This window comes from Coregonus lavaretus (assembly GCF_964263955.1).
Source record: "Coregonus lavaretus genome assembly, chromosome: 7".
Lineage (NCBI taxonomy): Eukaryota > Metazoa > Chordata > Actinopteri > Salmoniformes > Salmonidae > Coregonus > Coregonus lavaretus.
The window spans coordinates 25,861,997-26,006,175 of record NC_139994.1 but is presented as its reverse complement, the minus strand read 5'-3'; the positions used below and the strand labels follow the sequence as shown (position 1 = coordinate 26,006,175).

General features: G+C 42.9%; 5 protein-coding genes and 2 pseudogenes across 13 annotated transcripts; 3 read left to right on the top strand and 4 right to left on the bottom strand.

Annotated features, from left to right (window-relative positions):
- Positions 1-24,155: 24,155 nt before the first annotated feature.
- Positions 24,156-38,274, bottom strand: LOC311132909 (GA-binding protein subunit beta-1-like). Of its 3 annotated transcripts, none has more exons than XM_084166284.1 (8): positions 38,115-38,274; positions 34,552-34,659; positions 34,181-34,348; positions 33,516-33,710; positions 32,984-33,194; positions 32,175-32,345; positions 28,954-29,072; positions 24,156-28,687 (listed from the first exon to the last, which is right to left on the bottom strand). In XM_084166284.1, exons 2-8 carry the CDS (start codon positions 34,657-34,659, stop codon positions 28,352-28,354), a joined length of 1,308 nt encoding a protein of 435 aa, XP_084022410.1. In that variant the 5' UTR covers positions 38,115-38,274; the 3' UTR covers positions 24,156-28,351. The 3 variants fall into 3 exon arrangements, with proteins under 3 accessions (XP_084022410.1, XP_084022411.1, XP_084022412.1); XM_084166285.1 differs by having other exon boundaries at positions 32,175-32,348; positions 33,041-33,194; XM_084166286.1 differs by having other exon boundaries at positions 33,041-33,194.
- Positions 38,275-43,468: 5,194 nt separating this feature from the next.
- On the bottom strand, positions 43,469-50,054 carry LOC311132023 (protein AF1q-like). Its single transcript, XM_084165189.1, has 2 exons — positions 49,953-50,054; positions 43,469-44,794 (listed from the first exon to the last, which is right to left on the bottom strand). The coding sequence occupies exon 2, from the start codon at positions 44,786-44,788 to the stop codon at positions 44,513-44,515; it is 276 nt and encodes a 91-aa protein (XP_084021315.1). The 5' UTR covers positions 44,789-44,794; positions 49,953-50,054; the 3' UTR covers positions 43,469-44,512.
- Positions 50,055-50,753: 699 nt separating this feature from the next.
- LOC311132967 (CDC42 small effector protein 1-like) lies at positions 50,754-73,871 on the top strand. Of its 2 annotated transcripts, XM_084166366.1 has the most exons (5): positions 50,754-50,898; positions 64,177-64,471; positions 69,641-69,745; positions 71,326-71,397; positions 71,799-73,871. In XM_084166366.1, exons 2-4 carry the CDS (start codon positions 64,298-64,300, stop codon positions 71,392-71,394), a joined length of 348 nt encoding a protein of 115 aa, XP_084022492.1. In that variant the 5' UTR covers positions 50,754-50,898; positions 64,177-64,297; the 3' UTR covers positions 71,395-71,397; positions 71,799-73,871. The 2 variants fall into 2 exon arrangements, with proteins under 2 accessions (XP_084022492.1, XP_084022491.1); XM_084166365.1 differs by lacking the exon at positions 50,754-50,898 and having other exon boundaries at positions 64,220-64,471; positions 69,644-69,745; positions 71,799-71,886.
- Positions 73,872-86,745: 12,874 nt separating this feature from the next.
- LOC311132966 (bcl-2/adenovirus E1B 19 kDa-interacting protein 2-like protein) lies at positions 86,746-89,711 on the bottom strand (annotated as a pseudogene). Its single transcript has 4 exons — positions 89,659-89,711; positions 89,414-89,488; positions 89,077-89,316; positions 86,746-88,758 (listed from the first exon to the last, which is right to left on the bottom strand). The product of its transcript is annotated as a bcl-2/adenovirus E1B 19 kDa-interacting protein 2-like protein (transcript).
- LOC311132474 (guanine nucleotide-binding protein G(s) subunit alpha-like) lies at positions 86,780-87,544 on the top strand (annotated as a pseudogene). The gene has a single exon. The product of its transcript is annotated as a guanine nucleotide-binding protein G(s) subunit alpha-like (transcript).
- Positions 89,712-94,062: 4,351 nt separating the features above from the next.
- Positions 94,063-120,896, bottom strand: LOC311131731 (exopolyphosphatase PRUNE1-like). The gene is made up of 8 exons (XM_084164852.1): positions 120,748-120,896; positions 110,088-110,192; positions 108,913-109,118; positions 108,456-108,640; positions 108,052-108,210; positions 103,932-104,026; positions 96,042-96,200; positions 94,063-95,440 (listed from the first exon to the last, which is right to left on the bottom strand). Exons 1-8 carry the CDS (start codon positions 120,784-120,786, stop codon positions 94,955-94,957), a joined length of 1,434 nt encoding a protein of 477 aa, XP_084020978.1. The 5' UTR covers positions 120,787-120,896; the 3' UTR covers positions 94,063-94,954.
- A 1,735-nt stretch (positions 120,897-122,631) lies between these two features.
- On the top strand, positions 122,632-130,526 carry LOC311132965 (ubiquitin carboxyl-terminal hydrolase MINDY-1-like). Of its 4 annotated transcripts, none has more exons than XM_084166361.1 (10): positions 122,632-122,972; positions 123,284-124,880; positions 126,454-126,511; positions 126,808-126,872; positions 128,051-128,209; positions 128,315-128,417; positions 128,693-128,835; positions 129,069-129,266; positions 129,584-129,730; positions 130,431-130,526. In XM_084166361.1, the coding sequence occupies exons 2-10, from the start codon at positions 124,194-124,196 to the stop codon at positions 130,509-130,511; spliced, it is 1,641 nt and encodes a 546-aa protein (XP_084022487.1). In that variant the 5' UTR covers positions 122,632-122,972; positions 123,284-124,193; the 3' UTR covers positions 130,512-130,526. The 4 variants fall into 4 exon arrangements, with proteins under 4 accessions (XP_084022487.1, XP_084022490.1, XP_084022489.1 ...); XM_084166364.1 differs by having other exon boundaries at positions 122,741-122,869; positions 124,115-124,880; XM_084166363.1 differs by having other exon boundaries at positions 122,741-122,869.
- Positions 130,527-144,179: the final 13,653 nt, after the last annotated feature.

The following is a 144,179-nucleotide window of genomic DNA, read 5'->3' as shown; positions in this document are numbered from 1 at the left end:
GGCCATAGTGGAGTTTGGAGTGTGACTGTTTGAGGTTGTGGACAGGTGTCTTTTATACTGATAACAAGTTCAAACAGGTACCATTAATACAGGTAACGAGTGGAGGACAGAGGAGCCTCTTAAAGAAGAAGTTACAGGTCTGTGAGAGCCAGAAATCTTGCTTGTTTGTAGGTGACCAAATACTTATTTTCCACCATAATTTGCAAATAAATTCATTAAAAATCCTACAATGTGATTTTCTGGATTTATTTTTCTCAATTTCTCAGTTCAAAGGCACTTACATTTTTTGTGTTGCCCATTCACCCTCTGAATGGCACACATACATAATCAGTGTCTCAATTGTCTCAAGGCTTAAAAATCCTTCTTTAACCTGTCTCCTCCCCTTCATCTACACTGATTGAAGTGGATTTAACAAGTTACATCAATAAGGGATCATTGCTTTCACCTAGATTCACCTCTTCAGTCTATGTCATGGAAAGAGCAGTTTTATATACTCAGCGGACATGTCAGTACATACACACAACAAGTAGGTCACATGGGGGAGAGGTGTGCCGTGAGCTGTTGCTTTATTTGTTTTTTGAAACCAGGTTTGCTGTTCACTTGCGCTATATGAGATGGAAGGGAGTTCCATGCACTCATGGCTCTGTATAATAATGTATGTTTCCTTGAATTAGTTCTGGACCTGGGGAGTATGAAAAGACCCCTGGTGGCATGTCTGGTGGGGTAAGCATGTGTGTCAGTGCTGTGTGTAAGTTGACTATGCAAACAATTAGGAATTTCCAACACATGAATGTTTCTTATAAAAACAAGAAGTGATGCAGTGAGTCTTTCCTCAACTCTTAGCCGAGAGAAACTGACATGCATAGTATTAATATTAGCCCTCTGATTACAATGAAGAGCAAGACGTGATGCTCTGTTCTGGGCCAGCTGCAGCTTAACTAGGTTTTTCTTTGCAGCACTTGACCATATGACTGGACAATAATGAAGATAAGATAAAACGAGAGCCTGCAGGACTTGCTTTGTGGAGTGTGGTGTCAAAAAGCAGAGCATCTCTTTATTACGGACAGACCTCTCCCTATCTTTACAGCCATTGAATCTACAGTGCATTTGGAAAGTATTCAGACACCTACCCCTTTTCAACATTTTGATACGTTGCAGCCTTATTCTAAAATGGATTACATTATTTTTTTCCCTCATCAATCTACACAAAATACCCCATAATGACAAATGATAAAAATAAATAAATAAAATAAATACCTTATTTACATAGGTATTCAGACCCTTTGCTATGAGACTCGAAATTGAGCTCAGGTGCATCCTGTTTCCAATGATCATCCTTAAGATGTTTCTACAACTTGATTGGAGTCCACCTGTGGTGAATTCAATTGATTGGACATGATTTGGAAAAGCACACACCTGTCTATTGCATGTCAGAGCAAAAACCAAGTCATGAGGTCAAAGGAATTGTCCGTAGAGCTCCGAGACAGGATTGTGTTGAGGCACAGATCTGGGGAAGGGTACCAAAAAATGTCTGCAGTGTTGATGGTCCCCAAGAACACGTCTTTCTATTTTACATTTTTTAAACTCTGTTTATTCAGTTTTACACACATAATAAGACAACACAATAAACAATATAAAAAAAGAATAGTTATAAAGATACCGTACTTTAGACAAGTTAAACACACTGGGCGGAAGGGTACAAAGGTTAAAGGGCAATCAGTAGTTAATACAGGAACAGAGCGGTCACCTCGACATTGTTCCTGTAAACAGATGAGTGAAAGGGGTGGAGAAACGCAACCACTCACACTCACAGACAGTCATGGCCACAGACCGACCATCCACTGGACCAAAATTAAAGTTTATAATGCTTTCTTTTCTCTCTCTTTTTTTTATGTAAGTGTAAAGAAAATAAAAAACAGGGCAAAACAAGCTGGGCGGCAGGTAGCTTAGTGGGTAAGAGCGTTGTGCCAGTAACCGAAAGGTCGCTGGTTCTAATCCCCGAGCCGACTAGGTGAAAAATCTGTCGATCTGCCCTTAAGCAAGGCACTTAACCCTAATTGCTCCTGTAAGTCGCTCTGGATAAGAGCGTCTGCTAAATATGTAAATGTAAAATGTAAGCTCAAATTTTAGTCTCTGACAGGGCGAGAGGAATAAGGCATCCACAAGTCACATTCAATAAGAATCAATAGGCACATCACCAACCTCAATGTCCTCCCAAAAACCCCACAAAGAAATGCTCCTCCAACCAATAAATCACAGGGGTGTCAAATACAGACTTATTTTTGTTTTAATAAGAATGCCATTAGAGGGTGGACTGTTCAAAGTAAGACCGGAATGGAGCCCAAGCATCATAAAACAGTTTGGAGTTCCCACGTGTATTGAATTGAATTTGTTCTAATTTTTTATTCACCCACCCAATATTTATAAGATGGGGGAACGGCCATCTTCCAGTTCTGGAGTATTAGCCGTCTAGCTAAAAGAGTTGTATAAGCAACAGTGTCCGACTGAATTCTTGACAGGGGGGTGACTATGGGCAATAATCCAAAAATGGCTGTAAGGGGAGATGGATCTATAACAGTGTCATATATAGAGAAACATTTAAATATTAATTCTCAGAAACCAGACAGTTTGTGACAGTCCCAAAACATATGAAACCGTGTGGCTGGTTCCGTTTTACATCGAACACAAGTAGGATCAAAATCAGAGAATATTCTTCCAAGTTTGGCCCCGGACCAGTGAATACGGTGAACCACCTTGAATTGAATGAGGCTGTGTCTAGTGCTAAAAGAGGAAGAATGCACCCTGTGCAGCACAGATTCCCAGGTGTCTTCTCCAAGTTCCTCCCCCAAATCCTTTTCCCATAGAGTTTTTAAAGGCAGCAAATAAGGGTTCTGTAAGTCATTAATGATTGCGTATACATCTGAAATTGCACCCTTAGGAAGCTTGTTTAGCTCAAAGATGCTCTCTATAGCTGTACTCGCAGGCCTATTGGGAAATTCAGGTGTGTTAGCTCTAACAAAGTTCCTAGTCTGGAGATAGTGGAAGAAGTGGGATTGGGGGAGGTTGAACTTTTCCTGTAGCTGAGCAAAAGAGGCAAATGTATCATCAAATAATAATTGGGCTAGTGAGGAGAGGCCCAGTGAGTGCCAGATGCCAAAAGCCCCATCATTTAAAGATGGAGGAAATAAAATGTTCTGATTGATTGGGCCTGATAGAGAAAAGCCTCAAAGGCTAAAGGCTAAACGGAACTGATTCCACATTTTAAGAGACTGCTTTACAATTGGGTTGACACACCTTTTACCTAGGGACACTGGGAGAGACGAGCACAACACAGAGGAAAGTGCAGCAGGTTTACATGATTCATTCCAGAGTGGTCTTGGGCCAGTAGGATCAGTCTGCAGCCAGTACAAAAGGGCTCTGAAATTTGCAGCCCAATAGTATGTCTGAAAATTTGGTAGAGCTAAAGCACCCAATGCCTTAGGCTTCTGTAAATGTTTTCTACCAATCCGAGGTACCTTGCCATCCCAAATAAAATACATGAATGTTTGATCCAGTGAATTAAAAGAAGATTTTGGAATAAATGGGTAAACATTTAAATAAATATAACAATTTGGGTAACACGTTCATTTTAAATGACATTAACCCTTCCAATAAGAGAAAGAGGTAGAGACTTCCAAAAAGTAAAAGATTGTTTCAAACTGTCTGCTAGAGCAACAATGTTTTCCTTAAACAAATTTGAGTACTTCCTTGTCACTTTAACTCCCAAGTAGGTGAATTGATCCCGGACAATCCTAAACTGAAAGCTTGTAAAAGAGCACTTTAAAGCAGCCTGATTTACAGGAAAAAGCTCACTCTTGCCTAGATTCAGCTTGTACCCTGAGATTGCTCCAAACTGTTTAAGAATAGATAAGGCATGTGGTAATGAGGTATCAGAGTTGGTGATAAACAAAAGGAGGTTGTCAGCATATAGCGAGACTTTCTGCTCTAAGCCCGTCCTGAGTATACCTTGAATAGAATCATTAGAGCGCAGTGCGACGGCGAGGGGCTCGATTGCCAAAGCAAACAACAAGGGGGAGAGTGGACAACCCTGTCTGGATCCGCGGTGCAAGGGAAAATAGTCAGAGGACAAGTTGTTAGTCCGTACCGAAGCCATGGGAGACAAATAAATAATCTTTATCCACGCAATTAATTTGGGACCAAAGCCAAATCTATAAAGGGCGGCTGTTAGGTAGTCCCACTCAACTTGGTCAAAAGCTTTTTCCGCATCGAGCGAGACCACCACCTCCGGGTCCCCCGACCCTGGGGAGTACAGTATATTCATAAGGCGTCTAATATTGAAAAACAAATACCTATTTCTCATAAAGCCAGCCTGGTGTATTACTTGGTGCAGCGAGCATTCCATACTGATGGCTAAGAGCTTGGCTAGGATTTTGTAATCACAGTTTAAAAGCGAGATTGGGCGATAAGATCCACATTCCAGGGGGTCCTTGTTTTTCTTTAATAGTAATGAATTTGAAGCCTGATAAAGACTAGGCGGTAGCTTTGATGTATTAAGGTACTCTGCAAATAATTGAGACAGGAATGGGCGAAGCAGACCGGAAAACGTCCTTTAAAATTTGTTTGGAAAACTGTCCGGACCCGGTGATTTACTACTTTTCATTACGGACACTGCAGTTGCAATCACCTCAGGTGTAAATTCCTCTTCTAAACCGTCATGGGAGTCTGTATCAATTCAAGGCATGTTCAGACAATCGAAGAACGAATCAATCAACAAAGGGTCTTGAGGAGATTCACAGGTGTATAGCGCAGAGTAGAATTTTTTAATTGATCATTGATCTCTTTATGTATAACTGTGGTATCACCAGACAGGGTCCTTATTTGTGGGATTAAAAGTGAGGCCTCAGATTTACGGATCTGATGTGCAAGGAGTTTACTGATCTTGTCACCTTGCTCATACACTCTGTATCGAGCTCGTAAGAGTAATTGTTCAGCTTGTCTGGTAGAGAGCTCGTCAAATTCAGATTGGAGTAGCTAGAGTTCTTTATATCGATGAGAGGGTGGATCTGTAGAATACTTCTCATCCAATGTAGCTATGGCTTCGCTCAGGTCTCGAAGCAGCTGAGAGCGGGCTTTGATTTTGTTGGCTGTATAAGAAATAATTTGTCCACGTAGGTATGCTTTGAAGGACTCCCATATGAAAGAGCAGGACATACCTGCCGTTGAATTAATTTCTAGGAATAAGGTGATTTCAGAAGAAATGAAATTGACAAACTCCTTATCTGAGAGTAAAATGGAGTTAAGATGCCATTGATAACACATAGGAGGTTGCTGGGGAAACTAGCTCAAGCACTAATGGTGAATGGTCAGAAATAACAATACTCTCATAAGTACACCTCCGAAGGTTAGGCAGAAGTTTTTTGTCCAAAAATAAGTAATCAATGCAGGAGTATGTTTGATGAAGATGAGAAAAAAGGAATACTGTCTATCTGTAGGGTGTAGGAAATGCCAGGCCTCACACATAGCATATTTCTGAAGAAAATATTGGATGAGTAGGGCACATTTAGATGGACCTGTAGTTCTTTGTGAGAACTTATCAAGAACTGGGGATATTGTACAGTTGAAATCCCCCCCCTAAAATCAACGATTGGGAACCTAAATTGGGTATAGCAGATAAGAAGGTAGAAATGGAACTTGTGTCATCTCAATTGGGAGCATAAACACTAGCCAAAACAAGAGGGGTAGAAAACAGTTTACCAGTTACTATGATGTATCGTCCCTTAGGATCAGCAATAACCTCAGAAGCTATAAAGGGAGCAGATTTGTCAACCAAAATGGCAGCACCTCTTTATTTACTATGAAAGTTAGAGTGGAAGAGTTGACCAACCCAGTCCCTACGAATCCTAAAGTGCTCACCAATCCTCAAGTGAGTCTCTTGTAGAAATGCAACATTTGCATTCAAACCCTTTAAATGTGTCAGCACCCTCTTACGTTTCACAGGGTTGTTAGCCCCTTTGATGTTCCACAAAATGTACTTGATGGTATTATTTCGGCCACCCTGAGCACTCCCGTTATACAACCCTGTCATTAGAGCATAGAGTGGAAAAGTAATGAATACCCCAAAACCCCAGGATAACTTGTCTCAGAGTAATAATGTACGGTGTAAGATACTGGGAAAAAGTATGGAAAAAGAAACTAAAAAGAAGACAGAATGACAACATTAGAACGAAACGATTCAACCTCCTTCCTCCCCCCATCCACCTCCCCCCACCCCAGACAATACCTTCCCAAACGAGGTACAAGCCTAAATAGAACATGTTTTCTTCGCACAGTATGTCTGTGAGAGTGCGGTGTGAAACCCAAACCCACAGTCCCGCCCTCTAAAGTAGCGTTCTGTGTTAGTGAGTCAAGCAGCAAAAAAGAGAGAAAAAATAAAAAGTGAATACCATGTGCAAACGAAATTAGAAAAGCACCACTTGTAGGTGAATATAATTATATTCCCAGTCTTATACAGTGAGGGAAAAAAGTATTTGATCCACTGCTGATTTTGTATGTTTGCCCACTGACTGAAATGATCAGTCTATAATTTTAATGGTAGCAACTACATCCGTTTTCATTTCAACTATCTCAGAGCGTAGTAGCTTGATGGCCTCGAGAATGTTCATTTCAGCGCTGCCAGGTAAAGCCTCACCCCCCGGGTAAAGTGCGAGTCTCCGGGCCCTCAGACTCAGGAGAGGGTGGTGATAAAAATGGGTCTTGTAGGCCGGGTTTTCTCAAAGTCGTGTTTTTGGCCTTATGTTTCGTAGACATGCTGACATTTGAAAGAAAAGTAGTCTTTGGTATTACGGAAAGGGATCACCAAACTAATATTTGAAAATAAATACGGTTTTGTTGCAAAATTCACGTACATTTTAAGAATACTGTGGGAGCAAACGGAAAACACGTCAGTCGCACATTGCGCCCCTAGCAACCCCCAGCCTCCATCATTCTTAAATGGAAGAATTTTGGAACCACCAAGACTCTTCCTAGAGCTGGCCGCCCTGCCAAACTGAGCAATCGGAGGAGAAGGGCCTTGGTCAGGGAGGTGACCAAGAACCCGATGGTCACTCTGACAGAGCTACAGAGTTCCTCTGTGGAGATGAGGGAACCTTCCAGAAGGACAACCATCTCTGCAGCACTCCACCAATCAGGCCTTTATGGTAGAGTGGCCAGACGGAAGCCACTCCTCAGTAAAAGGTACATGACAGCCCACTAGGAGTTTACCAAAAGGCACCAAAAGGACTCACAGACCATTAGAAACAAGATTCTCTGATCTGATGAAACCAAGATTGAACTCTTTGGCCTGAATGCCAAGCGTCACGTCTGGAGGAAACCTGGCACAATCCCTACGGTGAAGCACGGTGGTGGCAGCATCATGCTGTGAGGATGTTTTTCAGCGGCAGGGACTGGGAGACTAGTCAGGATCGAGGGAAAGATGAACGGAGCAAAGTACAGAGAGATCCTTGATGAAAACCTGCTCCAGAGCGCTCAGGACCTCAGACAGGGGCGAAGGTTCACCTTCCAACAGGACAACAACCCAAAGCACACTGCCAAGATAACGCAGGAGTGGCTTCGGGACAAGTCTCTGAATGTCCTTGAGTGGCCCAGCCAGAGCCCGGACTTGAACCCGATCGAACATCTCTAGAGAGACCTGAAAATAGCTGTGCAGCGACGCTCCCCATCCAACCTGACAGAGCTTGAGAGAATCTGCAGAGAAGCATGGGAGAAACTCCCCAAATACAGCTGTGCCAAGCTTGTACCGTCATACCCGAGAAGACTCAAGGCTGTAATCGCTGCCAAAGGTGCTTCAACAAATTATTGTGTAAAGGGTCTGAATACTTATGTAAATGTGATATATATTTTTTTATTTTTATATAAATTGGCACAAAAAAAAAAAAGTTTTAGCTTTGTCATTATGGGGTATTGTGTGTAGATGGATGAGGGGAAAATTGTTTTAATCAATTTTAGAATAAGGCTGTAACGTAACAAAATGTGGAAAAAGTCAAGGGGTCTGAATACTTTCCGATTGCGGAAAGATGGAGATCATCCATTCACCCACATGGAGATCTTACAAAGAAACAGCGGTTGAAACCAAAAATCTCAAATTTGGACTCCAGACCAAAAGACACATTTCCACCAGTCTAATGTCCATTGCTTGTTTTTCTTGGCTCAAGCAAGTCTCTTCTTCTTATTGGTGTCCTTTAGTAGTGGTTTCTTTTCAGAAATTTGACCATGAAGTCCTGATTCACACAGTCTCCTCTGAACAGTTGATGTTGAGATGTGCCTGTTACTTGAACTCTGTGAAACATTTATTTGGGCTGCAATTTCTGAGGCTGGTAACTCTAATGAACTTATCCTCTGCAGCAGAGGTAACTCTCCTCATGAGAGCCAGTTTCATCATAGCGCTTGATGGTTTTTGCAACTGCACTTGAAGAAACGTTCAAAGTTCTTGAAATTTTCCGGATTGACGGACCTTCATGTCTTAAAGTAATGATGGACTGTCGTTTCTCTTTGCTTATTTGAGCTGTTCTTGCCATAATATGGACTTGGTCTTTTACCAAATCGGGCTATCTTCTGTATACCGCCCCTACCTTTTCACAACACAACTGATTGGCTCAAACGCATTAAGAAGGAAAGAAATTCCACAAATTAACTTTTAAGAAGGCACACCTGTTAATTGAAATGTATTCCAGGTGACTACCTCATGAAGCTGGTTGAGAGAATGCCAAGAGTGTGCAAAGCTGTCATCAAGGCAAAGGGTGGCTATTTGAAGAATCTCAAATATAAAATATATTTTGATTTGTTTAACACTTTTTTGGTTACTACATGATTCCATATATGTTATTTCATAGTTTTGACGTCTTCACTATTATTCTACAGCATAGGTCACTAACAGGCGGACCGCGGTCCGGATCCGGACCCAGAAGCCGTCCCATACGGACCCGGACCAAAACAAAAGATTATGAATTAAAACCTGACGGGGCGCTTCTATTTTAATATGCACAGCTTTTGTAGTCTTTACGGTACTCGTTTTGTGAATGAGGAAACTCACCGACCAATTGCATGTGAGTTAAGCGATCCCACGTGATACCACTCAGCCAATGAAGTCTTTGCATTCCTGGCGGTAAACATTGGGACTCTACAGTGCAGACAGATGAGAGTTTTAGAGGCAAGTTACCAAGGAAAAGAAAGTCGGATTAAAAAGATAGCGATATATGTAGAAAACAAAGGGAGCGAAAACAGACGAATGAGACGGAGAAAGGGAACGAAACAGACGAGTGAGAAACAGACGAATGAGACGGAGAAAGGGAGAGATACAGACGAGTGTGCCGGAGAAAGCTGAGGAAAATACGAGTGAGACGGAGAAAGTTGACGAAAATATGAGTGAGACGGAGAAAGGGAGCGAAACAGACGAGTGAGGCAGAAAAAGGGTAACAGTTAGAGAAAATAAGGAACAAATGGCACTCTCCAAAAAAAGAAAAGTGGACAATGAAAACAGAGCATTTAATCCAGAATGGACAGACTCCACCAGGATCCTGAGCAACACATTCACTGCCCAACAACGTGCTCTTGAGTGTTCCCTCAGAGTTTCTTGGATTTTGGGTAAACACAAAAAGCCATTTACAGATGGAGGGGTTGTCAAAGAATGCATGAGTGCAGTAGCTGAAACACTACTTGAGGGAAAACAAAAAAATGAGCTTTGTGATTAAATAAAGCAAATTCCCATGTCAGCATCATCTGCCACAAAGAAAAGTGAAATATTAACTCAGGATGTGCTAACCCAGCTAGATGAAGCCATGCATAAGGCACCATGTGTAGGCTTAGCTGTGGATGAGTCCACTGACATATGTGACAATGCTCAGCTGTTAGTGTTTGCCAGGTTTTTCAACACAGCCCAGAAAACATTCTGTGAAGACATGTTAGGTGTCACTCCCCTTCAGACCAGTACAAGAGGAGAGGATATCTACCTGGCCATTAAGGAGATGTTAACAAAAAGAGGAATAGAGCCAAAACAAGTGGTTTCAATAACCACAGATGGAGCCCCTTCTATGATAGGGAAAGAAAAAGGAGCTGTAGCAAGACTGAAAGGGGACAATCCTGAGCTTTTATCTTACCATTGCATCATTCATCAATCTGTCCTCTGTGCCTCCCTGTCAGATGAGCATGCTGAGGTGATGAATACAATGATGAAAATGATAAATTTTCTCAGGGCATCCTCTTCCTACCAGCATCGCATGCTTAGGGAATTCCTCAGAGAAGTTGATGCCAATGCTGATGATCTTTTGCTGCACAACAATGTGAGATGGCTCAGCAAAGGCAGGGTGCTAGAGCGCTTTTGGTCCATCAGGAGGGAATTAGCATCTTTTTTGGCAGAGCTAAGCAGTCAGAAGGCAACACAGTTTTCTCTCTTTTTAGAAAATGAGAAATGGATGGATAATGTGGCCTTTTTGGTTGACATTTACATTTACATTTTTAGTCATTTAGCAGACGCTCTTATCCAGAGCGACTTACAGTCACATCTGAATGAACTGAATTTGAGGCTACAGGGCAAGGACAATTCAATTTGTGAACTGATGACAGCTGTTCGCTCCTTTCAGAGGAAACTTGAAGTGTTCAAGGAAGACCTGCAGGGAGACTGTGTACACTTCCCAGCAGTGCAGGAACAGGTTCAGGGACAGAGAGATTTGTCTTCTTTTGTTGATTTTATTGATAAGCTGATTGTAAACTTCAGCAACCGTTTTGACAGCTTCAGCTTTGGAGAGCAGCTCACCATGTTCATTCAGAACCCATTTCTGATCACAGATGTCAGGGGGTTCTCAAAGGAAGTCACACAGCACTTTAAATGGGTAAATGCTGGGTCTCTCCAGATGCAATTGGTTGATCTCCAAGCAGATGTGGCCCTGAAAGAGCAGTTTGTAAGAACTGACCCTTCCACTTTCTGGTTCCAAATGGTCCCTGAGACTGCTTTCCCGGGTCTGAGGAAAGTAGCCCTATACATCTTGACCATGTTTGGCTCCACATACAACTGCGAGGCAGCTTTCTCCACAATGAACATAATTAAAACTAAATATCGTTCCAGGCTCACCAATGAGCACCTTCACATGTGTATGAGAATGGCCCTGACTCCATTCAAGCCCAGGTTTAAAATTCTGGCAAGACAGGCTAAAGCTCAATTCTCTCACTGAGCAAAAACATGGTGGAGTGGGATATGAGGGGAAGAAAGTGATACTCTAAAACTGTTCAATTGTTAAGATCTGTTGAGATTTATTATTTGTAAAATTGGTTGAGACTGTTGAGTCAAGATGTGAAACAGAAAAGGGGAAATTCAAACTTTTCCTCCCTTTATATTATTTTTCTGAAGTTAAGCACTTTTTTTGAAAATGCACAATTTTCACATTTTATTTATTTTCTCTTATTTTGACATGCAGCCCTAGTTTTATTTAGTTAATTAATGAGAGCACATTGTACATATCTACAGTCATACATATATGTTCAGTAGGGCTGCCCCTCTTAGTCGATTAGTCGACTAATCGGTCGTTTTGGTCTTAGTCGACTAAGATTTCTTTAGTCGATAAGTCATTTTTTATGCTTATTCATGCTTAATTACTCATTTCCAAGTAACTTATGAGAACATTTCTGGTGAACACGAGATTTAAAGTGGTGCTTTTGCAGGATTAATTTCGGAGAAACTCAGTTTTACAGATGGTTAATTAACTACATTTATATTGCGCTTTTCTAGTCTTGCACAGCTCTGTCGATTAAATCAACTAATCGATTAGTCGACAAACTCATATAAGTGTTAGTCGACTAAGAATTTCTTTAGTCGAGGACAACCCTAATGTTCAGTTCTATGTTTCGTGATAATAAATATTGTCAACAAGTTTTTGAATTGTACTGAATTAATTTGATTAGACGGTCAGTTATTGATTACATTCAGAACTACTAGGCTACTTAAATATATATACCACTAAATTGTTAGACATTATGATCTTCTGGACCTTTGCTTCAAAACATTTTCTCTAACTGGACCTTTTTTAAATTTTGTTGAATACCCCTGTTCTACAGCATAGAAAATATTAAAAATAAAGAAAAACCCTTGAATGAGTAGGTGTTCTAAAACTTTTGACCGTTAGTGTTAAGTTCTCAACAACAGGTTATGGTCAATAATATCAAAGGCTGCACTGAAATCAAACAGTACAGCTCCCACAATCTTCTTATTATCAATTTCTTTCAACCAATCATCAGTAATTTGTGTCAGTGCAGTACATGTTGAGTGCCCTTCTCTATAAGCATGCTGAAAGTCTGTTGTTAATTTGTTTGCAGAGAAATAGCTAGTATTTGGTCAAACACAATTTTTTACAACAGTTTGCTAAGAGCTGGCAGGAAGCTGATAGGTCTACTGTTAGAAGCAGTAAAGGCTGCTTTACCATTCTTGGGTAGCGGAATTACTTTGACTTCCCTCCAGTCCTGAGGACAAACACTTTCCTCTAGTCTCAGATTAAATATATAACTTATAGGAGTGGCTATAGAGTCAGCTACCATCCTCAGTAGCTTTCCATCTATACTGAACAATATTGTAAGCACAACATGTAAAGTGTTGGTCCCATGTTTCATGAGCTGAAATAAAATATCTCAGAAATGTTCCATGTGCACAAAAAGCTTCTTTCTCTCAAATGTTGTGCACAAATTTGTTTACATCCCTTTTAATGAGCATTTCTCCTTTGCCAAGATAATCCATCCACCTGACAGGTATGGCATGCCAAGAAGCTGATTAAACAGCATGATCATTACACAGGTGCACCTTGTGCTGGGGACAATAAAAGGCCACTCTAAAATGTGCAGTTTTGTCACACAACACAATGCCAAAGATGTCTCAAGTGTTGAGGGAGCGTGCAATTGGCATCCTGACTGCAGGAATGTCCACCAGAGCTGTTGGCAGAGAACTGACGCCTCCAACGTCACATTAGAGAATTTGGCAGTATGTCCAACCGGCCTCAAAACCGCAGACCACGTGTATGGCATCGTGTGGGCGAGCGGTTTGCTGATGTCAATATTGTGAACAGAGTTCCCCATGGTGGCGATGGGGTTATGGTATGGGCACGCATGAGCTACCGACAATGAACACAATTGCATTTTATCAATGGCAATTGTAATGCACAGAGATACATTGATGAGATCCTGAGGCCCATTGTCGTGCCATTCATCCACCGCCATCACCTCATGTTTCAGCATGATAATGCACGGCCCCATGTCGCAAGGATCTGTACACAATTCATGGAAGCTGAAAATGTCCCAGTTCTTCCATGGCCTGCACACTCACCAGACATGTCACCCATTGAGCCACCTCCCGAGTGGCGCAGTGCTAGCTGTGCCACTAGAGATCCTGGTTCGAATCCATGGGTTCGAATCCTGGTTCGAATCCAATGTCATTGCCGGGCCGCGACCGGGAGACCCATGGGGCGGCGTACAATTGGCCCAGCGTCGTCCAGGGTAGGGGAGGGAATGGCCGGCAGGGAGGTAGCTCAGTGGGTTCGATTCCCACGGGGGGCCACTATGAAAAATTATGTATGCACTCACTAACTGTAAGTCGCTCTGGATAAGAGTGTCTGCTAAATGACTAAAATGTAATGTAATGTAAATGTTTGGGATGCTCAGGATTGACGTGTTCGACAGCGTGTTCCAGTTCCCGCCAAAATCCAGCAACTTCGCACTGCCATTGAAGAGGAGTGGGACAACATTCCACAGGCCACAATCAACAGCCTCATCAATTCTATGCAAAGGAGATGTGTCACGCTGCATGAGGCAAATTATGCTCACACCAGATACTGACTGGTTTTCTGAACCACGCCCCTACCTTATTTTTTAAGGTATCTGTGACCAACAGATGCATATCTGTATTACCAGTCATGTGAAATCCATAGATTAGGGCCTAATGAATTTATTTCAATTTACTGATTTCCTTATATGAACTCTAACTCCGTAAAATCTTTGAAATTGTTGAATGCTGCATTTATATATTTGTTCAGTATAAGGTGTCAATGCCAGGTTTGTCATTATTGATTGATAACAATAACTTTTACACCTCTCCCACACTAACTTCACAAAATTCAAACTTACAATGCTTTTCTTTAATTATTAGTTTTTTTATGCATGAATACGATGCCTTACTGTTCATTATTGGCATTTCCTGCCTAAATTTGCCCACTTTGCCACTAGGGTACCGCAAGTTACTAATCATTTATGACCGTCTAATAATGTGATTGGCTACCTGTGAATGGCTATCTGCAGGTGATGATAGTTCGTCAAACACTAGTTTCCCCGCTTCAGTGAGGTGAATGGTAGGCTCCTTAATCACCAAATAGGAAGTCAATGAAAAAAGATGGAACAGGGTAAAGCCATCAAATTAAATAAATTCTCCCTATAAGATCAGATGAGCATTGGTTAATACTTTGATTGGTTACCTGTGTGTTTAATACTGCAAGCTCTGTTACCAGCATTCTCCCAGCACGGGTGAGGTAGTAGACTGGTTTGGGCTTGGAGGTGACGGGCTATGAAGAAGAGGAAATATGTTTTCATTATGTTGCTTTTCAGAAAACTAGTGACTAGATGTTAATCTTTAATATCCTCTAAAGACTAGAGAGTATCAGAATGGATAGACTCACAAAGATAGGAACACACAAGGGTCCAGACCAAGGGATTAAAGCCAGACAGGACCGGTGCCCAACCTCCTCATCCACATACTAAGGAAGATCAGGATCAATTTAAGTCAGTTTGAATGACAGATTGTTATTGAACTAATACTGCTAATGAAGCAGTATTGTTATAGCCTGGGTGCCAGTCTGTTTCAGCTCTCTGTCCACTCCTTATGGGATTGTGATGCCAATATCATATTGCCACGATGGAATTGGCAAGAGAGCAGAAAGACTGGCACCCAAGCTATTGATAGGCCTGCAGCATTCTTACCTGAACAAGGACTGGGTCCTCCTGGCCCAGGGTGGGCTCATAATCTTTATGAATAAAACCATTTCAAGGATTATTTCTCTACGTTTAACAGGTTGGTTTCAAAGCGCATGTTTGTTTGTTGTTATTAATAGCATCTGGGCTACATAGAAAAAAAGTATAAAATCCCCTCTGGGCTTGCTAGGAATCATGTCTACATCCCAAATGGCACCCTATTCCTTATGTAGTGCACTACTTTTGACCAAATGGCACCATATTCCCTTATTAGTGCACTAGGCAACTTCTGACCAAAACCCCTGGTCAAAAGTAGTGTAGTAAATAGGGAATAGGGTGTAATTTGGGACGAACAAAGCCTCGACATAGTATCAGTCCGGACTTAATATGTAATATTGCTGTCTGGACATTGTAAACTCTATAAACTTACTGTCCTCAACCGTGACACGGTCCACGCTCCCAAAGGTGGCCTGTGGATCCTCACCAATGCCGTGATATTTCCAATACAAGTAGACTGCTAAACCAGTCGCAAGCATCAGACAAGCTGCACACAGAAGCAGCCGCTCGTGGATCAATCTCAGCAGGCTCGCTGTCAACAAACGACTGAACGTAGGCCTACTCATTATCGCCCTTAATACTGAAGTGATTTTGACTGAGTTCAAAACCATCTGACACTTACTTCTTAGAATTACAGGGTTTTATAGGCAACCATCAGTACATCAAAATGTTCCATACGTCATGGTTGGCTATGTAACAACGGGATGAAAATGTTGACCAAACGGATTAAAAAACACTTAACAGTGACGTCAATTAAATAGAATCTCGGGCGTGATAGTTCATAACATTTTGAACTATGAAGCATGATTGAGAGAATGGTAGCCTAACAGCAGAGCCATGAATGTATTTGTGGAACAATCTTCTAAATTATCTTAAAATGTGAACTTTTGGTGCCACTAGACCTAGGGCAATTCAGAAAGCTGATTGAGGACCTTATAACTGATTGTGTTTCTTTTTTATGACTGTGTCCGTGTTTTCTTTCTGCTTGCATTTTGTGTTTGTATTTTGATGTGTGTATTTGTTTTATTTTTATAAATCAGGGCTCACTTTACCCAGAGGCCAAATCTGAAGGGACTGGTACAGAAAGCATACAGATTACATCACATACATAGTTATACACTACCAGTTTTATTTTTTATTTTTATTATTATTATTTATTATTTTTATTTTTACTAATTTCTATATTGTAGAATAATAGTGAAGACATCAAAACTATGAAATAACACATATGGAATCATGTAGTAATCAAAAAAGCATTAAACAAATCAAAATATATTTTATATTTAAGATTCTTCAAATAGCCACCCTTTGCCTTGATGACAGCTTTGCACACTCTTGGCATTCTCTCAACCAGATTCATGACATAGTCACCTGGAATGCATTTCAATTAACAGGTTTGCCTTCTTAATAGTTAATTTGTGGAATTTCTTTCCTTCTTAATGCGTTTGAGCCAAGTCCCGTCTGGACTACTGCAACTCGCTGTTGGCTGGCCTCCCTGCCTGTGCCATTAAACCCCTACAACTCATCCAGAATGCCGCAGCCCGTCTGGTGTTCAACCTTCCCAAGTTCTCTCACGTCACCCCCCTCCTCCGCACACTCCACTGGCTTCCAGTTGAAGCTCGCATCCGCTACAAGACCATGGTGCTTGCCTATGGAGCAGTGAGGGGAACGGCACCTCTGTACCTTCAGGCTCTGATCAGTCCCTACACCCAAACGAGGGCATTGCGCTCATCCACCTCTGGCCTGCTGGCTCCCCTTCCTCTGCGGAAGCATAGTTCCCGCTCAGCCCAGTCAAAACTGTTCGCTGCTCTGGCACCCCAATGGTGGAACAAGCTCCCTCACGACGCCAGGACAGCGGAGTCACTCACCACCTTCCGGAGACATTTGAAACCCCACCTCTTTAAGGAATACCTGGGATAGGATAAAGGAATCCTTCTACCCCCCCCCCCAATTGTAAAGTGGTTATCCCACTGGCTATAGGGTGAACGCACCAATTTGTGAGTCGCTCTGGCTAAGAGCGTCTGCTAAATGACGTTAATGTGCCCTTGAGCAAGGCACTTAACCCTAATTGCTCCTGTAAGTCGCTCTGGATAAGAGCGTCTGCTAAATGACTAAAATGTAATGTAAATGTAGGGGGGGTATACAGAAGTTAGCACCATTTGGTAAAATACCAATTCCATTTATGGCAAGAACAGCTCAAATAAGCAAAGAGAAACAGTCTATCATTACTTTAAGACATGAAGGTCAGTCAATCCAGAAAATTTCTAGAACTTTGAAAGTTTCTTCAAGTGCAGTCACAAAAACCATCAAGCGCTATGATGAAACTGTCTCTCATGAGGACCGCCACAGGAATGGAAGACCCAGAGTTACCTCTGCTGCAGAGGATAAGTTCATTAGAGTTACTAGCCTCAGAAATTGCAGCCCAAATAAATGCTTCACAGAGTTCAAGTAACAGACACATCTCAACATAACTGTTCAGAGGAGACTGTGAATCAGGACTTCATGGTCAAATTGCTGCAAAGAAACCACTACTAAAGGACACCAATAATAAGAAGAGACTTGCTTGAGCCAAGAAACATGAGCAATGGACATTAGACTGGTGGAAATGTGTCCTTTGGTCTGGAGTCCAAATTGGAGATTTTTGGTTCCAACCGCCGTGTCTTTGTGAGACGTGTTTGGGTGAACGGATGACCTCCGCATGTGTATTTCCCACCGTAAAGCATGGAGGAGGAGGCGTTATGGTGTGGGGGTGCTTTGCTGATGACACTGTCTGTGATTTATTTAGAATTCAAGCCACACTTAACCAGCATGGCTACCACAGCATTCTGCAGTGATACACCATCCCATATGGTTTGGGCTTAGTGGGACTATCATTTGTTTTTCAACAGGACAATGACCCAACACACCTCCAGGCTGTGTAAGGTCTATTTTACCAAGAGGAGAGTGATGAAGTGCTGCATCAGATGACCTGGCCCGACCTCAACCAAATTTAGATGGTTTGGGATGACTCGGACCACAGAGTGAAGGAAAAGGAGCCAACAAGTGCTCAGCATATGTGGGAACTCCTTCAAGACTGTTGGAAAAGCATTCCAGGTGAAACTGGTTGAGAGAATGCCAAGAGTGTGCAAAGCTGTCATCAAGGCAAATGGTGACTATTTGAAGAATCTCAAATCTAAAATATAGTTTGATTTGTTTAACACTTTTTTGGTTACTACATGATTCCATGTGTTATTTCATAGTTTTGATGTCTTCACAATTATTCTACAATGTAGAAAATAGTAAAAATTAAGAAAAACCCTTGAATGAGTAGGTGTTCTAAGACTTTTGATCGGTAGTGTATATGAACTGACTAAATCGATGTATCAATAAGTTAAGGAACCCGCTCATCTGAAGGTGCTTGATGTCTTCTGTATCATACAGTGTTGCAGCCTGGTCTCATAGACTAGACGTAACATAGTAAACCAAAACAGGGATACTCAAATTAATATGATATGTTAGGTTTGGTATGGTATGGTTACATAAGACAGATGGTTACTTAAGACAAACATTAAAGTAGGGTGGGTGGGAGTATAAAGCGAACATCTAGCAACCCAAAGGTTGTGAGTTCGAATCTCATCAGGGACAACTTTAGCATTCAAGCTAATTAGCAACTTTTCAACTACTTACTACTTTTAAGCTACTTTGTAACTACTTAGCATGTTAGCTAACCCTTCCACTAACCTTAACCCTAACCCCTTTAGCTAACCCTTCCCCTAACACTAACCTTAACCCTAACGCCTAACCCTAACCCATAGCCTAGGTAATGTTAGCCAGCTAGCTAACGTTAGCCACCTATCTAGAATTCGTAACATATCATACGTTTCGTATATTTGTAACATTTAGTACATTTATCCAATTCGTAACATATTGCAACTTTTGCAAATTCGTAACATATACTATGAATTGTATTTCGTAAACATATCAAACCAAATGTGTGATGGACATCCACAAATTAATACATGCCATACGAAACTTTACATATCATACTAAATGAGTGTCTCAAATTTACGTACAGAATAATATGAAATGCACTGAGACCATGTTGCAGCATCTATAAGAGTAAAAGGACATTAGGTAACACTACCTTTCACAAGGAATGAAAGCTTTCCATACATTGTTATATTCATGAGAAAACATGATTATAAAACAGTATTTCACATTGGATAATAAGACAGCTGAGTCTGTATGCATTTACATATTTTTTGTGACTGACATCAGATGATGACTTCAACGATATTATTTGAGAGAACAATTCCCTTCACCTTGCCTCGTAGGCAAGCACCAAATATTTTTTCACAGTTGACTATGGGAAAAATAAGGTGAAGACATCTCAGATAATTTGTACGCCAGTGATTTTTTTCCAACAAGAAACACTGCACCTAAATACTGCACAGAATTGGCGGTTTTGTACACAGTACACTATCAAGGACCCAAAAGGGTTTTTCGGCTGTCCCCATACGAGAACCCTTTGAAGAACCCTTTTTGGTTCGAGGTAGAACTATTTTGGATCCAGATAGAACCCTTTTGGGTTACATGTAGGACCCTTTCCACAGAGGGTTCTACATCAAACCCAAAATAGTTCTACATGTGTCACACCCTGGCTCTGGGGACTCTATATGTTGAGCCAGGGTGTGTCTATTCTATGTATTGTATTTCTGTGTTGGCCAGAGTGGTTCCCAATCAGAGGCAACGAGTGTTAGCTGTTGCTGGTTGTCTCTGATTGGGAGCCATATTTATAGAGGCTGTTTTCCCACAATAGTTGTGGGATCTTGTTCCTTTTGGTTTGTACCGTAGGACTGCACGTATCGTTTGTTGTTTTGTTAGAGTGTTTACTCTCTTTAAATAAATATGTTTGCCTTCAACGCTGCGCCTTGGTCCACTCACTCTAACGATCGTGACAGAAGATCCCACCATACCAGGACCAAGCAGCGTGTCCAGGAACAGGAGGTAACTCTGGTGGATGTCCTCCTCGGTTGGGGGCAGATTACGAAGGAGGAGGCCGTCCGGTACCGGAAGGCTATGAAGGGGGAGACCCAGGCAGGAGAGGAGAAGCGGCGTCAACCGGGCCGTGGTCGGACAGGCGAGAGGCACCCCCAATAAATTTTTAGGGGGGGGGCACACGGCATGGGCGACGGGGCAGCAGGAGGCTGCCACAGGTTGTATTGGGAGATTAGGAGAGGAGGCCACCAGGTTTGGGGGGCCAGAAGGCAGGTTGGCGGAGCCTGGATGGAGAGCGGAGCCAACTCCCCGTGCTCAGGCATGGCAGCAGGAGACTGGGCAGGTTCCGGGGTATGCGGAGCTGCGTACTGTGCCACGAGTGGTCCGGCATAGTCTGGTACGTCCTGTGCGAGCACCCCGCACGTGTCGTGCGAAGGTGGGCATGCAGCCAGGACAGAGTGTGCCGGCTCAGCGCTCGTGGCCTCCAGTGCCTCTCCTCGGTCCCGGATATCCTGCGCCAGTGTCACGTGCTGTTATGCCAGTACGGGTACACAGCCCTGTACGTCCTGTGCTGATGCCTCACACAGAGTGTGTGAAGGTAGGCATTCAGCCAGGACGGGTTATGGCAGCTCTTCACTCCAGGCCTCCTATCCGTCTCCACAGCCCGGCCCGGCCTGTTCCTGCTCCTCGCACCAAGCCCCCGGTGCGCATCGCCAGCCCAGCCCGGCCTGTTCCTGCCACTCGCACCAAGCCTACGGTGCGCGTCGCCAGCCCGGCCCGGCCTGTTCCTGCCCCTCGCACCAAGCCTACGGTGCGCGTCGCCAGCCCGGCCCGGCCTGTTCCTGCCCCTCGCACCAAGCCTACGGTGCGCGTCGCCAGCCCGGCCCGGCCCGGCCTGTTCCTGCTCCTCGCACCAAGCCTCCGGTGCGCATCGCCAGCCCGGCCCGGCCTGTTCCTGCCACTCGCACCAAGCCTCCGGTGCGCATCGCCAGCCCAGCCCGGCCTGTTCCTGCCACTCGCACCAAGCCTACGGTGCGCGTCGCCAGCCCGGCCCGGCCTGTTCCTGCCCCTCGCACCAAGCCTACGGTGCGCGTCGCCAGCCCGGCCCGGCCTGTTCCTGCCCCTCACACCAAGCCTACGGTGCGCGTCGCCAGCCCGGCCCGGCCTGTTCCTGCCCCTCGCACCAAGCCTCCGGTGCGCATCGCCAGCCCAGCCCGGCCTGTTCCTGCCACTCGCACCAAGCCTACGGTGCGCGTCGCCAGCCCGGCCTGTTCCTGGTCCTCGCACCAAGCCTACGGTGCGCGTCGCCAGCCCGGCCCGGCCTGTTCCTGCTCCTCGCACCAAGCCTACGGTGCGCGTCGCCAGCCCGGCCGGCCCGTTCCTGCGCCACGCACCATGCCAGGGGTGCGCATCGTCAGCCCAGTCCGGCCCGTTCCTGCTCCACGCACCAAGCCAGGGGTGCGCATCGTCAGCCCGGTCCGGCCCGTTCCTGCTCCACGCACCAAGCCAGGGGTGCGCATCGTCAGCCCGGTACGGCCCGTTCCGGCTCCACGCACCAAGCCAGGGGTGCGCATCGTCAGCCCGGTCCGGCCCGTTCCTGCGCCACGCACCATGCCAGGGGTGCGCATCGTCAGCCCGGTCCGGCCCGTTCCTGCGCCACGCACCAAGCCAGGGGTGCGCATCGTCAGCCCAGTCCGGCCCGTTCCTGCTCCACGCACCAAGCCAGGGGTGCGCATCGTCAGCCCGGTCCGGCCCGTTGCTGCTCCACGCACCAAGCCAGGGGTGCGCATCGTCAGCCCGGTCCGGCCCGTTCCTGCTCCACGCACCAAGCCAGGGGTGCGCGTCGTCAGTCCGGCACAACCCGTGCCTGGGTCACCGGTGCCTGGTAAGGTACCGGTCAGCTGCTCCACACCGGAGCCTAAGCAATCCGCTTCTACGATGTCCAGTCCAGCTCCAGCCAGCGGGGCCAGACCGGACCAGGGGCGCCACGGGGGGATGGCTGAAGGGTGGTGGTCAAGCCCGGAGCCGGAACCGCCTCCGAGGAGGAATGCCCACCCAGCCCTCCCCTGGTTTGTTTACGTTTAGGCGCGGTCGCAGTCCGCGCCTTTAGGGGGGGGTACTGTCACACCCTGGCTCTGGGGACTCTATATGTTGAGCCAGGGTGTGTATATTCTATGTATTGTATTTCTGTGTTGGCCAGAGTGGTTCCCAATCAGAGGCAACGAGTGTCAGCTGTTGCTGGTTGTCTCTGATTGGGAGCCATATTTATAGAGGCTGTTTTCCCACAATAGTTGTGGGATCTTGTTCCTTTTGGTTTGTACCGTAGGACTGCACGTATCGTTTGTTGTTTTGTTCGAGTGTTTACTCTCTTTAAATAAATATATTTGCCTTCAACGCTGCGCCTTGGTCCACTCACTCTAACGATCGTGACAACATGGAGCCAAAAATGGTTCACTCTTATGGGGAAAGCCGAAGAACCCTTTTGGAACCCTTATTTCTAAGAGTGTAGGCTATCCACCTCTCATACACTTTTACTTATGGATTACAAGAAAAGAGATGTGAGAACACAACACACTGTGATCCAATATTATTTACAGACATGTTAACTCAGTCATACATGTCTTTATACATAGATTGACCTGTGGCTAGAAAAATAGTTTTGTTTATCTGGTGGCCACAAGAAAAACTAGAACTTCTGGGAACCACAACATAGTACAGCTAAACAGCACAACTACATTGGTATACCGCTGCATAATGTCTATGTAGATGACTCCATTGTCACAGAGAAACGAGAAATACAGTGAGCTCCAATTTTGTTTTGGCTCTGTAATCTAGCACTTTGGATTTTAAATGATACAATAACTATTAAAGTGCAGACTATCAGCTTTAATTTGAGAGTATTTTCATCCATATTGGGTGAACCGTTTAGAAAATTACAGTACTTTTTGTACATACTTTTTGTCCATTTCTGTATGGACCTCGCTTTGTGCACAGGGGTATTGTCATGCCGAAGCAGGAAAGTGCCTTCCCCAAACTGATACCACAAAGTTGGAAGCACAGAATCGTCTAGAATGTCATTGTATGCTGTAGAGTTAATATTTCCCGTCACTGGAACTAAGGGGCCTGAACCATGAAAAACAGCCCCAGACCATTATTCCTCCTCCACCAAACTTGACAGTTGGCACTATGCATTCGGGCAGGTAGCATTCTCCTGGCATCCGCCAAACCCAGATTTGTCCGTTGGACTGCCAGATGATAAAGCTGATTCATCACTCCAGAGAACCCGTTTCCACTGCTCCAGTCCAATGGCGGCAAGCTTTACACCACTCCAGCCGACGCTTAGCATTGCGTATGGTGATCTTAGGCTTGTGTTCGTCTGCTCGGCCATGGAAACCTATTTCATGAAGCTCCCAATGAACAGTTATTGTGCTGACGTTGCTTCCAGAGGCAGTTTGGAACTCGGTAGTGAGTGTTGCAACTGAGGACAGACGATTTTTACACGCTACGCGCTTCAGCAATCGGCGGTCCCGTTCTGTGAGCTTGTGTGGCCTACCACTTCTCGGCTGAGCTGTTGTTGCTCCTAGACGTTTCCACTTCACAATAATAGCACTTACAGTTGACCGGGGCAGCTCTAGCAGGGCTCTTCAGTAAGGCCATTCTACTGCCAATGTTTGTTTATGGAGATTGCATGGCGGTGTGCTCGATTTTTTTTTTACACTTGTCAGCAACGGGTGTGGCCGAAATAGCCGAATCCACTATTTCAAATGATTTTCTAGGAAATATAAAGACGAGCACATTTGCTCATTCAACACGCCAAGAGTGTGCAAAGCCGTCATCAAGGCAAAGGGTGGCTATTTGAAGAAAATCAAATATAACATATTTTGATTTGTTTAACACTTTTTTGATTACTACATGATTCCATGTGTTATTTCATAGTTTTGATGTCTTCACTATTATTCTACAATGTAGAAAATAGTACAAATAAAGAAAAACCTTGAATGAGGTGTTCTAAAACGTTTGACCGGGTAGTGTATATATCTTGACAAGTTGATTGCTGACATGCAAAACATTTTGGGACTATATCAACATTGGACTAATGAAACAAATACCAAAATATCATTTTTGGGTGGAATTTTCCTTTAACACAGATGTGAACAGGGGTTACAGCAGCAGGTAGACCTACTACAATAGAAGCATCTATTACACAGGTTATTGTAGGGTAACCCGCATGGTGTTACAAAAAAAGCAGTTCTCGTATAAGAGTTTGCATTTATTTGACGTTTACAAATAGTCCATACACTTCTCTTGAAATAAAAATAAAAAAACAATTATACAAAACGATCCTACATTATTCGTTACACAACTCCATTCTTGTGGCAAGATCATCGTTCGTTATCTTCTCAAAATTGTCAAGAGGAAAGTCCCTGATAGTGTTCCGTTGATTTCAAAATGGGGTTTGTTTTGATGTCTTATCATAAAAACACTAGTATACTGTATCCCAATAGAGAGATCTAATAAGAATTCTGGATCAGGTATATTCTATTATATCATCATGAAAATGTTTTCAGAGGCTTTATCGGAAGTCAGAAGATCACACATTTCAAAGCTTTACAATAAAAGGTAACTTCACTGCAGTGCCAGGAGTAGCTGTGTAACATTGCAAATCCAAAACAGTTGGAGAACTTGGCATGCCCGCATCAAATTTGGGAAGTTAAAGGAAGAATCCACCCAAACACTGTGGTATTTGTTTCATCAGTACATTGTTGATAGAAATACCAAAATATAGTTTTTGAGTGGAGTTTTCATTTCAAATGTGACTGTGAGGGATCTTGACCACAGTGAGGACAGAGTTACAGGGCCTTTGAACCCAAGACCCACATCGCTTGAGCTTGTATTTTATTTTCAATTATGTTATCTCAATAGAAAGTACAAGTGAAATATCATCTTACATAAATTACTACGGGTCATAGTGATAAGGGAGTTAGAAAAAGTATTTAATAAAGCTTCAATATCACTGTGGGATACTCTACAGTTGTTTCACTTTCTGTATTAGTAGCAAAACAACTCAATTGAGGGAAAGAAATATAGATATACGATCCCGTTCAACTTCATTTCACAGACCCGGTGAGTTCGTTAAAGTGTAGTGCCACCCGCTGGTCAACATATGGAACAATGCATAAAACAGAGGAAATGATACTGAGCAACGAGTTCTCCATCTCTGAAAAGACTGAGGTTATCCAACAAACACGTCAAATCATGTGCCAGATACCAGTTGCAACATCTTAAAAAGACAGTTTTCATAGTTTTTTTTTAATCGAAGCAATCAAAGTCCACACAGTCATTCATGGCTCGGTGAAGTGCCCCCAACTGTGAGAACAGTAGTGAAACAACAGGTAGAGCTACAACACAGTCAAATCATGGTAAATATGATTATTTCATCAAATTGGTGCATACATGTTTAACTATACAATCTAGCAAAGAGATGCTAAACTAAAAAGGGAAGATGTGCTTATATTTCATATATAGGCAGTCTACATCCCAAAGCATTCAGATACACTTAAAAAAATACAATTTTATATGTACATAAGAAAAAGGCTTGCGGAGAGCTTATAAAAAAATAACTATAATAGTCGTGAAGAATATTGACTTCTGAACAAATGAAAGTTTACAATGGGTGAGTGGAGAGCGCCATAGGCCAGAGGAACAGTATTCCAGCAAAACAGCAGGCCTCTTCCTCCAATAACTGCAAAGGGGCAGTAGAGGTACTGGGGCTGGTAAGTAAAGAGGTTGTCTGGGGGGGTTTCAATTCTGAAACTCAAAATTGGGTGATGTATTTAGTCTACCCATTTTGCCATGGTGGGAAATAAAAATATACAAGATGCACTCTCCTCTCAAAAACTGACCAAGGATCAGAGTACATAAACATTATTTTAATGCTAAGATTTGAGTATATACACACACACACCACATGACCAGAAGTATGTAGACACCTGCTCGTCGAACATCTCATTCCAACATCATGGGCATTAATATGGCGTTGGTCCCCCTTTTGCTGCTATAACAGCCTCCACTCTTCTGGGAAGGCTTTCCACTAGATGTTGGAACATTGCTGCGGGGTATTGCTTCCATTCAGCCACAAGAGCATTAGTGAGGTCGGGCACTGATGTTGGGTGATTAGGCCTGGCTCGCAGTTGGCGTTCCAATTAATCCCAAAGGTGTGAAAAACAGCCCCAGACCATTATTCCTCCTCCACCACCAAACCTGACAGTTGGCACTCTGCATTGGGGCAGGTAGCGTCCTCCTGGCATCCGCCAAACCCAGATTTGTCCGTCAGACTGCCAGATGGGGAAGCGTGATTCATCACTCCAGAGAACGCGTTTCCACTGCTCCAGAGTCCAATGGCGGCGAGCTTTACGCCACTCCAGCTGACGCTTGGCATTGCACATGGTGATCTTAGGCTTGTGTGTGGCTGCTCGGCCATGGAAACCCATTTCATGAAGCTCCTGACTAACAGTTATTGTGCGGATGTTGCTTCCAGAGGTAGTTTGGAACTCGGTAGTGAGTGCTGCAACCGAGGACAGACGATTTTTACACACTACAGCACGCGGCGGTCCCGTTCTGTGAGCTTGTGTGGCCTACCACTTCGCGGCTGAGCCGTTGTTGCTCCTAGACATTTTCACTTCACAATAAGAGCACTTACAGTTGACCGGGGAAGCTCTAGCAGGGCAGAAATTTGATGAACTGACTTGTTGGAAAAGTGGCATCCTATGACGGTGCCACATTGAAAGCCACTGAACTCTTCAGTACGGCCATTCTACTGGCAATGTTTGTCTATGGAGATTGCATGTCTGTGTGCTCGATGTTATACACCTGTCAGCAACGGGTGTGGCTGAAATAGCCGAATCCACTCATTTGTATATATAGTGTATCAACATTGTTACACTCATAAAAATGTTGTTTCAACAAACTTTAGTGGGTCTAATGAAAAATGTACACCTGGGCAAAAGTATCGGATACACTAGGGACATACCAGAACTTCAGATCCACAAGCATAACCCTAATTTCCGTGGAAATCCCCCCCCCCATGACATCAATGTAAAATCTAGGCACAATTTAAATCAGCGTTGGCATTTCAAGTATACATTTGGCCCTTACTGAACAGCGGGCAGAGATTATGTTCCTTTCACACCCTTCACCCAAGTGATGAATGTTAACCCAGAGGTTGTCCAAGGTATGTCCATCACATTCTCATTCAGTTTGGGAGAACACTAAAAAGTATCACGGCACAGTAACTGTGATAGAAACAAGTGTCGGGACGTGAGAACGGCATTGTCAGAAGGACACAACCACCTAATCTGACATCCTTATTCCTGTCCATCTCCGGCTTTGGAGAGTGGGGCTACTAGTGATTAAAGCCACGGGGGCATTAAAACAGTGGGAAGTTTGCGTCAACATCAGCGGGAGGAGAGTTGTGGCTTGTGCAACAGTCAACCTATAATCACTACTGAACTATGGAAGTGGCACTGACGACAACAACTAGAGGACAAAGCTAATGTGGTGCCATGAAAGTCAAAACACTGCCATTCACAACTTTGAAACAATTCATTACTACGCTGTGAATAATGAGCCCAATACATGCTGGGAATGACTGTTGCCAACTACAAGCCCGGTCATTTGTCGAGTAAGAGGATTATTTTAAAATAGGAAATGGGCATGCTTAAATATAATTCCCATTGCCTGTGGTTGTAGGTGGTTGGATGGAAGAGTGAGGCAGCGGGCGACTTTTGAGACCTGAAGGAGGTGAACAAAACAGTGTTCTCTCCACAGACCTGTCCTCTGGTACTATGGATGGACGTGTCTAATAAACTTTGGATTTGCATCTTGGGCACCTTAGGACAGGCGGTTGGAACCATGAAAATGTATTTCTCACACACCATTGACATGTCTCAGACACCATAGATATCCGAGACCGAGAGCCCCGTTTCTTCCAGGTAGCATAGACGTTCTTCAGTTAGGCAACTTTACTGAGTCACAGGCTGAGCAGGTCCCGTTCCCGCTCCTCAATCAACCTTGTGTGACACGCATCCTTATATTCAGCTCCTCGCTTCGCCATTTGTAAAGAAAATTATAATAAAATAAAAAACACAATTGAGGAAAATAAAACAGCAGAAAGAGTAAGTAAATATTGTACAAAAACAAAACATAGCAGGAAAATTAGAAGAGGAAAAAATTAACAAAAGAGCTATGAAAACGCTGACAGGCTGCCCCGTCGCCTGAGTCCACGTGTCCATTTCTCCTTCAGTCAGTGACATCAGTCTGTCTGACATTATGAGATTACCTCTGTGTGGGAGGGCGCTGAGTCCACCAGCGTCACCTGCTCCTCGGCCGAGTCCAGCTCCTCCGTCTTGATGATGATGGCTCCCTCCTGGAGCATCACCTCCTCGCTGCCCGACGTCTCCACCTGCACCTCCTCCACCTCCTCCTCCTCCTCCTCCTCACCCCCAACCACCTCCTCCTGCTCTGAGGTGCCGTTGGTATGGCTGTGCGACATTGCCTCCAGCTTCATGCGGTACTGCTCTGCTTCCTGCTCCTTGCACATCAGCTGCTGCCGGTACTCCTGGGCCTTCCTGTTGGCCTCCTGCAGCTGCCTCTGTAATTGCTCCTGGATGGAGGGATGGATAGATAGAAAAAAGGAGACCAAAAGGTCAGACTGCAGGTCACACACTTGCACCCCACTTGTGCCAACTGCACAGTATCAAAGTACCAAAATAATCTATGGGTTTCTCTTATAATCTATGCAAAAACAACATTTTCACAGCTGCTAGAATCTCTAGAGCAATATTAAATAAAACTGGTTAAATGGCAGAAGCATATCAGTTCAATGTGTTGCACAAGAAAAAATCATCTAAGATGTGGTCCCCCCCTGACCGTGTCTCCAGACTCCATGTGATTAGCAGAGGCCTCCAGTTTCCTCTTGCGGGCGGGCGGGGGCTGGGGTTCCTCTTCAACCACCTCCTCTGTCACCTGATTGGCTGGCATCGCCAACACTGCAAATCAACAGACAACAGTTCAGAGCCTGGAGGATCATACAGTCTCGAAAGTGAATATAGGTTACTTATTAAAATACAGTGCATTCGGAAAGTATTCAGACCACTAGACCTTTCCCCCAAAAAAAATATGTTACAGCCTTATTCTAAAAAGGATTAAATCGTTTTTTCCACCCATTAATCTACACAAAATACCCCATAATTACAAAGCAAAAACAGGTTTTTCCCAATTTATTAAAAATAAAAAACTGAAATATCACATCTACACAAGTATTCAGACCCTTTACTCAGTACTTTGTTGAAGCACCTTTGGCAGCGATTACAGCCTTGAGTCTTCTTGGGTATGACGCTACAAGATTGGCACACCTGTATTTGGGGAGTGTCTCCCATTCTTCTCTGCAGATCCTCTCAAGCACTGTCAGGTTGGATGGGGAGCATCGCTGCACAGCTATTTTCAGGTCTCTCCAGAGATGGTCGATCGGGTTCAAGTCCGGGCTCTGGCTGGGCCACTCAAGGACATTCAGAGACTTGTCCTGAAGCCACTCTTGCGTTGTCTTGGCTGTGTGCCTATGGTCGTTGTCCTGTTGGGAGGAGAACCATCACCCCAGTGGGAGGTCCTGAGTGCTCTGGAGCAGGTTTTCATCAAGGATCTCTCTGTACTTTGCTCTGCTCATCTTTCCCTCGATCCTACATTTACATTACATTTTAGTCATTTAGCAGACGCTCTTATCCAGAGCGACTTACAGGAGCAATTAGGGTTAAGTGCCTTGCTCAAGGGCACATTAACGTCATTTAGCAGACGCTCTTAGCCAGAGCGACTCACAAATTGGTGCGTTCACCCTATAGCCAGTGGGATAACCACTTTACAATTGGGGGGGGGGGGGGGGGGGGGGTAGAAGGATTCCTTTATCCTATCCCAGGTATTCCTTAAAGAGGTGGGGTTTCAAATGTCTCCGGAAGGTGGTGAGTGACTCCGCTGTCCTGGCGTCGTGAGGGAGCTTGTTCCACCATTGGGGTGCCAGAGCAGCGAACAGTTTTGACTGGGCTGAGCGGGAACTATGCTTCCGCAGAGGAAGGGGAGCCAGCAGGCCAGAGGTGGATGAGCGCAATGCCCTCATTTGGGTGTAGGGACTGATCAGAGCCTGAAGGTACAGAGGTGCCGTTCCCCTCACTGCTCCATAGGCAAGCACCATGGTCTTGTAGCGGATGCGAGCTTCAACTGGAAGCCAGTGGAGTGTGCGGAGGAGGGGGGTGACGTGAGAGAACTTGGGAAGGTTGAACACCAGACGGGCTGCGGCATTCTGGATGAGTTGTAGGGGTTTAATGGCACAGGCAGGGAGGCCAGCCAACAGCGAGTTGCAGTAGTCCAGACGGGAGATGACAAGTGCCTGGATTAGGACCTGTGCCGCTTCCTGTGTAAGGCAGGGTCGTACTCTCCGAATGTTTTCAGTCCCTGCCACTGAAAAACATCCCCACAGCATGATGCTGCCACCCCCATGCTTCACCATTCAGGCCAAAGACCTCAATTTTGGTTTCATCAGACCAGAGTTTTTTTTCATGGGAGTTGTTTAGGTGCCTTTTGGCAAACTCCAAGCGGGCTGTCATGTGCCTTTTACTAAGGAGTGGCTTCCGTCAGGCCACTCTACCATAAAGGCCTGATTGGTGGAGTGCTGCAGAGATGGAAGGTTATCCCATCTCCACAGAGGAATTCTGGAGCTCTGTCAGAGTGACCATTGGGTTCTTGGTCACCTTCCTGACCAAGGCCCTTCTCCCCCGACTGCGCAGTTTGGCAGGGCGGCCCACTCTAGGAAGAGTCTTGGTGGTTCCAAACTTCTTCCATTTAAGAATGATGGAGGCCACTGTGTTCTTGAGGACCTTCAATGCTGCAGAAATGTTTTGGTACCCTTCCCCAGATCTGTGTCTCGACACAATCCTGTCTCGGAGCTCTACGGACAATTCCTTCGACCTCATGGCTTGATTTTTGCTCTGACATGCACTGTCAACTGTGGGACCTTATATAGACAGGTGTGTGCCTTTCCAAATCATGTCCAATCAATTGAATTTACCACAGGTGGACTCCAATCAAATTGTAGAAACATCTCAAAGATGATCAATGGAAACAGGATGCACCGGCGCTCAATTTCGAGTCTCATAGCAAAGGGTCTGAATAATTATTTAAATAAGGTATCTGTTGTTTTTTTATTTGCAATAATAATCTAAAAACCTGTTTTCGCTTTGTCATTATGGGGTATTGTGATGAGGAAAATATATCTTAGAGTAACGCTGTAACGTAACAAAACGTGGAAAAGGGAAGTGGTCTGAATACTTCCCGAATGGACTGTTCATTAATGATGAAGTAGAACACAGTGTTCTACAAAGCAACTAGCACAAAACAATCTGCCCAGAAAGCTAAAAACCATTGTCTACAAATACAAGGTTCACATTGTCACAACAATAAGGTTTCTTGTAGGGTAAGTGGACATTCCACCATATTGCTAAACGTACTGACTACTTTAATGCAGTGTTCATAACCAATGAGAAGGGGGTAATTACCAGTTGTGAAGTCATAAATACCAATTGGATGCATTCACGTTCTTTGAACTCGTTGAGAAACACAGATTGGCTAATGGCCAACAAGCTGTGTCAACGATATTAATAGATTACTTTTTATAAATAATGTTTTGTTGTTGCATTCAACTGCCGAAAATGCTTTATCGAGGTAATTTCCTCAGTAGGTGACCTCAGGTCAGCATGTGGGAGAAGTCGGACTTCCAGGATGATGGATGAGTTTTCCACTAGTAATAGTAGTATCAGTTGGAGGGGCGAGCAGATTTTCCCCCAGTCGTATGTGGTAAATACCACCTTCCCACTTGATTATGTACGCAGCATTAGAACATCAAGTGCCGGTTTCCTAGACCCAGAGAAAGCATACTCTTAGACTAAAAAGAGCTTTCAATTGAGATTCTCCAATGAGCGTGCTTTTTAGTCCAGGATTAGGGTCCGGGAAACTGTTCCCAAATGGATAGGGGCTATGGGATGTGGCTACAGGCTGAAATGGAGCAGGGACTATGTTAAGTGACCAAAAGCAAGACGTTCTCTTACTCTGTTGTCCATGCTGCATTGTGACAAAGAATGGCTGACCAAGCCCTCCAGTCTGCAGGTTGCCGTGTTGGTCGGTCACTATGGTGATGACCCTTTGACCTTGCTCGTTCACCATGTGCTGGATGCTGCCGGGGTCCAAAGAATTGGCTGCTATGGCTTCCTCAGATTCACCTGCTTTCAGACAAGGGGTCAAAGAGGGAGAGAGGAGGAAAAAGTTCACTTTTCCTGTCGACTGCAGTTCTTGTATTAGGAAATAGTTCATAAGCCTATCTACAATATACTTTGTGGCAGTCAACATGTCGACTCAATATTCTCATTTAAATAAGCATTACATACAGTAACATGCTAAAGCTCAAAGGAATTCAAGCTGTGAGAAAGTATTTACATCTGAACGGTGAGAATTAATGTCTCTTTTCTGCATGACCTTTTATTCCCACATATCACACATTGTGGTGGTAGCTTTGTGTGGGTCCACACAGCATCAGCAGACCTTATCAGCTTATGAGATCAGAGTGATAAAGGCCAGGGACTAGGCACTAGACTAGAGAAAACAAAGAAGCTTGGGGCATATTGCTCTGAGGCAGGGGGATCCTTGAACTCCGATGCAGCCGTTAACTGGAGAAACCAGCTGGGTTTTTTTCACCCGAGACGGACTGGGTGGTTTTTTCTTTTCTTTTCCATAACATAAAAGCAGTAAGAAGGACACATTTCAGCCACAAAACCTTTGTCAGAAGACCAGTCATTTCAAATAGTATGAACACTAACGCAACTGGAGGTTTGGTGTCTGTGTGTATAAACCCAGTAGCTACCAGAGTTGATGTTGTTGAGGAGGTCGGCCAGGTTGACCACGCCCCCCTGGAGCCTACCCGAGTTGGCCTTGGCAGCGTTGTTGAGGAGGTCCGCCAGGTTCACCACGCCCCCCTGTAGCCCTGGGATGCCCTGGATGATAAACTGAGGCTGGGCCGAGCTCCCAGTCATGCCAGCCTCTGCGTTCATGTTCACCTGGTTCTGCATTCCTTCCTATAGACAAACACATTGTCAACACTGTCAGAGCATACATACAACAGCACCACAGACAGGGGAGACTGCCAGGATAGAAATCATAAGAGTTACTACAAACAAAGGAGAGGTCAGTTGTGCATTGAAATAAGAAGTAACGCAAGTAATGTATTTGGATAATTATGTAAATGCATTGTAATCCTAAAGGAGCATACTGTCAAAGAACTTCAAAATAATATATTTTTGGAACAAGTCCTTAGGTACATTTTACATTTTTGGAATGTAGAATAATAGTGCATGGAGACCTTTCAATAAGACTCCACATACAACTTAATGTCTCACCTGTAGTAGGAGCATAAGGTCTGCATTCTGGATGTCTCCTGCGATGTCGAATGGAGTCTTATCGAATTTACTGAGAGCGTGAACATCGGCGCCATGTTTGACGAGCGTCTCTGCTACCCTTTGGTGGCCGTTCTGGGTGGCCCAGTGGAGAGCCGTCATCTTCAGCATGTCTTTGGCATTAATGTCTGCTCCACTCTGTAGAGAGTGATCCAGGAGAAATAAGGGGGAGAGGGTAAGACTCCTGGCAGATTTGGCAGTTTTTCTGCTTTCTTCGCACAAGTAACCACATTTTCTAGTGTACTTAGATTTAAGACATTTTGGTCAGAGACATTTACATTTTAATCATTTAGCAGACGCTCTTATCCAGAGCGACTTACATGAGCAATTAGGGTTAAGTGCCTTGCTCAAGGGCACAGACAGATTTTTCACCTAGTCGGCTCTGGGATTAGAACCAGCGACCTTTCGGTTACTGGCACAACGCTCTTAACCACTAAGCTACCTGCCGCCCGCAGACATCTAGGTCTGCATCTGAAATTGGCCTCTGGTCAAAAGCAGTGCACTATATTAGGAATAGGGTGCCAGGTCAGACACAACCTAGATTTCAGACCTAAACACACAGAATAAACAGCTAAAACCTTAGATAGAGATGTTTGTGACGTGTGTACCCTGACTAATAGATCCACGATGAGGGTGTGGCCCTCTGAAGCGGCCATATGCAGAGGGGTCCTGTCCACTTTGGTTCGGGCGTCCCTGCTGACGCCTGCCCTGAGCAGCACCTCGGCGGTGGAATAGTGTCCGTGTTGGGCGGCCAAATGCAACGGAGATGTACCCAGCTGCTCAGAGGGACAAAGAGTCAAAACACCATATAGGTGGATTGGACTGGCACTTCAGACAATTTTTTACTTATGAACTTGAATATCTTGTTTTGCATTTAGAGCACACAAACCAGCCAAAACCCTGAGGTGGGTAAAAGTAATTAAACTGAAGCAGATAATAAAAATTGCCCGGATAGAGAAGTTATGAGAGGAATCATTACCCAGTCTGTGGTGAAGGGAGCCCCGTTGGCCATTAGCGTCCTGACTTCATCGTCCTGGCCTTTCCGTGCGGCCTCAAGTAGCCGCTTCCCCAAATCCACCAGCGACATCTGAGACAACACAATTACAAAGGTTGCAGCATTTATCCCCATTTGATTGTACACGTATTCCACTGTTGCAGTATATTTTCACTGAGGTAGGGCCCTGTGTTTTGGTTAATCGTGTCACATGACCTGGATTTTAACCTTTATTTAATGCTTTTTCGTCAAACTGTCCCCTTTTCTTTTTATGTCAAAAGGTGCAGCAACATCCTCAAACAATTGATTTCATTTTTGGTCCAATTCTCTTTTCTGAAAAAGGCTTAAAATAAAAGGTTAAAATCCAGGTCATGTGACATGAAACCAAAACACAGGGCCCTACTTGATAAAGTATGTACTTTTATGCCAGATTTTGAAACTCAATAATGGGTTAGGGTTCTCAGGCATTTTTGGCTAGCTTAATCAAATGAGAGGACTCAGTCCTAGCTGATATTTACACATGAACATAGCTAGATGTGTTTTAAATCATACCTCAGATCTTACATGCATAAAGTTAAGTTATGTTAGATACATTTTGTTTAACAACAGCAGTCATCATGGAAGTACTCTAGTAGTAATGGAACTTACAACTTTGACTCATCACATAAGCTGCTGTTACTGTTTATGCTGTTGCCTAGTCACTTCACCCCTACCTATAGGTACACTATATATACACAAAAGTATGTGGACACCCCTTCAAATTAGTGGATACTGCCATTTCAGCCCCACCCGTTATTGACAGGTGTATAAAATCAAGCAAACAGCCATACAATCTCCATAGACAAACATTGCCAGTAGAATGGCCTTACTGAAGAGCTCAGTGACTTTCAATGTGGCACCGTCATAGGATGCCACCTTTCCAAAAAAAGTCAGTTCGTCAAATTTGTGCCCTGGTCAACTGTAAGTGCTGTTATTGTGAAGTGAAGTCTAGGAGCAACAACGGCTCAGCCGCAAAGTGGTAGGCCACACAAGCTCACAGAACGGGACCGCAGAGTGCTGTAGCGCGTAGAAATAGTCTGTCCTCAGATACAACACTCACTACCAAGTTCCAAATGGCCTCTGGAAGCAATGTCAGCACAAGAAAACTGTATGTCGGGAGCGTCATGAAATGGGTTTCCGTGGCCGAGCAGCCGCACACAAGCCTAAGATCACCATGACCAATGCCAAACGTCAGCTGTAGTGGTGTAAAGCTCGCCGCCATTGGACTCTGGACACGTTCTCTGGAGTGATTAATCAGCTTCATTATCTGGCCGAATCTGGGTTTGGCGGATGCCAGGAGAACGCTACCTGCCCGAATGCATAATGCCAACTGTAAAGTTTGGTGGAGGAGGAATAATAGTCTGGGGCTATTTTTCATGGTTCAGGCCCCTTAGTTCCAGTGAAGGGAAATCTCAACGCTATAGCATACAATGACATTCTAGACGATTCTGTGCTTCCGACTTTGTGGCAACAGTTTGGGGAAGGCCCTTTCCTGTTTCAGCATGACAATGCCCCCGTGAACAAAGCGATGTCCATACAGAAATGGTTTGTCGAGATCGGTGTGGAAGAACTTGACTGGCCTGCACAGAGCCCCGACCTCAACCCCATCTAAAACCTTTGGGATTGATTGGAACGCCGACTGCGAGCCAGGCCTAATCACCCAACATCAGTGTCTGACCTCACTAACGCTCTTGTGGCTGAATGGAAGCAAGTCCCCATAGCAACGTTCCAACATCTAGTGGAAAGCCTTCCCAGAAGAGTGGAGGCTGTTATAGCAGCAAAGGGGGGGGGGACCAACTCCATACTAATGCCCATAATTTTGGAATGAGATGATTGACGAGTAGGTGTCCACATACTTTTGGTCATGTAGTGTACATTTATAATCTGGGCGGTTTGAGCCGTGGTATGACAAAACATTTATTTTTACTGTTCCAATTACGTTTGTAACCAGTTTATAATAGCAATAAGACACATTGGAGGTTTGTGATAAATATACCATGGCTAAGGGCTGTATCCAGGCACTCCGCGTTGCGCATAAGGGCCATATACCACACCCCCTTGTGCCTCATTGCTTAACTCTACCTCAATTTCCTCGTACCCCTGCACATGGACTCATTGTGCATTTTTCTCTCTACACTGTTGGGAAGTGGCCGTAAGCATTCCACTGTTATCCAACACTTGCTGTTTACGAAGCATGTGACAAATACAATGATTTGATTTACAACTTTGCGTTTATTGTAAGAAATCAATTGTGAAATAGACGCGCTTTCGTTCCGTGGAGTGTCTGTGCGAAATGACTCCGGAGACAACACTGGTTTGTTTATATTACTGCTGCATAGACTCGTGCAATACAGGCGAATGAGTCTAGCCAATCCCCTATACATACTTATCAGACGTTCCATTTGAGCACAACACAATGAATGTTGTAAAGTAATGATGTTAGTGGTTATGCTACATATCTAACGTACATCACTCAAAACCCTTTATCACTCAATGCTGACATAATACGTGAAGGTAGTTCTCCGTAACGTCCAACAGGTAATAGGCTACCTATACATCTGGAAATCGTGTTTTGATCTGTGGCATGCCTGGGTAAACAATTACCCAGTCACAAAGTAATATGTTCGTAAATTGTGAATAGCTGATTTGCACTTTTTTTGTTGTCGTTACATTGTAGCTAGCTGGTTGGTTATCGGTCACTCATTATTGCCACAATCATGAAAGCCCACTAACACGAGGCTCTCTTCATTGCAAAAGCGTGATGATGATGGAGACGACGAGTAGCCATCTTATGCGCCTCGGTTGTGAAAATGAACAAGGGGCGGCCATGTGTCACATTATCCGTTAAATCATTCACCCACATTATTTAACAACCAACAACAAAGACATTTAAATACATGACAGGAAACACTGATATTAAAGTTGTTGGTTTTCCGGGGGAAGTCAGAGAAATTCCTATTTTACACGAAGAGAAAAAACTACTTCCACATCCGGTTAACAGCATTCTTTCTCGTATGCCTCAAATGGTTTCGCGCAATTTCATATTTGAACGTTAGATTTATTCACAATTGCTTGCTTGTCAAAGACGTGAGACGCAATCACCTTAACGTACGAGTATTTATACCATCTCCTATGAGCCTGATGGCGACAGGTTTGTTATCTAACCAACCATGTAGCTAGCTAGCTAACGTTAGCAAGCAATAACGTCATCTACATTAGCTACAGTAGTTAGCAACGTTAACGATACTTTAAAAAGTATGAACATGCACTTTTAAGAAATGGGAAAGTTCTACAAACTGTTTGGTGCGCACGAGGAATGGATTTTCACACAATGTGCCAACTTCAAAACTACCACGTTGTTGAGTTACTCGGTCTCGTTGCTAGCCAGATTTAAGATATGCTCCACATAGTTAGCTAATGCCTGGCTAACTTTAATAACAGCAAACGCTAGCTAGCTAGCTGGAGGCGGAATCCCTAATGGAAGCAAGCTAACGTTGTGTAGTTCTTACCTCGATAAGGCTTCAAATGAATGCTCTTATGATGCGGACATAAGTTCCTTGACTATACCAAATTATTTTCTCCTCACCTTAGTTAATGAAAATATATATTATTTTTGTATTTGAACGGATACAAAGATGGCGGCTACTCGACACCGGAGGTGGAAACCGAGCCTTTTGAACCCTCTTGTGGGCGGGCGCATGACTTCGGAAAAAGTCGCAAGATCAGCCTGTTCTCCTTCAATGGCCACTTTAACTCATTACGGTAAAAAGGCGAAACTGAATTTATATCCGCGCCCATGATGAGACCTGCACCCCTTGCCCATGCTATAAAATATACTGAACAAAAATATCAACACAACAATTAACGATTTTACTGAGTTACAGTTCATATAAGGAAATCAATCAATTGAAATAAATAAATTAGGCCCTAATCTATGGATTTCACATGACTGGGGGCCAGGCCCACCCACTGGGGAGCCAGGCACAGACAATCAGAATGAGTTTTTCCCCACAAAAAGGGCGTTATTACAGACATAAATACTCCTCAGTTTCATCAGCTGTCTGGGTGGCTGGTCTCACATGATCCTGCAGGTGAAGATGCAAGATGTGGAAGTCCTGGGCTGCCGTTGTTACACGTGGTCTGTGGTTGTGAGGCCGGTTGGTCTTACTGCCAAATTCTCTAAAAGACGTTGGAGGCGGCTTATGGTAGAGAAATGAACATTACATTCTCTGGCAATAGCACTGGTGGACATTCCTGTAGTCAGCATGCCAGTTGCACGCTCCCTCAAAACTTGAGACATCTGTGGCATTGTGTTACAAAACTGCACATTTTAGAGTGGCCTTTTATTGTCCCCAGCACAAGGTGCACCTGTGTAATGATCATGCTGTTTAATCATCTTCTTAATATGCCACACATGTCAGGTGGATGGATTATCTTGGCAAAGGAGAAATGCTCACTAACAGGGATGTAAACAAATTTGTGTACAAAAATGTAGAGAAATAAGCTTTTTGTGCCTATGGAACATTTCTGGGATATTTTATTTCAGCTCTTGAAACATGGGACCAACATGTAACGTTTATATTTTTGTTTAGTATATATATATATATCGTTTCAAAGCATGTTTGCAAGGGAAAATTCCGTTCTATGTGCACTTTGAGCAGCACTCTTTATTCGCAGGCAGCTAGGCCTATTTATAATGGATTATTTTTTTATTTGCTATGATACTTACTCAGACATTGGACATAGTTTCTGTCTGATTAATAGCCCCATTTTTGTGATCTAGTAGCTTGTTTTTTATACTAGCTGCTAATAGCCTAGGCAACCGATAGTGCTCTAGATCTGCACTATCGTCTAGCCTTGATGTGCATTCCCTGTAATACAGTCGTGTCCCCCGTGTACCAGCTCGTACATAAAGCATCCTCCATTCAGGATGCAAAGGCATAATTTTCCTCCTTAACTAGCGTTAATGGAAAGAAGGCGGAAAAACTGGGGAAATATGCATACTTTCTTTATGAAACACGATTTTCTGAGAACTGTTGCACACCCTTGGCTGAACCACGGCGTTTCTAAACCCAGAGACGCAACATCGCAAGACTTCTGGGAGCGCTTGCGAAACAGACCAGGCCAGGGTTTGGGGTTTAAGAAGTCATCGAAAGAAGTGAAAATGTCTTCCTTTTTAGTTGTTAATTTTCTCTAAATCTAAAGGCACAACCTAGATTCAAGCCAATGTCTTAAGTAGTTATAGAGAAGCAGTTTCAGCCTATCTTCAATCTGTACTGTCTTTGGTTACACTTCTTTCTGTACGGGAGTGTCTCCACGCTTCACTATACAATTTGTTTTTCTCCAGACAATTTAGGATGTAGCACACCGCGTTCATCGACAGGCCAGGGTTCAGCCAAAGACACATGCCGCTATCAAAACAACTGGGAACTTTGGATAAATACAAAGTCAAATCATGATGTCAGTGATCTTCAGGTCGGAAAGTCGGAGCTCTAGTATGACCATTGAAATCGATTTTTTCCAGTTGAAGCTCGTTTTTTCTCCAGATGTTTTGAACGCTCGGAAGTCGGACATTTCCAAGTTCCGAGCTCCCAGTTGTTTTGAACGCGGCAACACTTGTAGGCATGACGTCATAGCGACGTTGGACTAGCTAAACTCATGCCTAGAAACACGTCATTGGGTCTAATGCCCCGTTCAAAACAACTCGGAACTGGGAAACTCTGAAATCTCAGACTTTTGACTTCAGTGCGTTCAAAACAACTGGGAACTCGGGGGAAAAAACGAGCTCCGACTGGGAAAAATCGATTTAAATGGTCATCCAACTCGGAATTCCAACTCTGGAACGCTGGCCTCTTTCTAGAGCTATGACTTTCCGACCTGAAGATCACTGACGTCATGAGATTGACCTTGTATTTTTCAGAGTTCCCAGTTGTTTTGAACGACAACGGTCGTCTCGCGCAGAACTGTGAATGTGCAGGTCATCAATGTGTGCTAACTGTGCCACTAGATCCTGGTTCGAATCCAGGCTCTGTCGCAGCCGGCCGCGACCGGGAGACTCATGGGCGGCGCACAATTGGCCCAGCGTCGTCCAGGGTAGGGGAGGGAATGGCCGGCAGGGATGTAGCTCAGTTGATAGAGCATGGCGTTTGCAACGCCAGGGTTGTGGGTTCGATTCCCACGGGGGGCCAGTATAAAAAAAATATGTATTCACTAACTGTAAGTCGCTCTGGATAAGAGCGTCTGCTAAATGACTAAAATGTAAATGTAATCAACTCAAAGGCACTCCTTTCGATATATTTTAAAAATATATATTTAAACGTGTCCGTTTGTCACTTTCACGAGGTTGGAGTAATAACATGTTCAACTACTTAAGACATTGGCTCGAATCTAGGTTGTGCCTATAGATTTCGAGAAAATGAACAACTAAGGAATCATTGACTTCTCAAACCCCGGCCTGGTCTGTTTGACAAGCCGCTATGTTGTGCCTCTGGGTTTAGAAACTATGTGGTGTACTGACACTTGCCTAGGTAGACCTGTTAAGATCCACCTGAAGAGTTAACCCTTATTGGAGCAGTGGTTAGCACGTCTTGTCTGCCTACGCACTTGGAGACCCGGGTTCGAGACCTGCAAGGAATGTTGCCATTCGCAATAATTGAACAATATAAAAACTGTTAAAATTAAAATTTTACAAATTTCTGTCCGATGTCTATCAGAGTACCTAAATAGGTTACAATGAATACTAATGTGCAGTGCACCTAGGTATTTTAATGAAAGTGTAATGGTCCCATGTACTGTCATAGGCAGAGCTTTTAATTCACAATCTACTATTGTACGAAACCTGTAGCGTTGTTTTATACCAAATGCCCCAAAGGAAGCTGTTTAGTATTATTCCAATAAGAATCCTGAAAAAGCTAATAGTTATCCAGTAAACCATATATTTTATTGGGTGTCTGAAGGACAAAACAGGAGTCCATAGCCTACTCTGGCAGTTGGTGGTGTTCAAGAAGCCTCTAAAAGATTGACCTCTATTTTTTTTTAACAACACCTGCTGTTCACAAACTGTCAATTTTATGCCTACAAGGTGCATGGTCGTTTTTACACTGAAGCCGGTTTGATGAGACATCTCGCCTACGACGTTTTTGTAAGTGAAATGTGAAATGAAACCTTACATTCTCAATTTATTTCAAAAGCTGTACATAGTGATTAATGCTTATGTACAGTGCATTCGGAAAGTATTCAGACCCCTTGACTTTATCCACTGTTACTGCCTTATTCTAAAATTGATTACATTGTTTTTCCCCGTCATCAAGCTACACACAATACCCCATAATGACAAAGCAAAAACAGTTTTTTTCAATTTAAAAAAATGGAAATATCACATTTACATAAGTATTCAGGCCCTTTACGCAGTACTTTGTTGAAGCACCTTTGGCAGCGATTACAGCATTGAGTCTTCTTGGGCATGACGATACAAGCTTGGCACACCTGTATTTGGGGAGTTTCTCTCATTCTTCTCTGCAGATCCTCTCAAGCTCTGTCAGGTTGGATGGGGAAGTCACTGCACAGCTATTTTCAGGTCTCTCCAGAGATGTTCGATCGGGTTCAAGTCCGGGCTCTGGCTGGGCCACTCAAGGACATTCAGAGACTTGTCCCGAAGCCACTCCTGCGTTGTCTTGGCTGTGTGCTTAGGGTCGTTGTCCTGTTGGAAGGTGAACCTTCGCCCCAGTCTGGGGTCCTGAGCGTTCTGGAGCAGGTTTTTATCAAGGATCTCTCTGTACTTTGCTCCGTTCATCTTTCCCTCAAACCTGACTAGTCTCCCAGTCCCTGCCACTGAAAAACATCTCCACAGCATGATGCTGCCACCACCATGCTTCACAGTAGGGATGGTGCCAGGTTTCCTCCAGACGTGACGCTTGGCATTCGGGCCAAATAGTTAAATCTTGGTTTCATCAGACCAGAGAATCTTGTTTCTCATGGTCTGAGAGTCTTTAGGTGCCTTTTGGCAAACTCCAAGCGGGCTGTCATGTGCCTTTTACTGAGGAGTGGCTTCCGTCTGGCCACTCTACCATAAAGGCCTGATTGGTGGAGTGCTGCAGAGATGGTTGTCATTCTGGCAAGGTTCTCCCATCTCCACAGAGGAACTCTATCAGAATGACCATCGGGTTCTTAGTCACCTCCCTGACCAAGGCCCGTCTCCCCCGATTGCTCAGTTTGGCCGGGAGGCCAGCACTAGGAAGAGTCTTGGTGATTCCATACTTCTTCAATTTAAGAATGATGGAGGCCACTGTGTTCTTGGGGACCTTCAATGCTGCAGAAATATTTTAGTACCCTTCCCCAGATCTGTGCCTCGACACAATCCTGTCTTGGAGCTCTACAGACAATTCCTTCGACCTCATGGCTTGGTTTTTTCTCTGACATGCACTGTCATCTGTAGGACCTCATATAGACAGGTTTGTGCATTTCCAAATCATGTCCAATCAATTGAATTTACAACAGGTGGACTCCAATCAAGATGTAGAAACATCTCAAGGATGATCAATGGAAATAGGATGCACCTGATCTCAATTTCGAGTCTCATAGCAAAGGGTCTGAATACTTCTGTAAATAAGGTATTTCTTTATATATTTGTTATACATTTGCAAAAATGTATACAAACCTGTTTTCGCATTGTCATTATGGGGTATTCTGTGTAGATTGGGGATTTGTATTTATTTTATCCACTTTAGAATAAGGCTGTAACTTAACAAAATGTGGAAAAAGTCAAGGGGTCTGAACTTTCCGAAGGCACTTTATCTCTTCAAAAAATGATGCATGTTCTAGCCATTTAGTTTTAGATTATTTCTCACAGTAAACAAAGTGGATTGATATGCACAGGATATCTTAATTTATTTCAGAAAAGTCAGACGAGTCACATTTGGGAATTTACTGCTCATTGCACAATCTCACACAAAAAGTTAGTTTTATGATTAAAAGTATCCAAATTTAGAACGTGTACTACCGTACTTTCAAGACCATGTGCAACATCAGTCTGACACAATAAAAAAACATTCCTTTCCCTTTCATTAAAAATGTCAATCCATTCTTTCCTTGACATTCAGACGGTACAGTGGTCTATGCAGAAAATAAAGAAAACAGTTGACCAGCTCTGCACATTGCACAACTTGCATTGTTGAATCTCTAACATTTACCCTCAGTCATTGCACTCTGTTGAGGCATACTCAGGGCAGACTAAAAGCAGCAAACTAAATTAATTAATTAATTGGGTGAGTTTGAGCCAGTCAGTTTAGTGTCTGAAACAAATCAAAAGGCAATCAATACAAAGCGCAAAAAACAGTCAGGCTTGTGGCTCCCTAAGAGCTTCTAAAACATATGTTCTGTGTGGAGGTGCTTTACTTTCTACTACTTATAAATACAACATGCAGACACTCCAAGGCTCGGGCTGGCACGACCTTTCAAGCTTGTTTTAGTTGAGGCTAAAATGAGGCAGCACTTTGCATTTGTTAGTGTTAAAAAATGTGAACTCAAGTTACCTCACAAATTATAAATGCGTAAGTCCTTAATGTGAGACAGGAGCCTTGCAGTCAGTGTGCAATTAAACTATCTTAATTTAAAGGCTGACCTCATTGACATTAGCGATCGAGTCAAGTAGCCCGCATGTGGAGAAAACCTAAGCAGAACTGCCTAGAATGTCATTCACAGTGCCAGTCACCTGCAAGTTAAAACATTTACCCCTCATCCTTTCAGTATTATTCTGAGGTTATACAAAAAAAAGCACAGTACAGACTAATGCAGATTCAGTACTTCTTCTTGGGACCACAAACTTGACAAAAGCCATGATTATCCAGATAGGGGTCAGTGTGAGGAGAGGGAGGGTCTTATGACTGGGAGGCTGAGATGGGGATGGTCCTCACAGAAGCAGGTTGAAGTCGAGGAGGTCGATGGTGGGGATAGGCTCTCTCCAGTAGTTGAAGGAGGTGTACTCTGACAATTCAGCCTCCTGTGCCTCTTGCTGCTTCCTTGGCTTGGCTAGGGCAGCATTATGTTTCTTGGTGGCCTTCTTGCTCTTCTTGGTTGGCTTGCTGTTGGTCACACCCAGGTCTTCCAGCTCGGACAGGTCCGGGGCTGAGATGGGCTGTCTCCAGTAGAGGAAGGAGTCATACTCACTGTTTGATTTCACCAGCATTTTTATCTGAATGTAAAAGAGGAATGAGGACAAATTAAAATGTGATTTTGGATCATAGCTTGAAATAGATTAGACATACCTACTGCTCTCATCTTAGTCCCCACATATACAGTAGAAAGAGGAGGAAGGGAAGCGCTACTAAGGTACACAATAGTAAATGTTGGTAGACAGAAGGTGCTCTTTGGTCAAAGGGGTGATTTGGTCAGCAAAAAGAAAGGAGGACCAAGGCACTCTTCATATAATTAATTAAAATGCCTTTATTAGTATGGCATGTTCAATAGAAACAAGGTTTTTAAAAAAGGTTTCTCACCCTTCCTGTAGGGTTGTGATAGGTCCATTTGCTGTCATCTAGTGGACATTGTGCTCAATTGCCCTCAGCTATGTTTAGACTGTTGTTGTTCATGTTTTGCTGGTTTCTAGTGTACTATGGAATATATTGCTTTCTTATTTTTTACACTTTTCCTAGTCATATTTAAGGTTAGAACTACCTTTCTAAGTGTTCTGGTACTTCTAACTTGGAGTTGTATTTGTATGATAACATAGTTACAGTATTTCACTTTTTAATGTGTATAGTATTGCTTACTAGGTATGTCCAATCAACTTTGTAACCACTCCCTCTTCAAATTAGGGCTAATTGGAAAAGCTGTTCAAAAGAGGACATTGTATTATTTCTTTGTACAACCCTGACGAAGGTCATGCCCACATATACAGTATTTCATTCCAGTACTATGTCCCTATAATTTCGAATGGCTCCCTGATCTTTTTTCTTTATTCCAAAGGGCCCCTATACTGTAGATGCCATGGATAGGAGAACGTTTTGGCTTGGCTGGCTTTCTTCCATTGCAGAGTTCAGGTTAAGAAAAGTATATGCCATTACATAAGAACAAATTGGCACAGGATTAAGTAGCTTTTTCTTGAGATGCAGATTTTAGTCAATCCTTGTTGCTCATTTGAACCTAAGTGTTGGCAAACTGAAGTAAACTAGGTTATATAAGCTTTCTGGTGATAGTGTTCTGTGTTTTAAAACCTAACGTTGAAGTTGTAGGCCTAGATTGCAATAATGTTGAGTCGCACATTTGTGAACATAACCTGATTAGGCATTCCTCGTAATCTGATCTAATCTTTAAATATTTGTGTGATATATGCATAATACTTTTTGAACATTGCTAAGTTAATTGTGACCACATAAATATAGGTTCCCCAAGTGTAAGAGTGAACATTTATGCTATTTTAAACATCTTATTTTAAGGCTTTGGGGCACCCTTAACATTATATTTATAGTAATGGGGTTGCATAAGGCTACCTGTTTACAACTGCAAAACAGATCTGAAAGCAAATGTGAATGGTGTGAATGTGCCTTTCCTAAACCAAATTATAAACACAAAGCCTAATGTCATTATACAATAACAAGGCTACACACTTCTCTGTGGTTAAACACACTTTTAAACACTCAAAATGATACAGTAATTTACAGACTGAAAAGATTTGGCATGGGTCCTCAGATCCTCAAAAAGTTCTACAGCTGCACCATCGAGAGCATCCTGACTGGTTGCATCACCACCTGGTATGGCAACTGCTCATCCTCAGACCGCAAGGCACTACAGAGGGTAGTGCGTACGGCCCAGTACATCACTGGGGCCAAGCATCCTGTCATCCAGGACCTCTATACCAGGCGGTGTCAGAGGACGGCCCTCAAAATTGTCAAAGACTCCAGCGACCCTAGTCATAGACTGTTCTCTCTGCTACCGCATGGCAAGCGGTACCGGAGCGCCATGTCTAGGTCCAAAAGGCTTCTCAACAGCTTCTACCCCCAAGCCATAAGACTCCTGAACAGCTAATCATGGCTACCCAGAGTATTTGCACTGCTGCTACTCTGTTAATCATTTATGCATAGTCACTTTAACTCTACCCACATGTACATATTACCTCAACTACCTCAACTAGCCGGAGCCCCCGCAAATTGACTCTGCACCGGTACCCCCCTGTATATAGCCTCCCTACTTGTCACGCCCTGGCTCTGGGGACTCTAGTATGTTGAGCCAGGGTGTGAGTTTTCATGTGTTTTCCATTCTAGTGTAGTATTTCTATGTTGGCCAGTGTGGTTCTCAATCAGAGGCAACGTGTATCAGCTGTTGCTTGTTGTCTCTGATTGGGAACCATACTTAAGCAGCCAGTTTTCCCACAGTGTTTGTGGGATCTTGTTCCAAGTAGGTTGTGTTTGATCCAAGGACGGCACGTTATCGTTTTGTTGTTTTTGTTAGTGTGATCTTTATTTAATAAATATGTTCGCAAATAACGCTGCGCATTGGTCCTCTGTTCCCGACGAGCGTGACAGAAGATCCCACCAAAACTGGACCAAGCAGCGTGTCCAGGAGCCATCGCCAGGGGAATCGCTAGCGGATCTCCGTGGCAACCTCGACTGGGTCAAGCCTAGTGAAGAGCAGAGAGGGTGGACTTGGGAGCAGTGGAGGAAGAGTCTCGACTGGGTCAAGCCAAATGAAGAGCAGAGAGGTTGGACTTGGGAGCAGTGGAGGAAGAGTCTGGCGAGAGATGGGGAGGCTTGGTCCACGGGGAGGAGAGACACCCATACATTTTTTAGGGGGGGGCTCACGCCGTGGATGACGGGGCAGCAGGAGGCCGCGATGGAGCGGTCCAGCGGGTTTGCAGAGGAGGCCGCCAGGTTAAGGGGGCCACTGGTCACAGAGGAGAGGGAAAGTGTAGAGGCACGGCGAGAGGTACTGGGGTGTGTTACCAGTCCGGTCCGGCCCGTTCCTGATCCCTGCGTAGGGCCAGTGGTGTGTGTCCCCAGTACGGTCCGGCCTGTTCCTGTTCCTTGCATCGAGCCTGTGGTGCGCGTCGTCAGCCCGGCCCGGCCTGTTCCTGCTCCCCGCACCAAGCCTATGGTGCGCATCGCCAGCCCGGCCCGGCCTGTTCCTGCTCCCCGCACCAAGCCTATGGTGCGCGTCGCCAGCCCGGCCCGGCCTGTTCCTGCTCCCCGCACCAAGCCTATGGTGCGCGTCGCCAGCCCGGCCCGGCCTGTTCCTGCTCCCCGCACCAAGCCTATGGTGCGCGTCGCCAGCCCGGCCCGGCCTGTTCCTGCTCCCCGCACCAAGCCTATGGTGCGCGTCGCCAGCCCGGTCCGGCCTGTTCCTGCTCCCCGCACCAAGCCTATGGTGCGCGTCGCCAACCCGGCCTGGCCTGTTCCTGCTCCCCGCACCAAGTCAGTGGTGCGCGTCGCCAGCCCGGCCCGGTCCATTCCTGCTCTCTGCACCAAGTCAGTGGTGCGCTTCGTCAGCCCGGTCCAGCCCGCTCCTGCTCCCCGCACCAAGCCTATGGTGCACGTCGCCAGCCCGGCTCGGCCTGTTCCTGCTCCCCACACCAAGCCAGTGGTGTGCGTCGTCAGTCCGGCACAGCCTGTGCCTGTTCCACCGGTGCCTGGTCCGGTACCGGTCAGCTGCTCCACGCCGGAGCTAGAGCAATCCGCTCCACCAGTGATCAGTCCAGCTCTGGCCAGCAGGGCCAGACCGGACCAGGGGTACTTTGGGGGGTTAGAGAGGGAGTGGGGATCATGCCCGGAGCCGGATCCGCCGCCAAGGCGGAGTGCCCACCCGGTCCCTCCCCTGTGGTGTTTGGTTGGCGCGGTCGGAGTCCGCGCCTTTGGGGGGGGGGGGTACTGTCACGCCCTGGCTCTGGGGACTCTAGTATGTTGAGCCAGGGTGTGAGTTTTCATGTGTTTTCCATTCTAGTGTAGTATTTCTATGTTGGCCAGTGTGGTTCTCAATCAGAGGCAACGTGTATCAGCTGTTGCTTGTTGTCTCTGATTGGGAACCATACTTAAGCAGCCAGTTTTCCCACAGTGTTTGTGGGATCTTGTTCCAAGTAGGTTGTGTTTGATCCAAGGACGTCACGTTATCGTTTTGTTGTTTTTGTTCGTGTGATCTTTATTTAATAAATATGTTCGCAAATAAAGCTGCGCATTGGTCCTCTGTTCCCGACGAGCGTGACACTCCTGTTGTTTTATTTTACTTCTGCTCTTTTTTTCTCAACACTTTTTTGTTGTTGTTTTATTTTACTTATAAAGTTGGTTAAGGGCTGTAAGTAAGCATTTCACGGTAATGTCTACACCTGTTGTATTCGGCGCATGTGGCAAATAAAAATTGATTTGATAATGATACAGTAATTTAATGTAAAATGCTAATAGTGAAAATGTACAGCGGAGACAAGATCCTGTTGTTAAAATACAATTACTGTGGCATGAAATCAACATTTAGGGTACAAATGACCCCACCTGGTCAGTAGATGACATTAAATGGGGTATGGATGATAGGCTAACGGTGGATAAAGGTCCTTGTATCAAGATACTCTACAAAACTGATTTTTTTTTTAATCCCTTTGAACAAATCGTTCTTATCCATTAGGTCATACTTTTATGTAGAACTGTCAAATACTGATTAAGAGCGTCACCCGTCCTCAATACCACACCCATGTATATCATCTCAAGAGAGATAGTAGGCTACAGATAAAATTAACCATATGACGTAGACATAAAAGCCTCAATGATGCCTATGATGGTGCAGTGGTTGACGCCCACGGGGCTTGAGAAATTACCAGCGATTTGGTTTTGTACATTAGCTATTCTTTAATCATGTAAATATAGATTCACACATGACATCTCCTATTTTGACGGCATGTCATCTGTGCGAACGATGGAGACTATTCCAGAAACTGGGTCATGCAGTCCTAAATATATCTGAGATAATGTGCCAAGCATAAAATAAAACATGGTAGACCATTATATATATATATATATATATACACCATTGACATTAAATTCGGAACTTGCCCGTTTTTAATTGTGTGCATTTATGATTTTTATTTAACAGGCTATCCGGCCTTGCCAGCCTAATGGGCAAAATTACGTTATAGGCTATTGTATTTTGTTTCTTTCTTATGCCTATTGGGAAAGATGAAAATGGTTAATACTAACATTACTATTACAGGCTATAAATCAACATTCAGTATTGTTAGTTTAGGCTACATGTAATTTTGTATCCACTATCCAGCACAGGTGCACTAAATGCAAGCCGGCAAAATTATGAAAATGCAATGAAAAACAAATCAGTTTACATTTCAGCAATGCAATGAAAAGAAAATATTATCTTACGTCTTGAGAAATCTTGCCTGACAAGGCTCCTCTTTGTTTGTCGCTGGGTACGCTCCACTGGGGTATAATAAAAATGGTACACTCGTGCGATTGCGGTGGCGATGCTGTAAAATCCTCGCGCACAAGCTGCCTTTTTCAGAAGCAGCCACTCCCACACTCTGTGACTATATACTGCGCGTGCATTGGGTTTTTGTAACTTAAAATCAAATAGGCCTACTGTTTTATTAACTTCAAATCAAATAGGCCTACTGTTTTATTAACTTCAAATCAAATAGGCCTACTGTTTTATTAACTTAAAATCAAATAGGCCTACTGTTTTACTAACTAATTATTGTGCATCAAAAAATGCCTATTCTTGTGCATCAAAAAACAATGTGGGTTGCTATTCAATTATGGCAAAATACAGTAATTCTTGCAATAATCAACCAATAATGATCAAGGCTATAACGATAATGTAATAATAATGTGATGTAATATAATATAATGATAGGCTAATAAAGTTGGACAATTTACTGATAAACGTTGGGCTGTATTATCATCTGATATTATGAAGAACCTAAATAGCCACATCTTGGGTCCATATTCAGTCCAATACGTACCGCGTAAGTTTATTGAAATTGGGAATGGATTGAATAGTAAGAATAGGCCTATACCTGCAATTGCCCTGTAGGTTGCAGTGTTGACCTTATGATTACACGAAGTAATTCATCTAATTTCAAAACGCGAGGTGCGTCTATGTCCATAAGGGGTGCTGTTTGACTTTACCGGCAAAAATAAGCTTTTGAAGAAATATTTTAAAACATCTGAATTTCCTGATTGAACAACTTGGAACCACACCTCAAAAACAGTATACGTGCGGATGGTGCTATACGTTGGTGTTTGAAAAGGCAAGCGGATACTTTTGCTACTGGATATCCAAATTGTTTGGGCACATTTAAGAACGGAGGTAAGTTAGCGCCAAATTTATGCCGCTATTGAGACTTTCCTCTTCATGTAGGCTAGCCTACTAACTAATTATGTCAATGAAAGGGGGTACGTGGTCATTGTTACATTGTTCCAAAACCGTACCACAAGCGATGCGTGTTAATGTTCAGACCGAGTGTCAGGGCTCTTAACAAAACTCCCCGATACAGAAGACGCCTTCGTCCAATGACTTTTATGTGTAATGGAACGGAGTCATGATCAAGGGCTAGAGTAATTAAAGCCCTCTCTCAGCTTTCATTCAATATTCTGTTGTGTATTGTTCACTTACATTAATGTTTAAACTAGACACTGTGAGTATTCATTCCTCGAAGAGAAGAGCGCTTGACAAATTGCATAGCCTGTGCATGACTAGACAACACATTTCTGGGCAGTTCCAAATTAGAGGTCTAAGACTTTTAAGGAAGTCAGGCTGGCGACAGTGGTTCAAAGTCTGTTGAATGCATGGGGTAAAGTAAGCCATTGTGGTCTATTTTCAGGAGGGCATAGTTGTGGGATGAGACTGGAAATGGTCTCATACTCCCTCAGACTATTACTTCTCCACTATGGGAAACCCGTTGGTCAGGGCTGGATTTGGCTTCTCTTCAGTACTCTGTGCTCCAACCTCAATGTTGAGAGTTCTTCAGCTTGATAATATTGTAGCGAACGGAAGGAAAGCGAACCAGGGTCGCACCCTAAGCATCGCGCCAATAGGGTTAATCCATTTGGTGGGAATTGTAACGTGGCTCATATAGCCAGGATCGCTACACTGTGGGTGATCCCACATAGCTTTGGTGTCCTTTTTCATTACATTTCTAATTATGAGAAAAGCCGTCCTGTAAAAATATCTTAATCAAACAATGCATTATCCAGTTTTGTTTACTATTTCTCAGATCTCTAGTTTACCGCACCTCAAATTCCAACAACTGGATTTTGAGGTTGTCTTTACTGCCGGTCTTTGGTATGATAATAGGAAACTATATGTATGTGTAACAAATGGTAGAAGTAAAGTAAAAAGAGTATATCAACTTTATGCAGGGCCAGGGGAATTCTGTCTGTCTTTGGTTTGTTAGGGTTTTCAGTTCATGCCTGAGGTGATCAGAACAGCCAACATGCACAGCTGAGCCTGGCATGTGGGGAGTGTACTTTACCCCTGCTAGTGTGGAACTCTGTGGTGTAACCTATGACTCGTCACACAGGGGGGTTGATAATTCCGACAAAGATGGCAGGAAATGTCAAACTAGCTGTATTGAGTCATGGAGGTCGAGGATCCCACTGTTACATTAACTGCATTCTTTCCTATACATTTTAATTTGTCCTTGTTGCAGATAGGAATGTATAAAGGTTCAAGTTGCTCCATTCTTTAAAAGGGCACACCAATGTACACTGTCACATTAGCGACCTAAGTAGTGGGGGTGAAGAGAGAACATTTAGCATTTTCTCTCTATATTATTATTATTATTATTATAGTCGCGTCAATCGGCGTTACTATAGTAGGGATTGATTGAAGTTCAGTGTTAAATTCAAATCTCTCTACCATCATATCTAAACCTGATTTTTAACATGGTTGATAGCATTAGGAAAGAATACTATTTCCTGCCCAAACCTAGCTCAATTCTAGGTGTCGGAAAAGAACGAGACTACAGCGTCCATAAAGTGACCATTAGGCTTGCCACCTTCTCGACTGAAATACGTTTGTAATGGCAACAGGTTTGATTAAATGTATAATTGATCGTCCATTTAAGAACTAAGAGATGTGTCTGTGACTTGAACTCTGAAGCATTTATTTGGGCCGCAATTTCTGAGGCTGGTAACTCTAATGAACTTATCCTCTGCAGCAGAGGTAACTCTGGGTCTTCCATTCCTGTGGTGGTCCTCATGAGAGCCAGTTTCATCATAGCCCTTGATGGTTTTTGCGACTGCATAAATTTGAAGAAACTTTCAAAGTTCTTGAAATGTTCCATATTGACAGGCCTTCATGTCTTAAAATAATGATGGGCTGTCGTTTTTCTTTGCTTATTTGAGCTGTTCTTGCCATAATATGGACTTGGTCTTTTACCAAATAGGCTATCTTCTGTATACCCCCCTACCTTGTCACAACACAACTGATTGTCTCAAACGTATTAAGAAGGAAAGAAATTCCACAAATTAACTTTTAAGAAGGCACACCTGTTAATTGAAATGCATTCCAGGTGACTACCTCATGAAGCTGGTTGAGAGAATGCCAAGAGTGTTCAAAGCTGTCAAGGCAAATGGTGGCTATTGGAAGAATCTCAAATATAAAATATATTTAGATTTGTTTAACACTTTTTTGGTTACTACATAATTCCATATGTGTTATTTCAAAGTTTTGATGTCTTAACTATTATTTTACAATGTAAAAAATAGTAAAAATAAAGAAACCCTTGAATGAGTAGGTGTTCTAAAACTTTTGACTGGTAGTGTATATCTACAGAAATAAGACTGATCCTGCTTGTGTTGCCTGTTTGAGTGTTTGTTTAATAGGAGCAGGAAGCCTCACGCAACCACAAAATGTCGGATAAACAATTTAATAAATTCGGCTTTTTGAAATATTTGCTCTGCTGTAATAAAGACTCTAGTTAGAACAGCCTCTGGTATTACTTATAATGTATTTAGTGTTTATACTTCCAAATTGTCCAAAAAATTATATTTAAAATAATAACCCTCCTTTTTCTTGATCTCCTTCTTATTGTTGTTATTATTATGATCGTCATTATAATAAGTACTGTCATTATCATTAGTATGGTTAGTATAGCAGCCTTGTATTTCTACCATCGAGCTGTAGGCCTGGTATGCTTATAATTTATTTTGTGTTTACGTTGTTCCAAACGGTCAGAAAAACTATATTGGAATCTAAGAGCACCTGTTTGGCACACATAATATGCACGCAGCGCTTGCTCCTTCCCTTATTTTTCTTGATCTCCAGTATTTTCCACAACTAGTCAAATTTATTCTACACATCTGACTTTCCCTTTTACCTCGCGAGCAACCAAACATTCCCCCGTTTGATGTTTATTTGTCACGTCATCAGCATCCATTTTGCTGTTACAGTGTTCAGAGGTAGTTATAACCAATTTATTGATGTGATTATGATATACTATAGGTCAGGCCCTAATAGTCACGTGCACGCGACACATACATGTGTCACGTAAAGAGAGCAAGGGTTGAGGATAGGGAATGTCTTTCCTCAACAAATGAGGGATTTCGGTAACAGCTTAAGCAACACTGACAGCGTGATAAACACTGTTGATGTTCTGTGGTGGTCGCTGCAGCAGGGAGGAAAGAGGGACAACGGGTGCTAGTCACACAGTCACTCACTGTCATTTCTTTTTAACCTTTTAAGGATCTGACCCAATTTTCGCCTAAAATGACATACACAAATCTAACTGCCTGGAGCTCAGGACCTGAAGCAAGGATATGCATATTCTTGATACCATTTTAAATGAAATAATATAATAATAATAAGCCATTTAGCAGACGCTTTTATCCAAAGCGACTTACAGTCATGCGTGCATACATTTTTTTGTGTATGGGTGGTCCCGGGGATCGAACCCACTACCTTGGCGTTACAAGCGCCGTGCTCTACCAGCTGAGCTACAGAGGACCACGAAACACTTTAAAGTTTGTGGAAATGTGAAATTAATGTAGGAGAATATAACACATTAGATCTGGTAAAAGATAATACAAACAAAAAACTTTCATTTTAGTTTTTTTGTTTTTTTGTTCCATCATCTTTGAAATGCAAGAGAAAGGCCACAATATAATATTGCAGTTTAGGCACAATTTAGATTTTGGCCACTAGATGCCATCAGTGTATGTGCAAAGTTTCAGATTGATCCAGTGAAGCATTGCAATACTGGACTATTTTGTATCAAGTCTGCCCAAATGTGCCGAATTGGTCAATTGATTACATTTTCAAGTACATAACTATAGAGAACATACAAAAATGATATGGTAATACAAAATGTAAGTTTACACACTCCCAGGAATGTCATACATGATGGATCATTAGCTTATATACTAACCTTCACACATCTAGATGGCCGGGCGAGGTGGGTGTGGAGCCAGAGACAGCAGGGGTTCAAACTGTAGAACCCAGTTCCTACATTTGCATATACAAATGGATTTCATCAAACAAAACTATGCTAAATGTTTATCTCTGGGACCCTTAGGATGACAAATCAGAGCAAGATTACTGAATGTAAATACATTATTTAACTTCAGAGGTGAATGTATCAAACCAGTTGCCGTGTTAAGTTTTTTGTTGTTGTGCACTCTCCTCAAACAATAGCATGGTATGTTTTCACTGTAATAGCTACTGTAAATTGGACAGTGCAGTTAGATTAACAAGAATTTAAGCTTTCTGCCCATATAAGACATGTCTATGTCCTGGAAAGTTTGCTGTTACTTACAACAGTCGTGCTAATCACATTAGCTCAACCGTCCCGTATACGGGACACCGATCCCGTAGAGGCTAACACTGAACACTGAGTTAACACTCTGAGCCCGGCCCGGCACAGTCAAATCAATTGCGGTCGGACTCCCTCTAGTCATTTGTATGTCTTAATTATTTCATCAAACAGTGCGCTTAAAGCATCAGACAAGCTCAGTGCATATAGTTGATTTGAATAAAAAACATAGGATGTCTATATATGGGAAAAATATGTTAAAATTAGACCAATCGATTGGTTGAAAGAACAGATTACTCTTTTATTGGACAGCCCTAATATAGTCAATGGTTGAACCCTAAACGCACATGTAAACAGTCTCAGTTCAGTTGTGCACTGCAAGTTTGCAAATGCATGCTAGCATCAGACAACTTACCAGACTCGACTGACAGCATCAAACATGTTTGTCGAATAAATTCCAGCTTGTCATTATTATAATACAAATTTGTGCTGACTGATTAACACAGTGTCAAGTTACTTTTCAGTTTGTTCCCAGAAAATCTGAAGTCGCCATCCACAAGTAAAAAGTAGTCGGAGATGCGGGTGCTGCACACGGTGCACCCAGGTAAAACAACATCAGAATCATTGAGGGGGTTCGATTAATCTCGCTCCGGGCGCCCTGTAGGCGTGTTTTGCACTGGCTGAAAGTTGATTGCATTCGATTTGGAACCGGGATGCCTGCTGGGCATGAGCCAGGTGCTCAAACTTGCAGTGCACAACTGAACTGAGACTCTGTCCGACGGCGAAGTTGGCTCAAAACAAAAGTCACGTATTTAAGCACGTGTAGTAATGAGTCGGATTCTGTGTTTTCACATGCAAAAGTAATTGCTTTTGATAAAAATGCTTTATCTGCTTTCCCTCCCCGCTTTCGCCCGATGACGTGATGGTCCATAGCCCAGTGTACCCCGGGCCAGATTAATCGAACCCCTTCTGCTTGCTTAAATTGTGCGACCTGCTGTGCGAAGTCAAAATAAAATGACATGCTTGCTAACTTGGTTTGGAGTCTGTTTTCAACAAATCAACTGTTTTAGACTATTGTATTTTAACTAAGCAAGATAAATAAATGTTCGATAAGTACTGAGTGAATTAACAAAATCATTTTGGAACGAACGCCTCCAGACTGTCCATTTTTTTAAATGGTCTGTCGACGTCAATGTTTTAAGAACAGGGTTCGTAGTGCGATGGTTAGAGTTATTGCCTGTGGATCTGAAGATTGTGAGTTCGCCTCCCGGAGGATACATTTTGACCATTATTTGGTTTATGGTTTTGACAGCCCCCTCCCGACATACACACTTATTTTCATTTATTAGGTGGCTCTTAAAAGAGCCTTTGGGTTCGTGGAGTGGCAGTGACTGGAGGTGTGTACTACTGCGTGAGATGCACGCCATCCCTACGGTACTGCCCAGGGATGCAGTGCTGTGGCGGATTGTGGGCGCCTATCACTGAGAAATGCAAACTCCAGGTGGTTGACAGAGCGCCGGGCCATCTCTATGCGCTTGTTGATGTCCTCCCACTGGAACATCCAACGCCGCCTCTGCGGTAGACCACCTTTGTCTCTGGGAACATTCGGATAACTACCTCCAAATCAGCTCTCATCTGATGCACCAGGGCTGTCCCCTTTGTGTGTCCTAAGTCATTTCCACCGAGGTGGATGACTGTGATGTCAGGGGGAGCAGCAGCACCTGACATCATGGAGCAGTTTACCCCACTTCATTCCTCGCTTTCCGAGCCGCCTAATGTGACAGTAGTCAAGGGAGAGGTTGTGATGCTTTCTGACCGCCCTGGCATGCTTCTCCAAGTAGTGGATCCACGAATGCCCAACAAGCCAGATAGTCTTCATGCCGACGTCCATGTTGATGAATTAGTAAATGCCTGGAAGCCCGCAAAAAAAAGGACGCGAATTGTAGTAGTAGTATAGATGTGGATTGAATAGAACTGCATTCCAATTGAAAAAAGATAATGCACAGATTTTCTTGCTCCTGTTTCAGGGAAGCTTTAAATGTACAATTTAGACACTAAACCTTTTTCTGTACATTTCTTGTTTTTCTAGCCAACATCCCCATTGAAGCACCAAGTCAAATCTGTTTGAGCGTAAGGTGTCATCTCTGCTCTGAGAGGATCTCCAGTCAGACTTTCACTCTCTCTCTTTCTACCTCTGAGATAGGCTAATTTGCTTTTATTGCTGTGTTATGTTGTAGTATAATTTTGTATAATCACCTTCTGGTGTAAAAACCATGGAAATTAGAAACAAAAAACTGTTTTACATGAGAAGTAGGCATTGGTCTGAAGGCAAAAAAATATAAATGCTCTACAAAGGTTTTGCAGTACATAGCTTTGACCTACTACAGTAACTATGTTGGTCTATTGTACTTCAAACAATGTGTAGGCAGGTTGCTTAGGATTCAAACCTTCTCAAACAGCCTAATTCATACTCTTCAGCAGGATAATGGACTTTACAGTGTCCTGCTATTAAAATAATGTTTATCTATCATTGAACCTCTCTCCTTGAAGTTCTTGATGATCCAATAAATGGTTGATTTATGTGCAATCTTACTAGCAGCAATATCCTTGCCTGTGAAGCCCTTTTTTGTGCAAAGCAATGATGACGGCACGTGTTTCCTTGCAGGTAACCATGGTTAACAGAGGAAGAACAATGATTTCAAGCACCACCCTCCTTTTTAAAGCTTCCAGTCTGTTATTCTAACTCAATCAGCATGACAGAGTGATCTCCAGCCTTGTGCTTGTCAACACTCTCACCTGTGTTAACGAGAGAATCACTGACATGATGGCAGCTGGTCCTTTTGTGGCAGGGTTGAAATGCAGTGGAAAAGTTTTTTTGGGATTAAGTTCATTTTCATGGCAAATTAGTATTTGTGTCATTCTCAAAACTTTTGACCACGACTGTACACAACAGATGATGTGGACAATGGACACATCTCAACACTAGACCTCTTTCAGACCTGAAAACATCTAACTTGATTTTGAAGAGACCTATCATCACCTACTATATCAATGTAGGCCTACCTGCTTTTAATTTAGTGCTAGGCAGGCATCACTACACTGATGCATTTCTCGATTTAAAGCAACCGTCTTAAAGACCTCAGCGTTCCAATACAAATATAAACAGCTGAACCATCCATCTAATCGTGGATGGCAGTGCACTGGATTCAGTGAAAGAGCCATGTTGTTCTTAAGCCGTTAATTGAAAACTGACGTCAGACAATTTTTAAAGGTGCCGTTAACCAGTTGGAAAGTTTTAACCAGACCCCGTGAAAAGGCCTCATTGTAATTCCTCCGTCAAAGACCACTCCCCTCCTTTTCCTCTCCTCTCTTGACAGTGAGCCACTGACCCACATCCAAGATTTGACCCGGTTCGTACGTAGGTAGCTGGCAGGACTCTTGCATTTGCAAATGTTTATAGTATAGGGGTGTAACTATTGAGCATGTAATCTAATAACTGTGTGTGACCATTAAAAGGGCAATCTGGAGTTGTTACATACCTTTTTTTAAACTTATAAATAAAAGGATATGTACCCATTTGAGTCTTGAAGAATATCTTGTAAATGCCTCAAGCTTAGTTCAATTGTCGTACCCCATCAGAACCCAAACTATAAGCTTGTTTTACTCCAATGTTTGTAAACACTGTATAGCCTCAACACTGTTAACACTATGTGGATATCATGGATGCTCTGTCTATGAATTTGAGTGTTTACATTTCTCCAGCCCCATCCCTCAGCTTTTTACTGAAAAAGTGGCGGGTAGTACGCTTTGTTTCAACTGCAGATTGCCGCTTTAAAACATGTAACCAGCTAACAAGGGTATCATACAGTGCATTTTAGTCTCAACATTGTTGTTGCTAATAAGCCTTGTTCACATTGGCAGTTTGAAGTAACTCAAATCCTATTTCTTTGCATATTCAAATCTCTTTTTCCTGCAGTCTGAACAGCCAAAAGCCACATAGAATCAGATATTTCAAGCCACATTTCAAACGACCTTCGTAGGTGGTTTGAAGTCTAATACAAATCTGATTCCTGGCGTTGTGACTTGTCTGAACAGTCAAATCTGATTTATTTGCCCTCAAGTGGTTTTAGTGTTATTTGGCATATTTTGTTGCTTGCTAGCTACTCTGTTGACAGTTTGACAAGAACATGACTTGGTAGCTAACTAGCTTGTTAATTGTTTACAAACAAATTAGTGAATGTACTACAAAGCTAAACAGGCTTTAAAATCGTTCTTACACAATGATTTTGAACATTCAAAGCAACTGGAAAACGTCCATGGCAGGCATGTGAGTCACCTTAGCTTGCTACATAACTTCTGAATGATAGGAAGCACGAGAACCACCTCCAATCAGCCTACACCACTGCGCACACACCCGTTGTTACTACACTGAACAAAAATATAAACGCAACATGTGAAGTGTTGGTCCCATGTTTCATGAGCTGAAATAAAAGATCCCAGCAATTTTTTCCATAAGCACAAAAAGCTTATTTCTCTAAAATGTTGTGCACAAATTTGTTTACATCCCTGTTAGTGAGCATTTCTCATTTTCCAAGATAATCCATCCACCTGACAGGTGTGTCATATCAAGTAACTGATTAAACGGCATGATCATTACACAGGTGCACCTTGTGCTGTGGACATTAAAACACTACTCTAAAATGTGCAGTTTTGTCACACAACACAATGCCACAGATGTCTCAAGGTTTGAGGGAGCGTGCAATTGGCATGCTGACTGCAGGAATGTCCACCAGAGCTGTTACCAGAGAATTTAATGTTAATTTCTCTACCATAAGCCGCCTCAATGTCATTTTTGAGAATTTGGCAGTATGTCCATCCGGCCTCACAACCTCAGACCACGTGTAACCACGCCAGCCCAGGCCCTCCACATCCGGCTTCTTCAACTGTGGGATCGTCTGAGACCAGCTACCCTGATGAAAGTGAGGAGTATTTCTGTCTGTAATAAAGCCCCTTTGTGGGTAAATACTCATTCTGATTGGCTGGGCCTGCCTCCCCAAGTGGGTGGGCCTATGCCCTCCCAGGCCCACCCATGGCTGTGCCCCTGCCCAGTCATGTAACATCCATAGATTAGGGCCTAATGAATCTATTTCAATTGACTGATTTCCTCATATGAACTGTAACTCAGTAAAATCAATGAAATTGTTGCATTTATATTTTTGTTCAGTATATGACAACAAGCATAGCCATGTCAGCAAATGACTGCTGTTTGAACACACACATCCGATTTGGTCACTTGTAACTTGCTGTTTGGACAGTCAGTATTCCAAAACTAATTTGGAAAAACAAAACTGATTTGAGCATTAAGGCTTGCATTGAATGAGTTGAGATTCGAGGATCACAACCAGTGTATGAACCCTAAGGTTCTCCAATCTCCATTGTATCTTCTTTGCCAGCTCACATGTAGTGCTGTTAGAGCTGGATCTATTAATTAGTTATCGCATTGTTAGGTTACTCTCTACTAGCCTTGGTGTGTGTGTGTGTGTGTGTGTGTGTGTGTGTGTTGTGAGCTGGTTGTGAGTCAGTATTGAGCATCTTTTTCATCAATATCTCTTATCACACTACCTCTTGTGTGTTGTATTGTTTCTCAATTAATTAAATCCCAGTAAGTTATAGCCATGGTCTCTTTCGAATACAGACTATGAGAGTAGCCGTTGATGTTGTTATATACATGTGCTGTTCATTCTGACTATTTGGAAGAGAGGGCTGTAGTGAAGTGTGTTTTGCAACATATCTCTTACAGGGGGAGTATGTTGGCATGTCTAAGGAATTTTTAGCCATGTCAGTGTTTGATACGTTTCCAGGAAGAAGCATCACTGTGAAATGAACAAACCCATGCTGAGAATAGCGGTTTTGCTAACTGCCTTCTTAGAAAGGTCAAGTTGTTATCTTGTCTAAAAACATTATTTTCTTATTTCCCCCTAACTGGGTTAGGTGAGAAGAAACTTGAAAATTGGATTCATGATGCATCACGTGTTCTCTGCTACTGTAGCTACATTGTGGTGTTTGCCGTGTCACGTTTTAGTGTCATTTAATAAGGTTAGTCTCACAGTGCTTCTTTGTTGTCCTTCTTGTTTTGGCTTTTCTGTCTGTTCAGCACAGATAACAGGGAAGCCTCGGCTACACTGAGGATCATGTGAAATCTAGACTGATACAGGAGTCCAGTGAGTGAGGGCAGGAGGATTCCATGATGTGTGTTTTGTACAGAGTTGACTTTGAAATCCACTAAGGTAATACACTCTCAGACAACCTCAGTTTTCACTGTACTTTGTGAGTTCTCACTCTGTCGATGCGAAGACACACATGCGTTCATAGAAGGTCGCTGGAGGGTTTTGGCACAAAGAAGAGGCATTGTCTCAAGGGATCCTGACAGGGTTAAGAACTATTAAACTGTCAACCATTTGTACATTTTGTACTGTCTGAAGAACCACCTTGGCCATTTTAATGGTAAGACAAGAAGTTGGGTGGGGGAAAAATCCCTGGGTCCCCAGAACGATTCTTCCCAGTTCCCACAGGGTAGCCAATGGTACTTGAACAAATAAACGACTGCGTCCTAAGAAGACATCCACAATTAGCACCATCTTATCAAGCTCTCTCCAGCACTTTAACAGATGAGTCTCCAGTAGTAATTCAATAGAACTGGACTGGCGCTCATCTGAAGAGGTTACGCTGCTCATCATTGCTCTTCGGTGGAAACCTCAAATTAGAACGAGATGGCCCCAGATCTCTGGAGAGCCCAGTTTATTTATACAAGATGATGAGCATGCCATCAGAGACCAGATGAGCCCAAAGTGGGAGTTTCCGTTAATCCTTACGTCACGGGACAAGTATTTCAACTGCCCCGAGTTTGTCCTTACCCCCCCCCCCTTCCTCTGTTCTTGTCGTGCTGTGAATCATGGGAAGCTTGGTCATGAGGTTGCTCTCCTCTAAATAGTGTGCCACAGGAGATATTCAGAGCCCCAGTGCTGTTCTACAGACAGTTCACAGTTCTAGCCCTCCTTCCGAGTATGGTGTTCTCACAATCCTGTGTGTGTCCTCACTATAATATTTTTTTAAAAGTGCACCTGCTCTGGGGGAAAACGGTAAGAGGTCAACGCAGACAGAAGTTAGACCCAGACTTTGCCTGTCTGAACCCCACAGAGCAAGACTGGCTCAACTAGTGGCTCAACTCTACAGACGCCTGTCTCCTGTTTTGACTTGTGCCAGCCTGCAGGGCCTTGGTGATATAATGATGGGCCAGTGTTTTTGGCACTGCCTGCCTTGCCATCCATCCATGCCCCTTATATCATCATAAGTCTGTGTACAGACTTCCACCTTATCCCAAGGGGCCATGGGGGTTGAGAACTTCTCCACACCCACTGACCAGCCCATCTTCTACAACCCTGATGCTTTTACTGTACACCAGGATACTAGCTTTCTGACTGCCCTGATGACTGTTAACCAAATAGACTTTAGTAACTGAACTATACAGTGAGCCGCCAGTTGACTCTAAGTGATGTCAGGCTAGTAGCTTACCTGTTAAAACCACTGTGATACCCATATGCCAGCAATGTGCTTGTGCTATCAAGCAACCCACTCTGTGTGTGGTGCTTTAGTTTTACTCTTACTTTGCCCCACCCAAATGTTTTCCAGAACTATGTGCTAATTTTAATGTTTGAAGGAGGTTATTTCTACAGTATTTTTGTGTCGGGTTTGAGAGAGTATAGGCTTGAGCTTGTTCTTGTGAAAAGGTGTGTGAGCGAGAGAGAGAGGGAGACTCTCCACCACACACACACATTCCTAAACAGTTTCCTCCCTATCTCACACAGCCACTGGGCACGATAAAGCAAAGCTGGAGGAGAGCCATGTCATTATGAAAAGTGAAATCAAACGATCGGCAGCAGGCCCAAAAGTAAACTGAAGTCCAAACCCAGTGGTGGAAAACAACCTGTAGAAGCAGAATCCTCGGAGCAGGCGGAAACCAAGGCACCGCTACTCTCTAAGAAAGCCCCAGCTCTAATTTGGCTTAACGGATCATCAGTGACAACCTTAAACATAGCAATAAACCAAAGACGACACCTAAGTAGTATAAACCAAACTTTATGAAGTGTATAATGGTCTTGGCAGAACTTTCTTTCACACTGCAAAGAGGGAATATAAATGGCTTCAGAGATGGTCCTCCGGTGTGTTATCCTTTTGGCTTCTTCATGTGACTTAGCAAGGCTGGAACTGGGAAGAGATGGGAACAACCTAGAAGTGAATGGAGGATGCTTAGGTCCTGACAAGGGCAACTGGTCCTTACTGTTTGCAGATGTTTTTCACCCTTGGAATGTCTTTCCTATGTCTAATGTGCTTGTCACTTGTTTGTGAAGCTATATGTTAGACATGTTATGCCTGTTTGTGTGGCCATCCGTGTCTGATCAAACCTTCCCTTATGTTGGAAACAGGAAAAGAAGTTGGCCCCTCACTGTGTTCGGTGGTCAGACCACACAGTGAGTCTTAGATCTCAGGGACGGGGCATTGTGATTCAGTGTGTCATCAACTCAATTCTTCACTCGTGTAGCACTTCTCCCTTTGAATAAGAAGAAGACTTACTCAAAGAATTGCATTATTTAAAATAGTGCGAGCAAAACACTGTTCAAGACAAGACGCTGGTTTGGGCAGAATCAAGTCAAAAGTATGCCTCTACCTTAAGAGGTTAGGATTGCAGTGGTGTTGCATAAAAATAAAATGAAGAACTAGTAGGACTATGTTCACATTACATTGGCTATTATTTTAATAAACTCCTGTCTCAACAGATTAAACCCTAAGGACTTGAATCCGACTGGATACCGAAGAAGGATTAGGACACTGGGAGGCTTGAGAGAATCAGGACCTGATATTTGTGGGGTTTGGGGATTGACCAACTTTGGATATCTGATGCAAGGGATCTGGATGCACCAGGACTATCCCAAGATTGAGGGTCGCAGGGGCTACCTGTCTTCACCAGCCTGCAAGGCGGCGACAGAGAGCAGGACGCTGAACCGGCGGAGCCCAGGAATGAGCGAGTTCTGGCACAAGATGGGCTGCTGCGTGGTGGCCAAACCCCCACCGGTAAGTCTGGGCCAGCTGCCACTTATTTACTCATGTTGAGGTATAAAATGCTCATTACTCTAACATTCTCTATGTCAGGTTTCACAAAATTCCCCATCTAATAGATGTATTGGACTAGAATAGAGACTAGTAATAGACTATGGACTATACTCCACAAGCATGCTCTATATTAGACCCTGACCACTTCTATTCAACCCTCTCTTGCCAAGATGTGTTTCCGAGGTTGTGGAGGTCCCTGGCAAGTCTTGCAAGTATTGTAGCCAAAGGTGAGGTTTGGGCATCCCAGGCAGCCAAGCAAGCTTACTCTGACCACACACTTGAACTTGAAAACAAGTATTTTTGGCTGTTGCATTCAATCAAGGGAGTCCTAAATGCATGCTTAGAACAGCCAAAAGTGAAACGCTGCCCGAAGACCTCTTTACCCATTAGATTTTACGGCAAGATGTTATGGGGGACCCTTTTAAATGCATCAAAGTCCAATAAATCTGTTGGCAAAGGCCGATGTATTTATGGTGTTTTTCAGACTCCATCTGCAATCACTTACAGGCTGATATCTTTAAACGGGTGACGTTTTATAGCTTGCAGTTCAGTGGCATCCACATCTTGAGCAATATCTTGAAAGAGTGCCATCTTTAATTTGTTATTGCACTCTCACTATACTTAGGGTGAATTCCAGCCATTAAAATTCACTGACCAGTTGACCCATAGTTCAAAGTATTTAGACCCCTTGACTTTCTCCACATTTTGTTAGGTTACAGCCTTATTCTAAAATTGATTAAATAGTTTTTTCCCCTTCATCAATCGACACACAATACCCCATGATGACAAAGCAAAAACAGGTTTCATTTTCTATGTTGCAAATGTATACACATTTTAAAAAAGTACTTTGTTGAAGCAACTTTGGCAGCGATTACAGCCTCAGATCTTCTTGGGTATGATGCTACAAGCTTGGCATACCTGTATTTGAGGAGTTTCTCCCATTCTTCTCTGCAGATCCTCTCAAACTCTGTCAGGTTGGATGGGGAGCGTCGCTGCACAGCTATTTTCAGGTATCTCCAGAGATGTTCAAGTCCGGGCTCTGGCTGGGCCACTCAAGGACATTCTGAGACTTGTCCCAAAGCCACTCCTGCGTTGTCTTGGCTGTGTGCTTAGGATCATTGTCTTGTTGGAAGGTGAACCTTCGACCCAGTCTGAGGTCCTGAGCGCTCTGGAGCAGATTTTCATCAAGGATCTCTACTGTACTTTGCTCCGTTCATCTTTCCCTTTATCCTGACTAGTCTCCCAGTCCCTGCCGCTGAAAAACATCTCCACATCATGATGCTGCCACCACCATGCTTCACCGTAGGGATGGTGCCTGGTTTCTTCCAGAAATGACGCTTGGCATTCAGGCCAAAGAGTTCAATCTTGGTTTCATCAGACCAGAGAATCTTGTTTCTCATGGTCTGAGAGTGCTTTAGGTGCCTTTTGGCAAACTCCAAGCGGGCTGTCGTGCCTTTTTACTGATGAGTGGCTTCCGTCTGGCCACTCTACCATAAAGGCCTGATTGGTAGAGTGCTGCAGAGATGGTTGTCCTTCTGGAAGGTTCTCTCATCTCCACAGAGGAACTCTGGAGCTCTGTCAGAGTGACCATCGGGTTCTTGGTCACCTCCCTCCTCCCCCGATTGCTCAGTTTGGCTGGGCGGCCAGCTCTAGGAAGAGTCTTTGTGGATCCAAACTTCTTCCATTTAAGAATGATGGAGGCCACTATGTTCTTGGGGACCTTCAATGCTGCAGAAATGTTTTGGTACCCTTACCCAGATCTGTGCCTCGACACAATCCTGTCTCGGAGCTCTATGGACAATTCCTTCGACCTCATGGCTTGGTTTTTGCTCTGACATGCACTGTCAACTGTGGGACCTTATATAGACAGGTGTGTGCCTTTACAAATCATATCCAATAAGTTGAATTTACCACAGGTGGATTCCAATCAAGTTGTAGAAACATCTCAAGGATGATCAATGGAAACAGGATGCACCTGAGCTCAATTTCGAGTCTCATAGCAAAGGGTCTGAATACTTATGTAAATAAGGTATCTTTTTTTATTTTTAATACATTTGCAAAAATTAAAAATAAACTGTTCGCTTTGTCATAATGGGGGATTGTGTGTAGGTTGAGGATTTGTATTTATTTAATCCATTTTAGAATAAGGCTAATGTAACAAAATGTGGAAAAGTCAAGAGGTCTGAATACCTTCCGAATGCACTATATGTATTCAACATGCATAGTTGTTTGTCCATCAGTAATGTAAGTATCACAGCATGGGGACGCACTGTATGGATAAGCATGTCCTTACTATCTTACATTCTAGTCTGATGAGTTAATTAATGACCATAACAATTGTATTGATCTGTTCAGGGAACTATAATGCCTGGACTTATAGTTGCTTGATGTCATCAGTTTCAAAGCAAAACATTTTATGGAATCCTAGCGAGCATTATATGGGTGTATAGAGGTCCTATTGATGTCAGAAAATATCAGTGTGTCACTGGAAAGTGGAAGAACTTCCCTTTTGCTCTCCAGAAGCGACCGCCGACCCTTGACCTCCTCAGGGCTGTACCCTTCCTGACCCTCACTCTTTCCTGGCCCAGGTTTTGCAGGGAGAGTTGCGTAATGGCGGGTTGTGTCCGTCCGTTCCCACTCGCCAACAATGAACCCGGGGGCTCAGGAGAGAGGAAGCGGTCTGGGCCACTGTCCCGTGGGAGGGCATTTTCCCTCCGTCCGTCCTCTTTTTTTTTCTTTTTTTTAGGGCCTGTGTTTGTTCTATTGTGGGGGGAGGAAAATACAGAGACGTCACTTTCAATAAACACAGGCAAGGATTTACATGTCTCGAAAGGGTAGGGGCTTGTGTGACGTGCCACCTTTGGAAGATGACTGTATTGAGACCCGTTTTACTGATGTTCTCATGAGATGTTGGTAGTTTGGGTATGCCTAACTTCCTGTATGTCAGTCATGTAATTGCTACCCACTTTTCTAAGCATAGCCTATGCCAAAGGGTTACGGACACCAAATGGTTGATATTACACAACATATACTGAAGGCATCTCCTAAAATGGGTTGCTAAGCGACTTTCTCTTTTGTAGCACACACAGCTGACCAATTAGCTAGACTTTCCATCAATCAGCCACAGGATAGCATACCTCCCAATTAAGCGACATTATAGTTCTGAGTTTGGTATGACTCATGGCCTGCATGGCTGCCACTTCAGAGTGGATGCCAACCAGCTGGGTATTTGGTTAGGTTGGGTATGCCTCTTAATGTTTCAAGGGCTGCTAGGACTGAAATACCAAACGGCAAAGTGTTTAAGTTGTAATTGATTGCCGTATTGATACTCAGAAGTCGATCTACACAGAGGTTCCTACTTGATTGACAAAGAATGTCAAAAGTGTATAGATTGACCTTATGTGGACAAGATTTGATCGCCTATGTTCATTGATTTCAATTCTTGGCATCTTATATTGTTGGGTGTTCACTGATTTCAATTTGGGAGCAAAATATGCCTGCTGAAATATATTTAAGTCATTTAGCAGACGCTCTTATTCAGAGCAACTTACAAATTGGTGCATTCAACTTAGGATAGCCAGTGGGACAACTACCCTTTTTTTTCTTTTTTTTTTATGGGGGGGTGGGGGAGGGGGGGGGGGGGGGGGTGTAGAAGGATTACTGTTATACTATTCCAGGTATTCCTTAAAGAGGTAGGGTTTCAAGTGTCTCCGGAAGGTGGTCAGTGACTCCGCTGTCCTGGCGTCGTGGGGGAGCTTGTTCCACCATTGGGGTGCCAGAGCAGCGAATAGCTTTGACTGGGCTGAGCGGGAACTGTGCTTCCATAGAGGTAGGGGGGCTAGTAGGCCAGAGGTGGATGAACGTAGTGCCCTCGTTTGGTTGTAGGGTCTGATCAGAGCCTGAAGGTAAGGAGGTGCCGTTACCCTCACAGCTCCGTAGGCAAGCACCATGGTTGTGTAGTAGATGCAAGCTTCAACTGGAAGCCAGTGGAGTGTGTGGAGGAGCGGGATGACGTGAGAGAACTTGGGAAGATTGAACACCAGACGGGCTGCAGCGTTCTGGATAAATTGTAGGGGTTTAATGGCACAGGCAGGGAGCCCAGCCAACAGCGAGTTGCAGTAATCCAGACGGGAGATGACAAGTGCCTGGATTAGGACCTGTGCCGCTTTCTGTGTAAGGTAGGGTCGTACTCTGCGAATGTTGTAGAGCATGAACCTGCAGGATTGGGTCACCGCTTTGATGTTAGCGGATAGTCATCAGCTTGTCTTTATGAGTCTGTGGGAATGACTGATTTCCTCTACAATGCCAATGTAGCAACAAGAATGGGTGTTTAAAATGCCTGATTCACTGGGTATGTAGGCATGCTCCAACAGATCCTCAGAATTCAAGATGACGTCAAGAAGAAAGTCACCCACATGTGCCACGCACACAGTGGTCTACCTTGTTTTAGTTACATGACTAGCTCATAGGATACTGTATGACAGGGTTTAATGTTTGGTCAGCAGCATGTTTTTGTTTCTTTTGATGTAAACATCAGTCAACGTTGCTTATGTAACACTTAAAATAGCTAAAGGTTGGCCTATATGCTGGTCAATGGAAATGGCATCTGCCAGTCTGCATCTGGAGATGATAAACTAACAATATAGTGGAAAATTAAAAAGCCTTTATTTTTTATGGCTTACGCATCGCAATATAATGTTTTATTGTTGTTAGACATAAGCAGTAAAAAAAAAAAAAGGCTTAAATTTTTTCCACTACATGATTACTTTTGGAAGTTCTTTGCACAGAGGCTTTTTCGACATTGTTTACTATCCAGAATCAACTTCTGTTTGTTCTATAGCATTTCAACCCATGATCAAAGACCACCTCATGGTATACACCTATAACCAAATAAGCGTTCCTCTCCTGCGTCTCTAATAATATAAGCTGCTTATTTGGAGACAGAAAAATGTTCAATCATTGTTTGATTAAGTGCATGTTTATGTTGTAATTTCAGAGCATCTTCTGAAGTAAAATCTCTTTTTGCATTCATTTTGGTTGCACAGCCACTGTGCTATGCAGTTGCCTAGCCATATTTTAATTACTATAGGTCACTGGCCACTGACCTCCTGCATTATGCATTTGTTTCAGAAGAAGAAGAGGAGGAAGATTGACCGCAGCATGATCGGAGAGCCCACAAACTTTATGCACCTCACACACATTGGCTCTGGGGAGATGGCAGAAGGTTTGCCGCCGGTATGTATAAGGTTTTGGCTACTTTAATAAAAATCATCCTTTTACACATTTCGTAGTCAGTGTTTAGAAGAATGATAGGTCAGTCAGTAATCATGACAGATCCATCTCTAACAATTGCCGTTGGGCTGCTCATAGTGAATGCTTCTGTTATTTGTTCTTTGCTTTACACTTAAAGTGCATGTCAAATTAGTTCAATTTGCACCCTACCTAAACTGTTATTTCAACACTTGGATCAAGTCTTGTCTGCAGCAAAATTGTATCAAATTAAATGCAGGTGAAATGGAGGATATTGCGTAAAACATATCAATGCAACATGGTACAATCCAGGGAATTGGTATCGGTTTTCTTTGGACAAAAATGAATACAAAAACACGAATGAAGCTTTGATATGTTAACTGCTACACTAGTCCCACCCCCGTTGGCTTATAGACATTCAGTTAACTGGCCCATCTCCAGCCAGCCACCTGCAGCCCCACTTTTGAACAAGGCTCACCCTGTGCAAGATACAGTAGTGTTCCTGTGAAACACAGGCCCTGAAATGGACCCCCTCCCTACCACATCATGCCCATGATGTTCCCTAGACCCTATTGCTCAGTCCCTCCTCCCTCCCTGGGAGTGATTCCAGAGGGCACACAGAGAAGGGACAGTGACAGGGGACACAGCTGGAAGGCCTTGGCTGCTAAATGAAAGGCCCCTTCTGTGTCCTGCAACACTGGTAAAGGATTACCCCAATCGTCTAGCACAGGAACCCAAAACAAGAGCTCCTTCCTGTGCCTGTTAAAGGGGAACTCTGACATCCCGCTGAAAACCAAGTCAACTCACCAGTGACCAAGTCTTGTTTGCTTAGCATTGACGACCTTTAAATGCATTAATGAGCTTTAATGCCGAATGAGAGACGTATATGTTTTGTGTTTGCACTAAGCCGGCGGCTCCATTGCGAACAATGACAAATCCTGATAATGAAACAAATCCCATTTAATTGGAGTCATTGCACTGGAACAGTGCAAACAGGCGTGCTAGACAAACACTGCTGCCTTTTGTTTAAGCTGGGCTGAAGTGCGTTTGGGTATACCTTATTTCCACTGCTGCCTATATCTTATCGTGCAGAATTATTACATAACGCCATTACAAAACATCTCTGTGTAATCTTGACACTGCCTCACCTTCTGCGCCGTCAGTGTTCTGACTACTGGTTTGGTTTAAGTTTTCATGCACAGTGTTCTAATGTTGCAAAGTTTGTTTGTATTTCCACATACACGCCTCTAGCTTATCCATCAACTATTTACTTCCGCTAGGGATTGTGGGGCTACATGAAATATAAACATATCACACCGTTGTGAGTGAGCAAAGGGCTCTTACTTAGCAACCACAGTGTTGTCACAGTATTATGCAGGTGCTGTCAACCAACTCTTTAATAACACTTTTGTGACACAACTGACTACATGTCATATAATACCAGAAAGCAGGTCAGATTGTCAATGTCCTCGATTCTTGCTGGCTGATACGCCACTGTATTTGACATTATTCTACCAGGGAGTGATATTTGTGTGACTGACATTTTGTTCTTGTCATCTCTGCAGTCAGGGTCAGTCCAGGAACAGATGAGGTCCAAAGGACCCAGCACCAATGGCAGAAGCAGCCTCTTATAGCCAGTAAGTACACTCTATATACTCCAGTACACACACTTGTGCACACACACTCAATCTTTGGATCATACTTTTTTATGGGGTTAAATAAATATGATGAAATTCTGGGGAAAGTTTGTGAAAGTCCAACTGGAAGTGTTCATCTTGATTAGTTTATTTGAAATGGGGGAATTTTTTGTCAAGCAATGTGAATAGGATATTAATGGATGACTCTCCCTATCTTTTGTACTTCCCCAAAAGTTGACAATGAACTCAACATAAGTTCTAGGAAAACTTTTTTTAAACAGTTAACTACATACTCTTTAAGATTTTTTTTGTTTGTATCTGATGATATTATTCAACAAGGTTTGACTTTTTATTCAGAAATTGCTGCTCTCCAATGACATTAGGTTTTCTTGCGGTTTCAGACATATGGACCAATCCAGAGACTCGATGTGAGCTCCTCATTTCCCCTTCCTCGGACCCAGCCTCAAGCCAACCTGCATGGACCAACTCAGCATATTGCACTTAGGCCCACAATGATCACCGCAAATGGCAGAATAAAAAAGAAAGATCCAAAAAGATGAATTCATTTCCCAGAATCCCTTTTAGCCCCATCACCAGTTTCAAATGGAACATGACTCCTGCCTTGAAGAGGGAAAGTACCCTGGATTCTCACTCAGCACTGGGGACTGGACGAGATTGTTTGTGGGTTTTAGTTTGCTTTGATAAAACATAGGAGGTATCCGGCTACTGGCGGATACGGATTTTCCCATTTGTCTCAGTTTCAAGCAAGGGATTGTCCGAACATTTCATATTTCTCTGACAAGACATTTCTCTAACAAGACCATCTCACAAGTGTGATACTGCTCTTGCAGTAACACAAACAAACAGGTGTTCTTTATTCTTGACTCAAAGTGGTGTGCGCTTGTGCCCTTTTAAGTGTTGTGCCTGTAACGATTATAATGCCTTATAAGTAGTGAATGATGGAAATTGAGCCCATCTATTTCCTATAGTGCTGTGACAAGCACGCATTTTTCATACAGTGGGGGAAAAAAGTATTTAGTCAGCCACAAATTGTGCAAGTTCTCCCACTTAAAAAGATGAGAGAGGCCTGTAATTTTCATCATAGGTACACGTCAACTATGACAGACAAATTGAGATTTTTTTTCTCCAGAAAATCACATTGTAGGATTTTTTATGAATTTATTTGCAAATGATGGTGGAAAATAAGTATTTGGTCACCTACAAACAAGCAAGATTTCTGGCTCTCACAGACCTGTAACTTCTTCTTTAAGAGGCTCCTCTGTCCTCCACTCGTTACCTGTATTAATGGCATCTGTTTGAACTTGTTATCAGTATAAAAGACACCTGTCCACAACCTCAAACAGTCACACTCCAAACTCCACTATGGCCAAGACCAAAGAGCTGTCAAAGGACACCAGAAACAAAATTGTAGACCTGCACCAGGCTGGGAAGACTGAATCTGCAATAGGTAAGCAGCTTGGTTTGAAGAAATCAACTGTGGGTGCAATTATTAGGAAATGGAAGACATACAAGACCACTGATAATCTCCCTCGATCTGGGGCTCCACGCAAGATCTCACCCCGTGGGGTCAAAATGATCACAAGAACGGTGAGCAAAAATCCTAGAACCACATGGGGGGGGACCTAGTGAATGACCTGCAGAGAGCTGGGACCAAAGTAACAAAGCCTACCATCAGTAACAGACATGCCGCCAGGGACTCAAATCCTGCAGTGCCAGACGTGTCCCCCTGCTTAAGCCAGTACATGTCCAGGCCCGTCTGAAGTTTGCTAGAGTGCATTTGGATGATCCAGAAGAGGATTGGGAGAATGTCATATGGTCAGATAAAACCAAAATATAACTTTTTGGTAAAAACTCAACTCGTCGTGTTTGGAGGACAAAGAATGCTGAGTTGCATCCAAAGAACACCATACCTACTGTGAAGCATGGGGGTGGAAACATCATGCTTTGGGGCTGTTTTTCTGCAAAGGGACCAGGACGACTGATCCGTGTAAAGGAAAGAATGAATGGGGCCATGTATCGTGAGATTTTGAGTGAAAACCTCCTTCCATCAGCAAGGGCATTGAAGATGAAACGTGGCTGGGTCTTTCAGCATGACAATGATGCCAAACACACCGCCCGGGCAACGAAGGAGTGGCTTCGTAAGAAGCATTTCAAGGTCCTGGAGTGGCCTAGCCAGTCTCCAGATCTCAACCCCATAGAAAATCTTTGGAGGGAGTTGAAAGTCCGTGTTGCCCAGCGACAGCCCCAAAACATCACTGCTCTAGAGGAGATCTGCATGGAGGAATGGGCCAAAATACCAGCAACAGTGTGTGAAAACCTTGTGAAGACTTACAGAAAACGTTTGACCTGTGTCATTGCCAACAAAGGGTATATAACAAAGTATTGAGAAACTTTTGTTATTGACCAAATACTTATTTTCCACCATAATTTGCAAATAAATTCATTAAAAATCCTACAATGTGATTTTCTGGATTTTTCTTCCTCATTTTGTCTGTCATAGTTGACTTGTACCTATGATGAAAATTACAGGCCTCTCTCATCTTTTTAAGTGGGAGAACTTGCACAATTGGTGGCTGACTAAATACTTTTTTTCCCCACTGTATGTATTGCTAAAGTGCAGTGGCCAAATTGTTATTTTTGGTTTTGGAAGCGAAGTTGATCACTTAACAAGCAGGATGTGGCATCACCCTTGGCTCCACCCGCTACTTGTCTGGAGTAGTTTGAGATCCAATTATAGCAGCACTGTACACATACAGGGGTGGGAGTGGTCACTTGTAGGCCTACTTTGCTAATGTTTTGGCACTTTGCATGTTTCACATGGATGGTTCTTAGACATCTTCTCACACATTCCACCATTAGTCACTGTCTTTCTTACAAACACGCCAAGTTTCTCATAGACACCCTCTCGTGTATATACTTCTACCTTAAGTATTATTGCCAAAGTTATGCCTTTATATATTAGGTGCTTTTTTACCATGCATGCTTTAACACCAGCAAATCTGAACACTGGATAGCACTGGCAGGTGACCTAGCAGTTAGAGCGTTGTGGCACTAACCGAAAGGTCGCTGGTTTGAATACCCGAGCCGACAAGGTGAAAAATCTATGTGCCCTTGAGCAAGGCACTTAACCCGAATTTGCTCCAGGGATGCTGTACTACTATGGTTGACCCTGTAAAACAACATATTTCACTGCACCTATCCGGTATGTGAAAATAAAACATATATTTATGTTTTTCATTACCTTCTGTAGTGTCCCATAGACTCGCGCTCTTGGGGTTGAAAAAAAGTGTGTATGGTGTGCACAATTCCACACTGAATGCTTTTAGAATTGACCCATCCCAAGTTAGACTTTTTCTTTGGGGGGGGGTAGTAATCTTGTTGAGAAATCCACTTCTAAGCATTTGCAAGCTGAATGTAAGATGCAGTAACTAATCTAATTGGCTTTATCTAAAAACGATCATCCAGTTGGACTGTCAGTTCATCAGGGTTATGTCACTAACACCTCAAATTGATCATAAACCATGGCAACTTGGCTTTGGGTCTCCTGTTGCACAGTGTTAGTCTTAGAATTGGCCCCTGTCGTTCTAAGCTGAGACATGCTCATTAGCTATTCTGAAAGGTGACCTTTATGGGCTTTCTGTTTCAATGACAATCTACAATTCAGGTTAGAGGAAATGGCAGAGCCTATAATACTGCAGAGAGAAAGTGATGGCTGGTTTTGTTTTCTGTTATTTTTCTATTTATCATATCACAAGTTATCTTGCCTCATGACCGCTAAATGGACCCACTGTTGCCATTGGCTTCAATATTCTATTTAGATGCTAGCCTGCTACAGTTCAGACAAACGCTTGCAGTATGAGTGAGTTTGCATAGAAATTATTTTAATTATTTGTTTTTAATGTTTTACGGCTGCCCTCATATTTTTGTAAGCATTGGAGCTGGATTTTTAAGTTCTTTTAAGTTTTGTTTCATATGCTTAAGAATAGTTCTAATATCGGACTAAAGAGATTCCAGGATGCAATGTACACACTTTTCTTTTTAGTCTCTGCTAATGTTGCAGTGTTTTCCTGGGTCTCCCACTTTGCTCCGTTTTAATTGGTCATTTGTTACACAGTCCTCCTATGAGGATGTTGGTGTACAGATGTGTGATAGTAGAGTAAGTGTTATGCAAACCTGTTAGTGTTTTCTCTGCTTCTGGGCTTTTTCCCTCCTGAAAATACAGTCGATATTTTATGTATCCCTATGTGTTTCTGGTGTTTTGTTTACTTGAAAGAGTCATTTACTTTGAAGGGGCATGTCCTCCAGAGGTTGATACTCAAGTGCATATGAAAAAGTCATTTTGTTTCACTTAAGGAATCCTGCACAGACAAATTATACCCAGTTGAACAGTTTAGTGATAACTGTAGACAATACTTTCTGAGTTTAGGGAAATCAAACATTTTAAGTGTGAGTTAGTCTTCAGACCCAGATTGACAGCAAAAATCTCTAAAGAAATCACTGTTGATATCAACCTCTGTTACGTTTGCTGTGAGGAACTAGACTCAAATTTAAGTTCCCCTGTTTCCAACAGCCAAAGCAAATCTCTGTGCAAAGTTGCAGGAAGAGACTTTTACTATTATGAAAGGCTTCATCCAGCCTCCACACATCTCATTCTCCAACATCTTGTGTTTTATTACAAGCAGCTGTCTGAGACCACAGTAATCTCAACAACCTATAATAATGCTTTTAGTCTGTGAGCAGCCCAGAGTCTAACCATGGGGCAGAGCCCAGGATAACACATTCATTACCTACTTCACTTGGGAGGGGGGAAAGTGCCCATGGAAAAACGGAAGATGTGGGAGGTGTAGCAGTTTGGTGTAATCAACATGTGGGAAAAGTCTCAAGCTATTGTCTTTACTAGTGTAAACTTGACACGGCAAAGATGACTGCGTAAACAAACTACTGGCTGGCCGTAGTTAGCTATTTGTAATTTATCTCAACAGACTATAAATATATTTCACTTGGAAGTAAATTTGTTTGGGAACCAAAAAGAATCACTTACTATTTCCAGTTTGTCCAATAAAGACAGACAAAATAGATTTAGAAATTATCGTTAAAGGTTTTTGAAGGTTGAGAGCATTCTAAACTTCCAACTGAACCATCTGAGACTAAATGTAAAAAGTAGATCGCATACACGTCACTGTGTTCCTTTGCTAAGCATTACCCCTTTACTATGGGCCCAATATATTGGAATCTCTTTTGCACCCAAGCAATTGTAAATGATATCTACCCTACAATAGTGTTTTTTGTTTTGCCCAGTGATTTCTCCTGTCCTCACCATGAGGTTTTCAGCTTCTCTCGCCCGTCACTCTTCAAGGTGTTTTTAGAGGATATTAAACCTTCAACATTCCTTCTTTCACAATGGACTCTGTTCCTATATAAAACATTGGGCATAGCCAACAGTCTCAGGCCTTGGCTGCATGCACACCACTGTACACACACACACACACTCGGGGCCTGTCCTTGGCAGAGCCCAGCGAAAGCCCTTCGCCTGAATGAAGGAAATCTATGGCCCATTGTGCTTCTTGATTACACTAAGGGCCACCGGCAGATAGGACCGGCCTGGAACAAGATAACAGTGCCTTTTCAATGCTTTTTAGCATGAGAAGTTGGGGCTGTTGGTTATTATATAACATGGGCTGTTTATATCGGGCCTCCAAATAATGACTTCTGTAATGAATCTTACACAACCTGCAGACACAATGACTGATGGTAGTCATCAGACTACTGAGCCACTGCGGCACTTACTCAAATCAAATCAAATTGTATTTGTCACATGTGCCGAATACAACCGGTGTAGACCTTACAGTGAAATGCTTACTTACAAGCCCTTAACCAACAATGCAGTTTTAAGAAAAATAAGTGTTAAGTAAACAATAGATAAGTAAAAATAAAAGCAGCATGTAGGTATAGTTAAAGTGACTATGCATAGATAATAAACAGAGAGTAACAGCAGCGTAAAAGAGGGGGTGGGGGGGAGACAATGCAAATAGTCCGGGTAGCCATGCTTAGCTGTTCAGGAGTCTTATGGCTTGGGGGTAGAAGCTGTTAAGAAGCCTTTTGGACCTAGACTTGGCACTCCGGTACCGCTTGCCATGCGGTAGCAGAGAGAACAGTCTATGACTAGGGTGGCTGGAGTCTTTGACAATTTTTAGGGCCTTCCTCTGACACCGCCTGGTATAGAGGTCCTGGATGGCAGGAAGCTTGGCCCCAGTGATGTACTGGGCCGTACGCACTACCCTCGTAGTGCCTTGTGGTCGGCGGCCGAGCAGTTGCCATACCAGGCAGTGATGCAACCAGTCAGGATGCTCTCGATGGTGTAGCTGTAGAACCTTTTGAGGATCTGAGGACCCATGCCAAATCTTTTCAGTCTCCTGAGGGGGAATAGGCTTTGTCGTGCCCTCTTCACAACTGTCTTGATGTGTTTGGACCATGATAGTTTGTTGGTAATGTGGACACCAAAGAACTTGAAGCTCTCAACCTGCTCCACTACAGCCCCGTCAATGAGAATGGGGGCGTGCTCAGTCCTTCTTTTCCTGTAGTCCACAATCATCTCCTTTGTTTTGATCACGTTGAGGGAGAGGTTGTTATCCTGGCACCACACAGCCAGGTCTCTGACCTCCTCCCTATAGGCTGTCTCATCGTTGTCAGTGATCAGGCCTACCACTGTTGTGTCGTCGGCAAACTTAATAATGGTGTTGGAGTCGTGCCTGGCAATGCAGTCATGGGTGAACAGGGAGTACAGGAGGGGACTGAGCACGCACCCCTGAGGGGCCGCCGTGTTGAGGATCAGCGTGGCAGATGTGTTGTTACCTACCCTTACCACCTGGGGGCGACCCATCAGGAAGTCCAGGATCCAGTTGCAGAGGGAGGTGTTTAGTCCCAGGGTCCTTAGCTTAGTGATGAGCTTTGAGGGCACTATGGTGTTGAACGCCGAGCTGTAGTCAATGAATAGCATTCTCATGTAGGTGTTCCTTTTGTCCAGGTGGGAAAGGGTAGTGTGGAGTGCAGTAGAGATTGCATCATCTGTGGATGCAAATTGGAGTGGGTCTAGGGTTTCTGGGATAATGGTGTTGATGTGAGCCATGACCAGCCGTTCAAAGTGCTTCATGGCTATAGACGTGAGTGCTACTGGTCTGTAGTCATTTAGGCAGGTTACCTTAGTGTTCTTGGGCACAGGGACAATGGTGGTCTGCTTGAAACATGTTGGTATTACAGACTCAGTCAGGAACAGGTTGAAAATGTCAGTGAAGACACTTGCCAGTTGGTCAGCGCATGTTCGGAGTACACATCCTGGTAATCTGTCTGGCCCTGTGGCCTTGTGAATGTTGACCTGTTTAAAGGTCTTACTCACATCGGCTACGGAGAGCGTGATCACACAATCGTCCGGAACAGCTGATGCTCTCATGCATGCTTCAGTGTTGCTTGCCTCGAAGCGAGCATAGAAGTGATTTAGATCCAAAATGTACCTACATTCGTTTGACTCATGCACAGACGTTTATCAAATAGAAGTGTGTGTGATTGCAAATGTGTGTTTGTGATATAATACCACATATGGTCATTGAAAAATGAACCATCTACTCTGTATACAACCAAGAACAGTATTCCATATTTTTCTAATCAAGGGTTTGAAAACAAATATTGATGCATGCAAAGTAAAGAAACTGACACCATCAGTAAATTCTCTCTAGATTCAAAACACTTATTTTAAAGACTGAATTAATCAAACTTTGGACTTGTTTTTCCTAGAGCCTGATTTCCCTAACAAACAGCGATTCTCTGTCACTTTTCGTACTTGAAACTCTGTAAACATCAGCCTGGTCCCAATCCTACACTTGATACACTGTTCTCTGTTCCTGTTTATTGAGTTTCTCCACAGCTACCTCACTTCCTTTCGCTGTCAGGCTCCATTTCCTGTGCGTCTGGTGGATTCGCACAGCCAGTCTCACCTTCTGCTCTGTGGGCCAAATCCCCCTTTCCATCCATCTTTCTCCCTCCCTCCCTCCCTCTGTTCCTTTATTACGTTCTGTGTGGAAGGGGAGGAAGCGGGTAGAGGCCAAACCCCCTCCCTCTGTACCTAACAGAGCTCCTAAAAACAACACATTCCCTCCTGTACTGGAAAACAAGTCACCGTGTATAAGGGGTTCTACTGAGTGCTGGTTTGAGAGAATGATGTTGAACACGAGACAATGGGGTTTATTAATAAATGTGTCTATCACATGGACTAGTTTCCTATTTATAGGAAAATACAGCAGACATTGGCCAAATCCAATTTGGTAAACTTGGTATTTAAAGTGTTAAGAAAGTATAATCTACGTAAGTGCTGTAGTCCCATAGGGCATTGTCCGGGTTAGGGGAGGGTTTGGCCGGGGTAGGGCGTCATTGTAAATAAGTATTTGTTCTTAACTGACTTGCCTAGTTAAATAAAGGTTAAATAAAAATAAATGTAATTTAAAAAGTTGTACTTCCAATAGATTTGATGAGGTATTTTAAAGCATATTGTTTTCTCTTGGTAGACAAACATTTGCGAAGGTTATGCTATTAAGACAAAAATGAAAATAAAAAAGGATGAAATGAAAATCACATTTGAAAAGAAAGAAACATTCATCCCAGCCGATGCTTTTGTCATAAAGTCAGTCAACTAATTGTCAATGATGATTCATATAAGACAGCTTGCTTATCTATCCATCCCTGATACACCAGTTTGTAGACGATTTGTCTGATACACACTTTCTCAGTTAATTTCTTCTTAGTGAAGATGAAGGAATCAATAAAGACATAATTTAAACACACACCCTTATCAACGTTGACTTAGAGCATAAAAAAAAAAAAAAAAAAGATTACAGATACTGTATAACAATAATGAACTTCCTTGTTTAAAGACAGTAAACGGTCATCTGGATATGGAGTAAAAAAATACAAACACAAAAATAATCCAATAACGTCATATGAGTGGATCACAATTGATCTGATCAAAAACTATTCACTGGTGTAAAGTGAGATGAAAGATAAAAGTCGCCAGAGGAATTAAAGCCAGTGAAGTCATAGGTTTTACATTGTAGCTGAACCAGAGCTTTGACAAAAAGTCTATGTCAATCTGCCCGGTAACAGAAATGAGAGCCATACTGTATCTGACGCCAGTGTAGTTAAAAAACCTACAGTATAAAATCCTGCCAATATTACGCAATAGTTGGAGTGAATCTGTGATTCAGAACTGTGTTTAAGAAGGGTCACTCCTTACTTATGACAGTAAGAAAGGGGACCACAAGGAGTGATGTCAATCTATAAAATTAATTTTGTGACTGAAAGAAGGCCCCACTTTACAGTGTCCTAAACCCAATGTATTTACATGGTAGATAATGTAATAATTAGTGTATGTACACATTGTTACATTGTACTTATAACTGATATACATTGAGTGTACAAAACCATTAAGAACACCTTCCTAATATTGAGTTGCACCCCACCCTTTGCCCTCAGAACAGCCTCAATTCGTCAGGGCATGGACTCTACAAGGTGTCAACCGTTCCACAGGGATGCTGGCCCATGTTGACCCCACTGCTTCCCACAGTTATGTCATTCTTGATACACACAGGACACTGTTGAGCATGAAAAACCCAGCAGCGTTGCAGTTCTTGACACAAACTAGTGCGTCTGGCACCTACTAACCCGTTCAAAGGCACTTAAATATTTTGTATTGCCCAAACCCTTCTTTAACCTGTCTCCTCCCCTTCATCTACACTGATTGAAGTAGATTTAACAAGTGACATCAATAAGGGATCATAGCTTTCACCTGGATTCACCTGGACAGTCTACAGTATGTCATGGAAAGAGCAGGTGTTCATAAAGTTTTTGTACACTCAGTGCATCTACTTGTGGTCCTTCAGTAGATACTTTGGCAAGTGATGTATGACTAAAGTTATCTCATAGGACAACAGATGTTATGTAAAATTGTAAAAATGTACTTTAAAAATGTTAGATTGGGCAGCCAGGTTCATCCTCAGTATCAAGTCATGGGTTGCCAGATTTGAGCCTTTTTAGTCCACTGTTTTGGCTTCATGTACCTACCTTACACTGTGTTCCAGATCACCATTATGAGCGTGTCACCTGTGTGAATGGAAATAGATTGAAAAACAATAAATACATGCACAAAGCCCATTCGTTTTCATGAACCGTCATAATAGAAGGTCTATTACATATATGAGGTGTTGGGCTTTCCCATTTATGGGTTCATTTACGTAGCTCTTTGTGAATGTGTGAGAGTGTCTGATGAGGTCACTCACTGTCTGACGCAGTTAGGGATCTGCACACGCTCAATAGGGATGTGCTGGGACAGCTCCCGAAATCTGTCGATAAACTGAAACTTGCGACTGAATTTGGAGCTGTGAGGATGACGGGATCAGAAGCCATTAGTTTCATGTGACGACACAGAGCCAACATGTCAAAAATAAAGATCCAGTAGTGGACAGCATGATTTAGATCAAATAAATACACAATTAAGATTTGTACTCTTACAGCTGCTAGATCAGGGTGGCTGCTCTAACAGTGGCCATTGTTCTATAGTTGTCCCTTTTGCTTCATGAAGTAACAGGGCCCATTGATTCAACAACTACAAAAACAACAGCAACCCTGACAGTCTGGACTTGGTGTCTCAGGGGATGGTGGTCCTCCACCTGATGAAGGGCTTGATGATGGTGATCAGGGCCTTGATGTACCAAGTTGGGTGGACAATGTATACCTTTCCACTACCTCTCTCACATCACCATGATTGACAGTTTAAACCCCTCCATAAGACCAGAATCTTTTTGTAAAAAATAAATCAGTCATTTAGCAGATGCTCTTATCCAGCGCAATTAGGGTTAAGTGCCTTGCTCAAGGGCACATTGGCAGATTTTTCACCTAGTCGTCTCGGGGATTAGAACCAGCGACCTTTCGGTTACTGGCACAACGCTCTTAACCACTAAGCTACCTGCCGCCCTATCTTCCCCAGAGGTTCTTTGATGCCCAGTCTGTGTGACTCCTCAGACAGGCACAAACTGCCGAGAAAGGGGTCTACCTCTCTCACTTACAGGGGCCAAGCCAGACAACAGGAAGTGAGTGCTCAATGCTCAATGTAGAACTATTGAACGTGCTTTTTCATCCACAAACACTTATTGTCTGGGAAACCAGCTCTTAAACACAGTGAACATGGCATGCTATGTAAAACATTATGATGTTAGTACTTCAGTGCCCCCTGTTTTATCAGCGGCAGCAGTAAGTGGCGGTCATGTCAGCAGAGGTACCGTCGCCGAAACAAAGACGGTTCTGCCGAGTTCCTCTGCGGCGTTATTCGAGGAAAAAGGCCCTGAGTGGCGCAGTGGTCTAAGGCACTGCATCGCAGTGCTAGCTGTGCCACTAGAGATCCTGGTTTGAATCCAGGCTCTGTCGTAGCCGGCCGCGACCGGGAGACCCAAGGGGCGGCGCGCACAATTGGCCCAGCGTCGTCCAGGGTAGGGGAGGGAATGGCCAGCAGGGGATGTAGCTCAGTTGGTAGAGCATGGCGTTTGCAACGCCAGGGTTGTGGGTTCGATAAAATAATGTATGCACTAACTGTAAGTCGCTCTGGATAAGAGTGTCTGCTAAATGACTAAAATGTAAATGTAAAAAAAGAGAGGACGGCTCCACACCACTCTCTCACTTGATTATCTTACTAGGTCATTTTCAGATTCTCATTTTGCTCTGTTGTAGCTTTGTCAACTATACTGAACAAAAATATAAACGTAACAGGTAAAGTGTTGGTCCCATGTTTCATGAGCTGAAATACAAAATCCCAGAAATGTTCCATATGCACAAAAAGCTTATTTCTCTAAAATGTTGTGCACAAATTTGTTTACATCCCTGTTAGTGAGCATTTCTCATTTGCCAAGATAATCCATCCACCTGACAGGTGTGGCATATCAAGAAGCTGATTAGACAGCATGATAATTTCACAGGTGCACCTTGTGCTGGGGACAATAAAAGTCCACTTTAAAATGTGAAGTTTTGTCACACAACACAATGCCACAGAGGGAGCGTGAAATTGGCATGCTGACTGCAGGAATGTCACCAGAGCTGTTGCCAGATAATTGAATGTTCATTTCTTTACCATAAACTGCCTCCAATATCGTTTTAGAGAATTTGGCAGTATGTCCAACCGGCCTCACAACTGCAGACCACGTGTAACCACGCCAGTCCAGGACCTTCAACCTTCCCAAATTCTCCCATGTCACCCCGCTCCTCCACACACTCCACTGGCTTCCAGTCGAAGCTCGCATCCATTACAAGGCAATGATACTTGCCTACGGAGCAGCAAGAGGAACTGGCCTTCCCTACCTTCAGGCTATGCTCAAACCGTACACCCCAACCTGAGTACCCCGCCACCTCTGGTCTCTTGGGACTCCCACTCAGCCCTGTCCAAGTTCCTCTCTGTCCTGGCACCCCAATGGTGGAACCAGCTTTCCCCCTGAAGCTAGGACAGCAGAGTCCCTGCCCATCTTTCGAAAACTTCTGAAACCCTACCACCTCAAAGAGTATTTTAAATAATCACCCCCCCCCCCCCCTTTACTAGCTCTGACTTTTCTGATAGCTACTTTATTGAGAAAAAATGTACTTACTATGACTGTGATATGTGCTTGTTCCACCTAGCTATCTTAAGATGAATGCACTAACTGTAAGTTGCTCTTGATAAGAGCATCTGTTAAATTACTAAAATGTAAAATGTAAATGTTCAAAGAAAGGGTCCAAAACCATATCACAAATATATGAGTGTCTGAACTATAGGCAACCTCTAGAAATCTTTACACATATTTGATATGTGACGAAGTATATTCGGATAATATAAAGGGACATGAATAGTCAAGTTGAGACCTTCATTTCAACAACATACTAGGTTAGTGTGATGCTCTTAGCAGCTTTTTCCCTCCTGCAGTTCACTTGATACCTTTACTGGGTCACATTATTAGGATTAAGGAGACCCAGGTCGAGGTTTATAACATCAAAGCTTTCTGGAAATATGAGGGATTATGTTAGTGGCCATACTGTAGACAAGCCTTTGGACACTGTTGTAACCATCCTGAAAAAAATAACACTCTTTCATGACAATGTCATGTTCATTAGGGCACGCAATGTAAAACGTTTTAAAACGTTTTGCAATGGTAAACTAATATGTGAGTGTTTTATTTGGACAAGTCGATGTAGCCCGTACCTGTTTCAGTCCATTTTCTTCCATTTGGTGCCTAATGAACACGACCCTGGAATCTACTTCCTCCTAGCCTGAGAACTGTAGGTTGGCTGTGAGGGAAGTAAGGAGGAAACTCATAACTACACTTTGGTTTTGATGCCATCCTCTGGCTGAAGAACGAGGAGTGACAAAGCAGGCTCTTGTTAACTTGTTGGATGCTAAGGCCCAATGTGACACTCTTATGGCCAGCTACTTGCTGTGGGTTGCTTCCTATACTGTACATATGGTTGCTACACTGCACATTCAAACTCTCATACACAATTTGTTTAAGTATACAGTACATGGCATTACTTGGGAATATTTACTGAGGGTTTAACTGCAGGTTTATGCTTTATTTTACTGTCTACTGTTTTAAGTCATTTTTTAAATTAAAAGTATTGGTAGTGGTATAAAAGTAGCCTACTGGTATTACTTTGTGATAATATGGTTAAATAGTAATTACATAGAAATTACCTAATGAGGTGCAGACTTGAGTTAGATCAGGACCAGTCACAAATTTGATGACTTGAGAATCGACATGGTAGCTGCTATTCTGTTTCACTAAACGAGAGTGTAGCAGTCATGATGGTGGATCAGGCTACTAACCTGGATGACAAGACCCACGTGACTCACAGCACAAGGAGAGCTTTGACCACACTGGTCTGCAAAGAAGGCAGTTTGTTAATACAATATTCGCTCAGAAATTGTACAACGGATTTGATTGGATCTCTCAAATGTTAATTTTTTCCTCGGGGTTGAGACCTCTTGTTGTTTGGATTTGAAAATCAAAACATTGTAATGAAAGAGGCAGTGCTCGGGGGCTGTATGTGGCTGTGCCTGTGGGTGTTTGAGTGAGAAAGACAGAGTAGAGCCAACCAGTCAAAGCACAGCCCCCTTCATTTACGCATTGTGCCGACAACATCAAAGAGACATTCCAGACTCAGGAGGACATCGAGTGTTAGGCGTTAGCCAGACTAATCAACTACTTGACTGACTTGACTTTGAGGAGGGACACTATCATTCATACAACAAATTGCCCAGCTGAGTAAAATAAAATATGATGTTATACAATTATATAATAATGTTTGTATGGACCATAGAATACTACAAATCAACATGTTTTGGGTGTAGTGTTTGCTCTGATTTGCATACAGCCAGATCATATCAGAGCAAGTTGGACTTAAAGGACCACACCCTGGGTCTATTCACATTTGATACAATAATTCTGCTTCTACACAAACAACACGTTACCACTAGCCGACTCCTACATCTATTTCACCAGATGCCAAGTAGGGGAAATTACAAGGTTGGGCAATAAATAATATAAATACACAATTTGGGCAATGCTGCTACAGCAAGACATTCGAATCAGGAACGAACTTCATGTAATGATCGCATGCGTCCATTCTAGTGGAATTGCGGAAATATTTGTTTTAGAAGTTTCATTTTTAATTATCTTTCTTCCACCTGCTTTACTCTCGCTGTGGTGAAGGGAAGAGGAACAGATAGCCACCGCTGCGCTTGGCCTTTGACAGAACTGCATTGTTTTGAATGTCAGAATTCTGGGCTACTCGTGAAAATCGATTGATTCTAGAGAATAGCGCTAAAATTCAGTATGTCTCCACAGTAAGAAATCGTGGGAATCTCGATTTGAAAGCACATTGCCTACATTTAGGCTTATTGCTGAACTTTTACATTTACATTATGCTTGATGACTGCATTGCGGATTCACAGTGAAAACGTTCTAGGAATCAACCTTCTGAGAGGAGCAGAGGATGCGTTCCGTGTCGTCACACTTCCTTGCCAGACCCAGAGTGACATTTTAGGGGAGGAAGGGGTCTGTTGTAACACTTTGCCATTTTCTTAATTTCACAGACTGAAGTAGACTTATTATATATATATATATATATTAAATGTACACTTATCAACTAATTAGGCATGCCATATAATCAGAAGTAGGCTTAACTGATACGGTCAAGGTCTTAATCCACAGGCTGTATTTTAATTGTAACTGGCAATAGGCCTACAAATGTAACTAATTCTGAAATTTTGGCAAGTCTAGGAATCTAGTATTATTTATTTAATATGGGTTGCCTGTGCAGTAAAGACCAACATATTCAGAATGCACGGAGAGAACCAAACAAAAGGATTGATAAACAGCTACAAGAAGACAAGTATAATAACCAAATAACTTGCCAGCTGGTGAATCTGGGCAAAGCACGATAGTAAATCAGATGCAATATTTACATGTAAACTCACTGCAGAGGAGAAAATGCATTCCATACAAAACAACAGTAAAAAGGCTTCAGGGATGTCAGACATTTTCGAGGTGGATGGTATCGAATTTCATTTATCTAATGTTAGAGGTCAGAGGTACAAAAGCAGAAAGTGGATGCAATGTTTTGCTGATGTGTGGGATGTTATTTTTGTGGTGGACAGCAGCAGCTATGACATGTTGATGTAGGAGGACAGCCAGACCAACCAACTGCATGAGGCACTAAACCTCTTCAATATCATCTGGAACAACAGGTGGCTAAGGACCGTTCCTGTCTGGGTCTTACTGAACAAACAGGACCTTCTAGCAGAGATAGTTTTGGCGGGAAAATCCCAAATTGCACACTTGAATATACAACACCAGTACAAGGGGAGGACCCTCGTGTCACCAGGGCAAAGTACTTCATACATGACGAGTTTTTGAAGATCAGTACAGTAGGCCAAAGAGACAAAAGGCACTATTGTCGTCCAGTTTTCACCTGTACAGTCGACACAGAAAACATCCTGCTCTTCTTCGAAGTCTTGAGAGATAGCCAGCTTGGTAGATTTTCGACTCTGAGACATATTTTTCACTGACTGAGACAGATTTCAACGATTTGATTACTTGAGACTTAAATACTTGGCATAAAATAACTTGAGACTTGACTTTGGCTGCGTTCCATGCCAACTCTCTGCCAGATCTCACAATGCCTGGATAGCTGTTGAACATATCCACTAACCACATCATGATATAGCATTCTGACTGCACAGATGATGACTGCAATGTATTCGGCCTGGATTGTGGCCCAAGACTTGGAGACTTGACTGACATGAGAGACTGATAAGTTGAACGACTTTTGTTACTCACTGTGGCATATAGTTTTCTGAAATAGGACCACAAACTAAGCCTATTTGAGTAAACAGAACTAACCTTTTGTCAATGGTGGTGTAACACTCTCTGAGCCAGCCAATGGTGGGGAGCTTGTTACGCTGGGCCATGGCACACAGGTACACAATTACGTAGTTCTCCGCCACCATTAGGTCCAACGTTCCCACAACATACCTGCAATGTTTAGTGGTGCTGTGGTTAGGAATGTTGACCTGAAGAGTGGCCAATTTAGATAATGTTTTACTAAGACTGTGGCTTCTCTTCAATTAGCACTAACACCTGAATAGGTTGTCCATGACATGCTGGTAGTTCTCCATGGTGTTTTCAGGGAGATAGCAAGAAGAGAACACAATGAGGTCATTAGACCCATCTCCATAGTAACCTGGAAGGAAAATGGGGCGGCAGGTAGCTTAGTGGTTAAGAGCGTTGTGCCAGTAACCGAAAGGTCGCTGGTTCTAATCCCCGAGCCGACTAGGTGAAAAATCTGTCGATGTGCCCTTGAGCAAGGCACTTAACCCTAATTGCTCCTGTAAGTCGCTCTGGATAAGAGCGTCTGCTAAATGACTAAAATGTAATGTAAATGAAAATAACATTTGGATAAGGGAAAAATAAAGATGCATCCAAGTTGATCTCACAACAAACGCTCACATTAGCCGAATTCCATTGGCCTGAGAAAAGCTCACATTCTCGCATAATGTCCGATAGGCAAGTGCAACAGGTTAAGTGAGTGCTGGGATTCTGGACTAACCCCCATGGGACAAGACCCTAAGGTAAGGCTCCAGTACACTCATGTTGACCAGACTCTCCTGAGGAGGGTCTCCCGTGCAGAACCGGCGCCATCTAGTGTCCTGGCTGTCCACCTGGTCTTGGTCAAGACAGCCCACTCCCATCTGCTCTGCCACTCCCAGACGAAGCAGGTAATCTGTGAATGGGAATAACGTTTCAATGGTCAATTTCCCATAACGTACTGTAGATAACACAATGCATAGACAGAGAGTGGTTGTGTACTGTTGACAATAGATTATATTTATGGGGCCAAGATCACCTAATACAAAGCATATATAAAGAGAATAGCTATATTATGTATTGCCCAACATTTGTGTCTATCTAATGTGAAAAATATAATCAAAGTGAAAGTGGTTCAATAAGTTAATGGGCTGATCTTGGACCTGTGAGAGTGAAGAAACGGACCAAAGATAAAGGCTTTTAGTCTGTCCTGTCCACTGCATCCTGTCCTCACCCTCCAAATCCATGTCGTGCGCTGGAAATTGGAGGGACTCGCTGTCCGAGGGCGTTTCTATGGCATCCAAGTCGATGTCCAGTCCCAGGTCGTCGTCATCGGGGGAGGATATGAGGGCAGCTGTGGTATAGTCGTCGGACACCGCCGAGTCACTGCGATCCAGCGTCAGTCTTAGGCCAGGGGCCACAAGGCGTTTCTTCCTGGGTCGGGGCCCCATCAGAGCCAGGCTGCTGGGCGGGGCTACCATGACATTGAATCATTATGATTTGTATTTATATGGAGCTTTATAACAGTGACTGTTATGCTACAACATTGCCATTTTGAATTGAAGTGTTACCTGGTCTGTCATCATCAGCTAATGTGGGGTTCCCCCGAGACTTCATTTGTGCCATGAGCATTCCTGGGAGGTGACCTACAATGTTTAGAAAGGTCAACAATGAAATTTCTATGGAATTGTAATTAGACAGAGGTGTTTCATTGTGAAAAAACAGTTGTTTGGATATTTAGTATGTTGATAATATAACTAATGTATTGAATTTAGTCCAACCAAGACAATTCAGTCTGTTGACCATAACCTCTGACCTGGGAATGTACATGTCCTTCTCCTCTTCTTGCGTCTCCTGTCGTTGCTCCATGTTGTTGCTGTGCAGGTTTTCAGTGCCACGTTTCCTGATAGTAGTTGTGAACACAGTTGATGTTGTCAGAGTAACGGCAAACCATTTGGCCCGGAGAAGTCCAAACAGCTATTACAACTCAGTAGCAACTTTAGCTGTAACTTCATATTTTCATTTGAGAAGAATAAAGAGTGTGAAAAGAAATGATGATGAATGTCATTGACATACAGTAATAAGTAAAATTATAGGATACTGAAGGATTTGTTCCTATGCTGGCCTCTAGTGGTAAACGTAGAGACGTACACTGTTCAGTTTTATGGATTGCAATAAATGTAGTGCGGTATATAAGGCAAGGCTATCAACACCCACTGTCTTTCACCATTCTGTACTTTATTTTTCAAAGCTTGTATTATAATGGAAATGTAAAATGACTTTTGTAAGTAAGAACACATTTAAATTGCCCCAATATCACCAAGTTTGTCTTGCTTAGATTCATGCGATGAAGTGGTAACCAAAACTTGAGACAGGAATGCATGTGCATTAATACAATATCAAGCAACAAATGTGTAACATTACCTTGTTGATGGTATTTGGTTCACGGGCTGACAAACTTTTCAATGTCTTTGTAAAAGTACAGTAACTTTTCAGTGAAAGAGGTAAATGTTATGACTTTGCTGAACTCATGACGAAGTGTCATTTGTGCTGACACAATTGCCACACCTGAGAGTCAGTCAAGGTGTGGTGTATTTATTGCCAGTGGACCCCGTCCCTGTAACCAAGGCAACATGGATTGACTCCACAAACTCAGCTTTAGGGTGAAAACGTGTGCATGCTTGCTCAGTAATCATGCAATGTAGGCTATTGGGCTGTGTGACATCGAGAATCAAACAACAATGTCAGCACTGAAACAAATGATTACAACATGAGCAGAAAAATAATGGGTGAAACTTTGTCTATATTTTATTTATACTATAAAACACATACAAACATCATAACCCCTATTCTGATACTAAAAGGTATGGCCTACTGTAGATTTGAAAGGTCCATAAAAAATGTACATAAGAGATTTTATACCCAAGGATGTTTTGGGCACAAAACATCCTTGAGTTGTCAACTAACTTGAATTCAACGTGAAATTAACCAAAACATTCACCATGACATTGGATTTTAGTTGGGTGTAAAACGTTGGAAAACGTTTTCCACATTGATTCCCATCTCATCCAAAAAGTTGACTCAAGTTTGCCAAAAAGCACCTGGAAGCACCTGGATGATCATCAAGACTCTTGGAAGAATGTTCTATGGACAGATGAGTCAAAAGTATATTTTTGGATATGGGTCCCATTATGCCTGGCGAAAAACAAACACTGCATTCCACAGTAAGAACCTTATACCAACGGTCAAGCATGGTGGTGGTAGTGTGATGGTTTGGGGAAGCTTTGCTTCCTCAGGACCTGGACGACTTGCCTTAATAGAAGGAACCATGAATTAGAATTATGCTCTGTATCAGAGAATTCTACAGGAGAATGTCAGGCCATCCGTCTGTGAGCTGAAGCTGAAGCGCAGCAAGACAGTGATCCAAAACACACAATCAAGTCTACATGAAAATGGCTAAAAAGCAAACATTTGAAGTTTTGTAATGGCCTAGTCAAAGTCCAGACCTAATCCCAATTGAGATGTTGTGGCAGGACTTGAAACAAGCAGTTCATGCTTGAAAACCAACAAATGTCGCTGAGTTAAAGCAGTTCTGTATGGAAGAGTGGGCCACAATTCCTCCACAAAGATGTGAGAGACTGATCAACAACTACAGGAAGCGTTTGGTTGGAGTCATTGTAGCTAAAGGTGGCACAACCAGTTATTGAGTGTAAGGGGGCAATTACTTTTTCACACAGGGGCATTGGGTGTTACATAACTTGGTTTATGAAATAATGTAAATGTTGCGTTATTTGTTCCGTCAGGTTTTGGTTGAAGATCTGATAATATTCAGTATCAGAAATATGCAAAAGTTGAGAAAATTAGAAATGGGACAAATACTTTTTCACAGCACTAACGTGTTGGGACATGAATGGCCGGGCGTGCACACACACAGCATATGCTGGGGAAAATGGTGAGAGCACACCATAACAAATCTGACACAGCTGACTGGAGGGGTGCGAGTTAGTGATAGGACACTAAAGATTCCAATAGTGCCTTGCAGAAACATTAGCTTTAGGTTATGATTTTGAATCAGCTCAATAATCCAGAATCAGTAAGAAGCGTGAATAAAACCTGACTACAACACAAACTCTTAAAATCAATTTTTAATAGAACAGCATATTTTTTACATGTTCTCTTACAATCTTTTCTTACACATGGTTTTCGCATTCAGTTTTTCTCACTTAAATAAAGGAACCACACAGCAAACACTTCATATTGTATACTTGAATACAAGGGAAGTTAAATCCCGATTGTACAGCATAAAACTACCCATGCTGAAAGGAACTGTATGTGGAGGGGTTGAGGGGGGGGGCATCTTTGGATTTAAGCCATGAGAAACTGAAAAAGGGAACCAGTCTGGTAAAAAAAAAAAAAAAAAAAAAACGTTAATTACTTGTCTTTGTTCAACCTGGTTAGAAGCTAAACAAGTCCAGCAAGCTAACATTTCAAACCTTAAACGCATGGAGAAACACCAGAGTGCATACAAACACATGTAATCATGGCAAGGCATTCAAATGAAAAGGCAAACTAGTGTTTAGTGTTCATATTAAACTGCACAGTCACTGAGCCATTGCATCGTAAATACATTTCCACAAAAGGTACGTGGAGATAAAAAAAGATTGACAAACATAATTTGCTCAGCTTTTTTGTGACCCATCTTGGGAACAATGGATTTGGGATACAATATACACTATATTGGTGTTGACATTGTCAAAAAACAATGTGCTCATGCATGTTTAGCTGGCAAAATATTAAAACATCTAAGCTTGCTGAACATCTACAAGCCAAGGATTGCCAAATCCTTAATACCTGAGGCTCAATATAGAAATCTTTCAGAGTATGTTTATTAGCAAACTCATTATCAATACCATGCTAGCCTAGACGCCATTTATTGTATAACTATAAACTAGGTGACTGAACATACCTTCTCACTGTGATGTAGGGAGGAAATCAATGAAACTGCATGGTTGATTTATATAATCAAGTATTATCTTCAACTATACTATCTTCATTTAATATCTTCATTAAACAGTTCAACACAGTGCTAGTCAACAATTAAAGATGTTTTCTCTTGTCAAAGATATCAAATCTGGGAATTATACAAATTAATAAAAAGTTTTGTCCCTACTACCCTCCCTGCATTTGATGTTCCAAGATCCAAAAGGACTGGATAGGTGAGAGTAATACGGTGACAGCTTCACATACCCTATCAGAGGAAGCCATCATCTTATTACTTTCACGTATCGAAATCTTGTGATCTGGGAACACTGAAAGGGTAGGATCCAAGGGAAGAGACTAGAGACTAAAATGGAATAGGGTCTTGTGCTCAGTTTCACTTGGCCAACTGAATTTTGAAGATTTTCACACCAACTACATAACATTAGAGCTGCAGTGTATGTAGTGAACAGAGGTCTACCCAAACAGACATATAATGACTCCACATCCACAACGATTAAAACATGACAAGGCACCAGCCTTAACATCATTGCCATGCATAGCAGCCAATGTGTTTGTGTCTATGCATTCATCTGTATGTGGGTTTGCCTGGGTGTGTTTGCACGTCTCTGTGGTACAGTAAGTTCAAAACTACTCCTCAGGCCCAACTACAGCCAGCTAATGAAGCAGACATCTGCACTAATGTTTCCTCAAATGAACCGCCACGAGGCTCTCTGGGGTACACAACATAGATTCCAGATCAGAGCAATTCATCACTAGCCCGGTCCCAGATCTGTTGGTGCTGTATAGTCAGCTCTGATGATAGTGGTTGGCAAGAGCACAAACAGATCTCGGATCAGGCTAATTCCTCACTGGTAACATAATCAATGGTGATTCTAGATGATAAGTTACCCATAAGAGTTGTATATATTTGGACAGCTGAAGTAGTTTTGTGATCTAAATCTCAGTGCGAGAGAGAGCAAAGGTGATTGCTGGCTGAGTATATTTAGATCTCTGAACAGGGGCAGGCAGTTCATATGCATGAATGAGCAGCAGAGTTGCATCCATCATCTGGTATCTATCTCTCCACCTTTCTCTCTCTCTCTCTCTTTGTGGGGAGGATGTGAATTCTTCCCCCTTTTCAGATGGATTCCGACAATGAGGAGAACTCTGGGACTGAAATAACCCTGGTGATAATGTCATCATGACGTCACGCTAACCAAGAAAACTCTGCACACACGTCAGGAGATATCATGTGTTCAATCATCAGCCCAATAAGTCACATATGAAGCTGTACATAGATTGGTTGCACTAAAAACCAGCAAACTCAGTGGCCTTTCAGGACCAGGACTACTGAAACACATGCTGCCCTAATGGATAAAGTCATTATCCAGTGCAAGATTCTCCCTCATCATAAAGCTTCACTCAAATGCCTGTGACATTGAAATAGGCCCTTCAAAGATTAATTACGTTAGTCCATTATGTATTCTCCACATTTCCAATCCACTCCCCCTACACTTCGAGATGGCACTGACTAACCAATGAGGCAGTGCCACGTACTCAGATGCGATACAGAGGGAACACACACTTCATTCAACCTTCATTTGTGTCTGGAGTCTTTGATACAGTACTACTAGTCATGGCTTTTTTTCATCCAGTTGCCATATCCTATTCTTCATAATGTTCTATGGTGTTGTTAGTCCTGACTTGAGTAAAGAATCCATAAGAGCTGCTTGATGATCAGTTTGATGGCCACAGTAGTCCAGGGTCGTGTTCATTCGGGCACACCGTAGCAAAACGTTTTGCAACGGAAAACAAAAACAAGCATTTCTTAGTTCAGATGGTACCTCCCTGTTTCAGGCTGTTTTGTTCCTCCTGAACAGGCCCTGTTTCCAGTCAATATCAACGGAGCTGCTGATAGAAAACCTACGATTGCTATATAACCAGTGAGTGAGTTACTGTACATGGCCCCTTTGGATTGTCATTATAATCCACTATGAGATGTCCCTTATGAAACATACAATTGATTGATATGCTTCTGAGTTTGAACTTGGAACACTCCTTGTTATAGTCTGTTGGTTGGGTTGAGGTGCAGTCAGCCAGGGGCACTATAATTAAAAGGCATCAACAGAAGGTTATTGTTCACCTGGCCAGTTGCCATCTTTATTTTCCCCTGCTTCCCCTCCCATGCGGCTGAACTTCTCCAAAATGGCTTCCGCGCTGATCCGTGGCAGGCCGGCGTCCAGTGGACAGCCCTCCACCAGGCTGTTCATGGGAGTGGCCGGCACCTGGAAGTCCTCCTCCGTCCCAGAGTTCTCGGTGCCCAGCAGGCGGCGACGGTGGTGCCGGGAGGCCGAGAAGCAGCGGGGGCGGGCGTCGTCGTCGACACCTGGCGACCCTGTGGGGTCAACGTGGTCGTCCAGCTCCTCAAAGTCCTCCACCTCCCCACAATGCACTTGCTTCTTGTCCCACTCCTTCAGGAAGTCCTTGAGGATAGGCAGCACTTTCTTGCGGGAGGCCAGTGCATTGCCTTGGAAATAGGACTTGATGTCGTTGAAGGGGCTGCTCATTGGAGAGAAGCTCAGAGAGGGGTTGCGGGCCTTTTCTAATGCTTGGCTCACCTATAGCAGAATGAGAAACACACAGTGTATTGCTATTTCATTGTTGCCTTTTTAACATTGACTAATATTCTCAAATTGTCATGCCTGCATTTGCCCAAAAGGAAAAGCATGCTAATAATAGCAACAGGCAGCATTGAATACTTTGATATATCTCACTTACAGACATGCTTAATATCACAGAATAATACATAACAATACTATTTCTTTTCACACCAATGAATAGTTTGAGGGCCAATTTTAAACTAACAAGATAGGTAGTTTGGCACAAAAGTAGACCGATTATTTTTGTATTTTTAAACAGAGGGGAGGAAAGATTCACACCGATATTCAAATGGCCTCTTTACAATAAAATGAACTCATATAAAATACTTTTCAGGGTCATGAACACAAATGTGCTGCACATTTGGGAAAGCACAAAATGGGTCAATTTTGCTAAGTCTAGTGGGCTAGGTGGAACTACTACTTATTATATAACTACCCCTATCAAATCCTTACTATTATATTACTACCCCTATAAATATAAACTCAACTCACATCTTATGTGCATAGGGGTCTAGGGGTCAATATACTGTAAGAGTGGGCATGACATTGCAGTTCATACCTCCTCCCTATAGAGGGTGCTGGAGCTGTAGACCGCCAGCTGCCGATGGGGCTCACTGCGTTCGTTGAAAGAGATTGTCATGGCGACCACCGCACCAAAACTATGTTTGTGACAGAACTCACAAAGCTCCTGTTGTAGGCTCCTCCGCTGTAGGAACATCTGTTGAACGAACAGGATGACGTACAACAGTAAACAAAAAAACGATATTATATAGAGAACAGACCTGGGTTCAAACACTATTCAAAATCTTTCAAATACTTTGAGTGTTTGATTGATTCCATTCCAAAAGGCAAGCTCAAGCAAGTACAGATACAGTATAAATTATTTCAAATAGTATTTGAACCCAGGTCTAATTGAGAGTAATGGTGGCATGCAACAAAACTGTGCCATGCATGTGTGTACAGTCAACGCATGATACATGTGATGGCTTGGGGCTGAAGCCAGTAAAACAGAAAGTATTTGTAAAAATAATGTATTTGCAATGGGACTGAGGAACTGCACTGCAGTTAAACAGTCACTTATCTGATGTGCACTCACCAGGAGTCAACTGTCTGTATTCACTACAGTAGACTCCCACTCTGGACTCTTTTTCTGGGATCTTCTGCATTGCAGCAACGATGGCCACCCAGATATCAGGGAGTATTCTTAACTAACAGACATGACTCCTGTCACTATTGTTTAGCCTGGTCTGAAGCAACACAGTAGCTACTGATCTGTTATGATTATGCTAATCAGACGCTACAATTTACGCTCAGAGCCGTTAGTTTAATATAGGTGTCACTTTCACTCCTAGATGCTGTCATGACTTGCCCTCATGGGTTGAGGATCAAACATTCCTGCTAGGTAAAGGTTTGAACACTCCCTTTCCTGGGGGCCAGTTTTATGACTTAACAGCCGGTCATAAATAGTTTGCAGAAAAGGACTCCTTTTGGTCTCTAGTATGGGAAGAAATAATTATTCCCTGTGAGACAAATGAAGTGTTCCCGCCAAGACTCCAACATCCAAAAGTGGATAATGAAACAATATTCCTCCTTAAAAGAATGTGGGAAACGGTCAGTGGGAATCTAAAGAATAATCATGTCATATTGTTTATTATTTTGTGATGTCATTAAGGATGGTATCAAGTAATAACTGTAACTCGGAAAGTGTACATATTCTATCTATCAAGTTTACATCTAAATGTTGTATAAAATATATGATTAAGTATGAGAGTATTTAGGTGAAGATAAGAATGTGATTTTAGTCTTCTAATGAGATAATCGTTTTTCATATAAACTATGCACAGTGACTAGCCACGCCCCGAGTGACATCAGAGATCGTGTAAACATGATGGAACGCCCCTTTTACCCCGATGTGCATAAAAAGCCTTGAAAAACAAATCAACCAAAGGAAGACCAGCAGACGTGAAGCGTGAGCTAAAAGTTGCAAAACGGTTTAAAACTACAACTCCATTACCAAAGGAAGACCAGCAGACGTGAAGTGTGAGCCAAACGTTGCAAATTTCTACCAGACCAGTAAGCCCCACGGCTTAAAATGGTTGACACTCTACAAGACCAAGAAGCGTGAAGCTGAAGCTCCACGTTACAAAATGGTTAGACTAGAAAGACCAGAAAACGTTAGACGTTAGTCCACACGTTTGAAATTGAGAAGTATACTGAAGAATGGCACCGGAGAGGATGGCTGCCGTTTTACAGCCCTCTAACCAATTGTCCTATTATGTGTGTTTTTTCAAGTTATTTGTAATTTATTCTATACATAATGTTTCTGCCATCGTCTCTTATAACCAAAAAGAGCTTCTGGATATCAGGACAGCGATTACTCACCTCGTATTGGACGAAGATTTTTTCTTCAACGAGTCGGACGCGAAGGATATCCTACAGACACCCGACAAGGCCCAAATCCCCGTCATTCGCAGGAGAAAGAGACGGAGATATCGTAGACGTAGGTCGGGGTGCCTTGTAAGGATCTGACGGCGAGCGAGTAAACTGCCTCTTCCATCAATCCTATTAGCCAATGTTCAATCATTTGAAAATAAATTAGATGACCTAAGATTACGGTTATCCTACCAACGGGACATTAAAAACTGTAATATCTTATGTTTCACCGAGTCGTGGCTGAACGACGACATGGACAACATACAGCTGACGGGATATACACTACATCGGCAGGATAGAACGGCTAACTCCGGTAAGACAAGGGGTGGCGGTCTGTGTATATTTGTAAACAACAGCTGGTGAACAAAATCAAATACTAAGGAAGTCTCAAGGTTTTACTCGCCTGAGGTAGAGTATCTTATGATAAGCTGTAGACCACACTATTTACCAAGAGAGTTTTCATCTATATTTTTCATAGCTGTCTATTTACCACCACAAACCAATGCTGGCATTAAGATTGCACTCAATGAGCTGTATAAGGCCATAAGTAAACAGGAAAATGCTCATCCAGAGGCAGCGCTCCTAGTGGCCGGGGACTTTAATGCAGGGAAACTTAAATCCGTTCTACCTCATTTCTACCAGCATGTTAAATGTGCAACCAGAGGAAAAAAAACTCTAGACCACCTTTACTCCACACACAGACGCATACAAAACTCTCCCTCGCCCTCCATTTGGCAAATCTGACCATAACTCTATCCTCCTGATTCCTGCTTATAAGCAAAAACTAAAGCAGGAAGCACCAGTGACTCGGTTAATAAAAAGGTGGTCAGATGACGCAGATGCTAAGCTACAGGACTGTTTTGCTAGCACAGACTGGGACATGTTCCGGGATTCTTCAGATAGCATTGAGGAGTACACCACATCAGTCACTGGCTTCATCAATAAGTGCATCGATGACGTCGTCCCCACAGTGACCGTACGTACATACCCCAACCAGAAGCCATGGATTACAGGCAACATCCGCACTGAGCTAAAGGGTAGAGCTGCCGCTTTCAAGGAGCGGGACTCTAACCCAAACGCTTATAAGAAATCCCGCTATGCCCTCCAACGAACCATCCAACAGGCAAAGAGTCAATACAGGACTAAGATTGAATCGTACTACACTGGCTCTGACGCTCGTCGGATGTGGCAGGGCTTGAAAACTATTACAGACTACAAATGGAAGCACAGCCGCGAGCTGCCCAGTGACACAAGCCTACCAGACGAGCTAAACCACATCTATGCTCGCTTCGGGCAAGCAACACTGAAGCATGCATGAGAGCACCAGCTGTTCCGGATGACTATGTGATCACGCTCTCCGTAGCCGATGTTAGTAAGACTTTTAAGCAGGTCAACATTCACAAGGCCGCAGGGCCAGACGGATTACCAGGACGTGTACTCCGAGCATGTGCTGACCAACTGGCAAGTGTCTTCACTGACATTTTCAACATGTCCCTGACTGAGTCTGTAATACCAATATGTTTCAAGCAGACCACCATAGTCCCCGTGCCCAAGGACACTAAGATAACCTGCCTAAATGACTACCGACCCGTAGCACTGACATCTGTAGCCATGAAGTGCTTTGAAAGGCTGGTCATGCATCACATCAACACCATTATCCCAGAAACCCTAGACCCACTCCAATTTGCATACCGCCCCAACAGATCCACAGATGATGCCATCTCTATTGCACTCCACACTGCCCTTTCCCACCTGGACAAGAGGAACACCTACGTGAGAATGCTATTCATTGACTACAGCTCAGCGTTCAACACCATAGTGCCCTCAAAGCTCATCACTAAGCTAAGGATCCTGGGACTAAACACCTCCCTCTGCAACTGGATCCTGAACTTCCTGACGGGCCGCCCCCAGGTGGTAAGGGTAGGTAACAACACATCTGCCATGCTGATCCTCAACACGGGGGCCCCTCAGGGGTGCGTGCTCAGTCCCCTCCTGTACTCCCTGTTCACCCATGACTGCATGGCCAAGCACGACTCCAACACCATCATTAAGTTTGCAGACGACACAACAGTGGTAGGCCTGATCACCGACAATGATGAGACAGCCTATAGGAAGGAGGTCAGAGACCTGGCCGTGTGGTGCCAGGATAACAACCTCTCCCTCAACGTGACCAAGACAAAGGAGATGATTGTGGACTACAGGAAAAAAAAGAGGACTGAGCACGCCCCCATTCTCATCGACGGGGCTGTAGTGGAACAGGTTGAGAGCTTCAAGTTCCTTGGTGTCCACATCACCAACAAACTATCATGGTCCAAACACACCAAGACAGTCGTGAAGAGGGCACAACAAAGCCTATTCCCCCTCAAGAGACTGAAAAGATTTGTCATGGGTCCTCAGATCGAAAGCACAAAGCACTGCCCCCCCACCCCATCTTTTTACACTGCTGCTACTCCGTTAATTATTTATGCATAGTCACTTTAACTCTACGCACATGTACATATTACCTCAACTAGCCGGTGCCCCCACACATTGACTTTACACCGGTACCCCCCTGTATATAGCCTCCCTACTCTTATTTTATTTTACTTCTGCTCTTTTTTTCTCAACACTTTTTTGTTGTTGTTTTATTTTACTTTTTAATGAAAAAATAAATGCATTGTTGGTTAAGGGCTGTAAGTAAGCATTTCACAGTAATATCTACACCTGTTGTATTCGGCGCATGTGGCAAATAAAATTTGATTTGATTTGATTTGAAACACTGAAACTCTCAACCTCTACACGAGGTTAAGAAGAAGACAATGCACTAGACCTTATCATTTCCGTCTGCAGCTGGCATGTATAGTCGTCTAGAGAACTTTCACTAAAGACACGAGATAGAGGACAATCCCTCTCAGACAACCGCTGGTACATTCTAACCAGCACTACGACCAGAAACTCTACCAAGGACATTGGGATCTCTGGTGGGCAAACCAGACTCCTACATCATCAACTCAACTATCGATGACAGCTACACGTAAATACATGTTGCATTTCTAATCCGAATGAGCGTTATTAGGGTGCATAAGTATTATGATTACTGTGAGCATAGTCTTCAAAGTAACCACGATAATTTGAATCTCTCTCTCCCTTCCATTCTGACCCCTCCACTACCCAAGCATTCATGCTAATGTTAGTCAAGTCCACTAGGGACCTGTTTTCATTGTACTACGTTAGTAATTAATAACCTGTGTGTGTGTTGGTATTGTGTTATTATTTAGTTAGTTAGTAAATAAATAATTAAGCCAATTTGTGTATTGCTGATTCATCAATAAGGTTAGGGTTCTTGCAGGTTCAAGGATTATGCGACGTTCAGAATGAGACTGATAAGAGGTAATTATTTAATAAGTGACTGTTATCGATATATATAACATATATCTTCTAAGAGTTTAATTTGGGAGATGGTAACTCGTTAAACAACTTCTTCCGTGGTGCCCCAAATTCCTAATGAGTTAATTGTTACATTATTAATTTAATCAAGTGACAATTAAACATAGTTAGGTGATTCAATAAATAACAGTCATACATTAAAGTAAGTCACGTCACGACAATGCCTTGTCACTGCATATACACTACATGACCAAAAGTATGTGGACACCTGCTCATCGAACATCTCATTCTAAAATCATGGCCATTAATATGGAGTTGGGCCCCCCTTTGCTGCTATAACAGCCTACACTCTCCTGGGAAGGCTTTCCACTAGATGTTGGAACATTGCTGGAGGGACTTGCTTCCATTCAGCTACAAGAGCATTAGTGAGGTCGGGCACTGATGTTGGGCGATTAGGCCTGGCTCGCAGTCGGCGTTCCAATTCATCCCAAAGGTGTTCGATGGGGTTGAGGTCAGGGCTCTGTGCAGGCCAGTCAAGTTCTTCCACACCGATCTCGCAAACCATTTCTGTATGGATCTCGCTTTGTGCACGGGGGCATTATCATGTTGAAACAGGAAAGTGCATTCCCCAAACTGTTGCCACAAAGTTGGAAGCAGAGAATCGTCTAGAATGTCATTGTCTGCTGTAGCGTTAAGATTTCCCTTCACTGGAACTAAGGTGCCCGAACCATGAAAAACAGCCCCAGACCATTATTTCTCCTCCACCAAACTTTACAGTTGGCACTATGCATTGGGGCAGGTAGCGTTCTCCTGGCACCCGCCAAACCCAGATTTGTCCGTCGGACTGCCAGATGGTGAAGCGTGATTCATCACTCCAGAGAACGCGTTTCCACTGCTCCAGAGTCGAACGCTTGGCATTGTGCATGGTGATCTTAGGCTTGTGTGCGGCTGCTTGGCCATGGAAACCCATTTCATGAAGCTACCGACGAACAGTTCTTGTGCTGACGTTGCTTCCAGAGGCAGTTTGGAACTTGGTAGTGAGTGTTGCAACCGAGGCCAGACGCTTCAGCACTCTGCGGTCCCGTTCTGTGAGCTTGTGTGGACTACGACTTCTCGGCTGAGCCGAGATGCTCGATTTTAAACACCTGTCAGCAACGGGTGTGGCTGAAATAGCCGAATCCGCAAATTTTAAGGGGTGTCCACATACTTTTGTATATATAGTGTATTTGCACCTCCCTGAGGCAGAGGCTCCATCACTAAAATGAATGAGACAAATGATCATATCCCAGGATTAAAAGCGAGTCTGATAAATACATTGGTAACATTGTAGCATGACTGAAGAGTAAAGATTCAAATAGTGGAATACAATTCTCCCAAAGGAGTAGGAAATATCTTGGTGAATCATCTGCAAACCCAAATTCGTTAAAGAGTTGGTTGGTCACTCAAAGGCAAATTAGGCAATTCTAATGGATTGTTGTTAATGGGGATAAATAAAAGTTCACATACACCCAGTATGATGCTGAGAGGGTGATGTTAAAGGTAGACACAGCAATATTTGTTTACCACGAGGAGCAGGGCAACTTCCAACACAAAGACCGCGTGAAGCAGGAGGCTGCACTTGTCAGCATTTGTTGTCACGCAGCTATCACACTGCATTGGAAAGATGCAAACTCCTGTGCAGATGTTTAACAGTATACAGTTGAAGTCGGAAGTTTACATACACCTTAGCCAAATACATTTAAACTCAGTTTTTCACAATTCCTGACATTTAATCCTAGTAAAAATTCCTTGTCTTAGGTCAGTTAGGATCCCCACTTTATTTTAAGAGTGTGACATGTCAGAATAATAGTAGAGAGAATGATTTATTTCAGCCTTTATTTCTTTCATCACATTCCCAGTGGGTCAGAAGTTTACATACACTCAATTAGTATTTGGTAGCATTGCCTTTAAATTGTTTACCTTGGGTCAAACGTTTCGGTTAGCCTTCCATAAACTTCCCACAATAAGTTGGGTGAATTTTGGCCCATTCCTCCTGACAGAGCTGGTGTAACTGAGTCAGGTTTGTAGGCCTCCTTGCTCGCACACGCTTTTTCAGTTCTGCCCACACATTTTCTATAGGATTGAGGTCAGGGCTTTGTGTTGGCCATTCCAATACCTTGACTTTTTTGTCCTTAAGCCATTTTGCCACAACTTTGGAAGTATGCTTGGGTCCATTTGGAAGACCCATTTGCGACCAAGCTTTAACTTCCTGACTGATGTCTTGAGATGTTGCTTCAATTTATCCACATAATTTTCCTTCCTCAGGATGCCATCAATTTTGTGAAGTGCACCAGTCCCTCCTGCAGCAAAGCACCCCCACAGCTTGTGTCATGCACAAAGTAGATGTCCTAACCGACTTGCCAAAACTATAGTTTGTTTATCAAGACATTTGTGGAGTGGTTGAAAAACGAGTTTTAATGACTCCAACCTAAGTGTATGTAAACTTCCGACTTCAACTGTATGTGTTGGTACTGACGAGTGCAGCCCCTTGCCTCACACTCACTGTCTGATTACTTAATATCACTGAGTCTCAGTTTAAAGCATGGTGGCATTAACATGGTGGTGGCAGAGTGGATTAAGTGAAGTAACGGCATGACTAGACAGTACGTACATCTAGTGTCATGTACACAGCGCTGACTGCCAGTCTCAGGTCACCCCCAGAGACAGCCTTCATGTCCTTCAGCAGGATCTGCTCTGTAGAAAGACCTGCAACACAAACCAATGGGCCAAGCAGTATTACAATGGCATTACAATGTAATTGGGTATAGATGCTACTGCATGACAAACACTACAGCATATCATAAGTTACAATGTAGATCATATATACAGGGCCCTGTGTTTTGGTTAATCATGGCACATGACCTGGATTTTAACCTTTATTTTTATCCTTTTCCAGAAATGAGAATTAGACCAAGAATTATAGCAATTGTCTGAGGATGATGCTGGACCATCTGACATAAAAAGAAAAGGGGACAGTTTGATGAAAAAGCTTTTTACTGGGCAATAAGTAGTTGCTACGTCCATTTTTGGACTTATCATTTAATGATATTTACCCATTGATTCTTGTAGAATATAACTTAGAAATGCCCCATGAGCTTAGTTCAAGTGTCGTACCTCATCATAACCCAAATTATAAGCTTGTTTTACTCCAATGTTTGTAAACAAAGTAAATGTAAACACTGTATAGCCTCAAAACATGATTAAAACTATAACTGTGATATCAAGGATGGTCAGTCCTTGCATCCATAATATGATGCAGCCACCACTGCGCTTGAAAATACGGAGAGTGGTACTCAGTAATGTGTTGTATTGAATTTGCCCCAAACATAACACTTTGTATTCAGGACAAAAAGTTGAATTGCTTTGCCACATTTTTTGCAGTTTTACTTTAGTGCCTTGTTGCAAACAGGATGCATGTTTTGGAATATGTTTTATTCTGTACAGGCTTCCTTCTTTTCACTCTGTCAATTAGGTTAGTATTGTGGAGTAACTACAATGTTGTTGATCCATCCTCAGATTTATCCTATTAAAGCCAATAAACTCTGTCACTTTTTTTAAGTCACCATTGGCTTCATGGTGAAATCCCTGAGTGGTTTCCTGCCTCTCCGGCAACTGAGTTAGGAAGGACGCCTGTATCTTTGTAGTGACTTAGTGTATTGATACACCCACCATCCAAAGTGTAATTAATAACTTCACTATGCACAAAGGGATATACAGTGGGGGAAAAAAGTATTTAGTCAGCCACCAATTGTGCAAGTTCTCCCACTTAAAAAGATGAGAGAGGCCTGTAATTTTCATCATAGGTACACGTCAACTATGACAGACAAATTGAGAAAAAAATCCAGAAAATCACATTGTAGGATTTTTAATGAATTTATTTGCAAATTATGGTGGAAAATAAGTATTTGGTCAATAACAAAAGTTTCTCAATACTTTGTTATATACCCTTTGTTGGCAATGACACAGGTCAAACGTTTTCTGTAAGTCTTCACAAGGTTTTCACACACTGTTGCTGGTATTTTGGCCCATTCCTCCATGCAGATATCCTCTAGAGCAGTGATGTTTTGGGGCTGTCGCTGGGCAACACAGACTTTCAACTCCCTCCAAAGATGTTCTATGGGGTTGAGATCTGGAGACTGGCTAGGCCACTCCAGGACCTTGAAATGCTTCTTACGAAGCCACTCCTTCGTTGCCCAGGCAGTGTGTTTGGGATCATTGTCATGCTGAAAGACCCAGCCATGTTTCATCTTCAATGCCCTTGCTGATGGAAGGAGGTTTTCACTCAAAATCTCACGATACATGGCCCCATTCATTCTTTTCTTTACACGGATCAGTCGTCCTGGTCCCTTTGCAGAAAAACAGCCCCAAAGCATGATGTTTCCACCCCCATGCTTCACAGTAGGTATGGTGTTCTTTGGATGCAACTCAGCATTCTTTGTCCTCCAAACACGACGAGTTGAGTTTTTACCAAAAAGTTCTATTTTGGTTTCATCTGACCATATGACATTCTCCCAATCCTCTTCTGGATCATCCAAATGCACTCTAGCAAACTTCAGACGGGCCTGGACATGTACTGGCTTAAGCAGGGGGACACGTCTGCACTGCAAGATTTGAGTCCCTGGCGGCTTGGTGTGTTACTGATGGTAGGCTTTGTTACTTTGGTCCCAGCTCTCTGCAGGTCATTCACTAGGTCCCCCCGTGTGGTTCTGGGATTTTTGCTCACCGTTCTTGTGATCATTTTGACCCCACGGGGTGAGATCTTGCGTGGAGCCCCAGATTGAGGGAGATTATCAGTGGTCTTGTATGTCTTCCATTTCCTAATAATTGCTCCCACAGTTAATTTATTCAAACCAAGCTGCTTACCTATTGCAGATGCAGTCTTCCCAGACTGGTGCAGGTCTACAATTTTGTTTCTGGTGTCCTTTGACAGCTCTTTGGTCTTGGCCATAGTGGAGTTTGGAGTGTGACTGTTTGAGGTTGTGGACAGGTGTCTTTTATACTGATAACAAGTTCAAACAGGTGCCATTAATACAGGTAACGAGTGGAGGACAGAGGAGCCTCTTAAAGAAGAAGTTACAGGTCTGTGAGAGCCAGAAATCTTGCTTGTTTGTAGGTGACCAAATACTTATTTTCCACCATAATTTGCAAATAAATTCATTAAAAATCCTACAATGTGATTTTCTGGATTTTTTTCTCAATTTGTCTGTCATAGTTGACGTGTACCTATGATGAAAATTACAGGCCTCTCTCATCTTTTTAAATGGGAGAACTTGCACAATTGGTGGCTGACTAAATACTTTTTTTCCCCACTGTACAATGTCTGCTTTTTTATTTACCCATCTACCAATAGGTGCACTTCTTTGCGAAGCATTGGAAAACCTCCCTGGTCTTTGTGGTTGAATGTGTGTTTGAAATTCACTACTCGACTGAGGGACCTTACAGATAAGTATATGTGTAGGGTACAGAGATGAGGGAGTCATTCAAAAATTATGTTAAACACTGTTATTGCACACAGAGTGTGACAAACAAATCTCAATTTAATACATTTTAAATTCAGGCTTTAACACAACAAAATGTGGAACAAGTCAATGGGTGTGAATACTTTCTGAAGGCGATGTATTATGTGCCTTGTTTAGCACATTTTTACTCCTGAACTTATTTAGGCAGCCATAACAAAGCTTTTCATTTTTAATTAATTAGTACAACATTTGAAAAACATCATTCCCCTTTGACATTATGGGGTATTGTGTGTAGGCCAGTGACAAAAAAATCTAAATTTCATCCATTTTAAATTCAGGCTGTAACACAACAACATTTTGAAAAAGTCAAGGGCACATAGTAAGATAAAGCTGGAATGTGGTCAACACAAGGTAAAACGACCGTCCCCTCGGATTGAAGGTTCAAGGCCGATCGCATTACTGCAGGCATTGTTAGCAGAAAACAGGATCCCCATTATAGTGAATGGAGAAATGGCTATCTTTTTTTAGAAGACAATCATGGTAACAATATCATGGTACCCAGTCGGCCTTCAACTTGAGTTACTCAATGAGAGGGGGAAGCACTGAGCTAGCCTGCAATGTCAGTCCTTGGAGTAGCTCAAACTCTTCATATTATGTCTCCATGAGACGCCATCTTAACAGACTTTATTTTGCTTCAATGCGCTATTGAGTTTTACATAGGAATGAATGGTGTCACGTGATTGATGGCTTTGTCCAGTCATTGGGTCAACAGAGCAGAGGTTCCTACCTAAAGGGTTTGACATATAATTTAGTTTACTTCTAGATGGTCACTCCACAACATTATTTTGAGGTCATGTGAAATCTCGTATTTAAAGAGAATGTTGTAAAGCAGGGCTGCCCAACCCTCTTCCTAGAGATCTACTGTCCTGTAGGTTTTCAGTCCAACCCTAATTTAGCATATCTGATTCAGCTAGTTAAGGTCTTGTTGAGCAGCTAATAAGTAGAATCAGGTGTGTTAAATTAAGGTTGGACTGAAAACCCACGGGACGGTAGATCACCAGGAAGAGGGTTGGGCAGCCCTGCTCTACAACATTCTCTTTAAATATGGGTAACACTTTGTTTGAACGGTATGTCATAACAATGTCATAATATTGACATAATAATGTCATACTGTCATGGCATCTTATGTCACTGAATGTCAAGTGACAAGGCAGTGTCATTTTGTGCACCTGTCAACACCTCTCCCATGGCATGTTTTTCCCACCTTTTTACCTGAGATGTCAAATTTGGCACTTTGCAGGGACTGGAAGAGGGCGCCCCTGGGTGGCAGGTCGGGGAAGCGCGACTCCAGCAGGCAGGCCAGTTGGCTGTCCTTGGGTGTGACCTTGCCCGCCTCAGGGGCCATGTTGACACAATCCAGCACGATGGCCCCTGTGTGGGCACACTGCCAAGTATAGGTGAACTGAACCAATGGTTACTGCTGGCATTGACAAACAAGCGCAACTACAAGATAATTGTCTAATTCAGTGATAATTCATCCTGCCATATTCCCCGCTGCCTAGTTCTGAGGTATACATTGTTTAAAGACCCGGAGACACTGTGGCCCTCGAGGACTGGAGTATGACACGTTATACAGAATGCTGGACGTAAGAGAATTGTTGCTGTGGCAAACATACCGTATAATAATTGGGCCACCTGTCTGTCTAGCACTTCAGGTGCCTTGTGGTGAATGTGCTCCGTCACCAAGGTGGCACAGGAACCCACGGTTTCCACGGTGACGGAACAGGAAGTGGAGGGTGTCCTCTCGAGGTGGTGGTGGTCAATAACTTCCACAACTGCCTCTTCCAAGTCGATGTCAGCACTACAGGGAAAAGTCAGAGTTGAATGAATATTGTGAAATACGTTGTGTCATACATCCTTAACTATGTGTTTCCTCAATCTTGGTCCAGGAAACTGGCCCTCCACAGATCAGGCACTTTCCCATAAAGTTCACCTGTGTTGCCAATACTACTTGATACTGTAAGTATCAGTGGAAGAAAGTCTGAGTGAGAGAAAGGCAAAGAGATGGCAACGGAGAGAACGAGAGTGAGAGTAAAGCAAATAAATAGAAAGAGTAATGTTGCAACCGATGACCTAGGAAGCATGTTGTGGTCCACCAGGGTGAGCGTCAGCCTCTTGGCTCTATGGAGCCCTGCCAGGTCCACCTCGTCACGGAATACCAGAGCCTCCGGCGGAACACCGCTCTCCTTCAGTAGGAACACGTTGTCGGACCGCAGGGGGAATTCAGCCCTCGGGATGTTCAGCACCGGCACCACAGTCTTACCCGAGCTGCCAGACGTCTGGGAACAAAGGGGGATGGAAGAAGAGGAGGAGAAAAGGAGGAAAGGATGGAAGAGGGAGACCAGGTCAAAACAGACATCTGACACCAACGCACCTTGCTGCTGAGGCTAGCTGTGATTCCTCTGCAATGTTTTTGTCCATCTTCTCAGGCCTTTGGGGGATCTTGAGTATCTGAGGTTGTGTGAATATTTGATGAGTAGCGGGGGTGTCTAGGCTAGCGAGCAGCTATAACCAGGGGTTAGGGAGGACGGATGGATCAATGCAGTAATGAAAGATAAGAAGAGACCGGCGCCCGGTGGCCAGGGCACAGACACTGTTTTTACGCTTGAGTGACTCTGAGGGTTGTCTGGTCCTATTTTGGAGAATGCTGGGCATTTTGGTTACGCTTGGTCAAGCTATTCATGGCCCTCAGACGTACAAATGACTCACTCACAGAGCTAATTCCGAGCATGTGGTGCTTCAGGACTTTGGCCCAGCTTTCTCAACTCTGTTCACAAGTCAAATAGAAGATACCTATTCATTACCGCATAGCAGGACATATTCGTCCACCAATTTGCTTTCAAACAACTGCACCATAGAGTTGTCATTTTTCTTGTATGGGACTTAAAAGGAAAATTCCAGTCAAAAACTATATTTTGGTATTTGTTTCATTAGTCCATTGTTGTTACAGTCCCAAAATGTTTTGCATGTCAGCAATCAAATGTTCAAGATATAGAATGTTCCAAAATATATTGTTCATAATTACATAAGATCATTCTGGAAGCCTCTGGAGAGCCAACATTTTTGTGAAGGGCCAAGTTTGTCAAGGGCCCGTGGACCCCACTTTCGGCAGCACTCAAGTAAAGTGTCAATATTTGTTACAGTATAAAAATCTAAACATATGAGGAGGGGAATGAATACTTATTTCCGACCTGGGCTGAGGAATTCACAAATGAGAGGCGGTACAGGCTAGAAGCTAGCGGACTCACTTTGGACAGAAAGTAGGCAAAGGAAAGGGATGACACCATGGAGTCGAGGTCACAGGCCTCATTGCCAAGGACGACGTGGATCCCAGAGCTTCCCTCCGAACTGCCCTAAGGAGGTTATAAAAAGAAAGGAATGAGGCAAGAGGGTGGTAAAATTCCTTGTCAGCTTTATACTTTGTAGATTTGTAAACCGTTTTTGTTAACACAGCCAAGGCTACACTAGTCAAAATGTAAAAAGCATTGGTATTGTCTAAACTAAGGGTCTCCAACCTTTTCTAGCATGAAAGCTACTTTTTAAATGAGAGCTAATAAATTATGAAACATGTCGCGAGCTACTCATACATTTTTGTTTCTAGCTTTCAAATAGGCACACTTTGTATTTTCCCGAATTCTGTTTTCTTGGTTTTACACTCACAAAATTACAATTATTCATAGAGAAACAATGGATTTGGATGTTCTGAGGCCATGTCAATGCTTAAATCACATCAGAAGACCATTTATGAGGGGGGGGGTAATACCACTTTATTTGTGCATTTTGCTAGAAAGTGCTTGTCTAGCAATGTTTTTGCTGCTGCATATGTCATGCCAGAGTTTGCTAAACAAAAGCCAACCCGATTGATACAAATAATCATGCCATAATTCTGCCAGGTAAGCCTACTTTTCAGTTCATATTTAATTAAGAAGGTGTTGGGGAAAGTCTTTCTGTCTACCCAGAAGACAGTTATCATGATTGCTAACTGGCTGCACGAAGTGAATGGTGGAGACAAATGGGCGCACCACACAGACATACAGGGGCAATATTGCTGGAAATTAATTGCAGATATTGTGTTAAGTTTGTCTATTTAAGACAATTGTGGCTAACTACGGGTGGGATTATGTACATTTGGATTTGATTGGATAGTAGGCGGGAGCTTGAGGTGTTTGATACTTGTGAGATTTGTTTATGACAGATTGCGGTGGAACACGTGAAAAATACATGCACTTTCAGAATTGTTTGGTGAGCTACTTATAGGTGGGCTGCAAGCTACTGATAGTTCGCTATCGACCTGTTGGAGACCCAGACAGTCGCCAGAACTGATTAGCCAAGATTTAGCCTACTGAAACAAATCCCATTTTGACAGACTGAAATGGTAGCCCTATTTCAGTCAGGCTCAGAGTAATTAGTTAGCATCTAGCCTATGTTAACATTTTTGTACTGCTGTTTATAATCTAATTAGGCTATGCTTATCAAAGAACATCAAGTGAATGTGCAGCTGCAACTGTGATATAGCCTTATTGGACTCAGCGGGATGCTTTTATTTGGATAATGTTGCTGTCGACTGGTAGACCCACTGTGATAATGAGTGTGATTAGTCTCGCTTTATCTGTGACATGATGAAAGAAACAATGTTATTACTGACAACGGGGGAGACGGCCTTGCTGTGATGTGATGATGGAAAAGCAGGGAAAGCACTAATAACCAGTGTGTGTGGCAGTATTCAGTATAAACACAAAAAGCAAAAAGGCCCAAACACTAACTATTTAGTAGGTATTTATATGCTAACAACTACTTTACCCTTTAAGGCCACCATAGATTTAACAATGAATCTATAAGATTGGTCCACAATTGTACTTTGTGAACCAGCGTAACCAGTATAGGATCTCTCCTGTTAATCTCAACACATTGGGAGTTGATGTGCATCCTACTGACTTCAATGGTAAATCAAGAAATATGGCCAGGTCTGCCTCCTAGACTGGTTTTTCTCACCATCAGTATGGGGTGTAGCCAACTGGGTGGAGAGAGCCATTTCGCGTTAAGGGCCCAGTGTAAGCGCCCCAAGGGTGATGCTAACGGGCAGCCAGTGTGAGTGTACTATGACATGGCGTCATGGCCGCCCAGCCCCCTCCTCCTTCCCCCTCATCTCCCTCTTCCCAGCGTCCCGGTCACCTCCCATCAGCCGTAGTAGTGGGCAGACCCAGGAAGGCAAGCAGGAGCCAAAGGAGGCTATATTTAACCACAGAGTGTGTGTGTGTGCAGCAGAGCTCTCCAACCGTGACTCCACAACTGTTCCATGGCAAATAGAACGATTCAGGGCAACCTCTACTACAGCTATAGTAATCCAGTATTGCAGTATGCATTCAAGGACAAGGCTAGAAATATAAACAATGGTTAGATAAAAGATTGGTTGGTGGGAAAATGTAGGCCTGTGACACAAATATGGAAGTGTAGAGGGGGGATGTTATGATAGTAAAATGATCATAACAGGATGCTCTGATTCATGCAGCTCTGATCTTTATGCATGTCCTTGTGTAACTGTTTTGTTTGCCATTAGCAGATCAATTGTAGATAATGGTGTTAATGGGAAATGCTAACTGTTTTGCAACGAGCTTCATATTCAACTCACTCTATTACTGAGAAATGTAAATTACTGTTTTATAATAGGGCAGTGCTGTTTTCTAACAGTTATCCTCATATCCCATGCTAATGTGAATTCGACCACATTCACAGAGCAATCCACATTTAGGCCTGCATTTGAGTGCAGCGTTCAAGCCAGGGATCACTTTGAGCCACTTTGTCAGCTTCATTGAGTTGATATTGATGAGTCAATAGTGTTCCATTATTACTCAAGCACAAATCAAATGCAGTAATGCACACGGCCTACTCTCACCTGTTCCCTTTTCTGAGTGACCTATCATAGCGCTCATTCCATCTGGTTAATGTAAAACCACACCACACTGAGGTATTCTCTCTCCAATCCACTTAGAACAGGCCTCAGGGAATCGGAGAGATAAGGCACACACCCTGCTGAACCGTGGAATTGGTGGATAGAGTAGCAAGGTGTTTGGAGAGAGGGAGGAGAGACAAGCTCTATTCTTCCTCATTCTACGCTGCTTTCTCATCCTCATCATCAGTATAACATTTCAGTTAAATAAATTCCACTTTGAGTCCCCTTTTGTTGGGACTAGTGTTATTTATTTAGATAATGGGTATGGTGTAATTTTAGGTAACGGTTATGAACTTGGGCAGTTGGACATACCTTACATAGGCAAAACAAAAAACAAAATTAAACCATTTATTTTCATCTGTTTGTCTGTCTGTCTGCATATTTCAAGACATGGCATATGAGGGTTGGACGATACTTTTCTCGTCAATCATCTTTTAAAAAACGTATACTTCAAAACTGGAAATGGTCCGTCGTTAACGCAATGGAAAGGTCAAATGCTTTATTTTCTAAAAATGTGAAGTGCGTTGGCTACGGAGAGAAACAAAAATGGTGCAGTTTGAGGCCATTTTACGGAAAGTGATGCCAGCACTGGAGATGTGGGTGTGTGCTAGTGGGTCTGGGCAGGTGTGATGTAGTTGATGTTTGTATGATGTTGTCGTTTGTATGTGTATGTTTTTGTATTGTTTATAAAATATCAAATAAAATCTTACAAAAACAAAAAGAAATGGACCATTTGAACAATGTCAGAATGTTACCAATACCAATATAGCCTGCCGGTAATTACATTATCATAACAACAGAATTATGGCGCACATAGTCAAGGAAGGAACTGTCTGACCTCTACAGATCTCTACTGTCTCGATCTATTGAACATACCCGTAGTCTTGCCCCATCACTGAAAAGAAAGACTGCTGAAACCAATAACCTTACATTGTCTCCAATTGTTTGATTATGGGAAAGATGAGTATGTTGATGAGCATGTTGTGGGCTCCACAACCTGAGTGTGTGGGCATGAGACAGGACAGGCATACAAAACGTTAGGCTAGTTCTCCTTCTTATTCTAGCTCCACAGTAGGTAGAGTAGTCAGGGACGACCCCAGACATAAACATCAACACATAGGGCTGGTTTCCCAAACACAGATTAGTCTAGTCCTGGACTAAAAAATATAATTTAATTGAGAATCTCCATTGACGTAGACTTTCAGTCCAGGACTAGGCTTAATCCATGTTCCGGGAATTTGTATTTATAGATTTTATTTTATTTTACCAGGAAAGTTGACTGAGAACACATTTTCATTTACAGCAACACCCTGGGGAATAGTTACAGGGGAGAGGAGGGGGGATGAATGAGACAATTCCCTCATACCTTGATGGTATGAGGCAAAGATTGGGAATTTAGCCACCCCTACTCTTATGATAAGTGCCATGGGATCTTTAGTGACCACTGAGTGTCAGGACACCCGTTTAACATCCCATCTGAAAGACAGCACCCTACACAGGGCAATGTCCCAAATCACTGCCCTGGGGTATTGGGATATTTTTTTTAGACGAGAGGAAAGAGTGCCTCCTATTGGCCCTCCAACACCACTTCCAGCAGCATCTGATTCTCCCATCCAGGGACCGACCATGACCAACACTGCTTAACTTCAGAGATAAGCCAGCAGTGGGATGCAGGGTGGTATGCTGCTGGCTCAAACCAGCCCTTAGTCTCCAGCCATGTGAGGAGGCCATAATGTGAAGTGACAGTGGCTAAACTAAGGCTGCCCAGTGCCCACCAGAACACAGAGACCTTCTGTATGGCAGTATCCAGACATAACCTGACCTAAGTGGTTGATATGGACCAAACAGAAGCATCAGACTAGAGGGCAGAAACATTAGATCTAACAGACGGCAAGAGCCAGGAAGTATGCGACAAGGCTTTGATTACGCCCATATAAAATGGGAAATCATACTTGGAGAAGGGGGAGGATGCTGGGAATGAAGAACGTTTAAATGAATTAATCAAAACCCATTGGCTTGGGAGTAATGGTGGGTTAAGGAATGCTTGCCCCCTGCTCGCTGCCCTTCACTTCATCTGAAAAAGGAAATAGGCCACTACAAACTACAACTAGGCCTACTACATACTACAGTGTCATACAGAGAGGGTCTTAAGAAGGGAATTCAATTTAGCCCATTTCATGTTTTAATTCGTGTTACGTCATGTCTCAAATGTGTTCTCTGATATGATATCCCACCACAGCTGTTCTCTGACGGAAGGAAAAAAAAAAAAAGTAAAGCGGGTTAATGGTGACTACTCAAGAGCAATGTCCGACCCCTTGAAATTAGACCCCTACCCTTTAAACCTTTGCTGTGCCTGACAGCCAAAGACAGCGGCATTCCACACCAAGGCTATAGGGGAAGGAGGGGTGGATGAGATGTCTGCCATCCAGGCATTGTGACAGAGGTGCCACCTAACATCACTATTTATGTCACATGCACAACAGTCAAGCTGATGGGCCACAGGAATATGGATGTGAGAGTTTTAGCCCAGACTCCCCACACCTAGACTACATTGCCTTCGGAAAGTATTCAGACTCCTAGACTTTTTCCACATTTTGTTACGTTACAGCCTTATTCTAAAATGGATTAAATAAATAAAAAATCCTCAGCAATCTACACACAATACCCCATAATGACAAAGCGAAAACAGGTTTTTAGAAATGTTTTTTTTTTTTTATACCTTATTTACATACAGTTCCAGTCAAATGTTTGGACACCTACTCATTCAAGGGTTTTTCTTTATTTTTACTATTTTCTACATTGTAGAATAATAGTGAGGACATCAAAACCATGAAATAACACATATGGAATCATGTAGTAAACAAAAAAGTGTTAAACAAATCAAAATATATTTTAGGTTCTACAAAGTAGCCACCCTTTGACTTGATGACAGCTTTGCACACTCTTGGCATTCTCTCATCCAGCTTCACCTGGAATGCTTTTCCTGCCATAATATGGACTTGGTCTTTTACCAAATAGGGCTAACTTCTGTATACCACCTCTACCTTGTCACAACACAACTGATTGGCTCAAACGCATTAAGAAGGAAAGAAATTCCACAAATTAACTTTTAACAAGGCACATCTGTTAATTGAAATGCTTTCCAGGTGACTACCTCATGAAGCTATATTATTATATTATTATTATTATTATTATTATTATTATTATTATTATTATTATTATTATTATGATGAAGCTGGTTGAGAGAATGCCAAGAGTGTGCAAAGCTGTCATCAAGGCAAAGGGTGGCAACTTTGAAGAATCTCAAATATAAAATATATTTTGATTTGTTTAACACTTTTTTGGTTACTACATGATTCCATGTGTGTTATTTCATAATTTCAAATCAAATCAAATTTTATTGGTCACATGCGCCGAATACAACAGGTGCAGACATTACAGTGAAATGCTTACTTACAGCCCTTAACCAACAGTGCATTTATTTTAAACAAAAAAAGTAAGAATAAAACAACAACAAAAAAGTGTTGAGAAAAAAAGAGCAGAAGTAAAATAAAGTGACAGTAGGGAGGCTATATATACAGGGGGGTACCGTTGCAGAGTCAATGTGCGGGGGCACCGGCTAGTTGAGGTAGTTGAGGTAATATGTACATGTGGGTAGAGTTAAAGTGACTATGCATAAATACTTAACAGAGTAGCAGCAGCATAAAAAGGATGGGGTGGGGGGGCAGTGCAAATAGTCCGGGTAGCCATGATTAGCTGTTCAGGAGTCTTATGGCTTGGGGGTAGAAGCTGTTGAGAAGTCTTTTGGACCTAGACTTGGCACTCCGGTACCGCTTGCCGTGCGGTAGCAGAGAGAACAGTCTATGACTAGGGTGGCTGGAGTCTTTGACAATTTTGAGGGCCTTCCTCTGACACCACCTGGTATAGAGGTCCTGGATGGCAGGAAGCTTTGCCCCAGTGATGTACTGGGCCGTACGCACTACCCTCTGTAGTGCCTTGCGGTCGGAGGCCAAGCAGTTGCCATACCAGGCGGTGATGCAACCAGTCAGGATGCTCTCGATGGTGCAGCTGTATAATTTTTTGAGGATCTGAGGACCCATGCCAAATCTTTTTAGTCTCCTGAGGGGGAATAGGCTTTGTCGTGCCCTCTTCACGACTGTCTTGGTGTGTTTGGACCATGATAGTTCGTTGGTGATGTGGACACCAAGGAACTTGAAGCTCTCAACCTGTTCCACTACAGCCCCGTCGATGAGAATGGGGGCGTGCTCAGTCCTCTTTTTTTTCCTGTAGTCCACAATCATCTCCTTTGTCTTGGTCACGTTGAGGGAGAGGTTGTTGTCCTGGCACCACACGGCCAGATCTCTGACCTCCTCCCTATAGGCTGTCTCATCGTTGTCGGTGATCAGGCCTACCACTGTTGTGTCGTCGGCAAACTTAATGATGGTGTTGGAGTCGTGCCTGGCCATGCAGTCATGGGTGAACAGAGAGTACAGGAGGGGCCCCCGTGTTGAGGATCAGTGTGGCAGATGTGTTGTTACCTACCCTTACCACCTGGGGGCGGCCCGTCAGGAAGTCCAGGATCCAGTTGCAGAGGGAGGTGTTTAGTCCCAGGATCCTTAGCTTAGTGATGAGCTTAGAGGGCACTATGGTGTTGAATGCTGAGCTGTAGTCAATGAATAGCATTCTCACGTAGGTGTTCCTCTTGTCCAGGTGGGAAAGGGCAGTGTGGAGTGCGATAGAGATTGCATCATCTGTGGATCTGTTGGGGCGGTATGCAAATTGGAGTGGGTCTAGGGTTTCTGGGATAATGCTGTTGATGTGAGCCATGACCAGTCTTTCAAAGCACTTCATGGCTACAGACGTCAGTGCTACGGGTCGGTAGTCATTTAGGCAGGTTATCTTAGAGTCCTTGGGCACGGGGACTATGGTGGTCTGCTTGAAACATGTTGGTATTACAGACTCAGTCAGGGACATGTTGAAAATGTCAGTGAAGACACTTGCCAGTTGGTCAGCACATGCTCGGAGTACACGTCCTGGTAATCCGTCTGGCCCTGCGGCCTTGTGAATGTTGACCTGCTTAAAAGTCTTACTCACATCGGCTACGGAGAGCGTGATCACATAGTCATCCGGAACAGCTGGTGCTCTCATGCATGCTTCAGTGTTGCTTGCCTCGAAGCGAGCATAGAAGTGGTTTAGCTCGTCTGGTAGGCTTGTGTCACTGGGCAGCTCGCGGCTGTGCTTCCCTTTGTAGTCTGTAATAGTTTTCAAGCCCTGCCACATCCGACGAGCGTCAGAGCCAGTGTAGTATGATTCAATCTTAGACCTGTATTGACTCTTTGCCTGTTTGATGGTTCGTCGGAGGTCATAGCGGGATTTCTTATAAGCGTCCGGGTTAGAGTCCCGTTCCTTGAAAGCGGCAGCTCTACCCTTTAGCTCAGTGCGGATGTTTCCTGTAATCCATGGCTTCTGGTTGGGGTATGTACGTACGGTCACTGTGGGGACGACATCATCGATGCACTTATTGATGAAGCCAGTGACTGATGTTTTGATGTCTTCATTATTATTCTACAGTGTAGAAAATAGTAAAAATAAAGAAAAACTCTGGAATGAGTAGGTGTGTCCAAACGTTTGACTGGTACTGTAAGTATTCAGACCCTTTGCTATGAGATTCGAAATTGAGCTCAGGTGCATCCTGTTTCCATTGATCATCCTTGAGATGTTTCTACAACTTGATTGGAGTCCACCTGTGGTAAATTCAATTGATTGGACATGATTTGGAAAGGCACACAATTGTCTATATAAGGTCGCACAGTTGACAGTGCATGTCAGAGCAAAAACCAAGCCATGAGGTCGAAGGAATTGTCCGTAGAGCGCCGAGACAGGATTGTGTTGAGGCACAGATCTGGGGAAGCTGTCTGCAGCATTGAAGGTCCCCAAGACCACAGTGGCCTCTATCATTCTTAAATGGAAGAAGTTTGGAACCACCAAGACTTCCTAGAGCTGGCCGCCCGGCAAAACTGAGCAATCGCGGGAGAAGGGCCTTGGTCAGGGAGGTTACTAAGAACCCAATGGTCATTCTGACAGAGCTCTGGAGTTCCTCTGTGGAGATTGTAGAACCTACCAGAAGGACAACCATCTCTGCAGCACTCCACCAATCAGGCCTTTATGGTAGAGTGGCCAGACGGAAGCCACTCCTCAGTAAAAGAAACATGAAAGCCAGCTTGGAGTTTGCCAAAAGGCACCTAAAGTCTCTAAGACCATGAGAAACAAGATTCTCTGGTCTGATGAAACCAAGATTGAACTCTTTGGCCTGAATGCCATGCGTCATGTCTAGAGGAAACCTGGCACCATCCCTACGGTGAAGCATGATGGTGGCAGCATCATGCTGTGGGGATGTTTTTCAGCGGCAGGGACTGGGAGACTAGTCAGGATCAAGGCAAAGATGAACGGAGCAAAGTACAGAGAGATCCTTGATGAAAACCTGTTCCAGAGTGCTCAGGACCTCAGACTGGGGCGAAGGTTCACCTTCCAACAGGACAATGACCCTAAGTACACAGCAAAGACAACGCAGGAGTGGCTTCGGGACAAGTCTCTGAATGTCCTTGAGTGGCCCAGACAGAGCCTGGACTTGAACCCGAGAGAACATCTCTGGAGAGACCTGAAAATAGCTGTGCAGCAACGCTCCCCATCCAACCTGACAAAGCTTGAGAGGATCTGCAGAGAGAAATGGGAGAAACTCCCCAAATACAGGTGTGCCAAGCTTGTAGCATCATACACAATAAGATTCAAGGCTGTAATCTTTGCCAAAGGTGCTTCAACAAAGTACTGAGTAAAGGGTCTGAATTCTTATGTAAACGCGATATACGTTTTTTAAATAAATGTGCAACAATTTCTACAAACCTGTTTTTGCTTTGTCGTTATGGGGTATTGTGTGTAGATTGATGAGGGAAAAAACGATTTAATCAATTTTAGAATAAGGCTGTAACGTAACAAAATGTGGAAAAAGTCAAAGGGTCTGAATACTTTCTGAATGCACAAGCGAACCCACCAGATGGCACCTTTAGTCTTGATTGTGCACACACTGAGGGAATACAGGGTGCAGTAAATGCCAGGGTGGGACAGATAGGGAATTGCTTAAGAGTTTTTTTCTATGTCTAGCTCTTTGCACTTGACTAAAAAGTCATACAAATCATTAACCCTCACCACATCGGTCATCTGACTCTACTGTGACAACACTTTGCTAAATATATTGATAACATACCAACGAGGCCTGGTGTTGGATTTGCTGTTTAAGAACTTAATCATGCAATATGTGTCAATGACACTTATGGAAGTTTAGGTGGGCAGTATTCTACCTTCTCTTGCTCTCTGACAACTCATCCACACACCACCTCCTCGTGTGTCATGGCGCTCTGTGGTTTGTGTATGTTAGAGGTTTTACAACAGGAAGATTCATAATTTGTATGAAACATCATTTTTAGAATCTTGAACCAAACTGCAATTTGACTCTGTTCAATTCAGCTATGCTGTAACTTGAGAGAATTAATCAATAAACTCTCAATTTTAGTTGACAGTTGGCTGTCAGACTAAACTTTTTTACATTTCACTCCGTGACAAGAGTAACTGACTCAAAGCCACAAGAGGGTAGAACACATTTCAAACGTTGCTTGTTAGGGGGAGGTAGTTGCAGAAACGTTGGAATGGTTTAGTAATAGAATAGTACATTATGAGTAACGTTAATATAATAGTAATACTGTGACAGTAATTTAGACACTTTGAATATACAAATTAATGCAAATACATTCAGTTTGTTCCGTGTTAAAATACATTTGCAAACAAATACTGCATGAAAGACAGCAGAGAGAGCACGCGATGGACAAGGCTAGTCATTGAGCAGAGCAACTGAGACATTTGTAAAATATGCAATGCATAGTAAATGTGTTCGTGTGTGTGCCTACCTTTATTGCAGCGCTACATTTCTGTAGAAACCCCTCCATTTTCGCCAGCGTAGAGCACGCCCGGGATATTCTGTAAAACAGAATGTTTACAGACCTGTGTCCTCTGCAAAGACAAGTTGACAAATATTCCTACACCACGTTTTCAAAAACAGCAACTCCTGAAGTGCAGCCGCTATAACGTAGAAAGTGGTAGTGGTGGGTCGTTCGCGAACGAACGGCTCTTTTTGAACGGCTCTTTTTGGTGAACGTCAGGAACCGAATTGCATCTGTGAAAGAGCCGTTCATTTGGCTCCCTGATTTGCATAGTGTTACTGCTTTTTGAGCTACAGACAATCTGCAGATAAATTATAAAAACATTATATGAAGATTGTAATCCCTCACTGCAGGAACAATAAATAGTGAGGAGAGAGACGTTTTCTGGTCCACACACATTTTTGCAGTGCCTTCATTTTTGGTCCGGTAAAAATGTATTTGAACTCACATGTCACGATCTGACATAATGGCAGGCAACTTTGTGGCTTTAAATTACATATTTGCAACGTTTTCATGGTTTTAGGTACATTTCAAGCGCTACTGAACGAAGAGCCGTTTAGGAGCCAAATGAGCGGCTCTTTTAGCTGAACGGAGACAATGATCCGGCTCACTGAAAAGACTCGGAACGCGGGTAAATATTCCACTAAATTCGTGATGTCACATGCGGAGTAGTGGCAAAAAGCAATACACTGCAGAGCTGTGCGATAGCTATATAGATATATTTATTTGATAAGTTAAAACACAATACAACCACACATGCATGTAAAATGATCGAGGATGACACAAAAAAGTTTGAATTGTTGTCCTCTTAAAAAATTGCTACACATTAGATCTACGTAGTAGGAGGCATTCTTAGGTTACAGATATAATAATGAATCACATGTTTTACTTGTGTAGCGCTTTTCAAAGAATCTCGAAGCACATAAAAAGCAAACAAACAAAACATTTAAATTATGGAGATTGTAGGAAGTTGAGGCAGTTTGGGCTGTAAAGGCAGTCTAGGTTCAGTAGAGAGGGCATTGATGGGACAGCTAAGGATAAACAAAGACAATCTGACGAAAAAAAACAGGCCCGGAGCTCTTCAACAACGCACCACACCTGCTTCTCTGAATGGTCAGTCACTCCATTAGAGCCGCTCCTCTGGTACTGGTCCTCCATTGCCAGGAATGTAGCACCCACCTGGGTGATGCCACGGCTGCTGAAAAGCGCACGAAAAGATACCACATTTTGGCAGTGGTTAGGAGCATTCCCTGAACAGTCCCTGAACTTCCTCTGCTACCTCTGGACACATCATGCAGTCCTTTTGAGTAATATTTCCTAACAGACTAAACAAAATGCCACATTATTTGAATTCAAACAATCAGCTATCTAGCTAGCTAGCTATCAAGCCAAAAATATAGACTTTTCATCACGATCCTGCAACTTTGAGAGTCAAGGCAGGATATAGTGATCATACCCTAGAATATCAACAGAAAATATTTCCAGAATGTTGCTATGTATTCTACATTTTGCCAACACAAATCCTAATTTTAGAATCAGAATGATGGTCAAGACAAGAAATGGAAGAAAGGAAGCTGTGTGAGAATTGGACGATTATACTATTTTATTCAGTTATTTCATTAGTGAGAGCAGGTGTTCATCGTCTTTATACGTCACACACAGTATAATACAAACACATTTTAGACTTTCGTCTCTGCAATACTGCGCAGCAAGAAGGAGATGTGACACTCATGAACACTACCAGTATATTTACACCTGCAGTTCCCTCCTCCAACCACTTGTGTCCCCATGAAGATGAACTTCACAATCATTTAATGTAGCTGTTTTTTAAAAACTTATTCGCATATTTGCTGAGTATTTTCAGTTTTTAGGAAATATCTTTGGTTGGCATATTATACAACATGTATTTAGCTTGGTGCTTGACATTTAAAAAAATTGTTTCCCCCTGTGTCTAATGCAGCTCGTGACATCAGTGTTTACAGACTGGTAGAGGAAGTGGAGTAAGCGAATTCAAGATTGCGAAGAGACGGTGGAATGTACATATCATGCACGTTGTCAGCCAGCGAAGTTCGTTAACGTGGACAAGTCGGTCAGTATCTTTTCGTAAAAATTTCAATTTGCTCTTGATTGGACCAACAACTCTCTAAATTTCACGACGTTTTATCCATTTACGCAGTCAACTGGCTTTGATGGTAAGTTTTTTTATTTTCTGCTGGTCAGCTAGCTAGCAAACTAACAAGCTGCCACAATCATCAATATATTTGTTGCACGGTAGTGATTGGCGCTATCAACTTCTGAGCGTCAACACGAGGGTATAGCCAGCTATGGTCAGTAGTCAGTTCTGGTGTTACTTGACAGATGCAATATTTTATTCCACGGCTTTATAGTTAACGTTCCGTTCTCAGTATTTTGTCAGTCCTGTAACATAGTTAGAGGAAGAAGATGTGTTGTTAGAGAATAACTAATTTTTTTTACTGACTGGTCACTGATCTTTTTCTTGCAGGTCGGGTACAATTTTTAAGAATATGGTTACTCGCATTCTCCAACTGATATTTTGGGACGAAGCTAAGAAGTCAACCGTAGCACATTAATATCCTAAAAACCTACGAGTCATTCATGTCTGAAGGCAAGTGACAAGCTTGACTAGCTCCATCTCGCTCGTCACTTGTCCTAGTTGTAGCTTTACTGTCAGTCTTCAAATGGTGTATTCCCTTCTATCGTCATGAAAAGCACAACTTTTATAACTAACTAAACAAGTTTAGCCTCCCCACAAAGATAACTTTGCTCTAGTTTGCTGCTGTAGCTTGCAAGAAGCTATCAAACCTAATATATTTGACATGGAGCTGTAGGTATCTTACTGTATAATGGACAGAGACAGTGCTGACAATTATCTGTAAGATATTTGTAGTTAAGTTTAAATGTATATATATATTATGTGTAAAGATCATTAATTTTTTGTTAGAGGAAAGCTTGTAGAGTTTTACACTTGCACTAAATTGACCAGAAGCCCATGTACAATGTCGAAAAGATAGCCTAGTTGTTATCTGACATCCCACACTTGAACTGAAAGAAAATGTGTAAGTAGATATTTAAGGCCATATGAAATCCACTCTCTCTACTGTATGACATAAAACCGACAGAGCGACTGTGGATTCTGCTGTAGCCGTCCATCAACCCTGTCTTGCAAACTAAGGACACTGTTACTCAGGAATACCAGGGAACTGATCATCGAGAAGATTTCCCTTAAGGTTCACCTAGAAGGTCACTGCCAACTTTTAAAGCTGTGAATATACTTAATGTAAAGGGCTGAGTTTGTTTTTCTATCCTTATACAGCCTAAGCCTGAAGTAGTCTTTACTGACGACTTGGCCTTATTTTCTATTGATTAAGTGCTACATTGAACATTGCCTAGCTATGGCGGATTCTGGCACCGAGATAGTCGGAGGGGATCTCCTGAGCGTTGTCAAAGATGACTGCTCTCTGACGGAGGCCATTTCTAAAGAGGGCGGCCTTACACCAGGATCATCTGTGGCTAAAGAAAGCCACAAAGCAGAGCCCTTGGACCATGAAGACTCCACCAAAGTCCCATCAGTCAAGACCCCAATTATGGAAGCAGAAGGTTTTGACAAACACAGGGAAACCGCAATCACACCAACCACGTGTGCGGCCATGTCTGAAAACGGCACGACAGAAGACGCTCGATCCACCCTGCAGAGCCAAACTCTGACAGAAGGGAACGAGGAGAGCTCAGAGGCCACGTTTGGAAGGTCGGACGAGTATAGCCAGTCGGCTACCACAGACTCTGCCTCCTTCTCCATCCCCAGCCTGGAGTTCTTTGAGGGCAACACCGGGAATGACGAGCCATTGTCCTCCTACTCTGCCGACGTCCCCTGCCTGGCCAATGATGTCCTGGCTGGCGTCGCTGCTGCCGCAGCCACAGGAGGAGCCACTGCCGCCCCGGACCTAGAGCCCATGATGCCAGCCTACTACTTTGTGAAATGGATCACCTGGAAGGAGAAGAAGACACCCATCATCACACAGAGTGAGAACGGGCCCTGTCCCCTGCTGGCCATCATGAACACCCTGTTTCTGCGCTGGAAGGTAAAGTCGGACTGTAGAACCAGCTAGCTGGGACTAATGGGGTCCATGACTACGCATCTCAATTGTCTTAAGTGGCTTTAGGCCTACTTCATCTGCACTGATCTCAAACCATATGATAGGGGAAAGCACTATATTGTAGGACTATTGGGGGATTTTGCATTCACCGGTCCAATTTTTCAGATTGGTGCAGATCAATGAAATGAGCCAAGAGAGGATGCCACTTTAGACTATTGAGATGCACTTTTACTATTGAGGGACTTCAGTGGCCTTCTTAAGGTGACTGAGAATAAGGATGAGATTGACACACTCTGAGGATGACACCTCCGAGGTGTGTATGCAGGCCAAAATTAGTGATATGACACCGGAGGGAGGGAAGTTTCTAGAGGCAGGACTTACAGGTTCATGTTGGGACCGAGGCCTTCTGAATCCTATAATCTTGTTTGTACCATCAACATGAAAACAGTCAGTCAATTTTAGCTTTTAAAATCAAGCAACACAGAATTTAAGTTCATAAAGGGCAGCATGACTGCTTCAGAGAATCACATTTTTTACAGGTACAGTATTCAAATTCATATATAATTTCAAATATTCAGTTCATTTCACATTTTCATTCAATTTCTTCCACACATATATTTCTTCCACTCGGAAGAGAAAAAGCCCTCCTCATACCACCCATTCCCCATGGGTCTGAAAGTGTAAAAAAAACAAAAAACAAAGGTGTATATTTATGTGTGTGTATATATATATGGTGCTAGTCAAGGAACAATCGAGGCCTGGACAAATATACTTGCCTCTATTAAGAAAGATCTCAGCTAAAGCCTAACACATAGAAACAAAGAAACTATAAAGCCCAACACATACACACACACACGTATATGTGTGTGTGTGTGTATGTGTTGGGCTTTATAGTTTCTTTGTTTCTATGTGTTAGGCTTTAGCTGAGATCTTTCTTAATAGAGGCAAGTATATTTGTCCAGGCCTCGATTGTTCCTTGACTAGCACCATATATATATATATATATATATATATATATATATATATATATATATATATATATATATATATATATATATATATACACCTTTGTTTTTTGTTTTTTTTACACTTTCAGACCCATGGGGAATGGGTGGTATGAGGAGGGCTTTTTCTCTTCCGAGTGGAAGAAATATATGTGTGGAAGAAATTGAATGAAAATGTGAAATGAACTGAATATTTGAAATTATATATGAATTTGAATACTGTACCTGTAAAAAATGTGATTCTCTGAAGCAGTCATGCTGCCCTTTATGAACTTAAATTCTGTGTTGCTTGATATATATATATATATGTGTGTGTGTGTGTTGGGCTTTATAGTTTCTATGTGTTAGGCTTTAGCTGAGATCTTTCTTCACAGAGGCAAGTATATTTGTCCAGGCCTCGATTGTTCCTTGACTAGCACCATTCATTCTCGCTGTCGATAATTCTGTTATAACTTCTAATAATAACTGTATCCAACTTCAGAGAATCTATTGTTAAACGAACATGGGTCAAGAAAAGGGCTTATGAATCAAAATAATGTGTGATTTGTCCCCAGGCCAAGCTACCCACCCAGACAGAAGTAATCACCACAGAGGACCTGATGGCTCACCTTGGTAAGAATACATTACACTGAGGTTGTCACTGGCACATGAAAATGCAACCAATGCATGAAAGTACAAGTAACTAAAGAGGTTGCATATTATCAGGCAGTAAACTAAAGATCATCACTGGCCCTATGCTCCAGGAGCCAATGGCTTAATCATTGAAATATCTAGCAGATTTGAAAATCTATAAGCTCTGACCATTGCCATGGGGAAATATATTATAACGCGCATTCCTGTTTGGTCACTCACTGTCTGAGAACCACATCATACTCCCCCAATTTGTATTTTTGATGTTTCTGCCACAGGAGAGTGTGTATTGTCCATCAAACCCAGGGAGAAGGCTGAGGGAATGGAGCTCAACTTTCAGCAAGTAAACTCACCTCTGTATTTAACACACAAACACAGCAGGTAAACTCCCCTCTGTATTTAACACACAAACACAGACCGGTGTCTGTCCACTTATTTGACACTCACTTATGTGTGTGTTGTCTGAATGTTTTTCTGAAGCTGTGCGCATGCGTGTGTCCGCAGGTGCATGTCTGTCTGTGCTGTCTTTTTTGTAGCTGTGTGCACAATAGTTTGTGATTTGAGTGAGTCATTTTGAAGGGGAAGTGGAGTTCACTACAGAGGCAGAAGCAACGCAGGGTGCTGTCCTTACAGTAAAAGCCGCTATGTAATCGACGCTAAACCACAACAGCTGCCACTTGAATACAAGCATAAGGAGCTTAGGGAACAAGGATTAAAACAGACTATACTGAACCAGGTGGCAAGATGGAGCCTTTTGTGGATGCAGCCTATTCACTTAATGATGTGGTCATTAGCAGCTCTTTAATACAAAGTGACTTACAGTCAGCCCATCTATTCAGTATGTGTGGCTCATGCAGGAATCAAACCCACGTTCTTGGTGTTGTAAGCACCATGATCCAACCACCTGGCTCTGACACTTGAAGCTAAATTACATGCGCTGTTTTGACTGGACAGCTTTTGTTTTTCAACATCAGAGCTGTGGGTGTGTATTCAACAAACTGGTTCATTATTCATTGCTAAGCTCAGAGGATTGTAGTTCGCTGCTCAATTTCACTCAAACAACATATTGTAGGAGTCGACAGTGATAAAGAAATAATAGGCAAAACAGATGTGGACAGGTATGATTGAGTGCAGGTCTCTTGGAAGCCCTTGTGAACTTTGTATTACAAGATTAACCTGCATATTCATTTAGCCTTATCGCACACCATTCTCATTTCCATACCGCATATGTCACTGGAACTGAAGTGTAAACCATATGAGAAATCAATCTAGGAACTGCTGATACTGGACTTCTGTGCAACCAACTCTACGTTTTATGCAAGTACGATTCGATTCCATCTCAGCTCAAAATATGAACTCAAAATACTCATAGAAAATGGTCTGATCTTCAATTTATGTAGTTAATCTTAGTTCGATCTCTATATCGACTGTAATCAAAACAGAAGTAACCCCCAATCCTGGTTTCCAACTCAGTTTCCAACCTCTGTAGTTTTCTGATATTTTTTTTCTTTGATTTCGCAGAACATGAGCGATGCCATGGCAGTTCTGCCAAAGCTGTCCACTGGCCTTGATGTCAACGTGCGCTTCACGGGCGTGTCAGACTTTGAGTACACTCCAGAGTGTATCGCCTTTGACCTGCTGGACATTCCACTCTACCATGGCTGGCTGGTGGACCCTCAGGTAAGCCACATTGTAGAACATGTGAATGTAAAAGCCCTCCTTTCACAATTAATGCCCCAAATCCCTTGTTTAGGGCTTCAGTTTAAAATGATTTTCTTTCTCCAGAGCCCTGAGATGGTTGCAGCGGTGGGAAAGCTAAGCTACAACCAGCTGGTAGAGAAGATCATCGACTACAAGCATTCGGCCAACAGTAGCCTTGTCAGTGAAGGTAGAGGACCTTCCAAATCCTTACTTCGCATACATTTGAGTTGTCACTAAACCTTGTTCTGGTGTGCTACAGGTGGTGCAGACTCAGACTTCTATTCAAGCCCAGCTCTAAAAAAACTGGTTTCATTTACAAGGGTCTTGATAATTAATCCCAATCGCATTCTGTACTCTGTCTCCCCCCTCTTTCTCACAAGCATACATGTTCACTTGGCCGTTTCCTCTGTAAAACAATCATCACTCTATTGTGTTTATACTTCTCCATCTCTGTGCTATCAGGTTTGGTGGCAGAGCAGTTTCTGGAGTCCACAGCGACCCAGCTGTCGTATCATGGACTTTGTGAACTCAACACTACTGTCAAGGAGGGCGAGCTGTCCGTATTCTTCAGAAACAACCACTTTAGCACTATGATAAAGCACAAGGTGTGTGTGTGTGTGTGTGTTAAATTAATTTACCAAAGGCTCAATCTATAGGGTTCACCATTGCAGATAGAAATGTAATATATAGAACAGACTGTATTCTACATGATAGAGGCATGTAGCACGTTCTGTAACGTTCCCTGCTCAAGCGCCCTGGAGTAGCACAACATTATCTAAAACGCTGCTCACCTCCCCCCAGTGAATTACTTCTAACCTTTGACCTTGTGACCCCACAGGGCCACCTGTACCTACTGGTGACAGATCAAGGCTTCCTGCAGGAGGAGGGGCTGGTGTGGGAGAGCCTGCACAATGTGGAGGGTGACGGGAACTTCTGCGACTCAGACTTCCGCCTGTGCCACCCGCCCCAGAGGAGTGTCTCCGTGACACAGCCCGAAGACCTCACTCCCCAGCAGCAGCAGAGACAGATCGACCAGGTCAGTGACCCCCCCCCCCACTTCACCACACAGCTTCATCGTTTTCAGTTTGAGGATACCTGTTATTTGAGAAGCACCCAGATGCAGTGGGCAGTATCTAATGCGCTACTGAGACAATCTCCATATCTTAAGCTGCAGCTAGATACTTATTAAGGCTTTTTTATGGGTAGAACTGCCACGCTGTCTGTGTCTAACTTGATCCTAACTTGAGATCTGTGTGTACTGTAAATTATGCATTGCCATTAAGGATTTCGGCCTCTATGCACATTTCCATGACCACACATTCACTCACCCTGTGGTGGATGCTTGGTTGCCAGGACTACCTGGTGGCCATGTCTCTGCAGCAGCAGCAGGGGGCGGCCCCGGGGCCCCTCAGTGACCTGGACCTGGCCAGACGGCTGCAGGAGGAGGAGTACCAGCAGCAGCAGCAACAAGGAGGTCCCTCCCAGGCCCCAGCACAGCAGGTAACCAACCACACTGTCTGGACATTTACTAGAAGGAAAGAGTACCCTAGGATTTAATTCAATACTTCAACAGAATGAAAGATTAACCCAATACACCATTATAGACCAGTGGTATTCAAAGTCGAGGGGGAACTGCAGTGGGGTCACCATAATTATTTTAAAAAAATTTGTAGGAACAACAAATTAAGAGTACAGATTATTGTATCGCATAATGTACAAACGTTTTTGAGAGATTTGAAAAATGTAATTTTATTGAGTACATTTGTTAATTTGGATAAGAGATGAAAATGTAATGAATTGAAGGTTTATTTCTTGATGTAAAAATCTAAATGTTCAGATTTTGAAGATTGTCATTAGATTTGGGGTGGGATGTGGTCGCAAGAAATCATTGTGGGAAAATGGGGTCCCCAGAAATTATTGTGAAAAAAATGGGGTCCCTGCTATAAATTTGACCACTGGTATATACAATTGGTAAAGAAACAGTGCCCACTGGTGCTTTTTCAATTACACTACAAATTATTTGAGCAGAAAATGTGGACACATTGCATTCTCTCACAACAGTGGATTATTGTACTTTTCTGGTACAACTTTCTGTTATCTTTGATTCACATCTGCCTAAAAAGTCCCCTTGATAATGACAAAGATCCTACATAGAAGTTTGTCCACTTCCTTCCTGTATGACGGTTTGTTTTGCTTCCAGGTGAGAGGTCAAGCAGCAGCCCAGCCAGGAGGTCCGAGGAGACGGGAGAAAAAGGATGATTCGGACTGTGCCATATTATAGCGATACCTAACCTTACCCTAGTCTCCATGATCTCCCTATGATTTTAACCTGCACTTCTTTGCATTAAGCCAACCCCTAACACACACATACATATATATATATCTATACATATACACACACTACCAGTCAAAAGTTTGGACACCTACTCATTCCAGGGTTTTTCTTTATTTTTACGATTTTCTATGTTGTAGAATAATAGTGAAGACATCAAAACTATGAAATACCACAAATGGAATCATGTAGTAACCAAAAAAGTGTTAAACAAATCAAAATATATTTTATATTTGAGATTCTTCAAATAGCCACCCTTTGCCTTGATGACCGCTTTGCACACTCTTGGCATTCTCTCAACCAGCTTCACCTGGAATGCTTTTCCAACAGTCTTGAAGGAGTTCCCACATATGCTGAGCAGCACTCTGCGGTCCCACTCATCCCAAACTATCTCAATTGGGTGGAGGTCGGGGGATTGTGGAGGCCAGGTCATCTGATGCAGCCCTCCATCACTCTCCTTCTTTGTAAAATGACCCTTACACAGCCTGGAGGTGTGTTGGGTCATTGTCCTGTTGAAAAACAAATGATAGTCCCACTAAGCCCAAGCCAGATGGGATGGCGTATCACTACATAATGCTGGTTAAGTGTGCCTTCAATTCTAAATAAATCACAGACAGTGTCATCAGCAAAGCCCCCCCCATACCATAACACCTCCTCCTCCATGCTTTACGGTGGGAAATACACATGCGGAGATCGTCCGTTCACCCACACCGCGTCTCACAAAGACACGGCGGTTGGAACCAAAAATCTCCAATTTGGACTCCAGACCAAAGGACAAATTTCCACCGGTCTAATGTCCATTGCTCGTGTTTCTTGGCCTAAGCAAGTCTCTTCTTCTTATTGGTGTCCTTTAGTAGTGGTATCGTTGCAGCAATTCGACCATGAAGGCCTGATTCACACAGTCTCCCCTGAACAGTTGATGTTGAGATGTGTCTGTTACTTGAACTCTGTGAAGCATTTATTTGGGCTGCAATTTCTGAGGCTGGTAACTCTAATGAACTTATCCTCTGCAGCAGAGGTAACTCTGGGTCTTCCATTCCTGTGGCGGTTCTCATGAGAGCCAGTTTCATCATAGCGCTTGATGGTTTTTGTGACTGCACTTGAAGAAACTTTCAAAGTTCTTGAACTGTCCCGTATTGACTGACCTTCATGTCTTAAAGTAATGATGGACTGTTGTTTCTCTTTGCTTATTTGAGTTATTGCCATAATATGGACTTGGTCTTTTACCAAATATGGCTATCTTCTGTATACCCCCCCTACCTTGTCACAACACAACTGATTGGCTGAAACGCATTAAGGAAAAAAAATCCAAAAATTTAACTTTTAAGAAGGCACACCTGTTAGTCACCTGGAATGCATTTCAATTATCTCATGAAGCTGGTTGAGAGAATGCCAAGAGTGTGCAAAGCTGTCAAGGCAAAGGGTTGTACCTCACTCACTACCACCTCACCTATGTTCTTCTTTGAACAGCCAGGCCAGAAGGTGGCAGTACTAGTCCCGCTTTGCAAGACCACCGAATATAATCTAAATTGAGGCACCAGAGAGGAAATCCAATGCAGTTGGTGGGTTACAGCAGCTGAGCGTCATCCAAGACACATTACAACCCAGGTAGACTCATGAAACGCATCTGTGGTCTGCTTCTATTCATCGTTCACTGCCCTCCTTGATAAATATGAGAGGCGTTTGTAATGGTGGTCTGGTTTGGTTTCTATGGCAATGAGGCAGGCAGTGGTCTGCTTTGTAAGATAAGTGGGGGGAAAAGCTAAGGTCTAAATTAAAGGGCAGTCAATACAGCTGACCAGATGATGTAACTTTTAAATTGCACATAGGAGATGCAAAAAAGTTTGGTTAAAATTTGAGCTAAAGTTAAAGATGACTATATGGGAGTAAGAGAAGAAGAGTCCCATTTAAAGGTCCAATGCAGCTGTTTTATCTCAATTTAAAATAGTTTCTGGGTAACAATTAAGTCCCTTACTGTGATTTATTTTGAATTAAAATGGTCAAAAAGAAACTAATAGCTTCTTAGCAAAGAGACATTTCTCAAGCAAGAATTTTGATAGGACTGTCTGGGAGTGGTGTGAGTGGGGAGGGGAAAACTAGCTGTTATTGACAGCGGTTTGGAGGTGTGATGTCACCAGGCAGGCCAACATTTCGTCTCACCACCATAGAATGACATTTCAGGCGTCTTTTAAAATGGCTCTTACACTAAAAACGGCATTGTAATCTTTCAGAATTTCACTGTTATTCCAACCTCAGTGTGGAATATATATAAAACACAGGAAAATCATGTTGACTACACTAAGGTTTTTAAGCAAACCTGGGACTTGAACCAACTATGAGAAGTCGGCATTTGATTTACAGTACTTACAAACAAAGGTCAGTTCAGGCGGTTACTGCAGTTTTGCGAAGGTCGGATATACAGGCCCTTTTGAAGTAGCTTCAGGGGGAGGGAATTTCAGCAACACACTACAGTACTAGACCACACCTTGAAGTCTTAATCGTCGCCACTTCTTGCTTTGTATTTAATTTGTCATGTCAGTAAAGGAAAATCTAAACAAACTCATGGTGTCCAATGACTAATTTGTCTGGTGAATGTCATTCATTATTTCACAATTGACTCATTCAACCAATATGTAATGATACTGTACACAGCTGGTTTTATATCTGTTGTTTTTACCTGCCAAGCTCCATTTTCTAATTCTTGTGGAAACGTTTTTGAATGTTCTTAAAGGGTTACAGTGGAACCGGACACTAAAATGGAAGTTACTCACGCATACAAACACACATATTTATTTTCCACTTGTTGCAGGACCATTGCAGTTTTTCCAAAACCAATCATAGGTTTTTCTTCCCTTGCAGCCTCTTCTCTTCTGGCTGCCTTTGTGTTCTTTGGTTTCCACCTTTCTCATATCTTCCTTTGTCTTGAGGTCCTCCTGTTTCTTCTAGTCAGCTTTAATCCGTTTCTGTGTAAGTTTGTCCCACTCGTTCTCACTCTTAAAAGCAGCCAGATACTTGTTTCTGACTACCTTGACCCATTTCTCCTTTATGAAATCCTTCTGGGCCTTCTTAAACTTAATATCTTTGTGATGCCTCTTTTATCCCAACTTCTTGTTCTTCTCCTACTTCTGTCTCTCATTTTCCATCTTTTTCTGCTCCATCTTTGATGGCTCTTTCCATGACAGACCAGGGGAAAGCTATTATCCTATTGATGTCACTTGCTAAATCCACTTCAAATCAGCGTAGATGAAGGGGAGGAGAGGTTAAAGCCTGGAGACATGGATTGTGTATGTGTGCCATTCAGAGGGTCAATGGGCAAGACAAAATATTTAAGTGCCTTTGAACGGGGTATGGTACACTGATACGTTCTCATACTTACAGCTATACATACTCACATTCACACACGAACCCCACCTTCAACAGGTCTGATCACATACAAGGCCCCTGGATAGGCAATCGAGTAGGCTACTTCCTTACATCAAACTAGATGTAGCTCCGGCGCTGATGTGCTCTGGCATTTACAGGACAGAGCGTACTCACCAATTCTTGCCCTCTCACTGTTTATTCTCTTCCCCTTGCGCCTTATCGCTCTATATTTGTATCTGTTTATGCAACCTATCTTCCTTGGCCATGCATGTATGTGATAGAGACAGAGATACTAATACTTTATGGGAATTAACCTTGTTCTTAGAATCAGCACTGTAGAACATAGCGTGTATAATAAGTATAGTGTTAATTGCAGTGTAGCCTAGGTTGCCTCTGGCTATGAATGTTTCTGTACTTGTATCAGTACATTTTTGGCTAATAACATAGACCTAACAATTATTGTAAATGTGTGTACCTTGTGTTATAATAACCTATTTTCAATTTAAATGATAGGACTGACTGAAAAGCTGACTTCCTCCATTATAGGCTCCTGGTTGTAATTATTACATGTGTAAGCCCACAACAGCATTGCTGTTAGATAGCTTCATTTATTTAGTTAGCTATACGAAATTAATAATAGCCTAAAACTTATATTAGCTGTATGGCTAGCTTTATTCAAAATAGCAGAACATACCTGCCAGGCGACAAGTCAGCTCTCCCGCGCTGCCTCTCTTTACGCGAAAATCGTCATGCAGACTTGTGCCCTCATGGAGATACCGTGCAGTGGATAATTAATACTGAGGTATTAATTTGTGATACTTCACTGGGCTAAAACAAGGTTTACTCGTTCATTCGTGTCGGTCAACCACTGAAAACATAAATGTGTCAAACTTTGTCTGCCTCTTCTTATCCATTTGGTGGAATTTCAACCATGCTCCCCTGTCTTCTCTGCTTCCCACCCCTCCTCGTGCACTTCTCCAATCCTTCCTCTCAGTCTCACAACAAGAGGATAATGCTAGTGTCTCGTTTCCCCTAGCAACCAGTTGCTATAGGAATATTCCTTAGTAATTCAAAGTGTTGATGATGATGATGAAGAGTCCAGATGTATGACCACGATAGTTAGATTAGGCTAGTTATTCAATCAAACACATTTATTTTACAATTATAGACCCCTAACCTAGGAAGAAATGTGTCTCTTATAAACGTCTGTGTGCAGTTACAGGTAGCATACTCCAAAAACTAGAGAAAATTCGACAAAAAATATATTAAATCCACCTTTTGCAAAGTCCTCGGCATTTTAGCTGTGCACATCTCACATTTCCCAACACCGTTGCAGTAACTAGTCGTTTCTATGCGAAGCGGCTGCGGCCGCTTGTAGAAGTAGCCTTAATGACAGCACTTCCCACAGTGCGACCAAAAGAAAGATCTACACATATGCAAGGGGTATTTATCGCTCAATACAAAAAGTGGATTTAATATTTTTCTGAATATTCTCTGTTTTTTGGAGTTCCACCTGCAACTGCACACAGATGTTCATAAGAGACAAGTTTCTTCCGAATCGAGAACAAAGAAAGTATCGCCAAGGTTTGTAAAAAAATATCCTGATTATGGTAAACAGCAGCCTATGCAAGATCTCAGATGAGCTTTAGCTCTGCCACTGAGGTTCGTGTTTACATGGCCATCTAGGAGTAATGTTAGAGGCTTTGATTCAGTTAGTCTACTGGGAGGAGAAGATTTGTCTTTCCCCAGGATACCCTTGCTTGTGGAGATAATGCTAGCAACCGAATGCTTTAATAAAGGATGAAGGTATAGTAGACCCAAGTAGCCTATTGTAAACTGTAACACATCTCACAATTAGAGTAACATGCACTTTTATCATTGGGGACATCACACTTTGTGCTATAGAGTATAGACTGTTAGGTTTAACAACATTTCCAAAACTCCATACCTGATCATAGGCTTTTGTTTTGAAATGTGTATTCCAGTAATGTTAATTTTATCACCAGCACTTTTGGAACCATAGCACCACTGTAGCTATATAATCCAACCACCTTGACTGATGACTGTCAATTCCTGCTGGAAGTTTCTAACTTTCACAGACTAACCAACCTTTTCTAACTTTCACAGACTGACCAAACTTTTTTCACAAACGTTTTTAGAGTAAGATTGTTGGTCATGAAGATGTCCCTTTCCTAAAATAGTGTAGCAAACAAGGGGCGGGGAAGCGAACCCAGCTTACATGCGTGAAAGGCACACACCCTACGCATCGCTCCAACAGACTTAACCCACTTGGTCAGAATTGTAATGTGGCTCACTGTATTAGCGAGGATCACTACACCGTTTCGACCACTTTGACCACCAATATGCAGCCTACAGTTTTTTAGAGAGACAATAGATTTGTGGGAGTCCTTCGTAATTAAAACACTAACCAGCCGTAACATACGCATTCGATTTCTATTGTCTGCCATTTTCTTTTAGCCTCTGATTACTTTTATCTCCTAATGAAGATTTGTGTTGGTGTACTGGTTTTCCTTAACAGCCACCCTCTTTGGATGTATTATTGTTGCCGGCTGTACAGCCAGAGCTTGTGTGCTCGCCCAGGGTTTCAATTTTAGTCTATTTTAGGATTAGGGTTATGTCATGAAACGTGGGCTACTAGGCCTACATTATAAATATGATACAATCAGCATTTCACTTTGGATATGAATAATCCAAATTATCAATCAGTTATCAAAACGCTCAGATATAACCACCAGGGCAGGAGGGCGAAGATATGAGAAGAGTAGGCTATCTCAGCTGATTTATGCAGGAGATTTAAAATAATAATGTAAAACATATCTGTAGGCTTTTTAGTAACTATTTGAATGATGTTTTAGTCCAATGCATGTTGGTTGAACGCTTTGACACCTTGAACGTGAAAGTGAGTGGTTCAGTGAGTGTCTCCGCCTAGAACATCACAGAGCTGATGAACGCAGCAACGTTCTTTTTCAGAACCATGGCGAGCGCATTGTGACGCTGTCCCTTCTACTACTCAGAGCCATTGATACAGTATTTTCTAAATGGTTATACTCCTACTGTTCTCTAAACAATGGTTTCATAGTTTACAATTGTATAAACTCCCAAATCATGCTCAAAATTCAATTTAATTGATGTCACTGTTGAGTGTTTTTTAATCAGTTTGATAAACATGTTTGTCCCATTGTGACATAGCCAACCATGACTTATGGAAGAATTTGACGTATTAATGGTCCCTATAAAACCCTGTAATTCTAAGAAAGAATTGTCAGATGGTTTTGAACTCAGTCAAAATCACTGCAGTATGTAGAGCGATAATGAGTAGGTCTATGTTCAGTCGTTTGTTGACAGCGACCCCGCTGAGATTCCTCCGCGAGAGGCCGCTTCTGAGTGCAGCTGGCCTGTTGTTTGCGTCCGGTTCGGCAGTCTACTTTTATAGCAAATATTACGGTATCGGTGAGGATGCACTGGCCACCGTGGAGAGCGTGGACCGTGTTGTCACGGTTGAGGAGGGTAAGTTTACATATTTGACAATGTCTAAATAGTAATAGTCCCAAATGCCACCCAATACCCTATTTCTTATTTTGACCAGGACCCATAGTTCTATGGTTAAAAGGCGCTGGTCAAAAGTAGTGCACTAAATAGGGAATAGGGTGTCATTTAGGTAGCAATCATGGTGATTACATTTTTTACAGTGTAGCCCTAGATTAACAACAACAAACAAACTTGCTCCTTTGAAACCAAACCTTTGCTTTAGGTTTAATTGAACATGTTGGTACATTATGCAGACACATAAATACATTTGATGTCTTACAATATAAAACACAAGTAAATATATGATCAGCCTAACTACATGGACAGATGTCTGGTGTCTTGTAGCTAGTATTTCTTAAACTTAGAGAAAACAATCCTTTATTGTTTTTCATAAAGATAATGAGCCCACCCTGGACCAGGAGGACCCAGTCCTTGTTCAGGTAAGAATGCTGCAGGCCTATCAATAGCTTGGGTGCCAGTCTTTCTGCTCTCTTGCCAATTCCATCGTGGCAATATGATATTGGCATCACAATCCCATAAGGAGTGGACAGAGAGCTGAAACAGACTGGCACCCAGGCTATAACAATACTGCTTCATTAGCAGGATTGGTTCAATAACAATCTGTCATTCAAACTGTCATTTTACTGACTCATAAATTGATCCTGATTTTCTTCCTTAGTATGTGGTTGAGGAGGTTGGGCACCGGCCCTGTCTGGCTTTAATCCCTTGGTCTGGACCTCTGTGGGTTCCCAGCTCTGTAAGTCCATCCATTCTGATACTCTTTGGTCTTCTCTCTGGTCTTAAAACTGGTTTATGTACTTTAAACATAAACATGACGTTTTCTGAAGAACAATATGGAAATACATTTCTGTAAACATATTCCCTATTTTTTATAACTGCAGCCAACATATTACCTTACCCATGCTGGGAGGATGCTGCTGAGAGAGCTGGCAGTGTTAAACACGCAGGTAACCATGCAGATTATTGGACAAAGCTCATCTGATCTAATAGGCAGGATTACCTTCAGTATCCACTACGGTAGTGAAATACTTTGATGTTCGTTCCCTCATTTTCTCACAGATAGCTAGGAGGATGGTATGGAATGAACTGTCCTCTCAAAATGAACAGGTAGCCATTCATATGCAGGTACCTCAGATGTTTCCTTAACCTTTCAACACAGACCTGTGTAGTGTCTCAGAATCTATCATGCAGTAGCCTCCTCTTGTGATCCTCCCTATAGCAGTCTGTCAGACCTATAGGCTACCTGTCTATCATTCAAACTGACTTTTAATTTGATCCTGTCTTGTTCCTTAGTATGTGGATGAGGAGGTTGGGCAGCGGACCTGTCTGGCTTTAATCCCTTGGTCTGGTCCTCTGTGGGTTCCCAGCTCTGTAAGTCCATCCATTCTGATACTCTTTGGTCTTTAGACTGGTTTATGTAACTTAAACATAAACATGATGCTTTCTGTAGAACAATATGAAAATACATTTCTGTAAACATATTCCCTATTTTTGTAATAGTCTGTAACACTGCAGCCAACTTATTACCTTACCCATGCTGGACGGATGCTGGTGAGAGAGCTGGCAGTGTTAAACACACAGGTAACCATGCAGATTATTGGACAAAGCTCATTTTATCTAATTGGCAGGATTACCTTCAGTATCTACTATGGTAGTGGGATACTTTGATGCCCTTAAAACTGTTCCCTCATTTTCTTACAGATTTGCAAGACTGAGCAGCACATTTTCATCTCTCGTGCTGGCATGATGGTATTGGATGAACTGTCCTCTCAGCTTGAAGAGGTAGCCATTCATCTGCAGGTACTTCAGACATGTTCTTAACATTTATATCTCAGACCTGTGTATTTCAACTATTATCATTGCAGTGGCCTCCTCTTGCAATCTTCCCTATGCCAATATTTTACTCCTATACAGTACCAGTCTATCATTCAAACTGACTCTTAAATTGATCCTGTCTTGTTCCTTAGTACGTTGATGAGGAGGTTGGGCACCGGTCCTGTCTGGCTTTAATCCCTTGGTCTGGACCCTTGTGTGTTCCTATCTTTGTGAGTCTATCCATTCTGATACTCTCTGGTCTTTAGAGGATATTAAAGATTAACATCAAGTCACTAGTTTTCTATAAAACCACATAATGAAAAAACATATTCCCTTGTCTTCATAGCCTGTCTTCTCCAAGGCCAAACCAGTCTACTACCTCACTCGTGCTGGGAGAATGCTGGTAACAGAGCTTGCAGTGTTAAACACACAGGTAACCAAACACATTATTAACCAAAGCTCATCTGATCTTATAGGGAGAATTTACTTTACCCTGTTCCCTTTTTTTTCACAGACTTCCAAATTGGTTATTGAGGAGCCTACCATTCACCTCACTGAAGCTGGGAGGCTAGTGCTTGACGAACTGTCAGCACCTTCAGATAGCCATTCACAGGTAGTCAATCACATTATTAGACAGTCATAGCTGATTAGTAATAGTACACATTACCATGTCCTCTATCTCCACAATTGTGTGTCTTATTAATCACAGAGCAATCTCTATAATTAGGGGATGTCTTTGTTTTTCAGCCAAATAGGGAAGACTCTGGTTTTCCCTATGAGAAGTTGCAGCTGGTTGGGAACTGGGGTTCGTTTCATTTCCATTACTGGAATATCCATTATGGACGAGTGCAGGTACTTCAGACATATTCTTAACATTTATGAACACACCTGTGTATTTGAACTCCCAATTGTCTCTGGGTTTTCTTTTGTATGTCTGTCCCTAATTGAAACCTAGGGGAAACTTGTCGTACGAACATCATGTGGGCTCTATATCACTGCCAGGGATTATACTCAGAACTGAAATCGCCTGCCAAATGTTATAGACATCTACAGCTAACATATAGAGAGAGGTCTGGAGACTGAAGGAGTTTTTTCTTTATAGCAAAATGAAGAGGACATGCATCACCTGTGCATTGTGAGGGGAGTGGAGAAGCAGCTGTGGTGGAGCAGAGTCATCCAGGAAAAAATCCTGGACCCATGGGTGAGAGATTCTCAACTGGTCTTTCGTCTCAAATGCACCTGATTTGTGTCAAATGACGCACATGCTATAGGTCTACTTATATTTCCTGGATGAAATGTAATGTTTCTCTGTCTCTTTTAAAGGGTCTCGTCCAGGTGGTCCTCACCAACAAGAAGCTGATTGGTATTAAGGTACAGTCAGGCAATTTTTCACAGAAAAAATGTAAAGTGGCAAATGTCCATTTACCTATTTGAATAAATACATGTTGACAGAAAATGAAATTACACGTTCTAATCTCTTGCCTCATTTTTAGTTCCTTGGTAGAAGGATCCATGGACTCATGTCCGGCCTTGTCAAGAGGAGGTCTGAGTTCACCTATTATGAGGATGCCCAGGTACACCCCGTGTTATGATTTATTTCAGTGTTTGGTTGAGGGGTTTTCAATATGGTGGTTTTCAGTGTTGGGCTGACAGTGTCACATGTTGTGTGTTAAACAGCAGGTGGATATCTCCACCACAGTGGAGGGGTACCAGGAGAGGGGGGATGAGATGATGGCATATCAGTTCTCCACCTCTGACATCATCACCACCCCTCATGAGCCGTCCTCTGGCTCCTCTCACCAGTTCCCCCAGAATTCTCCGTCTCCCCCTTTCCCTTCCGATTCCCCTCCCAGTCCCCCTCCACCTTACCACTCCACCCAGGACCAGGACCAGACCCCTGACAGCACTCCTCAGGTAAAACTCTTTCTACAGTCAATAATTCTTATTTCATTTGTACTTGTGTGTACAGGTGTGTGTCATTGTTTTGGTATCGATAGGTTTGTGTTGTCTGTCAAGGGTCAAGTTGTTAGGTCAAGATGAAAGTATTGTTATGATGTCACTGAATGTTTTGTCTGCTTCAGTTGATGTTGCAGGTGAAATGCAGTTTAGTAGAGTTTAAGTTAATGTGATGTCTGTTTTAGGAGTTTGAGGAGGAGTTTGTGGAGGAGCAAAATAATGCTGCAGATGTGCCCCAGTTGCGGTTTGTTCGCTTTCATGTGTTCATCTATAGTAAAAACCTTTGCTTTGAAATAATCTGCCCAATATTGTAGTTATACAGATGTAGGATCTTAATTTGAGACAGTTTGCTACAGCAGGAAAATAATCCTGCAGCAACAGGATACATTTTTCGTTAGGGCAAATCGAGTCTAAAATTTCAAAGTGGAAATTACAAACTTGAAAATTCCAAATACGTTACAAGTTTGCATTTCCTGCCGTGCAGGAAAATTCTCAGCAACAAAAGAGTGATCAAATTAAGATCCTACATTGGTATGGTCTTTCTGAATCCTGCAGTTATAATATAGGCTAACATAAAATTATTTCTTAATTTCATGGCACTGATGTTTTAGCTTCTTAGGTTGAACATTTGTTATTGAACATTTCTATTTACAGGCGTTACTTTGAAAACCAAGGGACAACCAACTTCTCTCTGAGGCTGGCCGCTATCAGACGTGCTATGGAGGTGAGAAAATGTGAATTTAGCACCTTTTGTATTTCACTTCATGAACATTTCTGGACTATTTGTAAATGTACTGTCTTGTTCTCACAGGCTCTGACATCCTCAGACAGTACCTCCCTCAATTACCTCACCCACGCTGGGAGGATGGTGTTGAGTGGATTATCCGAGCTCAACCAGCAGGTAACCAATTACATAATTGTGCAACGTTCATCAGACCAGATATATAGTTCCCACTGGGCACAGATGTCATTTCAACGTCTCGTTTTGATTTACATTTGGTTGAGTTGTCAACTAATGTGAATTCAATGTGAAATCCCCCAAAAAATTAACGTAATTGGATTTAGGTTAAAAGACGAAATTCCCTTACGTTGATGACTTCTTTCAAATCCAATCAGTTTCCCACTTTGATTCAACATCATCACATTGACATTTTTTATTGATACAACATTGATTCAACCAGTTCTTGCACAGTGGGTTACATTTAGGCAACAGTGATTCATAGGGTTTAGTTGAAAAGTTTCAACGTCATACTAGCCAAACAATCGGAGGCCCTTTGAATTACAGACCTGAATCTTTGAGTTTATGATCTAAGTTTTAAGGAATTTTATGATTGTTTTGTTTTGAGGATGTGAGGCAGTTTCAGCAGGCCTACGACCTACTGGTGAACTTCATTAATGAGCCAGCAAACAGGGAGCGACTAGAGCAGGAGATGGCTCTCGTAGGAGTAGGTCTACATGCAAGCTTGAGCGTTAGCTGCAGGCACCGTCTTCTCATCTAACATCTACTCAATGAGACTTTCTAAAGTGCTTGTCAATGAAGATTATGTAATTATCCTATTTGTTTGACTTCAGATCGACCGCATCAACTTCGCAGATGTTTTTTATGAATTCGTTCTACTAAGCCTTCTAGAAGGAAAGACATCTCTTCCTATATCTGTAAGTGGCCCTAAGAATGGAACATCCTGTTGTTTATCTATGCTATACACACTGTTGTCATATCAGATCTGTAGACACTCACTCATGTCCCCTGTTCCTTCTCCAGGAGCCTGGTAGCTTCCTTTATCTGCTCCTGCAAGTCATAATGAGGATTGACCCTCCTGGAGGAGCCTGGACAGAGGCTGCTGAGAACTTCTACCTCCTCGTTATGGTACATTTGTCTCTCTCTCTCTCTCTCTCTCTCTCTCTCTCTCTCTCTCTCTCTCTCTCTCTCTCTCTCTCTCTCTCTCTCTCTCTCTCTCTCTCTCTCTCTCTCAATAATAGTTGATTATGTGTCTGTTGTCAACAGGACCAGATGAAGGCATGGCTAGAATCCATCTTCAACCTCAATGAGTCAATCTATGAAAGCCCAGAGAGGCTCTCGGGGGAGGTGATGCAGAATCTAGAAATACAGGTTGAGTTCCTGCTGTCCAGCCTGGATTAAGATTCCCAAACTGAGCTGAGGGCCCCATCACAAAATAAAGTGTTTTGCATTTAAACATTATCTGTCAATCGTAAACAAATGTTACATCATGTGTAGGGGAGAGTGGGGTAAGTTTAGCAATTTTTTACATTCAGCATTACTCTGTCAAGGGAAATATAGTATTCTTTCAAAAATATACAGTATCTGTCACGACTTCCTCCGAGGCTGCCCCTCTCCTTGTTCGGGCAGGCTTCGGCGTTTGTCGTCACCGGCCTTCTAGCCACTGCCGCTCCTCATCTCATCATTCCATTTGTTTTGTCTTGTTTATTACACACACCTGGTTCATATCCCCTCATTAGTACCTGTATAAGTGTTCCCTCTGCCCCCTTGTCTTTGTGTGTGATTGTTTATTGTGGAGGAGAGAGAAGCTCGGTGGAGCTCCATGTATTTTGTATCGCCGGGAATATTCCCTGTGTGCCTTGTATTTTCCAGTGCCCCTGTTTTGTGCACTGGAGTGTTTTTACTAGGGGTGTAACGATCCATCTACTACATCGATGTATTGATTTATATTCCTATGATCCAACTACATCGATCTGTGCTCGGCAAGTTGGCCTTTTGGACAACATATATTGATCTAACATCGTTTTAAAATGTAATAAATCGATTGTATCGATACTAGGAAATAACCCATTGGATTTAAGCACGTCAGACTTTATATGGATGTTTTTTCTTAGCACTTTTAATGATAAAGGCTTTAAACATTACTCGATTCACTCTGCCTATCCGTGACGTCA

Excerpts from the sequence above, each read along its gene's own strand:
- LOC311131731 (XM_084164852.1), bottom strand. The coding sequence starts at position 120,786 with ATGGAGGGGTTTCTACAGAAATGTAGCGCTGCAATAAAG. Across the intron at positions 108,641-108,912 it reads GACCACAACATGCTTCCTAG|TGCTGACATCGACTTGGAAG; the intron begins GTCATCGGTTGC and ends TTTTCCCTGTAG. Across the intron at positions 95,441-96,041 it reads GCACCCTCTATAGGGAGGAG|GTGAGCCAAGCATTAGAAAA; the intron begins GTATGAACTGCA and ends ATTCTGCTATAG.
- LOC311132909 (XM_084166284.1), bottom strand. The coding sequence starts at position 34,659 with ATGTCGCTGGTGGATTTGGGGAAGCGGCTACTTGAGGCCGCACGGAAA. Across the intron at positions 33,195-33,515 it reads ACCTTATGCTCCTACTACAG|GAAGGAATGCAGAACCAGGT; the intron begins GTGAGACATTAA and ends GTTTGTCTATAG. Across the intron at positions 32,346-32,983 it reads CCTCAACAACATCAACTCTG|GTGAATCTGAGGAAGCCATA; the intron begins GTAGCTACTGGG and ends GTCTGAAAGCAG.
- LOC311132965 (XM_084166361.1), top strand. The coding sequence starts at position 124,194 with ATGGCGGATTCTGGCACCGAGATAGTCGGAGGGGATCTCCTGAGCGTT. Across the intron at positions 128,418-128,692 it reads CAGTAGCCTTGTCAGTGAAG|GTTTGGTGGCAGAGCAGTTT; the intron begins GTAGAGGACCTT and ends CTGTGCTATCAG. Across the intron at positions 128,836-129,068 it reads GCACTATGATAAAGCACAAG|GGCCACCTGTACCTACTGGT; the intron begins GTGTGTGTGTGT and ends GTGACCCCACAG.
- LOC311132967 (XM_084166366.1), top strand. The coding sequence starts at position 64,298 with ATGCAAGGGATCTGGATGCACCAGGACTATCCCAAGATTGAGGGTCGC. Across the intron at positions 64,472-69,640 it reads TGGTGGCCAAACCCCCACCG|AAGAAGAAGAGGAGGAAGAT; the intron begins GTAAGTCTGGGC and ends CATTTGTTTCAG. Across the intron at positions 69,746-71,325 it reads TGGCAGAAGGTTTGCCGCCG|TCAGGGTCAGTCCAGGAACA; the intron begins GTATGTATAAGG and ends TCATCTCTGCAG.
- LOC311132023 (XM_084165189.1), bottom strand. The coding sequence starts at position 44,788 with ATGCTGGTGAAATCAAACAGTGAGTATGACTCCTTCCTCTACTGGAGA.